The sequence below is a fragment of the Euprymna scolopes genome, chromosome 15, assembly GCF_053919585.1.
Source record: "Euprymna scolopes isolate OS-2025 chromosome 15, ASM5391958v1, whole genome shotgun sequence".
NCBI lineage: Eukaryota > Metazoa > Mollusca > Cephalopoda > Sepiida > Sepiolidae > Euprymna > Euprymna scolopes.
This window is the reverse complement of record NC_136496.1, coordinates 66,863,206-66,979,443: the sequence shown is the minus strand read 5'-3', so window position 1 is coordinate 66,979,443 and position 116,238 is coordinate 66,863,206. Positions and strand designations below refer to the sequence as shown.

General features: G+C 34.2%; 3 protein-coding genes across 3 annotated transcripts in view; 1 reads left to right on the top strand and 2 right to left on the bottom strand.

The window, feature by feature from the left end:
- Positions 1 to 8,476: 8,476 nt before the first annotated feature.
- On the bottom strand, positions 8,477 to 9,208 carry LOC145294182 (uncharacterized). Its single transcript, XM_080141289.1, has one exon. The coding sequence runs from the start codon at positions 9,206 to 9,208 to the stop codon at positions 8,477 to 8,479; it is 732 nt and encodes a 243-aa protein (XP_079997415.1).
- Positions 9,209 to 17,306: 8,098 nt separating this feature from the next.
- LOC145293859 (programmed cell death protein 6-like) lies at positions 17,307 to 102,977 on the top strand. The gene is made up of 5 exons (XM_080140570.1): positions 17,307 to 17,493; positions 45,133 to 45,367; positions 94,161 to 94,322; positions 99,744 to 99,884; positions 102,599 to 102,977. The coding sequence occupies exons 1-5, from the start codon at positions 17,467 to 17,469 to the stop codon at positions 102,823 to 102,825; spliced, it is 792 nt and encodes a 263-aa protein (XP_079996696.1). The 5' UTR covers positions 17,307 to 17,466; the 3' UTR covers positions 102,826 to 102,977.
- A 10,140-nt stretch (positions 102,978 to 113,117) lies between these two features.
- LOC145293858 (transcription factor E2F3-like) overlaps positions 113,118 to 116,238 on the bottom strand; it is a 16,866-nt gene continuing 13,745 nt past the window's right edge. Inside the window, exon 9 of the mRNA XM_080140568.1 lies at positions 113,118 to 113,615. Coding sequence (XP_079996694.1) covers positions 113,410 to 113,615 — 206 coding nt within the window. The 3' untranslated portion in view covers positions 113,118 to 113,409. The remainder of the gene's footprint in view (positions 113,616 to 116,238) is intronic.

Genomic DNA, 116,238 nt, shown 5'->3' with positions numbered 1-116,238 from the left:
ATATATATAACTAGCCTGGGTGCCCAAGTGTGTGTTGAGCAAAAATGAAAGTGATAGTAGGCAGGTAGGCTCAAACCCGTGACGTGGAGGCGCAAAAAATATGAAAGAAAATCTTACCATGACGCGATCGGAAGTTCGAAACATTAAAATTAAGCAAAGTAAATCCAACCGACATGATGACTTGCAAATATGGCTCGCAAAAATCGAACCCCTCCCCCTTGTAGAAAACTACCCAGTTGAGGGTGAAGGAATTAATGTTTTTGGCCAATTTGTCGTCTGAGACGTCAAGCTTCAAAAGGATATGGATTTCGTGAAAATCCAGCGCCTCTGTCGAAAGTTTTAGGTAGACATACATACAAACAGACAGGTGATATTTATATTATAGATAAGTCAAAGTTATATCATACTGTCATTTAATGTCAGTGTTGAAGCAAGAAAAACTTCCATGCATTTCTAGGAGAATTTGTGTAGCTACACAAAAATCCTGTCATTTCATGTGATTTTGGAATTTGATTACCATGAGAATCGATTTGAACTTTTTTTTTTTTTTATTAACTGGCTCTATCATTTCACTAAATTCGCTACTTGAAAAACAATTGTAACTATTTTATTCATAACTTTCTAAACACAAAACAAAATATTCGCATTTATTAATGTTTTGATAATTTTTATACACATTTTATCTTTTTAATATTTTAATATGACCAGAAAAAAAGAAAAAAATCAGTTTGCCTAGGTAGAAGGGTTGGGTTAAGAAATGGATCGCAACTTGTTGAAAATAAAGTTGCTCCCTAAAGAAAACACCTGGAAAGAACATTTGAACACAAATGCTAAAATATTTATCCAGAAAATAAAACCATGTTCCTCAACAGAATTATTTGTTAAAGTCGAAATGAACATTGAATTAAAAAAAAAAAAAAAAAAAATAGCAATAACAAAGAATTACCAAAATGCCCTTTTGCAAAGCGCTATGCAAATTAGTTAATCTTACACCTTGGATCACACACATTTATATGGAAATTATTTAAAAAGGATAGGGTGCTGCTCTGATGTAAACTTGAAATAGTGCAAGAAACAAGCTTAGCATTTATTCATTTAAATAATTGTTTGAAATGTTTGAAAGAAAGAAAAAAACTCTTGGTCTAAAATTGATTATTTCACTTTGATTTTCATATTTCAAGAACCCAGAAATGTGTGCGGAAAACAGACAATAAAATTAATCCAAATGTTAATTTACATTTTTTTTTCACAATGTTCTTTAATTTGTGGGCTTACTCCATGTTGTCCAGTTGTTCTTAAGAAAAATTAAGCATTCAAATCATTGTTTTGAAACCAATTTGATGGGAGGAGGGGGTGCAGTGCAGATAAGTAGATGTTACTATTGGCAACAAATTATTTTTTGATAATTCGGTTAGAAAATTAGATCAAAATAATTTATTTTGGTTAGCCTGCTCATGTTATGTGTTTACACTAAAAACAATATCATTTAACATAAGATACCAATCAGTAAACATGCCTATTGCCAACATCAATCCTAAATGAACAAAAATATATCCTACTTCCAGGAGAAATAGCAACTAATATATAATGTAATGCTTACTTGCTTTTATTTTTTAGATATTTAATTTTCACACATGAGTAGATAATCCAAAATTGTTTTGAATTGATTTTCCTTACAATAATTTGTCGCCAATACTTGTTTGCTAAAATAAAATTCTAAACCAAGACTTTTTCAAAAAGTTAGACTTAGAACTGGAAATAAACGGATGAAAATTCTTTACAAATTTTGACTGTTTCCCAATTCATCCAGATCTGCAAAGCAATTTATTGGCATTGGTTAAGTCTGACTGTCATTCTCAAATTATACAAAACGATATGTTTTGATCCATAAAAATTTCTTTGCATTTATTTCACAGTTGAAATTGTTTTTAAAATTGCTCAAAATAATTTTCTTTCTGACATTTTCAGACAAAATGCTTTTCACATTCAAATAATAAACATTGAATTTATTCTTTCAAATTTTTTTGTTACTCTTTCATCTTTTTTCTTTTTCAAGATTTGTTGTGGTTAACCCGAAACAAACAGCAATGTTATTTTACAATTTTAGTTTCTTCTTTCCATCTTCCAGATCAACCAGAAAACAGGAACTATTTGTTAGTTTTACGATTTAAAAATATATAGTCAATCAGAAATCTTTTTTTTTTAATTCTATTTTATAATTGTAGATATTTTTCATTTAATTAAACTATATAACTTAAAAATAAAACACTTTTCCAGAACAATGCCCAAATGTATTTCAATGTTTTTTTTTCTCCTCTCCTTCCTGATTAGAAAGGTATAAATCTCATTTCAGTAATTTTTAATGTGCAGTCTACAAAAAATATTTATTATATCAATATTATCACAAGCTTTGCAAAACTGCAGTGTAAATAAGTATTGTAAAGAGTCTCATAAGAGTGAGGGTTCAGTTGTACTATACCTCCTTGTAGTTGTATCTTGTTTTTATGATGTATTAGTTTTTTTGTTTTATAACACATATCATACCCAAGTTTAAGTTTCATTTGAATGTAAAACTTAACTTTCACTGGACACATTTTATAAACTGAAAGAAATTAACATAAAAAAATATTGCATAAATAAATCCTATAAATTATTTTTTAATCCACAATAAAAGTAAACATTAAGAGTATATGAAGCAACATAGTTTCTAACGATTTTGCCAATAAAATCATTACGTAAATACATTTAAATGAACATAAAAATGCATCATAGTTATTTACTCTCCTGCAAATATGAAGTTTTGTTTTTCAAAAATTAGTTGGGTCTCTTTTTAAACTTTTATAAAAATCTTTATTAAATACAAATTAAGCAAAACTTCCTGAATTTCAATTTCATGAGCTTTAAATTTTAAACATTTTCAGGAATTAAAATCATATAATGAATTTTGATGAAAACCTGGAATAAAAATTTCTAGACATAAGTGTCTAATGACACTTTAATTGATGATTTTAATTTTTTTTAAGAGTGATATAAATTGTACAAAACTGTTTCCGTCAAGGAATTCATTTTATCCATCCTGGGGCAGATATTCTTTTACTTTCAACTAACAATATTAGCATCCGACAAATCTGACATAAAATTACTTCAGGTGGATTCCACATCGTTGCATACAATACAAAAGCACATTTTGTAAACTCAATTTGCCATTTTGAAAGCTTTTTCTACCAGTTTGACAAAATTCTTGGGTGTCCCCTGTGAGCAAACTAGCTCTCTGTCAAACCAATTGCCAAACAGCATATACAATATTTGTGACCCAAGTCAACCATTACAGAAACAGTCATCAAGAAAGTATGTTTTGTGACCTTAAACATTTCTCCCAGCTCCTGCCTACTGTCCTTAATCCTAACTTTTTTTTTTTTTTTACTTGTCCAAACTAAGGCAGGCTTTTTTTGTGTTTGTTTTTATAATTTGAGAATTTTTTTAAAATTATATTCATTGAAATTGATCCACTTATTATCCCAAGTATATCAAAAGTACAAACATGCATTCATAATTGAAGAGAATAAACATCTATGTTGGTTTTTGGCATAGTCACAAATAAGTTTCAATTACTTTTCTCACAGCATTAGTTTTATAAAGTGAAATTTTACTTTCAAGTGAAATAACGTTTTCTAGTAAATCTAAATTCTTTTTCTCAGTATCAGTTTCGATTTGGAACACAACACAGAAATAAACTTGTAAAAAAAAAAAGTATTTTTATATTTTGAGAATGATTAAAACACAATTGACAAAAGAAAATTGTCACTTGTATTTTGAAATAAATGTAAGAAAAATAGAGCAACATTTATCACAAAGAACTAAAAGTACTCAAGGGTTAAAGAAAAATTGGAATCATCAGCAACCGAAACATCTCGGGCTATTAAATTTAGTCTTCGTGATGGAACACAGATACTTGGAATTGTTTTAAAAAAAAAAAAAAAAAACGCTTAGAATGTTGATCCCGTGAATACTTGTTAAGAGGTTAATAAAATGCAAACCTACGACCTGCAATGATTTTTCATGAGTTCTCCAGTGTCTATCTTAAACCCTTCCATGCAGCAGAAATTTCGTTTCTTCCTCCTCCTCCTCCCACCCCCCACAATATTTTTTTCTTTCTTCCCATTTAGAGATTGACCTGCTTGTTTTCGGTCCTCATCGAGCCAGAAAACAGTGGGTGGTCTACCATCTAGAAAGGTTTGGAGGGGCCCTACTAACATTTTTTTTTTTTTAACTTTTTTCCCCCACCCCATGCCAATGAAATTTTAAGAACGATTTTTACAAAATCTTATTTTTACAAATAAATTATATATTCAGTAATTTTAAATTGTAGTAGTAGTATTTATTTAATAAATAAATAAATTAAATTTTGATTTGGGAATCTTAAGTAGGACGACCCCTGGTCTATATGTCGTGTTATAGTGAATGAGAACTCTAGCTAGGATTAGCGCACACAAACTAAAGGTACAGTGACAATGATGACCATAGCTCCGCCTCCCCACTTTTTGATTGGCTTTGTGCCTAATTTTGTTTTGTTTTGCAAAATAAAATATGTAAATCGAAGTTCCTGCATTATTACAACTAAACTAATCAAAGCAAACTGGTTATTTTTATATTCAACTCAATTCCTGTGCATTTACCAATATTCTTTGCTCATTCCTATGTTGTGCCTGTATCTAGCAAATTGTAAGGCTGACCGTTACTGTGTCGGCCCATGTTATAAGTGGTGACCTTCATTGTTATACACAGCCAACAGCTGAGCGGAGGTCATGAAAAAAAACGTAAGTATGAATCAGCTCCCCTAATACATCTAATTTTTTTTATTATCATTATTTAAATTCGCCCCAAATAAGGTGTGAATTAGGGATATCCTAAGTGGGGAGTTGTGCAGCAAGATGTTTGTTCACATTACATTTAAATTTCTACATGTTGGTATAGTCAGGGAAAAGAGTAGCAAGGAAATTCCAAAGGCAAACAGTTCAGGAAAAAAAAAGCTAGTGGGATAGAAAACCTTCCGGCATTTGGGGACCTCTACAGTGAATGGGTGGGATTTTGCTGCTTGTTGGGTTGATCGAGTGTATTTACATTAAAAGGGTGCAGTGCAGCAAGTTTGAGCAAATTTCATTGCAGTACTTGTAAAACAGGCACATGGATGTAACACTGCAGTGATGGGGCAGGGTCAAGCACTTGGTAAACAGTGTGAAATCTATTAGGTTAAAAACTCTTATAAGAATGGAAGAGACTAGTGGTTCGTGCACCTGCCAGTATCCTATATCTACATCTGTTGCCTTACATCATGTCCACAAACATGTCTGGTGTAGCAGCGCAGTAAAGGGTGTATTTATCAACCCTTCATTAGATAAAATCGCCAATCAGCAGTTTCTTTCAACAATTAGAATTCAAGCGTGTAGTACAAAAACCTTAATACACCATTTTCTATCTCTTTCCTGTTCTCTGCCCAGAGAGAACACATGTGTACATCGCAATCCAGCTAGGCTCCTTTGTGACCCAAAATGTTCTCAGCAATATTCATACTGTTAACTGAATTCTTTGTTCCTGTATTTTTGTCCTTACCTAGCGTATATGGATACGTTCTTAGCTAATTTCAGCCCCTATTGGAGGGCCTCTACAAATAAATGAGAGACTTTCATATACTTCTAAGCAGAATCCCTCATGGAGCACGCACACACCACTCAACAAGTTCATCATCAGTTTAACATCCATTTTACATCCTGACATTAGTTGAGTGGCTTTTAGAAAGTGACTTTTAAACTAACCTGTCTTTGGCCAGCTCTTTTTCTCAAGTCGGTCATTATCATTTCCTTCCTTGGCCTTACCTGTGAACTGATCTTGCTTTCTCAACTGTTCTGCATCTACTAACTCAAAATCTGTTATCCATTTTTTAACCTATGTTCATGTTCCGTTCTATCTCCTCTGGGATCCTCCGACCACTCAGTTGTATCAGTTAAGATAAAAATCAAATGTAATAAGTCTTCAGATGTACCTCTCCACTGTACTGTATATTGATACTCTATGGCTGACTGGGATAGCTTCCATACATTCATATCTGATCTACCCCTGCATTCTATGTTTAAAAATGATGTATCCTCTATAGTATCAGACCTGACCGAATTGTAGGCATAGACCGATTCGTAGCATTCAAAAAATTCCAACAAAAACCTAACAGCCAGTCATGGTTCTCCCCAGAATGTGCTGCTGCCATCGCCCACAGAAATCACTTTTTCCATAGCTACCAACGTAATAGATGTACTGAAACTAAAGCTGCTTTCAGGACTGCCAGCAACCACTGAGTAATAAAAAATGCAAGAGAGCTATATGCTCAGTCCGTTAAATCCAAAGTAGCTGAGCAGTGGCTTGATTCCCACCAGTTTTGGCAAATAGCAAACAGGATCCTGAACAGAAGCATGCGTTCTATCCCAACCATCATCAATGGACCTGAGGTCATCTCGCCAGCATCAGAAAAGGCCAAACTATTTGCCAAGAACTTTGCAGCTAATTCTACCCTATGCAACGAAGGCCATCAACTCCCCGTATTTCCTCCTATAACAGACAACACGCTATGCAACATACAAATATCTGTGTGTGAGGTCGCCAAGTTAATCAAGAACCTTGATTCCAGTAAAGCAACTGGCCCTGACGGCATTCCAATTATACTGTTGAAAAAGCTTCAACCAGAACTTGCCCCCATACTTACAAAACTTTTTAAGTGTTGCCTTAAGGAGAAGTGCTTCTCAACACCCTGGGAAACCTCATCAGTATGCCCTGTATTTAAGAATTCAGGTGATAAGTCATCTCCCTCTCAGTACAGACCAATAAGTCTCCTGTGTGTCATGTGTAAGTTGCTGGAATCCATATTAAATAAAGAAGTAGTCAACCACCTCAGCAAAAATAACCTTCTTAGTGACATGCAATATGGTTTCCATTCTGCTAGATCTACAGCAGATATGCTAACGGTTATATCTCATAGGATTAGTAAATCTCTCGACAAAGGCTTCCTTTCTAGGGCAATTGTTCTTGACATATCAAAGGGCTTCGATAAGGTATGGCATAAAGGCCTACTTCACAAGATTTCCAGCTACGGTATAACTGGAAATGTTTTCTCAATTATTAAATCATTTCTCTCTGATAGGCTCATAAGAGTAGTGGTTGATGAGCAGAAATCAGAGGCCCGCAGTATTAATGCTGGAGTCCATCCTGGGCCCAACTCTCTTCCTGATCTACATCAATGATCTCCCAAAACACATACTTAAATCATTCGTTGACATCTATGCTGATGACACGACCATCTATGGCAACACATCAAAGGCCGTAAATGACAAAGTTCTCCTGATTCTCTCTCCTTTGATCTTGAGCACGTGGTACAGTGGGGGAAGAGGTGACTGGTTACTTTTAATGCATCTAAAACCAAGCTTCTATCTTTACATCATCAACACTCTGATTCCCATCTTGTATCAATTGAAATGGATGGCTTTCGTCTTGGGGAGGGTCCATGTTTTGACAAGCTTCTGGGTTTGACCTTTACTCTATGGCCTCGTTTTTATGAAAGGATTAGGGGTAGTAAGGACGCCATAGAGGTCACAACAAAGAATACATGAAATGAACAACATTGGAAGTATGTAGATTCTGACTCCATATAATTAAAGACAGACAAATATCGAAGGTTGAGAACCGATTTTATTTACTACCAACAACTTGTATTAGAAGAGGCGAAGTGTTCGTAGGATGGAATGTGATTTAACGAAGAATAAATTGTCCGATGGAGATATTTGACAGTTTGTATTATGGTGAAATGTTTGTAGAATGTTTGCAGGTATGTACGATTTAACAAGGAATGAATGTTCGTAAAACGTTTGTAGGTATGTATGAATTGACAAGGAATGAATGTTCGTAAACATAACTTATCTTTTGGACGATGGATGTGGTAGGGGTAAGCCGGTCATCCTGCTGTCGGTGATGCGTGTCTTGGCTTGTAACTGGAAAGCGAGTGACTTCTTTCATCAGCAGCTAGCAGCCTGGCGTCTTCGTCTTCTTTTCCTCCTCTCCTCTGGTTCCCTAAAATCCCTCGTTTTATAGTGGCAAACCGGCTCCCAGTGACTGTGATATTTGAGGTGTTTATTTTAGGTACGGAGCTCTGCCATTGGTTGATAACTATTTTGTGGTTATCTTATTATTTTCTTCCCAAGCGGAAGCGATGCGTGGAGCCATGTGCAAAAGACGATTTTCCATTTTGTCTCTCATGGTGAATACGTTAACATCCGGTTCGCTGCTAATTCTCATCATGTTCCCACACACATCGCCACCCGAAATAGTGGAGCTATTCCGAGAGTGTCCGTGAGGATTTTGGTGGATAGTAGTAGTCTATGCTTTTGAGGTGTGGGGTGGGGGAACGAACATTTTGGAGAAGGATGAGTTTTTGTTCCTACCTCCTTTTTATATAGTAGACGTGGTCCTTGTGTTTCGCAAAGCAAACACATCTACCTGAGCGTGTTACAGTAGGTTCATTTGGTGAGTCTTCTATGTCCTGTGTTGGAGCGGACATGTCTCCTGGTGTAGTGTCATCTGTTTTCATCAGTTCGATGTCTTCATTGTTAGTATTGCTGTTATTATTGGCATTACTGAACTTGACTGGTTTTAGTCTTTCTACTGAGACTGTTTGTATATCTCCCGATGGCAGTTCGATTTGAGAGTGCTTGTTTTGCCTTTGGATGACCCTATGTGGTCCAGAGTATGGAGCTTCCAGTGGTTTTCGAATCCTATCCCTTCGAAGCCACACATGGGTCGCTGATTTTAGCTCTTCCGGTATGAATGCTTTTTGTGTTGTATGTAGCTGTCCTTCTGAGAGGAGAACCATATCCAACTTTTGCATCTCTTTGGCCATTTTTCTTATGTCTTCTCCATATAGATCTGGATTTTCTTGGTTCATTATTAGTTTTGGCAGTAGTAGTTGGGTCCGTGTAACTGCGGCAGCTGGGGAAAATCCTTGGTCGTTAGACATGTTTCTAATGCCAAGCAGTACAATGGGTAGTGCATCAAGCCACCTTTGCTGTCGTGTCATGATTGCAGTCTTTAGGGTCTGGTGTAGCCTTTCGATCATTCCGTTGGTTTTAGGGTGATACGCCGTCGTGCGGAGTCTGTGGAATCCAATTATCATGGATAAATCTCTGAACAGCTCACTCTCAAACTGGCTTCCTCAGTCTGTAACCACATGTAATGGAACTCCAAAACAGGAGGTCCATATGATTGAGAATGCTATTGCGATGGTAGAGGCAGATGTGTTCTGCAGAGGTGTGGCCTCCACCCATCTTGTTGTTCTATCAATACATGTCAGTACATATCTGGCTGGAGATGTGTATACACAATCATATGTGGTGGTGGGTGGTAATGGTCCAATGATGTCGATATGTACTGTTTCGAATCTCCCAGATGGTAGGGAAAATGGTGTGGTTTCTGTTTTAGTGTGCCTGGAGATTTTATGTTGTTGGCATTGAAGACAGCCTTTAGCCCAATTTCGTATATTTCTGTCCATGTCTGGCCAAAAGTATCTGGACATTACTAACTTGGTTGTTAGTGTAGGTCCTGGATGCGAGATGTTATGAAATGTGTCAAAAATGTTCTTGCGTAACGGTTCGGGTATGTACGGTCTGGGAGTGGGTGTTGATATGTCACACCAGATGGATGATCCTTGTAGTTTGTATAGCTTTAACTGACTTTCGTATTTACTGAGTTCATCGTCAGTTTTCTGTACTTCGCAGATGGCTGGTAAATCACAAGGATCAATGGTCACTGCGCACGTTGGTCGAGATAGGCAGTCAGCAACAATGTTGTCTTCTCCTCTGATATACAGCACATCTACAGCATATTTTGTGATAATTGACAGATAAATTGTTGTGCATCAGATTTCATTGGTGTCTTTTTTTTAAATGCTAGGAACAGTGGTTTGTGATCGGAGAAGAGGGTCATATTCCTACCTTCTATTTGAGGTTTGAAATGCAACACAGCTTGGTATGCTGCTAACAGTTCTCTGTTAAAGGTGAAGTATTTCTTTTGGCTCTCCGATAGCTTTTGTGAGTAGAATCCAATAGGTATCGATTCACCGTTTACTATCTGATTCAGTGTTGCTCCTACTGTATAGTTGGAGCTATCTGTGACCAAGTGATATTGTGTGGCCTTTGGATCAGGATGTGTCAATGCGGATATTTCTGCTAGGATGGTTTTTATTTTTACAAATGCTTCTTTTTCGGGTGGGCCTAATTCCAGTGTTTTAGCTGCGGGATTGTGTTTAATGGCTTCTGTCAAAGGCAGTAGCACATCTGCAGCCTGTGGGATTAATTTTCTGTAGAAACTGACCATTCCCAGGAATCGCCGGAGCGATTTAGAGTCTGTTGGTTCTGGAAAAATTTTTATATCTTCCACTTTCCATGCCGTTGGTGTAAGTCCTTCAGCACTTACATTATAGCCCAAAAATTCAATGTTATCTCTGAAAAATTGGCACTTGTCGACAGAGATTTTAAGGTTGTTCTCTTCAAGAAGTGAGAGAACCTTTCCAAGGTCATTGTGGTATTGTTCCTCAGACTCTGAAAACACCAGGATGTCATCGATGTATACGAAAACACAGCCCACCTCCCTGAATATGCTGTCCATAAATCTTTGGAAAGTTGAACAGCTATTTCGCAACCCGAAAGGCATAAAAATATTCAAAAAGGCCAAATGGTGTTATCACGGCAGATTTTTCAATATCAGCCTTCTGAATGGGAATTTGATGATATGCCTGTAACAAATCAATCTTTGAGAATACTCTCTTTTTAAAAAGATTGGCTCCGAGGCTGTTAATGTTCGGGATTGGGTATCTGTCTGGATTTGTCAGGTGGTTCAGGCATCTGAAGTCACCACACACTCTCCATTTTCCGGGGGTTGATTTCGGAACTAGGTGTATTGGTGAGGACCATAGGGATTTCGATGGTCTTATTATTCCAGCCTTTAAAAGTTCTGTGAATTCTTGTTTTTCCGCCTCATATTTCTCTTCAGACAGTTGTTGGACCTTGGCGTAAGTTGGAGCACTATCTCCAGTGTCTATGACATGGATTACTCTTGTGTTAGATGCTGGAGATTGCTCTGTGCGTGGTGTGGTTAGCTTGGGGAATTTTTGGAGGAGAGACTGCATCGTTTCTGGTAGACTGTCATGGTTGTTTACCGTTATATTTTGTATCTGGGCTGTGACCCGTCCCCCTTGTACATAGCGGCGTGTTGTCTCATCCACCAATTTACCATCGCTGCAATTCAAGATGAGACAGTAGTGCCGAAGAAAGTCTGCACCTAAAAGGGGGTTGAGAGTGTCCGCGATTACAGCTGTCCAAGGGTATGAACGGCGTAAACCTGGAATAACAATGTCCACTTGTATTTCTCCAAAAGCATTTTATGGCATCTCCGTTGGCCGATGACAAACGTACAGGTGTGGAATTGATGGTTATATCAGGTGCCAGACTGTGTGGTAGTATTGTTACAGAGGCATCTGTATCTATAATGAAGTTTACTATCTTTTGTCCAATTTTGGTGGCAACCTCAAATAGTTGCGAATTGTCGCTTGCTGTTCCAACTCGCATTATAAGTTTCCCGAAGTTTGGTTAGGTTGCCTGACGGGTGATGATGGTCTTGATGTAGGCATTATTTTGCAGTTGGATTTTTGTGGCCATCTGCACCATGGTTTGCAGGTTCTCGATTTTTCCGCAAAGTACAAGTGTCCACTTGGGGTTTCTGGTCCTCATAAAAGGGTCGTACATTATTGTGTGTTCTTGTAGCAATGCTGGTGGAAGCTAAATTTCCGTTGGCTCTGGGTGGTGGTGCAGTAACATTGTGCACATACTTTGGTCTCAGAAAAGGAACTATTTCATCCGCCAATGTACTCAATTCATATACCGAGGCGTTTTTTACCGCTGCTATAACCGGGGTTATTTCGGTGGGCAGTGCCTGAATGAATTTATGCTGCACGAGTTCCTCTCCCACACCTACTTTACTAGCTGTTGCTATCAGTTCCTGTAAATATGTGGACGGTTTTCCAGTCATAGCTGTAGCGCCAATAAGTCTGTTGAACAACTCAGGCTTTGATTGTTCATGCATATTTATCATGGCCTCTCTCAGTTGCGTATAACTTTTAGAAGCAATGATGGTGGTGGGTAGGTTTGAAATCAAGTCAGGGGGAAGATTTAAGAGGACATGATAGAATCTTGTGGTCTCGTTGGAAATGTTCCTCAGTTCGAGTTGAGCATCGCATATGGCGAACCATCCGTCCACAGCAGCATGCATAAATCCCGGTATCTTTACAGAGACCGCTGACACAGTATCCTCCATTGCGAAATTTGTGGGTTACGCGTTCAGTGGTTGACAAAAATGTTTAATATCTTAGCAGATTGCCGTTCATCCTGTTAATGTAATTAAACGTCTTTTTTTTTTTTTGTGAAGGTTGGTGTTTGTATAATTGTTCGCCAATTCTTATTTTAGTCACGTAAATCATTTTGAGCAAAAAAAAAAGATGGGTTCTCGTAACTTCAGCAATAATACGTCTGTCCTTTTATTGTTATTATTTATTTATTTTTTGGAATGTACGTGTTCATCACGTCGGGTCACCATTTATGGCCACATTTTTATGAAAGGATTAGGGGTAGTAAGGACGCCATAGAGGTCACAACAAAGAATACATGAAATGAACAACGTTGGAAGTATGTAGATTCTGACTCCATATAATTAAAGACAGACAAATATTGAAGGTTGAGAACCGATTTTATTTACTACTAACAGTTTGTATTAGAAGAAGTGAAGTGTTTGTAGGATGGAATGTGATTTAACGAAGAATGGATTGTCTGATGGAGATATTTGACAGTTGTATTATGGTGAAATGTTCGTAGAATGTTTGCAGGTATGTACGATTTAATAAGGAATGAATGTTTGTAAAACGTTTGTAGGTATGTATGAATTGACAAGGAATGAATGTTCGTAAACGTAACTTATCTTTTGGACGATGGATGTGGTAGGGGTAAGCCGGTCATCCTGCTGTTGGTAATGCGTGTTCTGGCTTGTAACTGGAAAGTGGGTGACTTCTTTCATCAGCAGCTAGCAGCCCGGCGTCTTCGTCTTCTTTTCCTCCTCTCTCCTCTGGTTCCCTAAAATCCCTCGTTTTATAGTGGCAAACCGGCTCCCAGTGACTGTGATATTTGAGGTGTTTATTTTAGGCGCGGAGCTCTGCCATTGGTTGATAACTATTTTATGGTTATCTTATTTTTTTCTTCCTAAGCGGAAGCGATGCGTGGAGCCATGTGCAAAAGACGATTTTTCATTTTGTCTCTCATGGTGAATACGTTAACATCCGGTTCGCTGCTAATTCTCATCATGTTCCCACAACTCCTGATCTGAAATGGAACACATACATCAAGTCTGTTGCCAAAGTCACTGTGAAAATGGTGGGATCCTTCTACCACTCCAGGAGATATCTCACTACTGATGCAATTCTCTATCTATATAAAAGCCAAGTACGTCCAAGGATGGAGTACTACTGCAACATCTGGGCAGGAGCTGCTAAAAACAGCTTATCCTGCCTTGACAGAGTACAAAATAGACTTCATGATTTAGTCGGGAATGCCCTTTTCTCTTCCCTGGAACCTCTCTCCTACAGAAGAGAGGTTGCGAGCCTGTCTTTTTCTTATCGTTATTTCTATAGCAATCTCTGGTCCCCTCCCGCCAATCTTTCACGATAAACACCCGTCTAGCTGAAACCACTGTCAATAATTTTCACCACTCTTTATCTGTGCCTAAACCAAAACGTAGATTCTATGAACAAAGCTTCTTTCTTAGAACTGCACGACTGTGGAACTTTCTTCCGTTTGCCTGTTTCCCACCTGACTACAATGTGGATGTCTTCAAGTCCAACATAAACAAATTCCTGATGAACTGCCCCTTTAAGTAAGACACTTTATTCAATCTCCAATACTAACGATTACTACGATACTCTCCCATTGATTACTGTACATGCAATAACCCTTATCATCGAGTGGCTTCCAGGCCTTAATAAGTAGTAACCACCATGTAAAAAAAAAACCTGACTATACCACTGAAGTCTATTTCTGTGCTCATTTTCCTATACTGTCCAGATTTTAATCTTCCTCCAAATTCAATATCAGATCTCAGCCTGTCTTCAAGATTCACATTACACATCCATCATATCATTCTCATATCATGTCTCTCCATGCAACGCATGTCCTCAACTCTCACTGGCCAGGTTTCACTTCCATGCATCATCACACTACACTTGCTTGATAGACTCTTCTCTTGGTCGACACTGGTAATCTTCTGCTGTTTAGTAATGGCAGAAGTTCCCTGCACTTATTCCATCCGTTCCTAATTCTTGCAATCACACTAGCACTTGTACTTCAGTGGTATTACCAAGGTAATAAAACTTGTGAGCAACGTCAACAACTTCACCATTCAAATATATTTTCTTCATATCCGAGTTAACATTTTTTCCCATTGTTTTACGCTTCTTTCACACAAACTAGTTATCATCTCTCAAGCTAGCAGTAATTTCATTGCACTTCTAACTATACTATACTAAATACTATAAAAATATTTTTTCTCTTTTCCATAAACTGAGTAGAGTAATTTTTGATAGCATTCCTCCAAGTCTTTAACTTAGTAAATAAGTTATCCATTGTTTCACAGACAAGCTATCAGCATACATCAATTGTATGGAAATCCTTGAATTACACTTTTTAGACACAAATGAAAAGCAACAAACTTAGTACAGAACTCTGATGTACTCTTACTTTAATATTAAAACTGTTACTAAATATACTGTTTATTTTAGCACGTTTTTGAACATTACATTGCTTGAATAACCATTAAGAGCTACTTGTTCACACCTAGTTTATGCCTACCAGACACCTCTCTTGGAATTTTCAAAAACTTTATCTAGATACACAAAAGCCAAATACAGGTTCTTCTTACCAACGTACTTCTCTCCCCTTTGTCTTAGGATAAATATAACATCAGTGATACTTTTCTCGAACATAAAGTCAAAATGCATTTCATCTATGCTTACCTTACTTCTGGAAGGTAACGGTGGTTTAGTGATTAACAACACAGACTGACGACCTCCGTGTCCCAAGTATGAATTCAGTTTATTCCACAATCATTTTGACTTAGGATGTTGGCAACCTCCACGTGATCCCTCCCATAATCCTCGGTGTCTTTCTTAGAAAGCATTCTGACTAGAAAAATATCAGGAAAACCAATGCCAACAATAGAATCTTTGGATTCATACGATGATGATGATGATGATGATGATGATGATGGTGGTGGTGGTGGTGGTGACGCCGCTGCTGCTGCTGCTGCTGATCTCCTCATTTGCTGCTCAGTTATTCTCTCAATCACTTTCAGGATGTAACCCATCAACATTAGTTCTATCTAGAATTTCCTCTTTACTTTTGTAACAGTTCGCAATTGTACCTGTAGCAATATTATGGATCCCGAGCAAAGTCAAATAACAGTCTGTGGAAGAAGTAAGGTTACATAACAAGATATCTATATTTCAAGATAACCTCTTCTATTATAATCTGATTTCTAAAGCATGTGATCATTTCAATGCTTGTTTCACTCATAGTTGTCAACATTTCTACGACAATGCCTGAAGATCCTGCAACCGTGCCCTTTTTTATGTTGCTCATTACCATTGCCATGCCATTTTTTCTCAATTCTTATAGCTGAACCAAACCGTGTAAAAGGGATGCTTAAAAATGCCATTATGACAGATTGCTTAATACTGAGTTTTTATGGAGCCAACAAAAATGTAGAATTTGCAGAAGTAGTATCTGTCTCTGAATTTTTGAAGATGAGGATTGATTATTCATATTATTTGGATTCTTTGGCCGACTGTTCTCATCTTGAGTGATATTTTCATGTTTTGGTCGATGTAACTTCCAGCCTTCTTCAGGTGTGTATTGTCTTAACTCGAGAATCTTTCTATCAAACTTAAGAATCTGCATGGAATTTCCAATCGAACCCTTTATTTAATCCATGGGGATAGTATGCTCTCATTCTGTCAGCCAGGACTTGGTAGAAGTCCTAAGCAATTCACAATTTTATTTTTGAGTATTGCCTGCACTGAGGATTGAATCTTCAGCCTCCAGAAGCATATAACTTTACAACTGAATTTATCTAATTACATCAACTGAAATGTTGTAAAAATAACACTCAAGATGAGAACATTAGTCCAAAAGACCCAAAGAATACAAAGCAACATCTGGTCATCTGGTCTAACTATAGGAATTGAGAAAGAAATTGCGTGCAAGTTCATAGATATACGCACTCTCTTGTGAAATGCACCCTGCTCAACAAGCATGCATGTATGCAAATTCATACACTCACTAAACGCACACGGCAACAGCCAATATAAACGCACCAAACTTTGTACCTATTTGTAAAATGCACATTTGTATTCATGTTATATATTGGGACCCGACGTTGATAGGTAGAGTTCATGTTAACTAGCATGAATTACAAGAGTGTTATATTAACTACATGTTGGTACGGACTGGCGGTATATATAGATGGTCCTAGGGCAAACCCCCTACCTTTCGCCAGAACATTCTCGATCTCTTTCAACATTCATTCTTCATAAACTTTACATTTCATTGACGTTAACTAGATTTAATAAATATATTTCTGGCGATTTCAAATTCAACATATATTCTTACGACTAGATACGTTAAGACGTTAATGTCATCATCATCATCATCATGGGTTTCATGTCCGTTTTACATGCTGGCATGCATTGGAAGGTATTAAGAAATTAACTTCCAACGTAACTTCAGGTTTTTATTTATTCCTCTTTCCCTCAGTTCATTTTTATCACCTCCTCACATGTTTCCCTGTGCCTTCTCCTGGGAGTTGAACCTGCTATTTCATTTATTTTATGATTTTTAGCGATTTTAATAGTAAAATGTCTCCATTATAAAGCTGATTTTTATTTTGGTAGTTCGAATTGAGTTTTCTCCCTTTATTTAAAAAAATTCTCTCTTATTTATTTATTTTTTTCTTTTAGTTAAAAAAATACTTGATCAAGTTACGTAATTTTTGGAATATGACGTGATGGATACGTTCATTATAAAGATGTTTCTTTATCTTCGATTTTAAATTAGGTTGAATTAAGAATAACAACCGGGTTTTCCTTTTTCTTTTATTTTGCTGTTTTTTCTGGATTTTGAATTCTGCGCGAAATAAGTCAAGTCGATTAGAGTTATCTGCCCTTGTCGTTTCGTTCTTCAAGTAAAAAAAAAAAGGAAATCTTTTGGAAAAGAAATCCTTTCGAAAGTTAATTAAGTATAATAAGTAAACGGAAACACTTAACACGAATTGCTTTAAACAATGACTCAGCAATGGAATTATGGACAAGTAAGATTAAATTTCATCATTCCATTTCGCTTCAGTTTTTTTTTTTTTTTCGTAATCGTTTTATTAGAAAAGAAAGAGAAAAAAGCTAAAATAAGGAAACGACGGAACATGTTTGTTGTTTTAAACTTTAGCCAGAAAATGTCAGTTTCTATATGTATTAATTTATTTTGTTATTACAATATTGTTTTATTCATGTCATTAATTTTATCCTTTAAACGAACTGGAAAATATTAAGATTTTTTTACAATTTAAATTTGTTGTTTAATCAAAAGAAAATTTCTTGATGTCAAGGTGTGGCCATGTTATTTATTCACTGACAGAAAAGAGTAGATTTCAAATTGTTAGTAGTTGTTTTTGTTTTATTTTATTTTCTATTTAACAAATTCTTATCCCGCTTTTCTTTTTTTTTTTTTTTTAATTAGTCTTCTATTATTTTATCCAGCGATCAACAAAGTAACCTGCCAGTTGTTTTATATTCATTTTTGTTTTGTTTATACATTCATTAACCCTAAGTTCGCTTAAGCGTATTGCCATCCCGAACATAGGGTTAGTGGTTACGTTAATAAAGTGCGCCAATTGTATATATTCCACTTCAATATGTGCTTTTAGGTGCTTGTGTAGATTATTGGGTAATATCCCTTCAAAGCGTATTGTGGTTATATGAGAAAATAAAGCTGTGTACACATTATAAATGTTTCTTTTCCGTATCTTATGTTTAGGGGTCATTTCGAGTTAAAGGTTTATTTACTGCACCCATCTGAACTAGAGAAAATCATGATTAAAATGTGTATGTCTCGTGTACCTATTTACTATGCCTCCCCACGGGACAGAGTTAGACACCAGGGTCGTTTTTTAACGTGGAGAAAAGGTACAAAAATAAAAATTGTCTCAGTCGTGAAGGATTTCTCCTCCACTGAAAGAGAACAAGAAATAGAAGTGCAGCATCTGAAGAACAGATACTACACTTTGATCTTTATATTTAATTTATTTCGTTTAAAGAAAAAATTACAATTAAAAAAATTCCAATATAAAATTAAAACATTTAAAAAAGTAAAATCTTCAAAAGACAAAACAAATTTAGGCACAAGGCCCTATAAGATCTGGGGAGGGGAGTGTTGCGTTGCAGGGTCTTTGTAACTAAAGTAAAAATGGAGTCTGTGTCTGTGGCGACTTTACTCTTGACTGGCAACATTTACCACAATACCTCATTTCACTCTGTGGAATCTAAAGCTAACTAATGAAAACCCCAGCGTTTTTACAAAAAGGATATATATACAATTTCTGTATGTGTGTGTGTGCGCGCGCGCGCATATTTTTTTTTTTTTTTATTAAAATGTGTGTGTTTTTGAAAAAAGTTCAATTCATTGGAAAAAATAAAAAGTTCTTGAACTTGGAAGAAAAATAGTTCGTGTTGGGGAGTGGGGAATATAGAAAAAATGTACAAAAAATAAAATTGCCTAGTGCATCAGTAGTAAGGTCCCTCCCTAAGCTAATCTAAGTAGTTGGATCGCCTACTGTTTTCCGGGGCAGGGGCACCGAAAACAAGCAGGGAGATCCCTAATGGGGATTGGGAGGACTTCATATCGGGTTTTGGGAGTAAAATAAATAGATTGTTAAAAACAAAAGGGGGGAATATATTAGGTGGCGACCTTCGAGTAGGGGTTGATCAGGGGATGATAAAACAAAAAGATAAGGGGAGGGTAGTGGTAGGGTAGCCTCGGAAGGTTCTCTAGTGTCAAAAAAACAAAAAATCGAGGGATAGGATCTCATTTGTACAACCAGTCAAGAGTCTCTTCACTTTTTATTTGTCTAACCTAGCGGGATGGGCTCCGTAGGATCCAGTACCGCATGTGCCATGCCTATGGTGGTAACACGAATTTAAACTTGGCGCCTCGTCGGATGCACAAGCTAGCGTCATGCACCCACCTCTTGTCAAAGGCCACTCGAGGCAACCTCTTCCAATCGCATCTGATCTTTACTTTAAGCAGATGTTTAAAGTAGACTATCAGATCCCGATCCGGAACAGATATCCCTTCGCGGACTCGCTTGAGGCGTGTGATCCATATGACCATCCTCGCTACTGCTAGTATCGCTAGAAAAACCATTCTTTTCTCCCTAGGCAGCGGCGGATCAATGTTCTCCACAAAATATGATTCGTCGAGTTCAAGCCAGCGCTTGGCATCGATGCGAGCCGTTACCTCGTTGACGTACCCTAGGAGGGTCTTGAGCCTGCTACAGCGGAAAAAGGCATGACCGGCCGTTTCTCTCATGTCTTCGTCGCACTGCAGGCAGTAGACTCAGGTTTCTTCATTGTAAAGGTTGAGTTCCTCAAGGAGGGGCAGTGCGTTCCGGACAAGTCGCCAGGTAAGGGAAAATTCCGAATTTGTAAGAAAGTCCCGTCCCGGCGCCCAACTCCACTGGGAGCGGACCTCCTCCAACGACATCCCCGTCCGTTTCACTAGCGGTTCCTTTTTGCTACGCCCCACTAGCTCCCGATAAAGCCTGTTCCTAGACTGTTCGAGGACACTGGTCCCCGGCAACGCTCTAAGTGCGGACCGGCATTCGGCGTAGAATGTTTGTTCCCCCCTCGGTCGAAGCACGGCGGAGACCGAGGGGTCAGGTGTGATATTGGAAAACGAGCTTTCAACCGCAGTGACCCATGGAACGCCTACGTACAATGAACGGCTCGGGAAGGCCAACCTCTCTGCGTGCTTGTGACACAGGAGATCGGGCAGTCCCAGGCCTCCCTCGCTCGGATTTCGAACACAGACCTCTCTGCAAACATAATGCTTACCCTCGTTCCACAAGAGTGTGTCGAGGTGCTTCTGTAAGCTGATTCGTCGTTTTGCAGGGAGAGGAAGTACAGACAGACGGTAAAGGATGAGCGGAAAGACATATGTAGCACACGCCTCCGCCCACTACACTTTGATCTTGACCAAAAGGTCAAGGAGCTCGTGTATATAACTAACGATGAATATGTAATATGGCCGACGTTCTGGAAACCAGATGGGTGATCAAAAGGTCAAATCGAGCGTGCCGGAAAACGAAATGAGACCAAATTGACAACTCGGAAATTCTAAAATGAAAAAAACTTTAATGGTTAATGTTTTTAAAATAAATAATTTGGTACTCCTTGGGCGTTGAGTTCCATGGCGACCAGCAGAAAAATTGGGTTTGTTTTACTGTACACATAGATTCGAAAAAGTTGTCACAAAACAAATATAGAACAAATAAATGGGTGCTAGGGCAGAGAGTGATCCGCGCTATTTTTTAAATCGTATTTCCAAGTTTAATTAAAGTTTTATGATATGTTTTTTTATTCAATTGTAAGAATAGGTACAAAACACCCTCCCCATGTTAAGAATGGCTTTTTAAATAATAACGTTATTATTTACGTCTAAATCACTCTCTGCACTAGTACCAGTAAATGTTATCAAAGGCAAGATAAGTTACTTTTCTACCCAACTGGATATGTTTTTAGTATTTATATTTAATGTAACATGTTTATTCAGCTCGAAAAACATACAGTGTTTACCGATGTATTGGAAAATTCAAAATGGCGGCTGACTCTCTCTCTCGGAGACGGTAAGTTTGGGAAAAAGAGTTATAAATAAAAAAAAAGTCAAAATACTGTTAAAACCCTGCCGAATATATGTCAGCCTATGTCAGAGTAACATATGTTGAGCGAGTTTCTAACAGTATTTTGTCTGGTTTTTTATTTATAACTCATTTTCCCAAACTTACCGCCTCAAAGAGAGAGCTGGCTGCCATTTAAAATTTTCCAATACATTTTTTTTTTTTTTTTTTTTTTTTTTTTAACATGGGGGTCACCACTTATCAAGGCCCGAAGGCCACTCAGGGATAAGGGTTATTGCGTGTACAGTAATCAATGCGATAGTATTGTAGTAATCATTAGTATTGGGGGTTTTGATACAGTGTCTTACTTAAGGGGGCGGTTTGTCAGGAGTTTGTTTATGTTGGACTTGAAGACATCCAAGTTGTAGTCAGGTGAGAAACAGGCAAGCGGCAGAGAGTTCCACTGGCGTGCAGTTCTAAGAAAGAAGTTTTGCTCATGGAATCTACGCTTGGATTTAGGCACAGATAAAGAGTGGGGAAAATTATTGACAGTTGTTTCAGCCAGACGGGTGTTTCTCGTGAAAGATTGGCGAGGGGGGACGAGGGATTGGAGCTCAGACGAGCACCTGCCATGGAAATAACGATAAAACAAAGATAGGCTCGAAACGTCTCTTCTGTGGGAGAGAGGTTGCAGGGAAGAGAAAAGGGCATTCCCCACTAAACCACAAAGTCTATTTTGTACTCTGTCAAGGCAGTATAGGCTGTTTTTAGCAGCTCCTGCCCAGATGTGGCAGCAGTACTCCATCCTTGGACGTACTTGGCTTTTATAGAGATAGAGAATTGCATCAGTAGTGAGATATCTTCTGGAGCGGTAGAAGGATCCCACCATTTTCCCAGCGTCCCTGGCAACAGATTTGATGTACGTGTTCCATTTCAGATCAGGAGTAAAGGTCAAACCCAGATGCTTGTCAAAACATGGAGCCTCTCCAAGACGAGAGCCATCCATTTCAATTGATGCCAGATGGGGATCAGAGCGTTGATGATGTAAAGAGAGAAACTTGGTTTTGGATGCATTAAAAGTAACCAGCCACCTCTTCCCCCATTGTACCACATGCTCAAGATCAGAGGAGAGAGAATTAGAGAGAACTTTGTCATTTACGGCCTTTGATGTGTTGCCATAGATGGTTGTGTCATCAGCATAGATGTCAACAAATGATTTAAGTATGTGTTTTGGGAGATCATTGATGTAGATCAGGAAGAGAGTTGGGTCCAGGATGGACCCCTGGGGGACTCCAGCTTTAATACTGCGGGCCTCTGATTTCTGCCCATCAACCACAACTCTTATAAACCTATGGAGAGAAATGATTTAATGATTGAGAAAACATTTCCAGTAATAATACCGTAGCTGGAAATCTTGTGAAGTAGGCCCTTATGCCATACCTTATCGAAGGCCTTCGATATGTCAAGAGCAATTGCCCTGGAAAGCAAACCTTTGTCAAGAGATTCACTAATCCTATGTGATATAACTGTTAGCACATCTGCTGTAGATCTTGCAGAGCAGAAACCTATTGCATGTCACTAAGAAGGTTGTTTCTGTTGAGGTGGTTGACTACTTCTTTATTTAATATGGATTCCAGCAACTTACACATGACACGTAGGAGACTTATTGATCTGTACTGAGAGGGAGATGACTTATCACCTGAATTCTTGAATACAGGACATACTGATGAGATTTTCCAGGGTGTTGAGAAGCACTTCTCCTTAAGGCAACACTTAAAAAGTTTTGTAAGTATGGGGGCAAGTTCTGGTTGAAGCTTTTTCAACAGTATAATTGGAATGCTGTCAGGGCCAGTTGCTTTACTGGAATCAAGGTTCTTGATTAACTTGGCGACCTCACGCACAGATATTTGTATGTTGCATAGCGTGTTGTCTGTTATAAGAGGAAATACGGGGAGTTGATGGCCTTCGTTGCATAGGGTAGAATTAGCTTCAAAGTTCTTGGCAAATAGTTTGGCCTTGTCTGATGCTGATGAGATGACCTCAGGTCCATTGATGATAGTTGGGATAGAACGCACGCTTCTGTTCAAGATCCTGTTTGCTTTTTGCCAGAACTTGTGGGAACTAAACCGCTGCTCAGCTACTTTAGATTTAACAGATTGAGCATATAGCTCTCTTGCATTTTTTATTACTCTTTTACAGTGGTTGCTGACAGTCCTGAAAGCAGCTTTAGTCTCAGTACATCTATTATGTTGGTAGCTATGGAAAAAGTGATTTCTGTGCGCGATGGCAGCAGCACATTCAGTGGAGAACCATGGCTGGCTGTTAGGTTTTTGTTGGAATTTTTTGGATGGTATGATTGGTTGGTTGTTTTTGTTTTTCGGGTTATTTAATGCCGAATCCAAAGATTTTGAAGAAAAATTTTTTAGTAGAATATATTTGTTGTTTTCAAGTCGGTTTCTATTTAACCCATAGTTGGAACCCTAACAGGTACTACCACTCCGGGTCAGAGTGGACCTGGGAGCAATGGTAATTAAAAGGTCGCTCCACACTCCCCAAAGCCCGCAAGCTGGGGCCTCACCACTTTATATAGTTTAAGGTCATATCCAGGACCCCCATTGAGGAACTTTTACCCTCTGCAGGGGGGCAGTCGGTGTATTCTAATGCCCCACCGACAGGGCCATTGGATGGTATGAATCGGTCTATGCCTATAATTAACCATTCGATCAGGTCTGATGCTATAGAGGACACATCCTTTTTAAATATGGAATGCAGAAGTAGGTCAGATATGAATGTACGGAAGCTATCCCAGTCAGCCATAGAGTATCGATATACAGTACGGTGGAGAGGTACGTCTGAAGACTGATTACATTTCGTTTTTATCTTAACTGCTACAACAGAGTGGTCAGAGGATCCCAGAGGAGATAGAACGGAACATGAACACACTTGGAAATACGATTTTAAAAATAGTGCAAATCAGTAAGTGCATTAGCATTTTTTTTTTTTTTTTTTTTTTTGCCGTGTTTTTTTTGGGGGGGGCATGTTCTGGGTTTGTATTACTGTACACATAGATTCGGAAAAGTTGTCAAAAAACAAATATATAACAAATAAATGTTATCAAAGGCAAGATAAGTTACTTTTCTACCAAACTGGATATATTTTTCGTGTTTTTATTCAATGTAACATGTTTATTCAGCTCGAAAACCATACAGTGTTTACCGATGTATTGGAAAATTCAAGATGGCGTGTGACTCCCTCTTTAACATGGTAAGTTTGGGAAAATGTGTTATAAATAAAAACTGGATAAAATACTGTTAAAAACTCGATCAATATATGTTACCGTGACATAAGTTGACATATATTCGGCGGGTTTTTAATAGTATTTTGTCTATTTTTTTTATTTATAACATCTTTTCCCAAACTTACCGTGTTAAAGAAGGAGTGAGGCGCCATTTTGAATTCTCCAATACATCTGTAAACACTGTATGGTTTTCGAGCTGAATAAACATGTTACATTGAATAAAAACACAAAAAATATATCCAGTTAGGTAGAAAAGTAACTTATCTTGCATTTGATAACATTTATTTGTTATATATTTGTTTTTTGACAACTTTTTCGAATCTGTGTGTACAGTAATACAAACCCCATGTTCTTTTTTCTTTTTGGATGGACATTTTTTTGTTTGGCCGTTTTTTTTAATGAAAACACTTGGATGCGGGCAAAACGTCAACTGAGCCGTCAATATGGAACTTCGGGGAATCTGTTTATTCCTATCTTGATGAATTTATGTGGAGAGAGCAAGTGAGAACAAGGCGAAATCCTTTGTTGCATCGCATGCATTTATTCTACATAAAAAAAACATTGGAAAAAAAATTTTTTTTTATTAACATTTGAAAAAAAAAATTTATAATTATTTTTCATGTTTTCTTTTATTGTTGTTGCATTTATTCTACATAAAAGAATCGTTTTTAGAATCAGAAAATATGCACAAATTTTTCCAGTTCCCAATTTCAATTAATTGTCCCAACACTGTTATAAGCATTAAATATTTTGTATGGTAACTAACTTAGGAGAAAGAAAGTCTTTGAAATTATACTAGTTTTGATTGTTCTGAGTTGCTATCCATTTGATTAGCCTCCATGAAAGCCACAGAACTGCTTGAAGAATCACAAACCAAAATTTTAATTTCATTATATCTAAAAACTTAAGCACTTGTCCAGAATTCCTCCCCACCCCGTGAAAAGAAATCTTTTAATGGGCATACATGTAACATGTATTATGAAAATAATTTTTAAGCAAATTTGAGTTTTTCCAATCCTTCCACCCCTGCCTATGTTAAAAATGTTTTTCTATAATCTTGATTTGGACTTCTGTACCTGGTTACTGCAGACTGTTTTTAAGGTGGTATCACAAGATTGCCGTCCATGGTTTAGTTATAAAATTTGAGTTTTTTATTTAAAAATAAAACTACTTGATCAGTTTACATGATTTTTGGTGTACGCTATTTTCTTTCCATCACAGATATGTGTAATGTCGTTGCATGCGTCAGGCAATACTAATTCACCTTGCTTATAGGCTAAGGGTTAGGTGGGGTGTTTGACACGAGATTTAAGATCTGCCAAATTGTGGAGAAAAGAATGAATGTTTTTATTGTTAATATGGTAGAAAAAAAAAAAAAGTAATTTCTTGATAAAGTCAACATTGGTGCCACGGAGCCTGGCTTGACATCCATGAAAATGTCGACTGTAGACCACATGTTTTATGCGAAGTGACAGACTACCTTGCATAGTTTGATAATAAAGTTTTTTTTCTTTGGAGAAGAAAGAAAAGAGATTCAGAAGAAAAAAAGATGAGAAAGACAATAGAAGGGAAACAGTAATCTTCAAATGATGAAAGAGGAAATGCTAAGCTCAAAGTGATGGTCAGAATTAGGTTATTTGGTTGTTTTTGTTTTACGGCATATCAACCTTTTTCAGGTTATTTAATGCCGAATCTAATTATTTTGAGGAACGATTTTTAATGGAGCATATTTGTTATTTAAGTTGGATTCTATTTAAGCCATAGTTGGGACCCTAACAGGTACTACCACTCCAGGTCAGAGTAGACCTGGGAGCAATGGCAATTAAAGGGTGGCTCCACACTCCCCAAGGCCTGCAAGGTGGGGCCTCACTATCGGATATAGTTTTAAGTCATATCCAGGACCTCAGAATTAGGGTTCCATTACAAACCATTGTGTTTGGCAAATGAAGAGAGGACTTGACTTTGCTGAACAGTACACACCTCAGCTTTGAGCTCTCACCCAGGGCTAGATGACCTCCCCAAAAGAGCTAAGTTGACCGAGAAACTGTCAAAACGAATCTAAGTCAAAACATCCTGCATCTTGAAACCGTTAAGAACCCGAAGAACTAACTTTCCTTTGCATAAAGATAGACCAAATTGTGGAAAAAAGAATGAATGTTTTTATTATTGATATGGTAAAAAAAAAACGTAATTTCTTAGGTTGACATTGGCACCATGGAGTCAAGCTTGACATCTATGAAGATATTAGCAGTAGACTCAGGGCTCTACATTGCGAGTGATTTTTCAAAGTGGCGACTAGAAATAATGAAACACTTATCTTTCTTTCACTGATAATCTTCCAAAGCTCACTACCAAGTAAAAAATATCTTTTCAACATTTTTTTTTTTAATAAAACGAAATTATTTAAACAAAAGTTTAATAGAACAATATACTTTTTTTTTTTTTTTGTAATGAAGGCTATTTAAAAAAAAAACATCTGAAATAATTAGAATGTTTATACCTTCAAGTATCAACATAAAATTTGTTAAAATATGCATCAAGTGCGCTTGAAAGCCAAATCACAATGTAATATTAGGAAAATAAACATAGTTTACTTGTTTGAAATTTATCACAAATGTGTTTCAGAGGTATACTCCATCTTCAGTGTGTTGTTTTGTTTCATTTTTTTCCTTTTCTTCTTCCTTGCCATTTTATAAAGTTAGAGAAAGAAGTCTGTAAAGAGACGCGCATTGTATCTAGTGGTTGTATTTTGAAATGTTTGAACTGTGCGTAAAAATGTTTGAACTATGCGTGAGAATAATATCAAAGATGAGAGTTCATATAGAAACGTTCTTTAATTTGAATAAAATAAAATACGCATCAAGTGCGTTTGAAAGCCAAATCACAACGTAATATTAGGAAAATAAACAAATATTTTACTTGTTTGAAATTTATCACAAATATATTTCAGAACTTTGAACTGTGCGTAGGCAACGCGAGAATAACGTCAAGGATGAGATGCATGTTTTATTTTATTCAAATTAAAGAACGTTTCTATTGAACTCTCGTTCTTGACGTTATTCTCACGTTACCTACGCACAGTTCAAACATTTCAAAATACAACCACTAGATACAACGCGCAGCTCTTTACAGACTTCTTTCCCCAACATGGCAAGGAAGAAGAAAAGGAAAAAAAAGAAGAAACAAATCAACACACTGAAGATGGAGTCTACCTCTGAAGTATATTTGTGATAAATTTCAAACAAGTAAAATATTTGTTTATTTTTCTAATATTACATTGTGATTTGGCTTTCAAGTGCACTTGATGCATAGTTTATTTTATTCAAATTAAAACATTTCTATATGAACTCTCATCCTTGACATTATAAAATTTGTTGTATATTTAGAATTACACTTATTAAAAAAAATATGAAAAAAAAACTTTATTATGTATATAATCATCACAGAATGAAGATGTCATATTCCAAAAATTACGTGGGTTTGGCTAGTAAATTTTCTGTTTGGCTAGTAAACGAAAATATTTAGTTGTCAAAGGTCCACTAAAGATAAATTTGTCCATGGAGCCCTGAGACCACATGTTTTATGTTAAGTGACAAATCACCTTGTAGGTAATAAGAATTAAGGTGAAAGATGGAAAGACCTATGGTATAGTTTGATAATAAAGTTTCTTTGGAACAAAGGAAAAGAGAGGGGGAAAAAAAGGATTTGAGAAAGAAAGAAAAACGAAAGAGAATCAAAGAGAGATATGGATTAAGAGAGTGAAAGAAAAAAAGATTCAGAAGAAGAAAAAAATGATCTCTGAGTTATTATTGAATTGCTTTGATTTGAAAACCCAGTTATTTAATATCGACACCACGACCAGCCCAAACTGCACTGAGAGAAGCGATATATCAACCATTCACTAAAGCACCTACGGGAAGAACTCAAAGAACAGCATCTGATGATAAACGGCCAGTTAGTATGCTAAAGGTATTGCCACATGGACTTAGGGTCACATGCATTTTGTGCGTTCTGAACATCATAGCAGTAGTTCCGGTGACGAGTAAGTGTTTGGTTACATTTTGAATGGTCCATCACCAGATGAAGATAAAAATGTAGCCACAGAATTTAGGGTTAGTTACTGCATTTAGGGACTGAAGACAGCCTTATTACACTAATTGGTCTCTGGATGCAGGATAGGGCAAACAGACCACCCGCCGGAGTACATGTCCATGTGTTTATGAGCCAAGCCAGGTCAACTTAGGGTACATATGTACACCATACAGATTATTTTTGTTTTGTCTTTTCATGCAAGGGAATTGTGGATGAGGAGCAAAACTTTTAATGTCGACATAAAGCTCTTTGCACAACATAAACAATGCTATCAAATTTGTTTTGGTAGCTCAATTAGTCATTGAGTTATGACCGTTCAAGGTTTGTTGAAACTTAGAAAATTTTACATCTTTTGCGTTATTGGTTATCAACATCATCATTCAACTGACAATCTATTCATGTTAACCGTTAGCTTTGAGTGGCTTTTGGCCTTGGTAAATAGTGATGCATTTGTGATACTATCAGTGTCTTCCCCTCACCTCAAGTGTTGAGAAGTAGAGGAGAAAGAGAAAACGAAGTATGACAAAAGAAAGCGGAAATGGGTATATCAGCAAAACAGAGATATTGGAAATTGGTTACAAAGAAACACAAAAGAAAGCTAAAATGGGATAGTTGATCAAGGTGTGGCAATAATGACAACTGTAGATTGGTCAATATATTTTGGAGTTAGTTTTAGGAGTAGTGGTGGGTTTTGGTAAAGTTTTACAATGGTTGAGAGCCATTTGTGGACAGTCTTGGGCTTGCTGCAGTTGATGACAATGGCCAGTTGGACACAGTTGAAGGTAGATTGCGGCTTGTGCAAGATCAAAAAATCTTTGGGAGATTGAGATGAGCTGACATCAACTGCGGAACTCTGCCTCAATAGAAAAACTAAGATATGAACATTAACGTGTTTCCCACGATGTTGTTACACACATATCCAGAGGCCAACTGATATCCACAGAATGTGTTTTCTATTTTTTCTTTTGAGTTGTTTTTATTTTTTTATATACTTATGCACCCATGCACACCCTCTTAACAGAGACGACAACTCAGAAGAGAAAACAAAGAAGACATGCAAGCAACGTTATGGTTGATGGCATTATCGAGCAGGAGTAGAACAAGTTTTTGTTTCTTTTCTCATATTTTTCTAAAAAAAAGTTAAGTTGTACAGGCTGTAAAAGTCAATCGAGGGAATAGAGAAAGACCCAATTAAAAAAAATATGTATTGTTATCACACGCGGCAGTACAACTGCGACAACCATCAAGTCAATTGAAGAACAAACGTAAACCGAACGCTTCCGTCGACATGACTGGACACAATCCCAAACAACTCGGGCGACATGACCCAATATAATCCCAAACAACTCTGTTGACATGATTCGAACAATGCCGTTGATACAACCTGACACACTACCAGAGCATCCTGAGTAGTTACTCGCTGAACAACTATGGAGTCGTCTTTTTGTAGCCCTTGGACAAACTTATTTTTGTCGTAGATGAGCCTGACTGAGACACTCGCAAGTCTTGAGCGTTTGCATGCCCGTCACAGCTTGTTCACTAGTTTTTGCTGCATGTGCACACATTTTCTTTTTTTTTTTTTTTTTTTGAAAAAGTCAATCAAACTGGCAATCAATTGCAGATCAAGTTGATTAGCAGCTGGTTACTGAAATTTAACATCATATCACGTTTTATTATCAATAATCCCATATTTAAAAATGTAAAACGAAATAAATATATTCGAAATATGAGATTAGAAAGACAACCACGTGCGTATCTGTATTTTTTTTAAATAAACAAAATATTTATTTAAAGTTTCAAATTTTCGGCTTATAAGCCTTCATCAGGAATTTTCTTTTTAAACAATACAATATATATATATATATTTTTTTTCTTACGTGCCATGATGTCGTTTGGCAGGGTTTGTTGGTCGAAGTAGAGAGTGTGTATTGTCAGTATTCCGTTTTCCCCGTGCCTCTAAAAAGTGGATTACTACCAAAATAAATATGTTATAGGTAATCTAACATCATCCCTGCTATTCCTTTGTTTTATCGTTTTTGCATTTTGTTTCATAAATAAAAATACAGCGTGTCTAAAAAAATGTACTCTCACTTTAAACTGTTATCAACATTGTCTAGATAATAATGGTCATCAATTTGAACATTAGCAAACATGATTCTTCAGTCACATTTGTCTTCTATATTTGAAACTATTCCGTTTTCACTCTATATTGATAAACGTTTAATCATCATTTCAAGACTGAGTACATTTTTGTAAACATTCTGTATTCTCTCATCAATGTCTGATGCTGAATTAACCATGACATTTTGTGAGCTTTGAACATGCATATCATTCTATTAAGAAAATTGTTGAAATGTTTTAATTGAAGTTTACTTCAAGATTGCTATTTTTTCATGTGGAAAAAATGGATTTCACGAAAACAAAGAAAATCAATAAAATATCGGTTTATTTTTAATTTAATTCCAAAATTTTTTAAACTTTTTATTAACTATCAGGATTATCTGGCGTTGTTTTAACGGATAAAATATCTACTGCAACATTTTTTTTCGATTCCTTCAGATCAAGTTCAATTGTTTGAATCAAGAAAAAAGTGAATTTGCAGAGTAAGTTAAATATAGAAAAATAGTCAAAATCCCAAATTAATCGCCTTCTGCTCAACTATATATATATATATATATATATATATAAGCTGTGTGTGTAAGTTGTTTGAAAGCTATAACAATGCAGTTTTGAAGAAAAACACCATTGGATACAAGATAAGGTAAAAAAAAAAAAAAAACAATGGGAATATTAAAAGATTTCAATAATTTTCAATTATTAAATATTTACTAATATAATGTGTCAAACCAGAAGAGTATTATTTTTTTTTTAATTTTCGTGGTATATCTCATCTTCAGAAAGAAATTTTTTTTAAATATGTACAACCACTTAGTGTAGGCATGTTATTGTCTGTCTGTCCGTGTGTGTGTGTGTGTCTCTCTCTCTCTCTATCTCTCTCTCTCTATATATATATATATATATATAATCTAGAGAGAAAGAGTCATCTTTTTTTAGCCCTTGGACAAACTTATTTACGCCATAGATGAGCCTGACTAAGACACTCATAAGTCTTGAGCACTTCCACGCATGCCCGTCACAGTTTGTTCACTAGTTTTTGTTGCATGCGCACACTTACTACATTTTCTTTTAAAAATTTAAAACAAAAAGAAAACTTTGATAAAACTTTTAATTTTATGTTCCTGGGCAACATCAGGTTTTGTTGCTAGTCAATCATAAATTACAATTAAACTGAAGTTCAAGAAAATAGATTTATAATTTTATCAAATATAAAAATATCCAACACATTTTTTAATGGATTTTTGTTTAAACTTAAAAACGTTGATACAAGGATAAGCAATGTTCAGTGTACCATGATCAGCACAAGTAAAAAAAATCTATATATATAAAAGCGAAAATGTATGTATGTTTGTGTGTCTGCTAAAAACTTTTGACTGACGGAACAAAAATTCACAAACTTGGTATCATATTAAAGCCCCACCCTCCGGACGAAAAATATCAAAAAATTAGCTCAAAAGGACCATCAGAAGTGCGTCAACTGATCGATTTTCTGCATGGTGGGGGGGGGGGTAAAAAAAGTGACATTTTAATGTTAAACATCACATATTTTTAAATCGATTTATAACTGCCCCAAAAGATACGGGCGCCAACTCTTCTACATAAAGTATACACGGGGCCGTTTATTTTGGGTCAACTTGTATTTAAAACCCGCTGAGTCATGTCACGTGATCTTGACGTCAGCCAGCTCTAATGGCAGTCTGAATTTAAAAAAAAACATGTTATTGGTAAAAAAAGATTTAACCCTTACACAAGCTAAACTATGAACTTCTACGCTATGGCAACGTTACCAAAGTTATTAGCACATTCAAAATAGTTAGATACGATAGTTAAATGAAAAATAACAAGCCAAAAATGTGAAGTAAAAAAAAAAAATATGCTTACAAAAAATATTAACAATCGAAGTTTTTACAAAAGTTTTACAGCCTTTAGAATAAGGAAGACGAAGTGAGAGAGAGAGAGACAGACAGACAGACAGATAGAGAGATATGTCTAGACAGGAAACAAAATACTGCTACGTCATCTCTTAATGCTCCTGCGATGACCTCATTTAGTGGCTATCTGTCAATCAAACCTCTTTCACTCGCTTTATAACTCTTATTTTAACACTATAATCAATTCTTCTTACTCTTGGTCTACACAGTTAAGTGGTTGGAGTTAGTGTCACCTCCGCGTTCAGGGTTCAATCCAGTCTCATGACCAAAACTATTTTTTTTCTTTTACATCTTTAGACACGCGCGGGCAACGTTTCTTTATTTTTCTTTAGTTTACTCCCCCCCCCTATACACAGCGTTTTTTTTTTTTTTTTTTTTTTAAACATCGTTTTAGGGTTATTACTTATCCCCCCCCCATACACACACCTAAAAACACTCGGGCAACACCGGGTACACCCCCCCCCCGCTAGTAAATAAATAAATAAAAAAGGGTGTGGCAAAAACAGAAATAAACTCACTCATGTGTAAGAAAAAAAAACAAGTTTTTATTTGGAGGAAATAAATGTCTTTTTTCCCCAGCAATATAGGATCATTAAATTATTAAGAGTAGGGTTGCTGTAGTAGATGATGATTTTTCCTAGTGATGTTGGTAGGTCGCCTGTCATGACTAAGTAAATTGCAACCATCATCAGAAAGTTGCTATTAACATTGCTATCGTAGATGATGATGATAGTAGTAGTATTGAAAGGTCATAAGCAATCGTGCATCATCAAAAATTGGCTTGTTCTGGTGTATGACGATTTGTACAGCAGTGTTTGGATTGTAACAAAGGTTTTTAGTTTCGATGCTACTGGCAGAATCATAGCTGCTGCTGATGTGCTGTGGTTAGAATTTGTGCCATTGTTGGGCAGGTTTAGAGCTAATTCCCAAAGTATTGGTAGCAACGTGTTGATGTCACCTGATTGATTAGTGCAAAGGATGATGAGTGATAACATGTGGCCTCCCACTCGCTCGATAATCACTGACCTCAACTGTATGCTGTGGATTTTTTTCTTCTCTTCTGGCCATGTTGCCGTCTCTCACATTATCGGCAACCGATCAGGGTGGGTGGGTGCACACGTTCATAAGTATAAAAAAAAATTAAATAAAACAAAACAAATACAAACTCCAAAACATTCTGCAAATATTAGTTGCACTCTGGATGTTTGTGTGTCACCATCAAACCTTTACATGATAAGGTCCACATTTATGTTCTGTTGAAACCGTTTGTCAGCTGATGTCAGCTCATCTTGATCTCCTAAAGGTATCTTGTTTTGATCCAAGCTACAACCTGCCTTTGACTGTCTTCAACTGGAAACTGTTCTCAACCTTTGCAAAACCGAGACTATCCGTAAACCGTCCCCAACTATTGTAAGCTGTCACAAAAGTTGAAACTCTTAAACCTCTAAAATATATTGACCGATTCCTTGTTCCTATTGCTTCCATATTTTGATTAACCATCCTATTTTAGCTATTTTTTTCTTTCTTTCTTTTTTTTTTGTGTATTCCTTTGTGAACAACTTCCTGTACCTTTGTTCTGCTGGTAAACTTCTTTTTTTTTTTTTTTAAACTTCCTAACACTTGGGGAGGTGGGATGTCGATAGTATTACAAATGCATGAAAAAGGAAAAAAAAATTATGTCTGTATTTGTCGCATACAATGAAGCTGATTTAACATCCAGTTTTCCTGCTAGTCGTAAGCAAGGAACAACAGTGGGAGCGAATTGTAAATTCTTAAAAACAAATAATTCTCTTTAAAAATATCCTACGTTTACGGGCCTTTTATTTTTTTTTCTACTACGAATATCGATTGATGTTTCATAATAACAAATCTGTTTTTAATTTTTGACTGTTGGTTTGAAATTTTACTTAAAACCAGTATGCAAATTAAGTGTTCTTTTTCTCCCAAAGCAATGGATAAAAAATCCTTGGTGCTTGTGTGGATTGGTGAGCTTTTAAACCGATGCATTTCAGGTGAAAACATTATTACATACTTATGTGTTAGTATAAATTCCAAAAATTATGAAAAATGATCCAATAAAAGATGTGCTTGATGTATTTTTAATTTAAAAAAATCATCCACAATTAGGTTCGGTTTAAAAAAAAAAATGATGTTGAAATTAGTATAAATTTTAAAAATTACAAAAAATGATCCAATAGAAAAATATTTACAAGTAAAAATAAAAAAAAGTTATCAAGTTTAACGATTTATAGAGTTTTCGTATGTTTTAATGCTGGAGCGTTTGCAAAATACAGGAGGAGGTAACTGCAATCGATAATTTTGACTAATAAAAGTACCGCCATTTTTAAACACAAAATCTCTAAACATAATTATGGTTGATTTTTTTTCTTTTTTTAAATACTTCATCTATTGGTTCGCTTTTCGTAACTTTTGGAATTTATACTAATTTTGACATGACACGTAATTACGTAATAATGTTTTCACTTGAAATGTGTTGGTTTAAAAGCTTACCAATCTGTACAAGCAGCAAATCGATTTGACAAAATTGCGTCTTTCTTTTGTAGATCGAAAAGAGGTCACATCCTCTGTGTTCACTAACAACAGTTCATCTTGACTGTGGTGGTTCATGCATGGTGGCAAACAATATCTTCATGGGTTTTAGTCAAGCTGTTTGACATCAATGATGTGAACTTTGGGAATTGAAGAAGTAGTCTAGTAGCCAACTGTAAACATAACTCAGAACAGCTTAGCAGGATACAGAACTCATTATCGGTCAACATATCTACTCTGTTCACTTGTCTGAACATTGGCAGTCGACCACTGTGCTTGGTCAGCCCTTGTCTGGGATTCCATGAAATTGAAGAAGCCTGTTCAACCGACCAAGGCTGAATGTAGTCACAAATCTTTTTGTATAACTAGCAGTTCAGCTTGGCTTTGCTCCTGCCCTATGTACTGTTCATAACTTTATGTGCATATGTGTGTGTGTGTATGTATATATATATATATATATATATATATATATATTAAAAAGTTTGACTCGTGTCCAAGTAACCTATATCTAAAATTTCAAGTGTTTAGACCAAAGATTGGCTGAGTAATTTAGTAGAGACCGACAAGGTCAAATTTAACAAACATCATGAATAAGTATTTAAAGATATAAAATAGTTGAAGCATAAAATCTTTTTCTGATATTGGATTTGGCATTAAATGACCTGAAAAGGGTTGATATGCTGTAAAACAAAATAAATAAACTGAATAAATATTTGAAGATATAAAGAACTTAAAGTGTAAGTAATTTTTTCAAAATTACTGAATTTGGCATTAAATAACCTGAAAAAGGTTGATTATAATGTAAAAAAAAAAAAAAAACCCAGCTAAAAACCTTGCATAAATAATTTTTTTAAGCTGAGTGACTTTTTTTATTAATAATTCGCAAAAAAGTACACATAATAAAGGGTATTCAGTATTAGTAAAAAAAAAAAAAATTTCTAACGTTTGACAATATTCACAATATTCATCGTAGTTACTTACACTTTCATGCAGATATTAAGTAGCTTATTTCTTTCCACAGAATATTTTTCTTAGTACTAATTGTAAAGTAGTAGAAGCTAGATAAAAATGGAATTTGACATCTGGTCTTCGAAACAAGATCACAGTGTAGTATCTGTTCTGGTACTGCACTTCACTTTTTCTGTCTCGATCAGTGGAGGAGAAATCCTTCATGACTAAGACAATTTTTGTTCCTATTCAGAGTGCCTCTTTTTGGAGAGCTGAATTTTCCCCACATTAAAAACCAACCTTGTATCTAACTCTGCCCTCGTAGGGAGGCAAGTAAATAGGAACACTGTTCAAGGAGCAGCTATTAACTATCTTTTTAATTAAAATATTTATTTAAAAGAAAAAAAATGAATGTCTTGTCTGCATTTTTTTTTTTTTTTTTTTTTTTTTTTTAAACTAAAGATGTTTTTGTTTCGATGAAATTTTATGTGTTCATGCATTGCTATCAAAACTTCTATCCATATTTACTTGTCTCCCCACAAGGTCGGTAAAATCCAGCTCCTCAAAAAAGGGCACTCTGGATTAGAACAAAAATAAAAAAATTACTTTGGTTGAGAAGAATTTCTTCTTCACTGACCGAAACAGAAGAGATGTAGTAAAGTAGCAGAACAGATATTATACTTTGAAATATTTATTTGTACAAAATATTTAAAAAATTACATTTTAACAAATTAGACACAAGGCCATTCAAGTGTGTTGGATATGGATGCCGTTTATTATCCTTCATCACTATGACTAGAAAATGTCTACCATACTCTTAGCTAGAATCATCAATCACCATAATACCACATTTACTCTAGGAGCATATCTTACTTAAATTTCACAAATACCAGATACTGCACTTTGATCCATGTCAAAAGCTCTTGAGTCTCTCCGTCAATCCATCACAATCTTGAAATATCATTTTCATCATTATACATGCAGATTGAGTGAACGGATATTTAGAATGTCTGTTTGTGTTTTATGATTTAATTTCCATAATTTAAAATTAACGTTTTCAAATATGAAATTTGGTTTGAAACAATTTTAGGTTCATATCCAGAAATCAACCTAATTAAAAAAAAAAAAAATACAGAAAAATCTTTGATATACACACCCGTCAAAGAACAAAAATGTCATATACCCAAAATCACGTAACTTTATCAAGTAGGTAGTGTTGGGACAATCAATCAGAATTGGGAATTGAGAAAATAAGAAGTTTTTAAGGTACCGGAATTGAATAAAACTGTGCCTACTTTCCGATTCTTGCAATTGTTTATTATTTGGTTTGTTTTTGTTCAAAATTTAATTTTCCGTTGCTGCTCCCAAAGATAAAATGGAAAATGTGTATTAGTTTTAAGCTGAAAACAAAATTAAAATGTATAGGTCACCTACAGAAGTGTATTTTTACGTTCATGAAAATATAGCACATGGGTTTTTACAGTAATCTAAAAAAAAATAACTATAGTTAAATGTTTACTGATTTTTAAAAGAAAATCTGTGATCGTATTGGAATCAGTAATTTAAAACAGAATTGGTAATTGTATTAGAATTGGGGAAAATTTTGGAATCGTCTCATCACTAGTATATATATATATATATATATATATATAAAATCATTTTTTTAAAGATTTTGAACGATTTTAATAGGAAATTGTAGCCATTACAAGGCTGGTTTTTATCTCGATAGTTCGAATTCAGTTGTCTTTTCTTTATTAAACATGGTGAATGAAAACCTAATGTATCGCTTTGTCATAGAATTTGATTTTTTTTTAGTTAAAAAGAAAATTAATTGATTAATTTATGTGATTTTTTTTTTTTTTTTTGAATATGACATGTTTGTCCCATAATTTAATTGTGCTGAATTCTGGACTTGCACCCAATTTCTAAATATTAAAAAAATCTGATAGAAACGAAGAATAACATTTGTTATGCAAAAAAGATTATTTTTTATGCATTTTTTAAAAATTATTATTTTAAATGAAACTTTACAAGTAAATCGTTTCTTACAAAAGTTTTATCAAAATTTACAAAACAAATCTTAAAATTGTTCTTAAAAATATTTTCGAGTTTAAAACAAGATACAACTGTTCAATCGCTTTTTACATTTTCAAACTTGATAAGAGAAACCATTTTCTTGAGACATTTTCTTATTCATTAGCTGACCTTAAACTTGTTAACCTAAAAAGCCTTCAGAAAAAAAAAAAAATCTGTGTTAGTTGGGTGAAACATTCTTTCCAATAAAATTCATCCTTAAAATATAAAGAACCAATTCCTCTTTTTTTGTGTCTTTTAAGCAGCAGATCCCTCGCCCACCCACACTTTGCAGTTCCTTTATTATAATATATCACCATTTGTGCTCTCCTCCATTCAAAAAGAGCCAGGTGCTGCCTTTCCCCCTTTACTGTCTTACTTATAGTCTGTTGGTGGTGGGAGGGAGTACACTATTTCCAACCCACCTGGCATAATCTGATTGGTTGGTTTGCATATCTGTAAATCCTTTCTTTCCTTTCCTATTTTTTTTTTTTTTTTTTTTTTACTGTTCCCCCTTTTTTTATGTTTTTTCTCTCCCCCCCCCCCTTCTGTCTCTTTATATATCAAGTCTTTTTTTATATAACCTTACTATCTACATTTTTCATTCTTTTCATATCTATTGAAATTCCAACATTTGTCCAATTTAAACAGCTGCTGACCTTCCCACCTCTGACCCCTCCATATGCACTGATGCTAGGGGTAGTGGCAGGGGGGAGGGCTGACTTGAACAGGACATTCTTTTTAGTCCCTTATTTCTAAAAGATACCCACCCATAAAAAAAATTGATCTCTTTGTAAAACACCATAACCATTTTTTAACTAAAGAAAGAAAAAAATTCAAAAAGATTAAAACAATCAAACTGGAAAGAGATGAAGGATTCTTGTTTGCCCCTCCATTCTCCATATCAGGTGTTTTTGTTTTAAGTGATGTTCAAACTCTTTCTGTCCTCTTTACTTTGGACAAGTGATACAATTTTGACCGTCAGAAGAAATTTTTAACAATAACCAATTTTTGTTATTTTTTGTTTATTTCCCAATCTCTCGCCAATGAAATGTTATTAGTGTAAATAATTCAATAAATTTTTGTTTAAATTAACACAAATTTGAACAAAATTTATTGAATTATTAATTATAGTTTAAGTAAGATAGTCCCTGGAGTGAATGTGGTATCATGGTGACTGAGATGTTCCTAGTTAAGAGTAGGATAGATAATTTTAACTATTTTGAGACCCAGGATGACCAACAGCACCCGTTGTCCCCACACTTTTGAATGGCCTTGTTTCTAATTTGTTCATTATGTATTTTTATATTTTATGCAAATAAATATTTCAAAATGTTCTCTCTTTGTCAAATCTCATTAAAAAAAAATCCCTCCTTTTACTTAACATTTTTGTTTTCAATGAATATTTTTGTTTCAAATGATTCAGATTTAAACAAAAAAAAAAACATCCAAATAACTAATGGCAAATATTGAAATAAAACCAATATGATGTAATTTTTATCTCTCTTTCACGGTGAGATATGTGACACAAGAGTCGGAGGTGCTTGTTAAGATACAGTCGACTGATCGATGTGTAATAAAAAATCGAGTAGAAAGTTATTTCTAGTTAAAAGTAATTTTTATAGAAAATTGGGTAAAATCGCATTTTTCTTAGGCATTATAAAGTAGGCAGTAAGGGACTAAATGCAGGGGACATAACTCCAAAAGGAATATTTTAGATTACTTGTGTCATGACTGCAATATTTGTTGTCTATAACGATAGACTTTATTTTACTAAAAACACAATAGCAGTTGTTGATGGATTTTCCTAATTTTTGGATATGTTTCTATTTTCGACATGACAATTACATACATAATGTTGTTTTTACTTAAAACGATATATTTAAAAAAATCGATTTATGGACTATGTCTTAACAAGCACTGAGTCGGAAAATGAGATTGAAGAGTCAGCCCCCCCCCCCCAAGGAGGAGCATTCTAATTTGAAAAAACAATACCTAGGCAGATTCCATCGGTATTCCCCAGTAGGGGCGCCTCAGGCGATTAGCAATAAACTCCTTCCCAAAGAAAGAAGACAAAGCCTAGGAGAGAAGACCTTCTAGAATTGCACAGGATCAGCATCATACAACAATCAACAGGGAAAAGCTATTTCAGAAATGGCCCAGATTCTGTTCATTTTGATGCAAAGATAACAAGTTTTGAAGCAAAGATATGAAGTTTTTTGTTTTCAGTTTTAAATTTATCATTTAAAACGACCCCTCTATCTACCCGCTAGAATGAGATAGGGGGCAGTAATTGTGTTTTCCTTCAATTAAAATGCCATTTTAACCAATGAATTGTAGAAAAAAAATTTTTTTGTTAATTATATTTCTACTTTTTAATGAAACATAAGAGAAAAACTGCTGCCCAAATATACCATTTTCAAACGATACAAACGTTTCAAAAGTTTGAAATATTAAAAGAATTCTGGACAAGAACCCAACATTTTTTAAATGTTTCTGAATGTGCAGATTATTAGACGCATCTTATTTTAGATATGGTCAAGTATCTTTAGAAGAGGCTGTTCATTGGTAAGTCTATCTCGCTCCAGTTTGAAATTGTATTTTTATTGTGAAATGTGCAGATAAACACATCTAAAAAATATTCGTCTCTTCTGGTTTTTGTTTCTATTGTGAAGTTAATTCTTACATTTCTGACTTCAAACATTTGATTTACTATAATCTATATATATAAATGGCAAAAGTGGCACACGCGTTTTTGTATGTCCCGCAAAGGCTTCTTTTGCAGGAGTTCTCAGGGGGGAGGGTTACTATATTGTAGAACTGTTTATATACTCCCTAGATTATAATATCTACGATTTGCAAAGGAACGTCATCTCTAGATTTATTTTGCTTGACTTTTATAAAATTCACGCTATTCCATCCTCTTGCATGTTTGTATTTTTCATATAAAAACGAAACAGTGAAGGTAGCTTCCCGACTTTTCGTGCTGGGATGTTCAGAAAGCAATTAGCTTTGATCTATTGGGGGGGGGCCATATCAGACAATTGCTATTCATTTGGACACTCCCTTTTTGTGGGGAGCTGGTTTTCTTCAGCTAACCTTTATTTCTGTATTTCTGTACCTGCGTGAACTCATTCACTTAGCAAGTCAACTTTTTGATTGATATCGCTAAACTTGAACGCTTTTTACACCTGACTACTAACACATTTTTCTTTTACACCTCCAAACACTTGGGCAACGCCGGGTACCCCCACTAGTCTATTATATAAAAGGGTATATGTCTGTGTATGTATGTCTAGCTAAAATTCACAAAATACAAAACAGACCATCATCAAATCAATATTGTGTTCACCAGATATATAATTGATGACATAAAAGTGAAGAACTACACAAGGCATAATATGACAGAATATGGAGGGCTTTTTTGTGTAATATTCATTTTGTTGCAGGTCACCAGGAACCAATTTCTTTTCTTTTTCTTTCTTTTCTTTTTTTTTTTTTTTTTTTTTTTACCCCAAACAAGGTGTATTGCAACTTCGTCATAAGAGACTACTATTTGGAATCCTGTCTAACAAGAGATTGTGAGGAGTTGAGCATGTCAGTGCAGTCAGAGAAGCAGAAAATGTAGGGAATTCCAAAGATTAGCAGTTCAAAGGAAGATATTATTAGAGTAGAAGGCTTTTCAGCATCTAGGGACCTCAACAGTGAAGGGGTAGGATTTTGCAGCATGTCAGGTTGATCTAAAGTATATACATCAAGAAGGAACAAGTGTGATAAGTTCATCAGAACACATTCCATTAAAATACTAAAAGGGATGCAACATTGCAGTGATGGGACAGAGGTTGGGGCTTAGCCGATAATGCAGAACCTATTAGATTAAAACTTTTTTGGACCCATTTTTTTTTTTTTTTTTTCTACAACGGGGTCACCACTTATCAAGGCCCGGAGGCCACTCCAAGATGTGTGTACAGTAGTCATTGGTACAAAAGTGTAGTGATTGCTAGTAGTGGAAATTTGGTAAAATTTAATTATTTAAGAGGATGATTCAACGAGAATTTGTTTACGTTGGACTTAAAGACTATAGTAGTCAGATGGGGAGCAGACCAGCGAAAGAAAGTTCCACAGGCGGGCAGTTCTAGGAAAGAAGCTTTGTTCATGGAATTCACATTTAGGTTTAGGCATCAATAGAGAGTGGAGCAAATTATTGATAGTGGTCTTAGCTAGCCAAGTGTTCTTTGTCGAAGCGTGGCAAGGGAGGGGGGACCATAAATTGGGGCTCAGTTGAACACTTACCATGAAAATAACAACAGAGCAAAGACATGCTCGCAACTTATCTTCTGTGGAAAAGAGGTTGCAAGGAAGAGAAAAGGGCATCACCTACTAGGTGACTAAGTCGCTTTTGAACTCTGTCAAGGCAGGATAGGCGGTCCGAGCAGCTCCTGCCCAGATGTGGCAACAGTACTCCATCTTAGGATGTACTTGGCTTTTATACAGGTAGAGAATTACATTGGCAGTGAGATATCTACTGGAGTGGTAGAGTGAGCCAGCCATTTTTCCAGTGACTTGGCAACAGATTTGATGCATGTGCTCCATTTTAAGATCAGGAGTAAATGTTGCACCCAGAAGCTTGTCAAAACATGGAGCATCTCCAATATGAGAGCCATTCATTTCAATTGGGGCCAGATGGGGGTCAGAACATTGATGATGGAAAGAGAGAAGCTTGGTTTTAGATGCAGTAAAACTAACCATCCACCTCTTTCCCCATTACACCACATACACAAAGTCAGAAGAGATAGAATCAGAAAGATCTTTGTCATTACCAGCCTTGAAAGTGTTGCCATAGATGGTGGTGTCATCTGCATAAATATCTACAAATGATCTAAGAATGTGATTTTGGAGATCATTGAAGATTAGGAAGAGAGTTGAGCTCAGGATGGAACCCTGAGAGATGCCAGCATAATACTGTACGTTTCTGATTTTTGCCCATCAACCACTACTCTTATGAACCTATCAGAGAGGAATGGTTTAATAATTGAGAAGACATTTCAGCTATTTCAATAAATTTAGTTCCTCCCCCCCTCAAATTTTGGCCTGAAACTTCAACTAAAATACCTTTTTTTTTGTTCTTCAGACTAAAAAAACTAACATTTTCAAATTAATTTGAGGATATCTAAATTAGGGTGGCCCCCTAGAGTAAATGTGGTATTTTGGTGACAAATGATTCTAATCAAGAGTAGGATTAACATTTTTTTTTTTTTTTTTTTTTTTTTTTCATTTTACTTCAAAGTTCTCAGAAATCAAGGGGTCCTCTTCTTGAGGCTAACACTCAATCTCTATACGAGATACATTGATATTCAAATATTCCATTAAAGTTCCCCTTTACATCTCAAACACTAAGTTAGTAAAGAAGTTGAGAACATAATTTTCTTCACTCGAATCGATCATTTAAATATGTTATAGTATATTTTTCTTGTGGTCTCTTGGTCTTACTGCATTCTAGGACAAGAATTTGTCTAGTCTAGTGGAGTATCCAGCTTCATACTGTTACTTGAGGCAACATCACTTGGAGAAAGTGCACCATTCATCATAAAAGCCTGTTATGGCTAGCCATACCGAAGAGATTTTATTTGTGCCATGAATGCTATATAATTTTGAATATTTGGTCAGGGGAAAGTATCCTTATTGTCAGATTGTCTTGACAAACCCCTGTTCAGAGAACTTAGACACTTCAGGATAGTGTCTACTAGGCATTCAAGATCTATTTATGACTAAGAATGGTCACACACTTTTCAATGGCCTTGTGCCTAATTTGTTGTTAATGTAATTTTTTTTTTATAGTTCTGCAAATAAATATTTCAAAGTGTAGCATCTGTTCTGTCCTCTGAAAGAGGGAAATCCTTGGCTGAGGGTAAGAGTTAAAATGAAAGAAAGGGATAAACAGAGACTGAAGTTTTAAAAGAAAGTTTTTTTGACTCTTCAATTTTGTTATCCATTATCTAGATAACACCAGGTAGCCATGCTAGTCAATAACAAAAATGTTTTTGTCTTTTAATGTCTTTGGTGAGTTCTAGTTTTTAGCATGACTCCAGACCCATTACATTATTTATCTTCTGATCCTGTCTGGTCCTCCAGATTTAAGGGTTGCTTTAATATCTTATGACGTTTTGATTGTCCATTTCCATGAGAAATGACTTTGTCCTTGTATGACCTTTATGTTATCTGTACCCACCCAGTGTCGCCCGGGATGCAATGAAGTCATTTTTATTTTTTTATTTGCACATATTCTTGAATCTAAAATAAGAGTTATCTGCCGCTTATGATTTTTATTTTTAGGTGATTATTTAAAAATGTTTTATATAACTAATTTAAAAAATAAATTGTAACAAAGTATACATATAATTTTGATTCTCCGAACTGTTCTCATCTTGAGTGTTATTTTCACAATGTTGCAGTCAATGTGACCTCCAACCTTCTTCAGATGTATCTAGTCACACTCAGGAATCTTTCTGTAAAATGCAGGAATCTGCACAAAATTTCAAACAAAATCCTTTATTTAATCCACAGAGGTAGCATGCACTCATTCCATCAACCATGTCTGGATAGAAATCCTAAGTAATTTGCAATTGTATTTTTGAGTGTTGCCCTCACTGAACCATCAGCCTCCAGAAGAGTGTAACTTTTACAACTGAACTCTATCCACTGCGCCATAGGTTAGAAATTAAATTGGCCAAAACATTGTGAAAATAACACTCAAAATGAGAACAGTAGTCCGAAGTATCCAAATAATATGAATAATCAATCCTTATCTCAAAAATTTAGAACTGAATAACATGATACAACAATAATAAATGAAAATTGGCTAGTCAGAATCAAAGTTCGACTTACCGGCTTAGATGCTATTTGGGTCTTTTTTATATTTTATCCAACAAGATAACTTTAGATGCTATTTGCATATCAAGTTGGTTTGAAATCCAATGTGTAATTCTTGTCTATAATTAGAGAAGCAGGCACTTTTATTTATTAGATATGATTTTTTTTTTTGTTTCTTTCTAGGGTCAACAACCAAATGTTTACAACCCGCAAGGTATGGCTGCTCCACAGCAATATGGAAATGTGAATGCCCCACAGTATGCAAATATGCCTGGTCAGATGGGTCAACCTCCACCGCAACAATATCAGATGCCATATGGTGCACCCCCAGGAGGACAACCACCATATCAGATGGGTTATGGCAACCCCGGCGTGTATCCAGGATACCCAGGACAACAACCACCACCAGCAATGCAATGTAAGTATACAAAGCATTCCTGAGGTTGGCTAAAGGAACAGTCTTTTGTTGTGGCTTATCTTGTTAAGCTACAAAGAATTATTTATTCTTCAGGGCAGGTGAAGCAAACACTTTATATTAATAGTTGGTGAGCAATCACCTAGAGCAGGCATGTCAAACATGCAGGCCGCATGTGACCCATCATAGACACACTTGCGGCACACACAAATGATCTTCCTATCTCCCACAACTCATTAGCAGGGGTTTGGTATGTTTTGGCATAGTGGAAGTGGGAGGAGATAATTTTCAGAGGCCAGTTAGGCTTTCTGCTTTTTGTTTCCCCACGATGTTAGGGAAAACCAGCTCCCCCCCCCCCAAAAAAGGGGGAGCTCTGGCAGTGTCTTAATGAATATCAATTGTCTGATATGAAGGGTTTCCCCCACATCGGAGATTCTACGATTTTAGAGAGTATAAAGAAAGTTCTCCAAAATAGTAATCTTGTCGAGAACCCCCGTGGAAAAAGCCCTTTTTGGACATACAAAAATATGCGCGCCCATTTTGCCTTTTATATAATAGACTAGCAGGGGGGCCCGGCGTTGCCTGGGTGTTTATAGGTGTGTGAAAAAATAAAGTGTCAGTAGGCAGGCAGGCTCGAAACCGTGACGCGAAGGTGGAAAATGAAGTGAGAGAAACCTGACATCTTATCGCTATGCTATGACGCAACAGGAAGTGAGTAGTGTTCAAATTTAGCGATGTCAATCAAAAAGTTGACTTGCAGAAATGGATAGTTAAGTGAATGAGTTCACACAGGCACAGAAATGAACATCTGGCTTAAGTTAAGAATCATGCACTTAACTCTGGCTGTAGGCCAGTTTCTGCCATATTTGTTCCCCACGATGTTGGGGAAAACCAGTCCCCCCCCCCTAAAAGGGGGAGCTCTGGCAGCGTCTAAATGAATAGCAATTGTCTGATATGAAGGGTTGCCCCCGCATTGATCAAAGCTAATTGGCTTCTGGACATCCCAGCCATGAAGGCCAGGTGCTGCTGTTTGCTTCAATCAGTTTTGCTTTTATACGAAAATGACAAACAAACATTGGAAAGAACGGGATGAAAAGAATTTTTTAAAATGCGATCAAAATAAAGATAGAGACGACGTCTGTTCGCAAATCGAAGATATTATCATCTAGGAAGTATAAAAAAGTTCTCCATAATAGTAACCTTGTTGAGAAGCCCGGCGAAAAAAGCTTTTAGTAGACATACAAAAACACACGCACCCATTTTGCCTTTTATATAATAGACTAGCCTGGTGTTTGGAGGTGTGTGTTTGAGTAAAAAAAAAAAAAAAGTTGTAGTAGGCAGGCAGGCTCGAACCTGTGACGCGGAGGCGGAAAAGAAAGTGAATGTGTGTGTGAGGGTTTTGGTTGAGCAAAAAAGAAAAAAGGAAAAAAAAAATAAAAGTAGTAAGCAGGCTCGAACCCATCACGCGCCAGAGGAAAAAAAGGTGAAAAAAACTGTCTTATTGATGTGACGCCATTTACGGTCAAAATAACACCTTTTATGCGACTTCGTGGGCGCGAGGGTTGAATGACTTGCAAAAAAATGTCAATGAAAAAAACGACCCTCCTTGTAGAAAACTGCCCAGTTGAGGGGGAAGGAATTAATGTTTTTGGCCAATTTTTTGATATTTGTCATCTGAAGGGTCGCGCTTCAAAATGATACTGATATTGTGAAAATCCGTCACCTCTGTCGAAAGTTTTTGCGAGACATACAAACATACATACATTTTAAACAGACAGGTGAGATTTATATTATAGACTAGTGTTGCCCGGGGGTTATGAGATGTGTGTGTTTTTGGGTAAATGAAAACAAAAATCGTTGGCCGGGTGTTTGTTTTAAAAAAAAAATAGGAAGCCTTAATGCGCAGTTGGAAAATAATAAAGTGTGAAAAAAAACGTGGAACGTTTAACGGCAGGTGCCCGTTTTTGACGAGTTAATGACGTCAACTTTGAGTGTGGGACAGTGTTTTATTTACTGCGAGTCTGTTCGCTTCTTTTTTTATACGAAAAAGCTCAATGCACATTCGGCGAACGAAAAATCTTGAATATTTATCTTTTGAAAGTCGGGCAAATTAAATAGACAGGCGACTTTGGTTGTTAATTCGTAGATATTAGGCGTGATATAAAAAGTTTTAAGAAGAAGTGAGTCGACCAATCGCTTCTCGGAAAAAAAGCCTTTCTTGGACATACAGAAAAAGCAAACATACATACACACATTTTCGCTTTTATATATAGACTAGCAGGGCTACCCGGCGTTGCTCGGGACCGTATAAACAATGAAAAAACAAAAGCAAATATTGAACATATGTTTTATTCTTAGGGGAGAGGAATCTTTCATCTCAAGTTTTAGCGTTACAAACAAACATTTGTCTTTTATATATATATAGATAATGACAGGTTTTTTGGGGGGGCCCCCTCGAAGATAACTGATCAGTTGACCAACTTCTAGTGGTCCGTTTGACGTGAAATTTCGATATTTGTCATCCGGGTGATGGGGCTTCGATATGATACCAAATTTGTCAAGTTTGGTTCCGTCTTTCAAAAGTTTTAGCGTTACAAACAAACATACATACACACAGACGTTTGGCTTTTATATATATAGACTAGTGGACGTTGACGTCACGTCACGTGACATGACTAAGCGTTTTTAAACGAATAGAAAAATAGAAAGAGGGTGATAGAGAAAGTGAGAGAGAGAGAGAGAGAGTAAGTGTGAGAGAGAGAGAGACGGTGTTGGTTTTACTCCTCCCCCCCTTCCAGCTTAAGAGGTATGAGGTCACGTGGTAATATACAAAATGGCTAATTATTTTATATTACATAAATATTACGATATTTTTATTATCGTCTAATATTTTGAAAGCTGAATTTTTTTTATTCCTGTACATTTTTTCCTGACATTTTTCGTTAAAACTCTTGTATAAATAATATTTTTAACCAGGTAATCACGATGGAAACATTGTCATAAAGTGTAATAATAGATATAACTAAGCCGAAGAGAAAAATGCAAAAGTATCGAAGACAGAACTATTTACAATTGTTCGCCATTAGTGGTCGTTGACGTCACGTCACGTGACATGACTAAACGTTTTTTTTTTTTACGTATGAATTACATTGGATCATTCAAGAATTACGTAATAAAAAGCATTACAATGACAGTTTTTTTTGGGCCCCCCTTGGAGATAACTGATACGTTTACCACTTTCTCCTCGTCCGTTTGACGTGAAATTTCGATATTTGTCATCCGGGATACGGGGCTTCGATATGATACCAAATTTATCAAGTCTGGTTGTGTGTTTCAAAAGTTTTAGCGTTACATACAAACATACAAACTCACAGATTTTTGTCTTTTATATATATAGACTAGCAGGGCTACCCGGCGTTGCTCGGGACCGTATAAACAATGAAAAAACAAAAGCAGATATTGAACATATGTTTGATTCTTAGGGGAGAGGAATCTTTCATCTCTATGTATTATTTGTTTTATCTACCCTAGGACTGATATTGTTCATGTTTTATCCCTAGCATAGGTAATTTACAGCATGTATATGAAATTGTTTTACCTTAGGGAGAAGAGAACAGGTAATATACAACATAATGTGTCTATATTACATCCCTGGCAACGCCTAGAAACCAGCTAGAACATGTATTTCAGTCAATCTTTATTATATCCTGGGCTATGCCGGGAAACCAGCTAATCTCTTTTTAGTGACTTGACCACCAAAATACCTCCCTAAGTGTGTCCTTTCTTTTGAACTTATTAGATATAGGTATCTAGAAATGTGTGTGAAATTTTGTTGAATGCATTGTTCACTATGATTTTCTTATTGTTCTACACAATATCAACTGTAGCGAAATAACACAGTAAACTTAGTGTAGTGTTAGAATAAAGAGCAAAGGAAAAAATTAGAATCATATTTTGTAATTGCAAATCTAAATTTGCTAGCATGTACCAGTATTTGCCAGGTTGTGGAAATTTGGAACTTATAACATATGTAGTGGCCTTTTCCTAGATACCTATTGCTAAAAATTATACTTTCATTTTGTTAGAAAAATCTCTCTTCAGATGCCCTGCATCATTCAAAATAAAAACAAATATTTTTATAATTGTTTCAGTATATTGCTACACAATGTGAAAGTTTTTAACGTTTGTAAAAAAAATCATGAATGTGCTTATATTGCAAAAAAGAAAATATCAGTGCACAGTATTGAAAGTGTTTGAGATTCAAAAGTCTGTAACATTTCTACTAACTTCATAAGATGTCATGTGAGAAACTGAATTGAATATCAAGACATTATCTGAAGCGTTTTTATTTTGGTGTAACATATGTGTTTACAGTGAACCTTAACTTTTAATAAACAGATTGGTATGCAATGACATAGGCTAAGAATCTTTAAAATATATATAAATTGGAAAAATGTGTGAACAAATGAAAAAAAAATGATCCGCTCCACTTGATGACATCAAGCACAGTAATATTTTAGTGAAGAAAATATGAAATTGATGTTCAGTGATTAGTTTGGATGAATGAGAAAATGTAATTGTTTGATGCATAAAAATAACTCAGTTGCTGTATTTGATATTAAGCAGCAAAATATAGTGATTTGAATATTTGGGAAAACATCAAACCAGATTATGTAAAAAGAAAAAAAAAAGATGAAATTAGAAAATATATATTTTATGTTTATGAGTTCTGCCAATCAAAATTTTGTGGCAGAAATTGGGTGATTACCATGCAATTTTATTTTGGTAAAATTCTTAAATTATTAGAATGTTTATTATAATTTCTAATTAGTGACTTGTTATAATCAAAATCCGCCCTAAAGAGTGTCCTTTCTTTTATTAGGTATCAGAGTAGGTATCAAGATTTCTACTTCTATACAAATGTGATATTTCAGATCTGTACATAAAAAATTTGTTGAATATATAGGTTGAGAATTGTTCTGTGTCGCTCTCTCTCACACACACACGCATTCTCACTTTTATAGATATAATAGATAGATTACTCTAGATATATTTCCATATGTCTGAATACCCTATATACAAATTTTCAAATCTGTAGATAAAAAAATTTGTTGAGTATATAGGTTGAAAATTGTTCTCTCTCTCTCTCTCACACACACATTCTCAATTTTAGAGATATAATAGATAGATTATGCTAGATATATTTCCATATGTCTGAATACCCTATATACAAATTTTCTAATCTGTAGATCAAATATTTGTTGAATATATAGGTTGAAAATTGTTCTTACTCTCTCTCTCTCTGTCTCTGGCTACCTCACACACACATTCTAACTTTTATAGATATAATAGATAGATTATGCTAGATATATTTCCATATGTGTGAATACCCTATATACAAATTTTCTAATTTGTAGATAAAAAATTTGTAGAGTGCATAGGTTGAGAATTGTTCTCTCTATCTCTCACACACACACATTCTAACTTTTAATGATATAATAGATTATGCTAGATATATTTCGATATTTCTGAATACCCTATATATAAAAATTTGTTGAATGTATAGGTTGAGAACTGTTCTCTCTCTCTCTCTCTCTCTCTCTCTCTCTCGCTCACACACACACACATTCTCACTTTTATAGATATAATAGAAAGATTATCCTAGATATATTTCTATTTGTATGAATACTCTATATACAAATTTTAAAATCTGTAGATAAAGAATTTGTTGAGTATATGGGTTGAGAATTGTTCTCTCTCTCTCTCTCTCTCTCACACACACACACACACATTCTCACTTTTATAGATATAATAGATTATGCTAGATATATTTCCATATGTCTGAATACCCTATATACAAATTTTCAAATCTGTAGATAAAAAATTTGTTGAGTATATAGGTTGAGAATTGTTCTCTCTCTCTCTCTATCACACACATTCTCACTTTTATAGATATAATAGACAGATTATGCCAGATATATTGAAATATGTCTGAATGCCCAATATACAAATTTTGAAATCTGTAGATAAAAAATTTGTTGTATACATAGGTTGACAATTGTCCTCTCTCTCACACACACACACATTCTCACTTTTATACATATAATAGATAGATTATGCTAGATATATTTCTATATGTCTGAACACCCTATATACAAATGTTCAAATCTGTGGATAAAAAATTTGTTGAATGTATAGGTTGAGAATTTTTATCTCTCTCTTTTTCTCTCTCTCTCTCTCTCGCTATCTCACACACACGCATTCTCACTTTTATAGATAAAATAGATAGATTATGCTAGATATATTTCCATATGTCTGAATACCCTATATACAAAGTTTCAAATCTGTAGATAAAAAATTTGTTGAATATATAGGTTTAGAATTGTTCTCTCTCTCTCTCTCTCTCACACACACATTCTAACTTTTGTAGTTATAATAGATAGATTATGCTAGATATATTTCCATATGTCTGAATACCCTATATACAAATTTTCTAAACTGTAGGTAAAACATTTGTTGAGTATGTAGGTTAAGAATTGTTCTCTCTCTCTCTCACACACACACACACACACAAGTTCTCACTTTTATAGATATAATAGATAGATTATGCTAGATATATTTCTATATGTCTGCCTACCCTATATACAAATTTCCAAATCTGTGCCCAAAAATGTGTGGAATATATAGGTTGAGAATTGTTCTCTCTCTCTCTCTCTCTCACACATATTCTCACTTTTATAGGTTATATAGGTTGAGAATTTTTTGCTCTTTCCATCACTCACATTCACACTTTTATAGATATAATACATAGATTATGCCAGATATATTTACATATGTCTGAATACCCAATATACACATTTTCAAATCTGTAGATAAAAAATTAGTTGAATATATAGGTTGAGAATTGTTCTCTCTCTCTCTTTCTCTCTCTCTCACACACACATTCTCACTTTTATAGATATAATAGATAGATTATGCTAGATATATTTCCATACGTCTGAATACCCTATATCCAAATTTTCTAATATGTAGATAAAAAATTTGTTGAATATATAGGGTGAGAATTTTCCTTCCTCTCTTTCTCTCTCTCTCTTTCTCACACACACACAAGCTGAAAATTGTTCTCTCTCTCTCTCTGACTCTCTCTCTCTCTCACACACACACACATGGTCATTTTATAGATATAATAGATAGGTTATGCTAGATATATTTCTATATGTCTGAATACCCTATATACAAATTTTTAAATCTGTAGATAAAAAATTTGTTGAGTATATAGGTTGAGAATTGTTCTTTCTCTCTCTCTCACACACACATTCTCACTTTTATAGATATAATAGATTATGCTAGATATATTTCCAAATGTCTGAATACCCTATATACAAATTTTCAAATCTGTAAAGATAGAATTTGTTGAATATATAGGTTGAGAATTGTTCTCTCTCTCTCTCTTTCACACACATTCTCACTTTTATAGATATAATAGATAGATTATGCTAGATATATTTCCTTATGTCTGAATACACTATATACAAATTATCAAATCTGTAGATACAAAATTTGTTGAGTATATAGGTTGAGAATTGTTCTCTCTCTCTCTCTCTCACTCACTCACTCACTCACTCACTCACAAACACACACACACATTCTACCTTTTATAGATAAAATAGATTATGCTAGATATATTTCCATATGTCTGAATACCCTGCATACAAATTTTCAGATCTGTACATAAAATTAGTTGAATATATAGGTTGAGAATTGTTCTCTCTCTCTCTTCTCTCTCTCTCTTTCACACACATTCTCACTTTTCTAGATATAATAGATAGATTATGCTAGATATATTTCCATATGTCTGAATACCCTATATACAAATTTTATAATCGGTAGATAAAAAATTTGTTGAATATATAGGGTGAGAATTGTACTTACTCTCTCTCTCTCTCTCTCTCTCTCTCACGCACACATTCTCACTTTTATGGATATAATAGATAGATTATGCTGGATATATTTCCATATGTCTGAATACCCTATATACAAATGGTCAAATCTGTAGATAACAAATTTATTGAATAGATAGGTTGAGAATTGTTCTCTCTCTCTCTCTCGCAACCTTACACACACAACCACACGCAAACATTCTGACTTTTATAGATATAATAGATCGATTATGCTAGATATATTTCCATATGTCTGAATACCCAATATACAAATTATCAAATCTGTAGGTAAAAAATTTGTTGAATATATAGGTTGAGAATTGTTCTCTCTCTCACACACACTCACATTCTCACTTTTATAGATATAATGTATAGATTATGCTAGATATATTTCTATATGTCTGAATACCCTATATACAAAGTTTAAAATCCGTAGATAAAAATACGTTGAGTATATAGGTTGAGAATTGTTCTCTCTCTCTCTTACGCACACACACACACACACACACACACACACACACAGACATTTTCACTTTTATAGATATAATAGATAGATTATTCTAGATATATTTCCATATGTCTGAATACCCTATATACAAATTTTCAAATCTGTAGATAAAAAATGTATTGAATATATAGGTTGAGAATTGTTGTCTCTCTCTCTCTCTCTCTCTCTGGCTACCTCACACACATACACATTTTCACTTTTATAGATATAATAGATAGATTATGCTAGATATATTTCCATATGTCTGAATACCCTATATACAAATTTTCAAATCTGTAGATAAAAAATGTATTGAATATATAGGTTGAGAATTGTTGTCTCTCTCTCTCTCTCTCTCTCTCTCTCTCTCTCTCTCTCTCTCTCTCTCTGGCTACCTCACACACACACACATTTTCACTTTTATAGATATAATAGATAGATTATGCTAGATATATTTCCATATGTCTGAATACCCTATATACAAACTTTCAAATCTGTAGATAAAAAATTTGTTGAGTATATAGGTTGAGAATTGTTCTCTCTCTCTCACACGAAACTGTGCGCTCGGCTTCTTCCCCCCCTTCCCACCCCAAATGCTTGGGAAACTGTGCACTGTTTTTGTTGGTTTTCAAGCTGCCTCTTCCCCCCCCCCACACACACACAGTTTAACAGTAGTAGGAGGTCAAGAGAAAGAGGGTGAGAGAGAGAGAAGAGTAAGTTGGTGAGAGAGAGAGAAAAGAGAAAGAGGGTGTTGGTTTTATATTTTTATTATCGTCTAATATTTTGAAAGCTGAATTTCTAATAAAATGTGCATCTATAGGAGATAATGCCTGGGAATGTGTTCCCCCCCCCCACAGTTTAACAGTGGTGTGACGTCAAGAGAAAGAGGGTGAGAGAGAGGGAAGAGTAAGTGGGTGAGAGAGAGAAAGAGAGAGAAAAAAAAGAAAGACGGTGTTGGTTTTGTGAAAAAAGTTGTTATTTACAATTGTTCGCATTCTTGGCCTTTTGGTCAAGATCAAAGTGTAGTATCTGTCTTCAGATGCTGCACTTCTATTTCTTGTTCTCTTTCGGTGGAGGAGAAATCCTCCACGACTGAGACAATTTTTATTTTTGTACCTTTTCTCCACGTTAAAAAACGACCCTGGTGTCTAACTCTGTCCCGTGGGGAGGCATAGTAAATAGGTACAATTGTTCGCCATTAGTGGATGTTGACGTCACGTCACGTGACATGACTAAGCGTTTTTTTTTTTTAGTATGAATAACATTTTTTGTTTTAATTATAAAGTCTACACTTAATTTTATAGAAAATGCTGTATATATAATAGAAAAAAAAAATTACTGGTTTTGTTGGATTCAAGTGGATCCCCCCCCCCTCCAGTTTAAGAGATAGCAGGTCACGTGGTAATATACAAAATGGCTAGCGTAAATATAAAGATCGGTTTTTTTATCGACGAATATTTTGAAAGCTGAATTTTTTTTTATTCCTGTACATTTTTTCCTGATATTTTTCGTTAAAACTCTTGTATAAATACTATTTTTAACCAGTTAAATACGTTGGAGACAACAAAGCAGAAGAGAAATTACAAAAGTATCGGTAAAACAAAGTGTTTGTTTACATTTGTTCGCCATTACTGGATGTTGACGTCACGTCACGTGACATGACTAAGCGTTTTTGGATTATGTAATACTAGCAGGGCTACCCGGCGTTGCTCGGGACCGTATAAACAATGAAAAAACAAAAGCAGATATTGAACATATGTTTTATTCTTAGGGGAGAGGAATCTTTCATCTCTATGTATTATTTGTTTTATCTACCCCCGGACTGGTATTGTTCATGTTTTATCCCTAGCATAGGTAATTTACAGCATGTATATGAAATTGTTTTACCTTAGGGAGAAGAGAACAGGTAATATACAACATAATGTGTCTATATTACATCCCTGGCAACGCCTAGAAACCAGCTAGAACATGTATTTCAGTCAATGTTTATTACATCCTGGGCTATGCCGGGAAACCAGCTAATCTCTATTTAGTGACTTGACCACCAAAATACCTCCCTAAGTGTGTCCTTTCTTTTGAACTTATTAGATATAGGTATCTAGAAATGTGTGTGAAATTTTGTTGAATGCATTGTTCACTATGATTTTCTTATTGTTCTACACAATATCAACTGCAGCGAAATAAAACAGTAAACTTAGTGTAGTGTTAGAATAAAGAGCAAAGGAAAAAATTAGAATCATATTCTGTAATTGCAAATCTAAATTTGCTAGCGTGTACCAGTATTTGCCAGGTTGTGGAAATTTGGAATTTATAACGCATGTAGTGGCCTTTTCCTAGATACCTATTGCTAAAAATTATACTTTCATTTTGTTAGAAAAATCTCTCTTCGGATGCCCTGCATCATCCAAAATAAAAACAAATATTTTTATAATTGTTTCAGTACATTGCTACACATTGTGAAATTTGTTGACGTTTGTAAAAAAAAAATCATGAATGTGCTTATATTCCAAAAAAGAAAATATCAGTGCACAGTATTGAAAGTGTTCGAGATTCAAAAGTCTGTAACATTTCTACTAACTTCATAAGATGTCATGTGAGAAACTGAATTGAATATCCAGACATTATCTGAAGCGTTTTTATTTTGGTATAACGTATGTGTTTACAGTGAACCGTAACTTTTAATAAACAGCTTGGTATGCAATGACATAGGCTAAGAATCTTAGACAAAATATATATAAATTGGAAAAATGTGTGAACAAATGAAAAAAAAAAATGATCCGCTCCACTTGATGACATCAAGCACAGTAATATTTTAGTGAAGAAAATATGAAATTGATGTTCAGTGATTAGTTTGGATGAATGAGAAAATGTAATTGTTTGATGCATAAAAAATAACTCATTTGCTGTATTTGATATTAAGCAGCAAAATATAGTGATTTGAATATTAAGGAAAACATCAAATCAGATTATGTAAAAAAAAAAGATGAAATTAGAAAATATATATTTTCTGTTTATGAGTTTTGCCAATCAAAATTTTGTGGCAGAAATTGGGTGATTACCATGCAATTTTATTTTGATAAAATTCTTAAATTATTTCAATGTTTATTATAATTTCTTAGTAGTGACTTGTTATCATCAAAATCCGCCCCAAAGAGTGTCCTTTCTTTTATTAGGTATCAGAATAGGTATCCAGATTTCTACTTCTATACAAATGTGATATTTCGGATCTGTAGATAAACAATTTGTTGCATATATAAGCTGAGAATTGTTCTCTCTCATTCTCTCTCTCACACACCCACACATTCTCACTTTTATAGATATAATAGATAAATTATGCTAGATATATTTCCATATACTGAATAATCTATATACAAATTTTCAAATCTGTAGATAAAAAATTTGTTGAGTATATAGGTTGAGAATTGTTCTCTCTCTCTCTCTCTCCTCTCACACATGCTCACTTTTATAGATATAATAGATAGATTATGCTAGATATATTTCCATATGTCTGAATACACTATATAAAAATTTTCTAATCTGTAGATAAAAATTTGTTGAATATAAAGGGTGAGAATTGTTCTTACTCTCTCTCTCTCTCTCACACACAGACATATTCTCACTTTTATAGACATAATAGATAGATTATGCTAGATATATTTCCATATGTCTGAATACCTTATATACCAATTTTCAAATCTGTAGATAAAAAATTTGTTGAATATATAGGTTGAGAATTGTTCTCTCGCTCTGTCTCTCTCTCTCTTGCTACCTCACACACACACACACGCAAACATTCTCACTTTTATAGATATAATAGATAGATTATGCTAGATATATTTCCATATGTCTGAATACCCTATATACAAATTATCTAATCTGTAGATAAAAAATTTGTTGAGTATATAGGTTGAGAATTGCTCTCTCTCTCACAGACACACACATTTTCACTTTTGTAGATATAATAGATAGATTATGCTAGATATATTTCCATATGTATGAATACCCTTTATAACAAATTTAAAATCTGTAGATAAAAAATTTGTTGAATATATAGGTTAAGAATTGTTCTCTCTCTCTCTCTCTCTACCTCACACACACCCACACACACAAACATTCTGACTTTTATAGATATAATAGATAGATTATGCTAGATATATTCCATATGTCTGGATACCCTATATACAAATTTTCTAATCTGTAGATAAAAAATTTGTTGAATATTTTCAACCCTTATCCTCGAGTGGCGTCTGGGCCTTGATAAGTAGTAATGCGTATTTAGCAAAATATAAATATATATATATATAACAAATTTACTGAATTTCCATTACTAACGATTACTGTATTGTCCAATTGACTACTGCGCTTTTCAACCCTTATCCTCGAGTGGCCTCTGGGCCTTGAGAAGTAGTAATTACTAACGATTACTATATTGACCAATTGACTACTGCACTTTTTAACCCTTATCCTCGGGTGGCCTCTGGGCCTTATTGTCCAATTGACTACTGTGGACTTTTTAACTCTTATGCTCGAGTGGCCTCTGGGCCTTGATAAGTGGAAATGACTAAGTAACAAAAAATAGGTATATAACAAATTTACTGAATTTCCATTACTAACGATTACTATATTGTCCAATTGACTACTGTGCACTTTTCAATCCTTATCCTCGAGTGGCCTCTGGGCCTTGATAAATGGTAATGCGTATGTAACAAAATATACATATATATAACAAATTTACTGAATTTCCATTACTAACGATTACTATATTGTCCAATTGACTACTGCACTTTTAAACGCTTATCCTCGAGTGGCCTCTGGGCCTTGATAAGTGGTAATACCATCGAGTGGCCTCTGGGCCTTAATAAGTGGTTGTGCCTAAGTAACAAAAAATAGGTATATTACAAATATCCCGCATTTCCATTACAACCGACTACTACGGTGCACTTTTCAATCCTTATCCTCGAGTGGCCTGTGGGCTTTGATAAGTGGTAATGCGTATTTAACAAAATATTAATATATATATAACAAATTTACTGAATTTCCATTACTAACAATTACTATATTTTGTCCAATTGACTACTGCACTTTTCAACACTTATCCTCTAGTGGCCTCTGGGCCTTGATAAGTGGTAATGCCTATATAAACAAAATATAAATATATATATAACAAATTTCCCGACTTTCCATTACTAAGTATTACTATGTTGTCCAATTAACTACTGCCATTTTCAACCCTTATCCTCGGGTGGCCTCTGGGCCTTATTGTCCAATTGACTACTGTGCACATTTAACTCTTATCCTCGAGATGTATCTGGGCCTTGATAAGTGGAAATGCCTAAGTAACAAAAAAATAGATATATAACAAATTTCCCGAATTTGACTACTGTGCACTTTTCAACTCTTATCCTCGAGTGGCCTCTGGGCCTTGATATGTGGTCATATATATTTTTTACAAAATAACAAAATAGGTTGGAGTCGCTGAATAACTCATCCTCCCGTTAAAGCGGTTCCATCCTCTTTTCCCAATTTGACTACTGTGCACTTTTCAACTCTCGTCCTCGACTGGACTATGGGCCTTGATAAGTGGTAATACATATTTTATGAAAAATATATCTATATATATATATATATATATATATATATATATAACAAAATAGGTTGGAGTTGCTGAATAACTCATCCTCCTGTTAAAGCGGTTCCATCCTCTTTCCCAAATTTGACTACTGTGGACTTTTTAACTCTCATCCTCGAGTGGCCTATGGGCCTTGATAAGTGGTAATACATATTTTTTTATAAATATATATATATATATACCAAAACAGGTGTGAGTCGCTGAATAATTCATCCTCCTATTAAAGCGATTAAATCCTCTTTCCCAAATTTGACTACTGTGCACTTTTAAACTCTCATCCTCGTGTGGCCTCTGGGCCTTGATAAGTGGTAATATATAGTTTGTACAAAAAAAAAATATATATATATATATATATATATATATATATATATAACAAAATAGGTTGGAGTGGCTGAATAACTCCTCCTCCCGTTAAAGAGGTTCCATCCTCTTTCCCGAATTTGACTACTGTCCACTTTTCAACTCTCATCCTCGAGTAGCCTATGGGCCTTGATAAGTGGTAATATATATTTTTTAGTAAATATAGATATAAATATATATATAACAAAATAGGTTGGAGTCGCTGAATAACTCATCGCTGTGCACTTTTAAACTCTCATCCTCGAGTGGCCTATAGGCCTTGATAAGTGGTAATATATAGTTTGTACAATATATATATATATATATATATATATATTACAAAATAGGTTGGTGTCGCTGAATAACTCATGCTCCCGTTAAAGTTGTTCCATCCTCTTTCCCAAATTTGACTACTGTGACCTTTTGAACTGTCATCCTCGAGTTGCCTATTGACCTTGATAAGTGCTAATATAGAGAGAAGAGAAACGGGGTGAGAGAGAGAGAAGATAAAGAGGGCGAGAGAGAGACAGAAGAGAATGAGGGGAGAGAGAGAGAGAAGAGAAAGACGGTGTGAGAGAGAGAAGAGAAAGGGGGTGAGAGAGAGAGAAGAGAAAGAGGTAGACAGGGAGAGAGAAGAGGGTAAGAGTGAGTTGAGAATGAGGGTGAAAGAGAGAGAGAGAAGAGAAAGAGGGTGAGAGAGAGAGAAAAGAAAGACGGCGAGAGAGAGAGAAAAGAGAAGAGAAGAGAAAAAGGGTAAGAGAGAGAGAAGAGGGTGAGAGAGAGAAGAGAAAGAGGTAGAGAGAGAAGAGGGTGAGAGAGAGCAGAGAAGAGGGTGAGAGAGAGCAGAGAAAGAGGGTGAGAGAGAAAGAGGGTGAGAGAAGTGAAAGAGGTAGAGAGAGAAGAGGGTAAGAGAGAAAGAGGGTGAGAGAGAGAAGAGGGTGAGAGAGAGATAGGTAGTGAGAGAGAGAGATAAGAGAAAGAGGTAGAGAGAGAGAGAAGAGGGTAAGACAGAGAGAGAGAGAGGGGTAGTGAGAGAGAGAGATAAGAGAAAGAGGTAGAGAGAGAGAGAGAGAGAAGAGGGTGAGGGAGAAAGAAGAGGGTGAGAGAGAGCAGAGGGAGAGAGAGAGAGAAGAGAAATAGGTAGAGAGAGAGAGATGAAGGTGAGAGAGAGCAGGGAAAGAGGGTGATAGAGAAGAGAAAGAGGTAGAGAGAGAGAGAGAGAGAAGGGTGAGAGAGAGCAGAAAAAGAGGGTGAGAGAGAGAGAAAGAGGGTCAGAGAGAGAGAGAAGAGAAAAAGGTGTACACAGAGAGTGAGAGAGAGAAGAGGGTAAGAGAGAGAGAGAGAAGAGGTTGAGAGAGAGAGAGAGATAAGAGAAAGAGGTAGAGAGAGAGAAGCGGGTGAGAGAGAGAGAAGAGGGTGCGAGAGAGAAGAGAAAGAGGTAGAGAGAGAGAAGCGGGTGAGAGAGAGAGAAGAGGGTGCGAGAGAGAAGAGAAAAAGGTAGAGAGAGAGAAGAGGGTGAGAGAGAGAGAAAGAGGATGAGAGAGAGAAGAGAAAGAGAGAGAGAGAAGAGGGTGATAGAGAAAGAGAGTGAGAGAGAGAAGAGAAAGAGAGAGAGAGAGAAAGAGGGTGAGAGAAGAGGGTAAATGTGCATCTTTTTTTATAGTAGGTAATGCTTGGGAGACTGTGCACATTGCCTCCTCCCCCCTCCCCCCTACAAAAGCGGTTCCATTCATAAGAAAACAAACTCGTATAAAAGTAATTTTCGTGTATTTAAGCGGCCTCATACTGATAGCCACCCCCCCTTCCAGAGAGAGAGAAATATGGTGATAGAGAGAGTTAGGAAAGGTGTAGAGATAGAAGAGAGTGAGAGAGAGAGAGAAAGACGGCGAGAGAGAGAGAGAAAGACGGCGAGAGAGAGAGAGAAAGACGGCGAGAGAGAGAGAGAGAGAGAGAGAGAAGGGAAAGAGGGTGAGAGAGAGAGTAGATAAAGAGGGTGAGAGAGAGAAAGAGAAGAGAAAAAGGTCTAGAGAGAGAGAGAGAAGAGAGTGAGAGAGAGAGAGAGAGAAATATGGTGAGTCGAGTTGATCCTCTCTCTCTCTCACTCTCTTCTCTCTCTCTCTCTCTCTCTAGACCTTTTTCTCTTCTCTTTCTCTCTCTCACCCTCTTTATCTACTCTCTCTCTCACCCTCTTTCCCTTCTCTCTCTCTCTCTCTCTCGCCGTCTTTAGAGAGAAGAGAAACAGGGCGAGAGAGAGAGAGAAGATAAGAGAAGGGAAAGAGGGTGAGAGAGAGAGTAGATAAAGAGGGTGAGAGTGAGAAAGAGAAGAGAAAGAGGTCTAGAGAGAGAGAGAGAGAAGAGAGTGAGAGAGAGAGAGAAATATGGTGATAGAGAGTTAGGAAAGGTGTAGAGATAGAAGAGAGTGAGAGAGAGAGAGAAAGACGGCGAGAGAGAGAGAGAAAGACGGCGAGAGAGAGAGAGAGAGAGAGAGAGAGAGAGAGAGAGAAAGACGGCGAAAGAGAGAGAGAGAGAAAGACGGCGAGAGAGAGAGAGAGAAAGTGGAAAATGTGCAAGCGACCTAAGTTTCGTTTACATAAGCGGCCTGATACTGATACCCCCCCCCTCCCCCTTCAAGTTAACAGAGTTAGAATGTATAAACAAAATGGCTAATCTTTGTTTACATGTAAATTACAAAGAGCAAAGTCATCTTCGCCGGCAAAAAACTTCGAGCAAAAATAAAAACATTTTCCCTACGTCAATTTTCGTGTAATTTTGGTTTTTTTTTTATTTTTGGAGTGCGATAATTACGTTGGTAATAACGGTTCGAGTCGAAAACTAATATTTAACTGTGTTATAGTATCAATTTCTCCTCCGAAGGCAGTTTTAACGTACCTCAGCTGCAGCCGACATTTTACTGAGCTGACGTCACGTCACGTGACACTTAATGAATAACGTTATAATGACAGGATTTTTGGGGCCCCCCCCTGGGAGAAAAATGATAAGTTCACCCCCTTGTAATTGTCCGTTTGACGTGAAATTTTGATATTTGTCATGCGGGTGATCAAGGTGCAATATGATACATAATTTGTCAACTTTGGTTGTGTCTGTCAAAAGTTTGAGCTGACGTCACGTCACGTGACACGTATTGAATAACGTTAAAATGACAGGTTTTTTGGGGGGCCCCCCTAGGAGAAAAACGATCAGTTGACCCCTTTCTACTGGTCCGTTTGACGTGAAATTTCGATATTTGTCATCCGGGTGATCAAGGTGCAATATGATACCAAATTTGTCAACTCTGGTTCCGTCTTTCAAAAGTTTTAGCGTTACAAACAAACATACATACATACATACATACACACCGATTTTTGCCTTTTATATATATAGACTAGCAGGGCTACCCGGCGTTGCTCGGGACCGTATAAACAATGAAAAAACAAAAGCAGATATTGAATATATGTTTTATTCTTAGGGGAGAGGAATCTTTCATCTCTATGTATTATTTGTTTTATCTACCCTAGGACTGGTATTGTTCATGTTTTATCCCTAGCGTAGGTAATTTACAGCATGTATATGAAATTGTTTTACCTTAGGGGGAAGAGAACAGGTAATATACAACATAATGTGTCTATATTACATCCCTGGCAACGCCTAGAAACCAGCTAGAACATGTATTTCAGTCAATCTTTATTACATCCTGGGCTATGCCGGGAAACCAGCTAATCTCTATTTAGTGACTTGACCACCAAAATACCTCCCTAAGTGTGTCCTTTCTTTTGAACTTATTAGATATAGGTATCTAGAAATGTGTATGAAATTTTGTTGAATGCATTGTTCACTATGATTTTCTTATTGTTCTACACAATATCAACTGTAGCGAAATAAAACAGTAAACTTAGTGTAGTGTTAGAATAAAGAGCAAAGGAAAAAATTAGAATCATATTCTGTAATTGCAAATCTAAATTTGCTAGCGTGTACCAGTATTTGCCAGGTTGTGGAAATTTGGAATTTATAACATATGTAGTGGCTTTTTCCTAGATACCTATTGCTAAAAATTATACTTTCATTTTGTTAGAAACATCTCTCTCCGGATGCCCTGCATCATCCAAAATAAAAACAAATATTTTTATAATTGTTTCAGTACATTGCTACACAATGTGAAATTTGTTGACGTTTGTAAAAAAAAAAATCATGAATGTGCTTATATTCCAAAAAAGAAAATATCAGTGCTCAGTATTGAAAATGTTTGAGATTCAAAAGTCTGTAACATTTCTACTAACTTCATAAGATGTCATGTGAGAAACTGAATTGAATATCAAGACATTATCTGAAGCGTTTTTATTTTGGTGTAACATATGTGTTTACAGTGAACCTTAACTTTTAATAAACAGCTTGGTATGCAATGACATAGGCTAAGAATCTTAGACAAAATATATATAAATTGGAAAAATGTGTGAACAAATGAAAAAAAAAATGATCTGCTCCACTTGATGACATCAAGCACAGTAATATTTTAGCGAAGAAACTATGAAATGTATGTTCAGTGATTAGTTTGGATGAATGAGAAAATGTAATTGTTTGATGCATAAAAAATAACTCATTTGCTGTATTTGATATTAAGCAGCAAAATATAGTGATTTGAATATTTAGGAAAACATCAAACCAGATTATGTAAAAAAAAAAAAAAAAAAAAAAAAAGATGAAATTAGAAAATATATATTTTCTGTTTATGAGTTTTGCCAATCAAAATTTTGTGGCAGAAATTGGGTGATTACCATGTAATTTTATTTTTGTTAAAATTCTTAAATTATTTGAATGTTTATTATAATTTCTAATTAGTGACTTGTTATCATCAAAATCCGCCCCAAAGAGTGTCCTTTCTTTTATTAGGTATCAGAATAGGTATTTCTATCTATATTAGCACTTATCAAGGCTAATAGGCAACTCGAGGATGAGAGTTCAAACGCGCACAGTAGTCAAATTTGGGAAAGAGGATGGAACAACTTTCTCTTCTGCCTCTCTCTCACCCTGTTTCTCTTCTCTCTATATTAGCACTTATCAAGTCCATTGAAAACAAATCGTTGGTCAAAGAAATATAATGAAAATTCTCAGAGTGAAAAAAAAAATGGGATTTTTACAAATCTGGTTTCCAAGTAATAGGAAACATGTACAGCTTCATTTTAACGACAAAATGTAAACTGTACTAATTGTAATGAGAATGTTGAAGGAAATTGGCAAAAAATTGTTAGTCAAATGTTGATCAAATATTATAAGTTTGTGTGATATGCATGAAACGTTTAGAATATGATCTGCTCTCATGCTGAAAGCAAGTAGAGAAACATTGTGAAAAAATGATGTAAAGCTAAGCTAAGCAAACGACCAGTGAATGGAAATGTTTATTATAATGTATCAAGATGAACATATTATCATGAAAAAGCAAATCGAAATAGTGATAGTTATTTGGTGCTTATACGAAACAGGCATCAAGTATTGTCACCAGTGATTTTATTGATGTTAACAGTGCATGTCACTAAAAAATAATGATGGTAGCGAAATTAAGTTTTGTTAATTCTACCCAATATAAAATATATACGCAAAACAAAGTAAACAAAGTTACGGGTTAGTTAATGATAAGTTTAGGTTCGAGAAATAAGCAAAGGAAAAGAAAAAAAAAAGGTACATGTGTTTATATTGTGTAAAATGTTAGTCTGTAAATATTTCAAACTATCAACACTGGTATGTGTAAATCCTAGATACCTATTGTCATAAAGTACCACTTCTTGTTTGATATATCACTCTACATGTTCCCTGCAGCATCCCAGAGAGGTAAATGAGTGTCCACAAAATGAAATAAAACATAGTACTGGAAATAAAATAAAATAAGAATATGTCTGAAAAGAAATAAATGCTGTTTACTATATAAAAAGTTGTTTTCAAGTGTCAAATGGAATTGAATCTTATACAATGTTGGTGGATTATGAAATTGCATGAATGAAATAACATTGGAGAAATAAGAAAAAAGTTTATATATACAATATTTACAAATGTAAGATAAAAGGTGAAGAAGGGCCAAATCCGAGATCTATAAATCGTAAATTTTCAAAGTGAAAACAGTTATTTTTATTTTTTTTTAGATCTGCTTTCCAAGTAATAGTAACCATGTACAGCTTCATTTTAAATGAAAACTGTACTAATGATAATGTTCATGGTGAAAGGAAATTGGAAAAAAATTAAAAATGTCAGAGGTAAAATGTTTGTGTGGTATGCATGAAACACGTGTAGAAAATGATCTCATGCTGAAAGTAAGAGAAACATAGCTAAAAAATTATGTAAACGCAATAGTAAAATCCTCATTTTTAGGAACATAGTGTGGGGTATGTTGTTTGTTTCAATTGAGAAAGGAAAGTTTAATTTTTAGAATTGGATGTTATAGATCACAAGTTTTATTACAATAAACATTGTGTTCTCTAATTATCAACCAAGTATATTTATTGATAAAAAAAGAAAAGTAATGGACATGTTTATTATAATTTATCAATATTAAATTGTTATCATGAAAAACCAATGGAAAGCGTGTTGGTTATTTCGTGTTCATAAGAAAAAACATCATGGGTTGTCACCAGTGATTTTATGTATGCTAACATTTCGCTGCAAATGTGGTAGCTAAATGTCTTTTTGGTTATTCTACACAAAATAAAATATATACACAAAACAAAGTAAAAGAAATGTCAGGGTTAGTTAATGATAAGCTTAGTACCAAGAAATAAGCACAGAATAAGGAAAAGAAAGATACATTTGTTGATATTGTGTCGATTGGTGAATTTGTTGGTTCATTTTGTTTTATGACATATCAACACTATATCAGGTTATTTCATGCCCAATCTAGTGACATTTTTTTTTCCTAGAATATATTTGTTTATTTAATGTTGGTTTCTATTTAACTCATAATTGGGACCCTAACAGGTACTACTACTCCAGATCAGAGTGGACCTGGTAGCAATAGCAATTAAATGGTGGCTTCACACTTCACAAAGCCCCACGTTTGGATACAGTTTATGGTCATATCTAGGACCTGGTGAATTTGTAAATAATTGAAACGATCAACACTGGCGAGTTAGAATTCTACATACCTATTGTTATATAGTACCAATTTATGTTTTACATATCACTCCACAACGTTGCTGCAGAATCCAGACAGGTGAAAGAGTCTCAAGAAACTGAAAAGCTATTTAGTACTCTTAAATAAAATAACATGCATAAAGAAATCCTAATATAAGACAATAGATGAAAAAGCAATAAAAATTTTGTGTGGAATCAAGTGAAAACAGTTTCTTTGTCAAAGAAATTGCATGAAGATTCTCAGAGACTTTTCCTTCCTCGTTCCCTTCCCTTTTGGTGGAAGGAAACTTTCACAGTGGCTCAGAAGGTGGGCTGAGCACACTTCCTACAAAGGTGGGATGGGTAAATTTCTTTTTCATTTGGTTGCCTGGAGGACAGGCTTAGCCCCCCCCCAAAGAAAAGGTTGGAGCCGGGGAACTTCTCCTCCCCGAAGGGGGAGGGGGCCCGGGAAGGCTTCTCTTCCCATATTTTTTGTTTTGTGTAAGGTTGATCTCTTTCCCAAGGGAGTAAGAGGATATCCCTCTCTTAGGAGGAGAGCAAAGGCTCCCTGGGCCTCCCATCCTCCTTCTGAGAGAAGTTCCCCGGCTTCCACATTCATTGCTCAGCCCGCCGTCCAGGCAATCAGAGTCTGATTGTCTGTCGTATATAAAAAGGCGATTTTAGCTTGTCAGGCGGTATGCTCTGCGTTGACTATTTTTCTTCCACCTGTTGACCTTCCCTCCCTGCTACGCAGATTAGGGAAGGGCTGAAGGGGTGATTTGCTTTTATTTTTTACCCCTCGGTATAGGGAGGTGACTGATCATCCAACCAACTAAGGGGATGGGGCAGGAAGTCTACCCTCTCCTGCCTTAGGGAGGGAGTATTTTTTTTTTTTAAGTTTGCCCGGAGGGGAGATGGGCAACCAACTGGGGGGGGGGGAGTCAGGACCTTATTCGCACGGAGGAAATGCAGGCCTGAAGTGAAATGCAATCTGAAGGAGGTGAGTGGTATACCCTGCGTTGTAAAGTTAATTTTAAGACTCCCTCGCACATGTATGTAACACAAAGGGTTTTTCCGTGGCGCATTTCGCATTGTTTTCCTTCTGGGAAACGTTTTGTAATCCTGTTGTTTATATACTTTTCCTTCTGGGAAAAGTTTATTCTTATAATCTGTGGAACAAAGAATCAATCAGACTGTCTGTGTGTGTCGGTGTATATAAGAAGGTGATTTTAGATCCCCAGGGGCTATACCATGTGTTGACCATGTATTTTTAAATATTTTTTCTTTCTACTTCCCTTCCCTTCTGGTGGAAGGAACCTTTTGTTTTATGGTGGCTCAGAAGGTGGGCTGAGCACTCTCCCCACAAAGGTGGGATGGGTAAACTTTTTATTTATTTGGTTGACTGGAGTGCAGGCTGCGCACTCCCCAAAAGGTGGGAGCCGGGGAACTTCTCCCAGAAGGGGGCTCTGGAAGGCTTCCCTCTACCCATATTTTTTTTTTTGTTTTTGTGTAAGGTTGATCTCTTTCCGGAGGGAGTAAGCGGTACCAACAGGGGGGGGGGGAGACCAACCATACAAAAGGATATCCCTCTTTTAGGGGAAAAAGAAGGTTCCCTGGCCTCCTCTCCCGCTTCTGAGAGGAGAAGTTTCCCCGGCTCCCACTTTGGGGGTGAGGGAGTGCTTAGCCCGCCCCCAAGGCAAATAGTCTTACTGTCTGCCGTATATAAAAATACGATTTTAGCTTGTCAGGCGGTATGCCCTGCGTTGACTATTTTTCCTCCACCTGTTGACCTTCCCTCCCTGAAGGAGGGAGCCGTGCTACTCAGATTAGGGAAGGACTGAAGGGGTGATTTGCTTTTTTTTTTTATCCCTCGCTCTAGGGAGGTGACAGTCATCCGACCAACGAAGGAGATGGGGCAGGGAGCCTTCTCTCTCCTGCCTTAGGGAGGGGGTAGTTTTCTTTTTAAGTGTACCCAGAGGGGAGTTGGGCAACTTTCCTGCACTTGGGGGGGAATCAGGACCTTATTCGCATGGAGGAAATGCAGACCTGAAGTGAATTTCGGTGTAGTGTACACCTGTGTTTATGAGACCAGCTGGCTATAGCTATTGATCTCTTTATCTTTTTAAGTTTCGCTGTGTGTTGATGCATATAAAAAGACTCTTCTAGCTCCCAAGGGTGTATACCCTTCGTTGACAATTTATGTTTAAGAGTTTTCCTTGCTCCTTCCCTGCCCCAGAATGGTAGGGGAGCTCCTGTCTCCTGTAGGGCGGGGGGGGGCTTTCTTTTTTGGTTATGTGGGGGAGCCTTACCTCTACTCCACTTTAGGTGGTAGTTCTTTTTTGTAAGTTTGACATACTTTCAGATATTTCTTGAGTTTTTAACATTAAATTAATCTTGTCCAATGTATTCATTGCCATGGCATGATGGATACTGTACCAGATTTTTAAACTTTAGTTTGTGGGTTCGATTCATTTTTGTCCAATCCAATCTGAAGGAGGATGGTGGTATACCTTGCTTTGTACAGTTAGCTTTAAGACTCCCTCGCACATGTATGTAACGCAAAGGGTTTTTCCATGGCACATTTCGCATTCTTTTCCTTCTGGGCAAAGTTTCGTAATCATCTTTATATATTTTTCCTTCAGGGAAAAGTTTTGTAATCATGTTGTTTATATATTTTTTGCTTCAGGGAAAAGTTTCGTAATCATGTTTATATATTTATGCTTCATCTTAATGCTTCAGAATATACAATATTTTTGGTTTTTTTATCTGGTGCCAGAATGAAGAGTCCATCAGGGTGTCCAACTCTTGATAGGCCAACATATAGCTGTCCATGAGAAAATACTGGTTTTGACAGGTTGAGCCCAACAACTTTTAGTGACTGTCCTTGTGATTTGTTTATTGTCATTGCAAAACTTAGCTTGACAGGAAATTGCAGCCTTTCAAACTCAAATGGCAATTCTTGTGGTCTCATTGGGATTCTGGGAATGAAGCAGTGTACTCCTGCATACTTACCTGACATAATTGTTGCTTCCAGTACATGAGGCATCATATTCTTTATGGTGAGCCTTGTGCCATTGCAGAGTTTTGGTGGATCAAGATTGCGAAGTAACATTATTGGTGCTCCAAGTTTTAGAAACAGACTATGTGGAGGCGTTCCTGGTGGTTCAAGACTATTAAGAAACTCAGTCGGATAATTTGTTACTTCGTCCTGTGAACAGATTGTATCAACTGAATTGTATAATATGATTTCTCCAGGTAATCTATTCAACAACCTGCTATTTATTTCATTTACAGATTCATTCTTTGCTGCTAAAATTGCACGGCTACTTAGCCAATTGATATCCGTATGCAAATTATGAAGATCTGGAAAAACTCTCATTATAAATTCCTCTTCTGTTTGAATTGTTGTAAAAGGCAACTGAATCTGGTTATAGGAGTCCTTGTCCAGAAGTCCATTACCCACTTGCAAAAGTTTAATGGCAAAGTCACCAACAGCATCATCAGCATGTAAATGTACTCGCATGTTTAGTGTTAAACTCATTGTTTTAATATGATGCCATAAATAGGAGTTTTTGAGACATGCATTCATTTGATCAGCTCTGGTTCCTCGAGGAACAATTGGAAGGGTTTGTCTGAAATCACCAGCAAAAACCAAAGTCACTCCACCCATTATTTGTGTGTTATCTTTTAGGTCCTGTAGTGTAGAATCTACTGCTTCCATAGCTTTTTTGTGACTCATTGTTGCTTCATCCCAGATTATTAATTTACAGTTTTGCAGTAGTTTAGCCTTTGCTGAATCTTTTTTAATATTACACAATGGTTTTTCCTGTCTAGTAAGGTCCAATGGGAGAGAAAACATAGAGTGAGCAGTTCTACCACCATCCAAAAGTGTTGCTGCAATTCCACTGGATGCCACTGCAAGGGCAATATTGTTTGTGAGACGAACTTTTGCAAGGAGCAGATTTAACAGGAAAGTTTTGCCAGTTCCACCTGGGGCATCAATAAAGAATGTCGATCCGTGATCATGATGAACTTCTCCTCCCAGAAAGGCTTTCCTCTCCACATATTTTTTTTTTTTTTGTGTAAGCTTGATCTCTTTCCGAAGGGAGTAAGCGGAACCGACAGAGACGGGGGGGAGGAGATCAACCATACAAAAGGATATCCGTCTCTTAGTTGAAAGAGGGAAGGCTCCCTGGCCTCCCCTCCCGCTTCTGAGAGGAGAAGTTTCCCTGGCTCTCAACTTTGGGGGGGGGGGGAAAGAGGGCTTAGCCCGCCCTCAAGGCAAATAGGACCTTAATCGCACGGAGGAAATAGGGGTCTGAATTTGATATTAAGCAGCAAAATATTTAAAAACATAAAAATGTGAAACAACATGAATACTCTCCATTGTCACTTGAAAACATTGGTCTTGGTAGGAAGTTTATTAGATGCTGAAATAGTGGGCTTGGTATTGTGTGCTTAATATTATTTTATGCAAAATGTAAAAACACAAAAGAGCGTACAATCAATATTGAAAAAGTAACATCTGTCACAGAAAATAGTAATTTGTAAAAATCAAAACATAATATTGTTCTGTACTTAAAATGTTAAACTTACTGTTAACAATACTGTAAAATGGTGATCAGGATGAGTCCAACAACTTAGTTCTTGAGCTTTCTTATTGGTCATAGTAAAAAGAAATTGTAATCTTTCAAGTTTGTTGGTCGCATTGGGATTCTTGGAATGAATCAACAGATTTCTGCATATGAATTTTTGTTAATTCCACACAATACAAAATATATATATACAAAACAAAGTAAAGCAAATTATAGGGTTAGTTAAGTCCTCTGATTAGCAACCAACTATATGTATTGCTAAAAAGAGAAAAGCACTGGAAATGTTTCTTATAATGTATCAATATTGAATTGTTCTCATGAAACACAAATCGAAATAGTGATAGTTATTTGGCGCTTATAAGAAACAGGTATCAGGGATTTTGGTGTATCAGATGTTTTTACAGTGAACTTAACTTTCAAGAAACAAATTGGTATGCAATGATATAGGCTAAGAATCTTAGGCAAAATATATTCAAATGAAAAAAAAAATGTTGAACACTTATAACATTGTATGGACTCTCAAAAACATTTGTAAAAAATGTGTAAACAAATGCAAAAAAAAAAAGAAAAAAAAAAAAAGAAAGAAAATGATCCGCTCCACTTGATGACATCAAGCACAGTGATATTTTAATGAAGAAAATATGAAAATAATGATTTTCAGTTTGGATGAATATGAGAAAATGTAATTGTTTAATGCATAAAAAAGAACTCATCTGCTGCATTTGATATTAAGCAGCAAAATACAGTGATTTGAATCTTTAGGAAAACATCAAATCAGATTATGTAAAAAGTAAAAAAGATGAAATTAGAAAATATATATTTTATGTTTATGAGTTTTGCCAATCAGAATTTTGTGGCAGAAATTGGGTGATTACCACGTAATTTTATTTTGGTAAAATTCTTAAATTATTTGAATGTTTATTATAATGTCTAATTAGTGACTTGTTATCATCAAAATCCGCCCCAAAGAGTGTCCTTTCTTTTATTAGGTATCAGAATAGGTATCCAGATTTCTACTTCTTTACAAATGTGTTATTGTAGTACAGTAAATGTCAAATTGTTTTTCAAGTATTAGTTTGTAATGTTTCTACTGACTTCATCAGATGTCATGTAAGGAACTGAATTCTATTTAAGACTTTATCTGAAGTGTTTTTATTTTGGTAGATCATGTGTGATTACACTGTAGTAATTGCGCTGAAAGCATGTTAACTACAAATGACAAAAGTTCAATCAATTTCTGATTCAGCTACACAATATAAACTAAAGGAAATCAAATTTGCAAAATAAAAGAAAAATGTAGTTATGGGTTAGTTTGGAGTTATAATAAAAAGGCAACAAAACCGTTAGTTTGTATTGTGTAGATTGTTCATTTCTGATAGTATTGATAGTGGTCAAAGAAAATCTTAATTTATGACAAAATACTGAACGTTTCTTGGATACCCATTCGTAAAAAGTACCTTTTTTGAAAAAAAAAAAAAAAAAAAAAAAAAAAAAAAAACACTCCCCGGATCACCTTCACCACCTTAAAAATAAAAACAAAAAATAACTTTATTCTTCAAAAAATGTGCACATTGTTAGTGTAAAAACAGATCTGCACCACTTGATGAAATCAAGCACAGTATTATTTTAGTAAAGAAAATATGTAATTGATTTTCAGTAATTAGCTTGAATGAATATCAGAAAATGTAATTGTTTGATGCATAAGAAAGAACTCATCTGCTGAATTTGATATTAAGCAGCAAAATATATCAAAACATAAAAATGTGAAACATAACATGAATACTCTCCATTGTCACTTGAAAACATTGATCTTGGTAGGCAGTTTATTAGATGCTGAAACAGTGGGCTTGGTATGGTGTGCTTAATATTATTTGTATTTATAAAAAGAGAAAAGCAACGGAAATGTTTCTTATAATGTATCAATATTGAATTGTTATCATGAAAAACAATTCGAAATTGTGATAGATATTTGGTGCTTATAAGAAACAGCTATCAATGATTGTAACCAGTGATTTTTGTGTATGCTAACATTGTAAATGTGGTAGTGAAATTGATTTTTGTGTATTCTTCAATATAAAATAGATATATAAAACTAAAACAAAGTTTATGGTTAGTTAATGATATGTTTAGGTTAGAGAAATAAGCAAAGGAAAAGAAAAAAAAAGATACATTTCTTTATATTATGAGATTTTAAGTGTATACATGTTTAAAACTATCCACATTGCTATCTGAAAATGCTAGATACCTATTGTTATAAAGTACCAATTCATGTTTGATATATCACTCTACATGTTCCTTGTAGCACCCCAGAGAGGTAAATGAGTGTCAACAAAATGAAATAAAACATAGTATTTGAAATAAAATAAAAAAATACTTGAAAAGTGAAATATGCTGATGTTTACTATATAAAACATTGTGTTCAATGGAATTGAAACTAATACTATATTGGCGGACTATGAATTAAAGAAATAAAATGTAAGAAATGAAAAAAAAATTTGATATATAAAATCTTTGGCATGAAGAAAAAAAATATAAGACAAAAGGGGAAGAAGCAATAACAATCATGTGCTGAAGTCAATTGAAAAAAATAGTTTGTCAAAGAAATAAAAAGAAAATTCTCAGAGTGAAAAAAAAAAATGAAATTTTTACAAATCTGATTTTAGTCCTCTAATTATCAACCAAGCATATTTATTGATAAAAAGAGAAAATGAATGGACATGTTTATTATAAATTATAAATATTAAATTGTTATTATGAAAAACCAATGGAAAGCGTGAATGTTATTTGGTGTTTTTGGAAAAATATCAGAGGTAAAATGTTGGTCACATATACGTTTGTGTGTTATGCATGAAACACATGTAGAAAATTATATTTTCTCATGCTGAAAGTAAGAGAAACATAGCTAAAAAATTATGTAAACGCAATAGTAAAATCCTCATTTTTAGGAACATAGTGTGGGGTATGTTGTTTGTTTCAATTGAGAAAGGAAAGTTTAATTGTTAGAATTGGATGTTATAGATCACAAGTTTTATTACAATAAACATTGTGTCCTCTAATTATCAACCAAGTATATTTATTGATAAAAAGAGAAAAGTAATGGAAATGTTTATTATAATTTATCAATATTAAATTGTTATGAAAAACCAATGGAAAGCGTGTTGGTTAATTGGTGTTCATTAGAAAAAACATCATGGGTTGTCACCAGTGATTTTATTTATGCTAACATTTCGCTGCAAATGTGGTAGCGAAATGTAATTTTTTTTTTTTTTTAATTCTACACAAAATAAAATATATACACAAAACAAAGTAAAAGAAATGTCAGGGTTTGTTAATGATAAGCTTAGAACCAAGAAATAAGCATAGAAAAAGGAAAAGAAAGATACATTTGTTGATAATGTGTCGATTGGTGAATTTGTTGGTTCATTTTGTTTTATGACATATCAACACTATATCAGGTTATTTCATGCCAAATCCAGTGACATTTTTTTCCTTGAATATATTTGTTTATTTAATGTTGGTTTCTATTTAACTCATAATTGGGACCCTAACAGGTACTACCACTCTAGATCAGAGTGGACCTGGTAGCAATAGCAATTAAATGGTGGCTTCACACTTCACAAAGCCCCACGTTTGGATACAGTTTATGGTCATATCTAGGACCTGGTGAATTTGTAAATAATCGAAGCGATCAACACTGGCGAGTTAGAATTCTACATACCTATTGTTATAAAGTACCAATTTATGTTTTACATATCACTCCACAACGTTGCTGCAGAATCCAGACAGGTGAAAGAGTCTCAAGAAACTGAAAAGCTATTTAGTACTCTTAAATAAAATAACATGCATACAGAAATCCTTAGTACCAAGAAATAAGCAAAGAAAAGAAAGATACATATATATCCGTCTCTTAGTTGAAAGAGGGAAGGCTCCCTGGCCTCCCCTCCAGCTTCTGAGAGGAGAAGTTTCTCCGGCTCTCAAATTTGGGGGAGGGGCTTAGCCCGCCCTCAAGGCAAATAGAGTCTGACTGTCTGCCATATATAAAAAGGCGATTTTAGCTTCTCAGGCGGTATGCCCTGCGTTGACTATTTTTCCTCCACCTATTGACCTTCCCTCCCTGAAGGAGGGAGCCGTGCTATGCAGGGAAGGGCTGAAGGGGTGATTTGCTTTTTTTTTTTACCCCTCGCTATGGGGAGGTGGCAGTCATCCAACCAAAGAAGGAGATCAAGCAGTGAGCATTCTCTCTCCTGCATTAGGGAGGGGGTAGTTTTCTTGTTAAGTGTGCCCGGAGTGGAGTCGGGCAAACTCCCCGCACTTGGGGAGGGGTCAGGACCTTATTCGCACGGAGGAAATAGAGGCCTCAACTGAACTTGGATGGAGTGTAAACCTGTGTTCATGAGACCGGCTGGCTATAGCTATTGATCTCTTTATCTTTTTAAGTTTTGCCATCAGATGAGCTGTATAAAAAGGCTCTTTTAGCTTCCCAGGGTGTATACCCTTCGTTGACCATTTATGTTTAAGAGTTTTCCTTACTCCTTCCCTACCCTGGAATGGGAGGGGAGCTCTTTCCCCCTGTAGGGGGGGGGCGGCTTTCTTTTATGGTTATGTGGGGGAGCCTTACCTCTACTCCACTTAAGGTGGTAGTTCTTTTTTGTAAGGTTGACATATTTTCGGATATTTCTTGAGTTTTTAACAGTAATAATAATTAATAGCAATTAAATGGTGGCTTCACACTTCACAAAGCCCCACGTTTGGATACAGTTTATGGTCATATCTAGGACCTGGTGAATTTGTAAATAATTGAAACGATCAACACTGGCGAGTTAGAATTCTACATACCTATTGTTATATAGTACCAATTTATGTTTTACATATCACTCCACAACGTTGCTGCAGAATCCAGACAGTTGAAAGAGTCTCAAGAAACTGAAAAGCTATTTAGTACTCTTAAATAAAATAACATGCTTAAAGAAATCCTAATATAAGACAATAGATGAAAAAGCAATAAAAATTTTGTGTGGAATCAAGTGAAAACAGTTTCTTTGTCAAAGAAATTGCATGAAGATTCTCAGAGACTTTTCCTTCCTCGTTCCCTTCCCTTTTGGTGGAAGGAAACTTTCACAGTGGCTCAGAAGGTGGGCTGAGCACACTTCCTACAAAGGTGGGATGGGTAAATTTCTTTTTCATTTGGTTGCCTGGAGGACAGGCTTAGGCCCCCCCCCCAAAAAAAAACGTTGGAGCCAGGGAACTTCTCCTCCCAGAAGGGGGAGGGGGGCCCGGGAAGGCTTCTCTTCCCATATTTTTTGTTTTGTGTAAGGTTGATCTCTTTCCAAAGGGAGTAAGAGGATATCCCTCTCTTAGGAGGAGAGCGAAGGCTCCCTGGGCCTCCCATCCTCCTTCTGAGAGAAGTTCCCCGGCTTCCACATTCATTGCTCAGCCCGCCGTCCAGGCAATCAGAGTCTGATTGTCTGCCGTATATAAAAAGGCGATTTTAGCTTGTCAGGCGGTATGCTCTGCGTAGACCATTTTTCTTCCACCTGTTGACCTTCCCTCCCTGTCATACAATACGCTTAAACAGGATATTTTAATTTATGCAGATTCCATATAGACTTTTAGTTTCCCAGTGTTTTTATTTTGGTAGATCATGTGTGATTACACTGTAGTAATTGCGCTGATAGCATGTTAACTACAAATGACAAAAGATAAATCAATTTCTGATTCAGCTACACAATATAAACTAAAGGAAATCAAATTTGCAAAATAAAAGAAAAATGTAGTTATGGGTTAGTTTGGAGTTAGAATAAAAAGCCAACAAAACAGTTAGTTTATATTGTGTAGACTGTTTAATTAACTTTGTTCATTTCTGATAGTATTGAGAGTGGTCAATGAAAATCTTAATTTCTGACAAAATACTGTAATTTTCTTGGATACCCATTCGTAAAAAGTACCTTTTTTGTGTAAAAAAAAAACACTCCCCAGATCACCTTCACCACCTAAAACACAAAAACAAAAATATCTTTATTCTTCAAATATTGTGGTTGACTGGAGGACGGGCTGAGCACTCCCAAAAAGGTAGGAGCCGGTGAACTTCTCCTCCCAGAAAGGGGGCCCGGGAAGGCTTCCCTGTCCCCATATTTTTTTTTTTTTTGTGTAAGGTTGATCTCTTTCGGAATGGAGTAAGCAGAACCGACAGGGGGGGGGGGGTCAGTCAACCATACAAAAGGATATCTATCTCTTAGTTGAAAGAGGGAAGGTCTCCCTGTCCTCCCATACCCCTTCTGAGAGAAGTTTCCCCAGCTCTCAGCTTTGGGGTGGGGGGGGGGGGTAGGAGGGCTTAGCCCGCCCTCAAGGCAAATAGTCTGACTGTCTGCCTTATATAAAAAGGCGATTTTAGCTGGTCAGGTGGTATGACCTGCATTGACTATTTTTCCTCCACCTGTTGACCTTCCTTAATATTTATTTTTAATAATAAACACATTTTATTTTAATATTAATATTTATTTGTAATAATAAACACATTATATTATTTTAAATATTAATATTTATTTTTAATAATAAACACATATTATTTTAAATATTAATATTTATTTATAATAATAAACACATTTTATTCTACTTTAAATATTAATATTTATTTTTAATAATAAAAACAATTTTATTTGAATATTAATATGTATTTTTAATAATAAACTCATTTTTATTTTAATAATTATTTTTAATACTAACTCATTTTATTATTGTAAATGTTAATATTTATTTTTAATAATTATTGTTATTTAATAATAATATCTTCTATTTTTTTACTGTTTATGTCTAACTTTTATCGACTTTTTCTTTTTTAATAGCATATTCTTTAAATGAATAGAAAAATAATTTCCCAAATTTTAGACCCCGGTTATTTGGCTGATAGTCGATAAAAATGATTAAAAGAGAGATTCATGAACATTAACGTTGTCATATAAAAAGAAAATGCTAATAAGAAGTGTTTTTAATCAATGTAACATATTTATTCAACTCTGTCATATATTTGTTTGATGACAACTTTTTCGAATCTGTGTACAGTAAAAACGATATACTTACATAGGATTTTGAAAGCATTTAAACTGTCGAAGAGTTTTATTATAAATAAAAGAGTTTAGTTTGTTGAACTTAATGGACTTTTTTGTTGTATCTATTAACTGTTTATTCTTTTTATCAAACAAAAAGAGAATTTTTATATTGACATGTGATGGACTGTTTTTCTAACATCGAAATTTTAAAATTAGTTTTATTTAAAAAAAAAAAAAAACTCGCCATTAGTGGACGGTCAAAAGACAAATATATAACAAATAAATGTTAGGAAAGGCAAGATAAGTTACTTTTCTATCCAACTGGATATATTTTTTGTGTTTTTATTCAATGTAACATATTTATTCAGCTCGAAAAACATACAGTGTTTACCGATGTATTCGAAAAATGCCACCAGTTGTTTACATAGCCATTTGCCGGAAGTGACGGTTTTTTTTTATATAAGTTTTATTCAAACAGGCTTTAAGTTCAAATTAATGGACTTTTTTTTATACTTCCAAAATAAACTATTACAGTCGTTTAAAACATAATAGAAGTATTATTTTTTATTTTTTAAAAACAATGTTTACAAAATGTCTATGCGCGTTTCTTCCGGCCGGCTGCGAATAGCATAAATAAATAACTGTTGCCAGAATTTATCGCATTTTTATTTTTTAATAGCATTTTCTTAAAACGAATAGAAAAATAATTTCCCATGAAAAAAAAAAAAAGAAAATGCTATTAAATATAATAAAAATTACTGAGATAAAAATATAAAAAAATACGTACGTAACAACAAAAACACACCGAAGAAAGTGTGTGTGTGTGTGTGAGAGAGAGAGAGAGAGAGAGAGAGGGAGGGAGGGAAGAGGAAGCGGTGTATGTTGAATTTTGTTCCTTTTCGAAGCAGCACAAAAAGTAAGTGTTTCCATAGTAACCAAATCGTGACGTCACGTCACGTGACATGACTAAGCGTTTTTAAACGAATAGAAAAATAGAAAGAGGGTGATAGAGAAAGTGAGAGAGAGAGAGAGTAAGTGTGAGAGAGAGAGACGGTGTTGGTTTTACTCCCCCCCCCCTTCCAGCTTAAGAGGTATGAGGTCACGTGGTAATATACAAAATGGCTAATTATTTTACATTACATAAATATTACGATATTTTTATAATCGTCTAATATTTTGAAAGGTGAATTTTTTTATTCCCGTACATTTTTTCCTGACATTTTTCGTTAAAACTCTTGTATAAATAATATTTTTAACCAGGTAATAACGATGGAAACATTGGCATAAAGTAAAAAAAAAGATATAACTGAGCCGAAGAGAAAAATGCAAAAGTATCGGAGAAAGATTTTTTTATTAACAATTGTTCGCCATTAGTGGACGTTGACGTCACGTCACGTGACATGACTAAGCTTTTTTTTTTTTTACGTATTAATTACATTGGATCATTCAAGAATTACGTAATAAAAAGCATTACAATGACAGTTTTTTTTGGGACCCCCTTGGAGATAACTGATACGTTTACCCCTTTCTCCTCGTCCGTTTGACGTGAAATTTCGATATTTGTCATCCGGGACACGGGGCTTCGATATGATACCAAATTTATCAAGTCTGGTTGTGTCTTTCAAAAGTTTTAGCGTTACATACAAACATACAAACTCACAGACATTTGGGATTTATATATATAGATGAAAGTTAAGCAGTTCTATTGAATTTTGGGGATTATCTCCCTTAAAAAATGCAGCTAAACCTATTTTTTGAATGTCTCTATAAAGGATAATGATTTTATTTAAAAATTTATGAAAGATGAATTTTATTACAAATTATAAAGTAAGCATGGAGCTACTTATTATTTTGTCACATGAGTATTTTTTAAAATTTATTTAGATTTTTAAAGTTTGAGCTTTTGAATTTAGTGATAAAATTTGGTAATTTAAAAACAAAATTATTTTAACAGCTTTGTTCAAAAAATTAAAGTATCTTTTTAAAAACTTTATTATTATTAAAGCTTTCATCTTTGCCGGTTTTATTAAAAAAATCAAATAAAGATTCAAAATGCATTTTTACAGGTAGTAATGAGCTTTAAAAGTCACGGGTCAAACAATATTAATTTCCCTTTGAGTCTAAGCTGATTGTGTTCAACTTTTGCAGCCCTCATAACAATACTAATCGACTCCTATGCCCCTAAGGAGACTTTGAGTTTCACATGTCTGACCTAGAGATGGTGTCTAAATCAAAACACTGGTCCCCATCATCTCCTATAGAAACCTGACGAGAGATAAATTTGGAAGTCAATTTCTAAAAGTTGTCAACTATGCTAGTATTTAAAACAGATGTTAAACTGAATATGTTAAAGATCAAGTCTCAGTGAAATATGGTGAACTAGCAGGGAGACTTGACGTTGCCTGGGAATGAATGATCATGTCTTTGGCATCAAGAAGAGCATCTAGTCTATAAAAATTTTGCTTCAACTAAGGAAATGATTTTCAAAGAAAAGTGATCAAACTTCAAAATGTTTATAATCTATAAATATAAAAGCGAAAATGTGTGTGTGTATGTATGTATGTATGTATGCATGTGTGTGCACTTTTTCTGTATGTCTGCAAAAATCTTTTTTCGTCGTCCTTCTCGCACAGCTCGATCCTTAAAACTTTTTATATCACGTCTAAATCATAATATCTACGACTTAAGAACAGGGGTCGCGTGTGTATTTAATTTGCCCAACTTTTACTAGCTATTTTTCCATCGCTGCGTCTTCGAAAAGCGAATGATGGGGCGGGGGAAAGAGTAACTGGCTTGCAACACAAAACTAGGTCAAACATCACACCACTTAACTTCCTCGCACCTGTATATTTCACTTTATAAACCTTAACTTAACACGCTTATCAATTCCTCTCCTCTCGTGACCGAGATGGCTAGGTCTCGGGTTTTTTTCCATTTCCTTTCCACCTTCGCGTCAAGGCTTCGGGGTTCAATCCTACCTTCATACTAAAACTTTTTTTTCTTTTACACCTCCAAACGCCCGACCAACGTCCTCCCCCCTCCAACACACACACCTCCAAACACCCGGGTAACGCCGATTTCTGAATTTTTTAGATGAGAATTGATTATTCATATTATTTGGATTCTCTGGACTACAGTTCTCATCAAGGAATCGTGGCATAGTGGATAAAGTACTTCAGTTGTAAAAGTTACTCTTCTGGAGATTGAAGGTTCAATCCTCTGTGTGGGCGACACTCAAAAATACAAATGCGATTTACTTAGAATGAGAGCATGCTACCCCTGGGGATTAAATAAAGAATTTCATTCGAGGTTCCGTACAGATTCCCAAGCTTGACAAAGATTCCCAAGTTCAACAAAATACTTCTGAAGAAGATTGGAGGTTACATTAACTGAAACATTGTGAAAATAACACTCAAAATGAGAATAGTAATTTGAAGAATCAAAATAATACAAACATTCAAACGATGTAGATTGTTTGCATTCGTAGAAAGTTCTGTGAGATTGTTGCCTTCTTGAAAAGAAGACGTATGACCTGCATTGCATTAAAGGAACTTGTTGAAAAGGTAAATCTGCTAGAATGATTGTTTCAATCCAATGCATGCCAGCATATAATTATGATTATCCTCATCATTTTATTTGCTAAAATGAAAAAAACAATGGCCAACAGAAAAAAAAAGGCCCCTGTTTCTCAGTTCTTTGAATAACTTCCAATTTTTTTATATCTTAAATGCATTCAGACTGTCTGTTGATTCTTTGATGAGATAGCACTTTTTCCCTCTCACAGAAAATATTCTAACAACTTTTAGTGATTGCTTTAATTGTTTTAGCCTTTTGCTGTTTTTATGTTGAAACTAGCTGTACCTATCTAGCATTAATTAGCCTAAGATTTAAGACGTTCAACAATAAAACAAATATTTATCTCTTTCTTCCCCTCTCTCTATATGTTAGTGTTGGGACGATTAATCCGAACGTTTTGGAGTATTGGGATCGGAAAATTTAATCCTTATTTTCTAATGCTGAAAACAATTCCTTTGTTTGTTTTTTTTTGGTTTTATTTTGTTTAAAGCTTAATTTTTTATTTGTATGAGATAAAATGATGAATATTTATTAATTTTAAACTGCCAGTAAACTTAAAATCTATAGATTTACTGCTGCAAATGTATTTTTATGTTTACAAAAATATATGCATATATTACATGCTTTTTTCAGGTAATTGTATCAAAATCGGGAATTTAGAACAGAATCTGTAATTGTATCTGAATCGTCCCATCACTACTGAATATATATATATAATGTATAAAAATTTATGCGTGTGAATTCATGGTTTTAGAATGATAACCAATGATATTGATATAGATGCTCTGAAAGTGAAAATTCATTTTTACTGAGTTTAATATTTGTTGCAATTCAAAATATTATTCATAGAATATATACCTCAATAGTATATATTTTCTTATAATTGTAAGTATATATATATATATATTAGTGTTGGCACAAGGAATCAGAAATCGAAAAAATCGAAACTTTTTGGGGAATCGGTATTGGAATTGGAAAAATTTTAGCCTATTTCCCGATGCCAAAACCGATTCCTTAAATTATCTTTTTTATTTGATTTTGGTTTAAGAAACATCTTCCACTGCTTGTAGTAATAACAAAATAATATTCATTGATTTAAACATCCAGTACGACTAAAATCTCTAGGTCATCCAATCACAAGTGTGTTTTTACATCTGAAAAAATATAGGAACATTTAAGATGTGTTTTTACATTAATTTTATAGTTAATTTAGAGATTTATAAAGAATCGGTAATTGTATCGGAATTGGGAAAAATATTGGAATCGTCCCATCAGTTATATATATATATATATATATATATATATATATATATATATATGCATTCATGTTTCTTTATATTTTCAGCTGCAAAGCAGATGTGAACCTTGCAAAAGAATGTCTCTTGGAGCCGAGAAAAGCTTTGATGCTCAGATTACAATTTCAGGAAATTATTTGCACAAATTTCTGGATAACTATGTTACCAGAATCTCACTGTTCACAGCCACATATTGTGAAGCAGGCTTCTTCTCACTCTTAGTTGTCAAAAGAAATTAGCAGCTTTTTAGTGCAACATTAATTTCTTCGTAATTTGATGAGCTCTATAATTTTACAATGTAAATAGGGTTTCAATTTTCAAACTATTTTTCTAGTTTTTATCAAGAAATTTTTTTTCGGTTCTTTTCCAGAATTCTCCATATATTAAAAGAACGAAAGTAAATAAGAATATGATATACATACCCATGAAGAAATTAAAATATATATTCTAAAACGCACATAAGTTGATAAACTAGTTTTATTTTTAAATAAGGAAATCAAAGAATTAAGTAAGGAACATATAAAAGGAAAGGAAGAAAATAAGAAAAATTATAAGTAAACCAGCTCATATATATATATATATATATATATATATATATATATATATATATATATAAATAAATAAATATATATATATATATATATATATATATATATACATAAAAAAAGCCGTCAATTTTTTAAAACTTTGACCCCTATTATGACCCCTTAAAATTTATTGTTTTGGGCTCAAATCAAGTTATTAAGTAAGATCCATGTCGAAGGAACCTATATCTAAAATTTCAAGTATTTAGACCCAATATTGTCGGAGGAGTTTGGTAGAGTTCTCAAAGCTCAAATCATTGAACTTTGACCCCTTAATCGCCAAATTTCTGGCCCGAAACAGATCATAGATTTCCCAAAATCTCAGTACCCTGTATATCAAATTTCGAGTCTGTAGACTAAAAATTGACAGAGTTATTGTGTTGGGAAATGTACAGACACACAGACAGACAGACACTTTCACTTTTATAGATATACTAGCATGGGTGCCCGGCATTGCCCGTGTATTTGGAGGTGTATGTTGAGCAAAAAAAAAAAGCGGTCAATTTTTTTAACTTTGACCCCCATTATGACCCCTTAAAATTTATTGATTTGGGCTCAAATCAAGTTATTAAGTTAGATCCATGTCCAAGGAACGTGCATATTAAATTTCAAGTGATTAGACCCAAAATTGTCAGGAGTTTGGTAGAGTTCTCAAAGGTCAAATCGTTTAACTTTGACTCCTTAATCGCCAAATTTCTGGCCGAAAACTGATCACATCGATTTTCCCAAATCTCAGTACCCTGTATATCAAATTTCGAGTCAGTAGACTTAAAATTGACAGAGTTATTGTGTAGGGAAATGTACACACACAGATACACAAACAGACAGACACTTTCACTTTTATAGATATATAGATAAGTTATTAGTGTAGTTTCTGATAGATCACACAGCCACTTACTAGAAAATCATGGACCAGTTTATCTATGGACATAACAAAACTTACTGCCTAGGGAGTCTTGTATCTGGAGAGATACGAAGGACGTTCTAAAAGTAATGCTGCTTGTTTTTTTATTTCACCTAAATGGATCAGGATTGCAAATTGCATTGTTATGATGACTGAACTTATGCATTCATGACCTAAAAGTTTATATCTTTATTGCTGATATTGATAGTGTGAGACTCTAAAAATCAACCCCTGTCATGGATGTGCATCAGAAGCAGAGATATGTCATTGAATTCTTGGCAAAAGTGCATTGACAATGGTGGTGACTATGTAGAAAAATAACTTCTGGAGCACAATAGATCATTTGTTTTAATAATACCACTCCCATCTTTGTAGATCAATTTTTTCAATAAAAAAAAGTAGGAGGCTTTACTTGTGGAACGAACCTCCCATATTAATTTTTCCAAGACTTAAGTAGTTCATATCCAAGAAAATGTTATTATTTTAATGTCAGCCCATTTCTTAGGTGGACTATCTTCCTTTAGTTAAATGTTTCTCCCATTGCAAGAGCTGTCATCTGCATGCTTTGCAACTATGCACCCCAGAAAAACATGCAGCACTGCACATGTTTTCACATTCTTTCGATACGCTGTATGCAACAGTAACACAAACTTGAAGAACTCGGTGAATTTGTTATATAATAAACAATTTTTAATATATAAGAGCAAATTTGTAAGGTTGAGAACAACGCCAACGTTACAAAGGATTGAAAATGTAAAAATAAAAATTCAATACTTTGTTTGCAAAGTAAAATGGCTTCAATTAGATTGTCCTTTGCTACTTGTACTTAAAATAGTTTTCACCCACAGTGAGTTCAGCCGTCTCCATCCATCCTTTCCATTGCATTTCTCATGGAGGCTGACTAAGCTTAATTATTTGAAGTCATCGATTGGATGATCTCTAGGCATTTGCTGGCCCAGTGGCAAACTTTGTAGATTCAGGAACCTAGGTTGGATCCAGGTCATTCACCAGGTTTTTCTTGTAGGGAAGCTGAGACAATTTTTTCGTTGAAAATTCTCTTGGATGACTGTAAAAGGGCATGACCAAGTCACTGGAGACATCTTGCGAAGATGACTTGTCAGAGGGTATTAATTTTGCAGGGAAACAGAAACATACTGTTTTCTCTGTTTCTTTTTTTTTTTTTTTTTTTACTTGCGTCCATCCCTAACAAGGCATATTGCCACTTGGATGTAAGAGGCTACTATTTGGGACTATGCCTATGAAAGACTAACAAGATAGTTGGTTTATGTTACATTTAAACTTCTGTGTATCAGCACAGTCAAGGTAGCAGGAAGGGAATTCCAAAGTCTAGCTGTTAGAGGGAAGAAACTATTAGAGTAGAAAGCTTTCTGGCATTTAGGGACCTCAACAGTGAAGGAGTGAGATTTTTTTGCTAAGCAGGTTTGTCGAGGATATGTACATCAAGGGAGCACAAGTGCAACAATTTCATGAAAACGCATGTCATTAAAATATTTGTAAAACAGGCACGGAGATGCAACATTGTGTTGTTTGAAAAGAAATGCTGCCATTGAACACGGAGGATGTTATGTAGGCAGTACTGATCGAAAGTTTCCAATCGCCTAACATCTTCCATGCTCATTTACCAGGAATCACTGCCTTTAAGGAGGATCATTCGCACCAGCTCTTAGTAGATTCTTACTGTGATGCTGTGCCTTATCTGTAATTTTGAGGAGAGCCAGAAATTGATTTGATAGAAGGCATGCAATGTCAATTCGTATTTTGATGTTTGCTCCACCTTGACTCATGGCTATGATTATGGCACCAAGATATGTTAAACTCTCTCTCAAAACTGCCAATCTCTCGAAGAATATAACCATTAAAGATGATGGGTGTTTTGTCTGTTGGGCCATTTATTTTCATCCCGGTCTGCAGTACAACATGCTGAAGGTCATGAATAGCAGACTGAATATCAGCAAGTGTTTCACAAAATAACACAATATCATCTTTATAATCCAAGTCCTTGATGGCAAAGTTGCATCCAACAATGAAACCAGGAAATCTTTTAAGGCATTTGAAATGACTCCGTCAATAGCATAATTGAAAAGTGTTGGCGAAAGGATACATCCTTGCCGAATGTCAGGCCATATTTTGAAGGGTTCCGAAACCTCATTAAATATGCATATACATGATCGTGTTAAGCAGTAATATACTTTAAGAAAACTGAGAAGTTTAAACAAAATATCATCTGCTTCCATGATCTTCTAGAGAGTGCCACGGTCAATAGTAGTGAAATCAATGAAATAGGTGACTGTCTTTTGCTGGAAGAATTGTTTTAGGATTCGGCTTAGGGTGAATATTTGATTGGTGCATTCACAACGCAGACAAACATTGGTTTTGCCTGGTTCTGATTGGAATCATCGTAGAAGAATAAGAACATGTCGATCACGTTGATAACATGGAAGAGGCTGCAGCAGTGCTTATCATCTTAAACAATGCTACTAGTGTTGCATCATATCCGTCTTGGGATAGTATTTCAGTTTCCCAGATTCGATCAATAATGTGATGGATAACGCCACCATTCAACACTCACTTAAAGAAAGGAACTGTTTGTATCACTTTTAAATCTTTGCGTTTGTTTTCATTTTTTACAAGTTCAAAGAAGCCACAGTGACAGTGCTCCAAATATCTTTCTCAGTTATAAGCAGCACATGTAGGAGCATAGTCTTTAGGACTGACATGGCGACCACCAGAAGCACTAATTTTTGCACCGTTTCAAATCACTAATAGTCAAATATTGCTGATTTGTCTTTTAATGTTTCATGTTTTATGAAATTATTTTAATTTATATTTCTCTAAAAGTAAATGTTGCAATGCAAAATGTAAACAAATAGTAATAAAATATTACAATGAAATATTATAATAAAATATTACAAGGACATATTACAATGAAATATTACAATGAAATTTACAATAAAAATATTACAAGAAAATATTACAATGAAATATTACAATGAAATTTACAATAAAAATATTACAATAAAAATATTACAAGAAAATATTACAATGAAATATTACAATGAAATATTACAATAAAAATATTACAATAAAATATTACAATGAAATATTACAATGAAATTTACAATAAAAATATTACAAGAAAATATTACAATGAAATATTACAATGAAATTTACAATAAAAATATTACAATAAAAATATTACAAGAAAATATTACAATGAAATATTACAATGAAATATTACAATAAAAATATTACAATAAAATATTACAATGAAATATTACAATGAAATTTACAATAAAAATATTACAATAAAATATTACAATGAAATATTACTATGAAATTCACAATAAAAATATTACAAGAAAATATTACAATGAAATATTACAATGAAATTTACAATAAAAATATTACAAGAAAATATTACAATGAAATATTACAATAAAAATATTACAATGAAATATTACAATGAAATTTACAACAAAATATTACAATGAAATTTACAATAAAAATATTACAATAAAATATTACAATGAAATATTACAATGAAATATTATAATGAAATATTACAATGAAATATTATAATGAAATATTATAATGAAATATTATAATGAAATATTACAATAAAATATTACAATGAAATATTACAATAAAATATTACAATGAAATATTACAATGAAATATTACAATAAAATATTACAATAAAATATTACAATGAAATTTACAATAAAATTTACAATGAAATTTACAATAAAAATATTACAACAAAATATTACAATGAAATTCACAATAAAAATATGACAAGAAAATATTACAATGAAATTTACAATAAAAATATTACAAGAAAATATTACAATGAAATATTACAATAAAATATTACAATTAAATATATGAATAAAATATTACAATGAAATATTACAATGAAATTTTAGAATGAAATATTACAATAAAATTTTAGAATGAAATATTACAATGAAATTTACAATAAAAATATTACAATGAAATTTACAATAGAAATATTACAATGAAATATTACAATTGAAAAAAAAAATTAAAAAGTATGTTATTTTTTTACTGTGATGTAAAATAGTAGAATAGAAAAAGTAAAGCTAGGTAAAAATGGTGTGAACAAGGTGTCAAATACTTTAATTCTATATTTGGTCTACAGCCATGTTAACAACCCATGATTATTGCCTAGGTTAGGAAAATTATAGGTTTGGATAACCTATGAATATAGCCTAGTTTAGGAAAAGCAAGTTTCAGTATCTAACACACACACACACACGTTTATATATATATATATATATATATATATATATATATATATATATATATATATATAAACTTTGAATAAACAGACAAACTGTTTTGGAAAACATGGAAAGATGCAAACATTTTCTTTCCCTTTTTCTTTAATTGAAATATTTCTTATTAATTTAAAATGAAACCATCCTTCTTCAGAGAATGAAAAAATTTTTTACTTTTTCTTTTTCCTCGCAAGTAAAAAAATGTGTCCGTTCTTCATGTTGTTGAATCAAGGTTGTGTTAGGTGTTGTTCATGTATGTGGTTCTGTTCAGTTGGAACTCTAAAGCTTTAAGGTACATGTTTGCTGCATTGTTAAAAATTTAAATTTGTAAGCTCTTTTAAGCATCTTTTAAAATTGAAATTGAAAAACTTTGACTAAACAAACTGTTTTGGAAAACATGTTAAGATGCGAACATTTTATTTTCCTTTTCTTTTTTCAAAATTGAAATACTTTTTATTAATTTTGGATGAAACTAACCTTCTTTAGAGAATGCAATATATATATATATATATATATATATATATATATAAACTTCTCTATGTACATTTCTAGTCTACCTACGAGGGGCGTGCAATAAGTAATGCCTCTGATCCACTTCCCATAGCAGTAGAGCAACAAAACTTGGCACAGTTATTAGCCTTTCTCTACATAAGAACCACCCAGAGTTATGCATTTCTCTCATCGTTTGATGCAGCTCTGGAAACCGTTTTTGTAGAACACCCCAGGTTGGTCCTCCAACCACAACGTGACTTCAGAAATCAAGGCTGCATCATCTGGGAAACGCTTTCCTTTCAAAAACAGCTTCATGGCTGGGAAGAGGTGAAAATCAGAGGGTGCAAGGTCAGGAGAGTAAGGAGGATGGGGAAGGATTTCATAACCACACGCCCGTGCTTCTGATCTGGCGACATGCGAGTTGTGCATCGGAGCGTTGTCCTGCAGGAGGAGGGTACCTTTGCTGATCTTGCCCCGCCTTTTGATTTTGATAGCTTCCCTTAATTTCCTCAAAAGTGAAGCATAATAGCCTCCTGTAATTGTGGTACCCTTTGCCAGGAAATCTGTCATCACTACTCCGTCCTGGTCCCAGAAGACTGTGAGCATGACCTTGCCAGCAGAGGGATGCACACTTGCCTTCTTTGGAGGTGGTGAGTCCAAATGCTTCCACTGCATGTACTGTGCTTTGGTCTCTGGATCATAGTGATGGGCCCAGGTTTCATCCTGTGTAATCAGTCTTTTGAAAAACTTTGACTCATCTTCTTGGCACATCTCCAAATTCATCCTCGAGCACTCGACACATTCTCACTTCTGGAATGGTGTGAGCAACCTGGGAATCCATCTGGCAGATACCTTATGCATATGCAAATTGTCATGATGATAGTTTCCACGGACCCTGTACTAATCTTGACATCTTGGGCTATTTGGCGAATAGTAATGCACCGATCTTCCAAAATGGCAGCCTCAACTTGACAATGGCAGAAGACGGGGGCGGGGGCGACCAGGTCTGGGAGCTGTTTCCACAGACTTCCGGCCATGTTTGAATTCATGATGCCAGCATTTTACAAGGTCATATGATGGGGCATTATCACCATAAATTTCTTTCATTTCATCAAAAGTCTCTTGTGATGTGCATCCTTTCAAATACAAAAACCAGATCACTGCTCGACATTCAACAGGCTCCATTTCACACCTGAGCCAGTTCAAACACCTGTAAAACAGAAACCACAATTAGTTCAGAGCTGTAATTTGCCACATAACCCGTATAGATATAAATCATTGCACATGCAAAATTTCAGCTAGATTAGACAACTGGAAGTGGGTTAGGGGCATTACTTATTGCACACCCTTCGTAATTGTTTAGTTGACTTGTGTCCCTCCAAAAGAATGAAGTAACTCTGGCAGACCCTATGTACTGTTAAATTACAATTGATAATTAGCTTTTAATTTCCCATCTATTGTATCATAGATCTTGGCAATTTTTGTTTGCTTTAAATTTTTCATCTTAGTTTTCAGTTCTTTAAATGTTGTTGTCATTTTTTGAGGCGTAATTGAAAGCTCTCCGTCAATTAATATATAGGAAATATATGCACATTTATGATGCGTTTTTACACTAATCAAGACAAAATAACTCTTTTATAGTTAAATATTTGGAGATTCTTAAAGAATCGGAATCAGTAATTTAATACAGAATCGGTAATTGTATCAGAATCTGGAAAGATATTGGAATCGTTCCATCGCTACTATTAATAGGCTGTTAGCCTGGCGATGGTTGAGTATATGTTGTGTGGTCAATCCTTGACCTTTCAAAAAAAGGATATAAATATACATGATGTTGAGGTTATACATAAGTGACAGAACGGCATTAGTTAAGATTTATGTAAGGGCGAATGTTAGGTTATGTAACTAAATTCCAATACTGTGCATCATAATTCAAATAGTTTTTCTTTTGTTCTAGCTTAAGGTTGGTCACAGAATGACCAGGGTTGCCTGAATTATCTTGTTAATTCCCAGATATTAATTCAACTAGCTGAGCAGAGAATTGCAACAAAGAGATGACCAGAATTGTATAGACTACTTGTTTGCAATCCTAATCAGTTTAAGGCTGATTCAGTTAGAATTTTTGGGTAAATACAAATGAATTCTGTGCTTGTGACTTAGCCAGGTTAGAATGCATTCATGATTATTACTAGCTGTTGCCTGGTCGTACAATATGCTTAAACATGATATTTTAATCTATGCAGATTGCGTATGTATTATTATAGAATCAATCCTATATCGAATATTATATATTACGCGGAATAATTTGCCCGGTGGACTGATTCGCAAAAGTAAAAAAAATGATAATGTCATTCATTAAATTCTGTCTGTGTTTGTTTACAATATCATGTCAGCTGATATTTGGGCTTGAAAATGAATGCTCTGGAAAAGTCACTTCTGATAAATGTTTAGTTTTAAAATATGCAAACGAAGAAATGATTTGCGATAATTTTAAATGGTAACTCTTCTTTTATTGTAAATTGAACAAAAAAATTAAAATAAAATGGTGAGGTACACTCGGGCTTGAATAGGGGACCATTCAATTTGTAATCAAATGCTCTACCACTGAGCTATATATTCAGATGACAATAAATCTTTTTTTTTTTAAGAAGAAATGATTTGCTGAGATTTTATTATTTCCCTTGTCCGATTTAACGTAAAATATTCCCTTGTAAAAATTCTTTTTTATCTATAAGAAAGACTATTTTTAGGATGGGATTTTTTCAATTTTCGATACTTATTGGATGAATTTCTGTACAAAACATATCTAAGAACACTGTCAGATATATAAATTAGCTTTGTTTGAAGTTTCGGAACCTATGAGGACAGAACTCACACACACACACAAAATGACTTTTATATAAAAGTAAATTGGAGTTGAGTTGGAATAATAAAAAAAAAAATACAAAGTTGCACTATGATTTACCTTGAGTCATGTGCTCATTACCAAATAGTTACCTGCTCCTACATGGAGAAAGAAGAGGCTATTTTTATGGTCCCAGAATTCAATCTTTTAGATTATTTTTATGGCACTTGTAAACTTTTATTTTTCATGCTGGTATAAAAATAGTGAAATATTTTTACTCATTTATTGCGGACTGTTATCCTCATCTTTTTATTTTTTTTTACTTGTTGTTTCACAACGTTTCACCCAACTATTTCTCTCGCCTTCGTCCCGTGACGGGATAGGAATTCTGAATCTCCTAACTGCATCCTCAGCAATTACTGCCTTCCATCGTTGTTGTCGTCTCACTACGTTTTGGCCAAGTAAGCCTCTAGCTGGCTTTGTGTAGGATTGAAACCTCTATCTTCAGACAATGCTCACCTGGAACCGTAGAGATTCCACGTCTCTATCCACTGCGCCACGGACCCCAGGCACAGTGGATAGATGAGGATAATAGTCCGCAATAAATAAATGAATAAATAATGCTCATCTCAATAATGAATTCCAATTAATTAAATAATAAATATTCTTACGTTTACCATACTTCAATTTCTCCTTGTTGTAAATTTTTTGATGGAGGTCTGGAGACCAAAACCAAAATTTTCTCTGTCTAATGTGTTGCAGCCAGAATTATGTCACTTTGATGTTGACCTGAGTTAGTGAAGGGCATTCATCCTATAAAAATCTTACCTCAGTTGAGGAAATGACTTGAAAGAAAAGCTTGTACTTAAATAAAGAGACAGATGAACATTGCATTCCAAATAAAAACTCTTTGATATACCTGTATATCAAAGAAAGATAAGTATCCTCACCAAAATACAAAAAAAAAGGAAAATTATTGAATAGGAGTTTAATTAAAAGTAAAAATCAATTTTATTCTATTTTGTATGAGTTGTCCATATTTTAAGAGAAATATATCTCATTCTTTGTAGAAGGTTGATTTCATCCGAAATTAATAAGAAATTTTTTTTTTTTTATTGAAATATTTCTTATTAATTTTGGATGAAACCATATAACATCTAGTCTTTTTCCACCCACCCATTTTCATCTATCAGACTAGACAATCAAGGTTTCCTCCCTCCCTCTCCCTGCTCCAATTTTATGTCACTTTGACATCTTAGGCTTAGCAACTAGTTTAAATTTGTTCTAAAAATAGAACGTCTGGCTCATCCTTAAATTGTTATCATTTTTCACCTTTAGCTTTTACCATAATTCATTTAATTTTTCCTGCCTGATGGGGGCTAATGGGACCAATAATAACTTTTTCACTTAGTTTTTTCCACTGGAAAAGATTCTTTCTACCGCAATTTTAAGATGGCATCTGTGCATTTTGAATTTGCTCATGTTTATGGATCAACAACTTGGATCATTACAATTGAACTATTCCATTTGCATCTCAACATCTATGAACACTACATTAAATTTATTTTCATTTTCTTCTCCAAATTCATTTTTCATTCCATATATTAAACTTTTGATTGGCTCAATTGATTTTGATTTTCTCTTTCTCAGCTATGTATGGTGCACCACCGGGTGTTGATCCTCAAGTTTTCACCTGGTTTCAAAGTGTAGATCTCGATCGGTCAGGCAAAATCACTGCCAAAGAATTACAACAGGCTTTATTTAATGCAGACTGGAAACATTTTAATGCTGAAACTGTTCGACTCATGATCAGTAAGTATTTTGACTTGTTTTCTTTGTAACACAGAAAAAATATATAATCTATATATCTACAAGTTAGAAAAGCATTTCATCCAAGGCATGAAAATTGTTAAACAAAATGTTTTTACTATAAACTTAAAAAATAAAGGTACAAGATTCAATTTGAAATTTATTTATCTTCAAAGTGTACTTTTATACATTTTACAAAGTAAGGTATGCAAATTTAATACCTTACTTTGTAAAATGTATAAAAGTGCACTTTGAAGATAAATAAATTTCAAATTGAATCTTGTACCTTTATTTTTAAAGCCTATATAGTAAAAACATTTTGTTTAACAATTTTCATGCCTTGGATGAAATGCTTTTCTAAATTGTATCCTATCTTTTTAAGATTATATTTTATTTAATTTATTAATTTGGATTTAAAAAAAGATGAATGTGATTTTGTATGTATTTATAAAAACTCTCCTACTCTCTATTTCAGATTGTATTTCTCCTCACACCACAACTCATTTTTGCAACCCCTTCTTTGTATTATTACAGGTCTGAATATGCTCTGTTTCAGTTTGTAATTCTCCTCACTACACAACTCTTTTTTGCAACTCTCTCTTTGTCATAAATGTCTGAATAATAAAATCTGATTTTTTTTTAACAAAAACTTTAAAATAACTTTTTTAGATTAATTTTTTTAAAACTTCTTTCAGAATAGAAAATCTTTACAATTTAATAAGGAACATATTTTCTATAGGTTTCATCAAAAATATTCAATAGATAACGAAAAAAATAGAGATAAAAATTTTAAAAGGAGTGTATAACTCTGGTTACGCTAGTGAAAGACTTTGTTATTCTATTATTTAAAACATTTTGTGTCCTGCGCTTTCGCGCGAGGACTAATAAAAATGAAATTGTCTGTCTGTACATTTCCCTACGCAATAACTCTGTCAATTTTCAGTCTACAGACTCGAAATTTGATATACAGGGTACTGGGAAATCTTTGTGATCCGTTTTCGGCCAGAAAGATTTGGGAAAATCTTTGTGATCCGTTTTCGGCCAGAAAGATGGCGATTAAGGAGTCAAAGTTCAACGATTTGACCTTTGAGAACTCTACCAAACTCCTCCGCCAATTTTGGGGATAAACAATTGAAATTTTAGATATAGGTTCCTTGGACATGGATCTAACTTAATAACTTGATTTGAGCTCAAAACAATAAATGTTAAGGGGTCAAAGTTTAAAAAAATTTTACCTCTGCGGTCTCTACCAAATTACTCAGACAATTTCTGGTCTAAACATTTGAAATTTTACATAAGGGGTATTCAGAGATAGGGCCAGTTTTTTTTAATCGGTTTGGGTGGAAAATTTGAGCTATCAATATATAAATGTATGTATGTATGTTTGCATGTCTGCCTAAAACTTTCGACAGAGGCGACGGATTTTCACATGAGTAGTATCATTTTGAAGCTCGATCCTTCAGATGACAAATACCGAAAAATTGGCTAAAAACGTTAATTTCTTCACCCTCAATTGGGTACTTTTCAACAGGGAGGGGTTGCTTTTTTCGCCGATATTTTCAAAAGTCATCACTTCTTTTTTATTGTCTAGCCTTAATTTAAACCTACGTCACTTCCGGTTTACCAGTGGTCGTAACCGCAAAGACATCACGTTTTTTCCCATTCTTTTCCTCCTTCGCGATATGGGTTCGAGCCTGTCTTCCTACTACCAATTTTTTTTTTTTTTTTTTTTTTTTTTGCTCAACACACACCTCCAAATTTCGTGGAGATTTCGTGGTTTCGTGGCGAAATCTTATTGGCCGGGAGAATTTCTACCCCATCCACATACCTTACTCTATATACGACTGTCGTGCGAAAATTAGCGAGAGTGGAGAGTTTCAGATCGGTTAGAGTTGGGAGTTGAGCAAATTGCTTGTCCCCTAATAAACTGGGGAGTTGTTTTCCCCCAAAGTTAGGTAAAAACAAACAAACCGGGCCATTGACCTCATTAAAAACTGTCCCGCAGAAAATGTTAGCTGCTGAATAGCTATTGGTTACGTTGTCGTTGTTTTAACGCTCGCACAAAATGCGGGCACCTGTCAATTTTGTTCTTACTTAAATAAATTCAAACATCTTTCAGTAACTCATTCTGGCTGGCCGAACGGTTAACGGTTCATGTTTTTTTCACATTTTTTTTCCAACGTCGCCTCAAGGCTTCGGGTTCGATCCTACCAACTTACCAAAACTTTTTACCCCCCCGCCCGGTTTCTTTTTAATTTAAGAGCACACACACCTCGAAACACTCGGGCAACGCCGGGTACCCCCGTTAGTCTATATATATAAAAGCGAAAATGTATGTATGTATGTTTGTGTGTCTGCTAAAAACTTTCGACAGACAGAACAAAAATTGACAAACTTGGTCTCATATGAAAGCCCCATCCTTCACCCGACAAATATCAAAAAATTGGCCCAAAACGTTAATTTTTTCCCCTGAAATCAACACTTTTCTACAGGGTGGGGGTGGAGGGTCAGCAAAAACCGTCTTCTCATGACGAGATCAGTTCTACGCATGCATCAGATGACGTCATAACCTGATTTAGTTTAAATACTTGAAGAACTGACACAATTTCATGTATGTTGTGTTAGCTCAGTTGGTTAGAGCGTTGGGTCATAATCTAAAAGTTTTGGGTTCGAATCGCGGTGTGAGATGTCTTTTTTTTTTCGATTTTTTAAATTTTAATATTGAAGCAGGGTTATTTAAGCCATTTTTCACGTAACGTTCGTTTTTCTGTTTTTTTTTTTGTTTTTTTTTAACTTCGCTTATTCTTAGGTTTTCATTAACACCCTCACCACCGACCGACCACACACACCCAAAAACACCCGGGTACCCACCGATTTTTTTTTAAATTTTAATATCGAAACACGCTTATTTAAGCCATTTTTCACATGTTTTTTTTATTTTTTTATTTTTCACATTTTTTAAAGCAGTTTTAACGTTCGTTTTTCTGTTTTCATTTTTGTTTTTTTGATTTTTACATCTAACATCGTTTGCCTTACGTTAGTTTTTTTTGTGTTTTTTCTCAATGTTTTGAGGAAAGAAAGAAATCGTTATATTTTTGCCAATAATCTTTTGCTAAATACAGCTCACCTGAAGGAACTGTTTTGAGCCTCCATCATAGCCTATGGAGCACATGGTCTATCCTATCTAGACAAATCTCTCTTAAGAAAGAAAATGAATGTTCACTTTATACTAGGATTTGTTAAAAAACAGACAATTTTTAATCTTTTTTTGTATTGATTTTGAGACATGACTAATGCTAGTGATTGATTGACAGAAGTTGATAATCTTTGACAATGACTGCCTCAACCATATTTTGCATTGTTGATAGGTCAATCATGTATATATGTATGCAAGCAGCATTCACTCCAGATGGGTTAAACCAGCTTCTCCCTGGAGAAGTAAGTTCCATGGGAATATTAAGTCCACAAGCAGTTCCCAGTTGCACATATATCCTGGCTAAGAGAGATAATGATATTAGGTTTTTGCAATTCTTGCAAGAGGTGTCAATCGTGTCCCAACTACTTTTCTCTGCTAACATTTCAACTTGTCACAGTGACATGTACATTGGTTCACGTATGTGGCTCATCACTCAGAGTGAGAATTAATTCTTATCGTAATCCTCCCTACCTTTTTGCTCGTGTTACACAAATGTATTGATGGACAGCTAAGGACATTACAAAGGAGATCTTGGCTGCGATTTATGGCCGATAGTTAGTCATCGAAGGTGAAATCACGATTCTTTAGTCATCTTGTATGATTTTGTCCAGATGTGATCCAATCATGTGCTACCCCACTCAACAACGATCACCAATCACAACATTGTGCATCATGGTTTTTTTTTTCTTCTTATTCGTCTTCTCTTCTGGCCATGTGATTGTTTCTTACTCCGGTGGTTGCCAAAGGGAGTGGACGGTATGAATTCACAAGTATAATAATAAAATGAAACAACTTAAAAAACAAAACCAAAAAAAAACACATTCTGCAGACGTCAATTGGGTTCTGGATGCATGTGTAACATCATTGTAGGAAAGTCTGTTGAGGCCTCTTTGTCGTCGGTTGATCAGTTCATTTCCGCATTTGCTCCAAGCCACAGCTTGCATTCAACTATGTCAAACTCTCAACTCATTGTCAGCCGTAACTGTCATCAACCGTTCCAAACCTAAGACTTTCTGCAAATCATCCCCAACTCTGAACTGTTGCAAAACTCATTGACACCTATAAAATTAACTCTAAAATATATTGATCTTCTTTGTCTCAATCATCGCCACACCTTGACCAGCAATCCTAACTCAGCTTCCTTTTGTGTTCCTTGGTAAACAACTTCCTATCCATTGTTTTTCCACCAACCCTATTTCCTATACTTTTGTGTTTTTTGATAAACTTTTTTCCTTTTTTCTTAACACTTGGGTGTAGAGGGACATCGGTTATATCACACATGGCCACCACGCATGGGCTGCTATAGTTCGCATTGTGGTGCAAACCAGAAAAAAAGCTGGCTCAGCCTGATCAACATGAACACAAGTGTAACAGCAACATTGCTTTCGAATTGATTGTTTTATTTATGTAAGCAATAATAATATATTATGCATGGTTATCTTACGTTGTCCGGGGATTATGAACAATAAAATAAGAATGAAAAAGTGTGTGTAATATCTTTCTTTTAAAACTTATCTCTTTCTTTCTCCTATCTCTTTCTCTCTCAACCTCCGCTATCACACTCTCTTTTGCTTTATCAGTGACACATATACATAGCTGTTATGGTTACTCTGCATTGTCCAGGAACATGAACAATAAAATAGAAGAGTTAAAAAGCTTGTGTAACAGCTTTCTTTCTTTTTTCTTTTTTTTTTTTTTTTTTTTTTGTGGAAATCGCTCCAGAACAGAAATGAAGCCACTTAATGTAAGAAGCTATAAACATGTATTACTTCAAGGTCAAAAACTAACCAATGATAAGCGTTAGATTCTTGCCCAGAAAACAGCAATTCTTTCCCCTCAGAAACATTGCTTATGAAATGCGAAGACTAAAAGACAAAATAAAGGAAGCAAGAATTATAAGGGTTCACTTTCTACTCTCCTAAAATCTCTCTCTACCCCACCCCTCTCCTTGCCTCTTTTTATCATCTATTAATGCTAAATAATACCAGCATCATGCACCTTAGGCAGCTTGATCTCAAGGAAATATTCACAAGCAGTCACCAGCCGCATGTATATTTATTATCTAGCTTTTATTTCTTCAATGGTTGTCTATAATTGCAAGTTAAAAAGTACACAAGTTAACCAACCAAATTTTTGGAGATGTAATGTAATTTTTTCTTTTTTTTTTTTAATTAATTTTTGAAGACCAGGAATTGAAAAATCTTTTCTTTTTTATTTTCTCCTTCTAGGTATGTTTGACAAAGATCAAAGTGGCACAATTGATTTGCAAGAATTTCAACAACTCTGGAAGTTCATTCAAGAGTGGCGTGAGATCTTCAATCGATTTGATCGAGGATCAGGAAAATTGGGGCTTAATGAGCTTCAAAATGGTAAAAATATTTTTTTTTTCTTTTTGTTTCTGAAAAACCAAGTTTTGACATTTTATTCTGATTTTTGTTGACTATTAAATCCTAAATATTTATCTGCATTAAATTGCCTTTTTGGTTGCTGTGAGGCACTGAATCTGTTTGAAAAAATATTTTGTATGAAGTTATTAAATAAGAAAAAAAAATTTAACTTAATTGAGGACATGTGTCTGAGTGACTACTGTGTTGTTCGTCAACCATATTTAATCATATTATTTGTATTCTTTGAACTACTGTTCTCATCTTGAGTGTTATTTTCACGTTTTTTCAGATGTGTCTTGTCAAACTCTGGAATCTGCACAAAATTTCAAACAGAACTCTTCATTTGATTAACTCGGGTAGCATGCTCTCATTCCTTCAGCCATGACTGGATAAAAGTTTTAAATAATTTGCAATTGTATTTTTGAATGTCGCTTGCACTGAGGATTGAACCTTCAACCTCCAGAAGAGTGTAACTTTACCACTGAATTTTACTATGTGCTATATCTGCTAAGCTACGGGTCCTTGATATCAGAGTTCAACAAGCTATACCTGAAGGTTATAGGTTAAATTAACCGAAACGCTGTGAAAATGACACTAAAGATAGATACAGTAATCCAAATAATCTATCCTCATGTCAAAAATTCAGAAATGTAACTATTTAAATTTTTCCACACATGGTTGATATTTGTTTGAGACAAAATAGTGACAAGAAAAGATTGACTATTTTTTTTCTTCTTCATTTAACGTCTCTTCCACATTAGATGTGGGTTGCATATTGACTATAGCGGCACAAACTGACTTTATCCATGAAACTGTATCATTTACATTAGTTTCAATGTCATATTGCTTGAAGTCATCTTTGACAGTTATTGGATAAACTTTTCCTCATTTATCTTCTGTTGAAATGTGTGTATGTTTGTTTATTCAACCAGAGCTTTGTTACCACTGTATACACAGTTGACATTGCAGAGTTGACAACTCTAATCTGGGCATCTTCAACCTCAATAGCAAAGGATCTGAACTCCTCAAATATATCGTAGTGCAGTATGGGGCCCATGGCATAGTGGATAGAGACATTGAATCTCTATGGTTCCAGGCGAGAATTGCCTGAAGATAGCGGTTTCAATCCTACCCAAAACTGGCCAGAGGCTTACTTGACCAAAATATGGTGAGACAACTATAGATGGTAGTAATTGAGAATGCAGTTAGGAGATTCGGTGTTTCTATCCCGTCGCGGTTACCACCAGAGGAATAGTTGGCCAAAACGCCGTGAAACAACTAAGAAAGATGAGGATAATAATCCACAATAAATAAATCAAATTAAGGGTTGTATCAACCGCATATTTTGGGCAGGTTATGTAAACCACCGGAACTTGTGTGTGCATTTTCTTTTTCTTCACAAAAATGTTGGACAATTTTTACGAAAATGCCAATTTTTTAATTTATTTATTTTCTACTAAAAACCATGGCCAATATTTAAAAGGCTAACAAACAGTTATAAATTAACGAAAATGCTTAATTATAACTGAAAACAATCATCATATGGTACTTGTTCAATTTACAAACTATGCTGTAATAACATTATTTAAAAAGCCATTCTTGCCGGGTCGTAAAATACACTTAAATATATTTTAATTTATGCAGACTTCATATTTATTATTACAGAGCCAATTCTCTACTGAATATTATATTGTACCTAATATATAGTACTGATTTCAAAAGATTACAAAAAAAATGGATTGGGTGTCATCAGCTAGACTCAAAACCAAAACATTTTGCGCTCCAGCTACGTTTCCTATCGATGTAACTATCGAGAGAAAGATAAGAAAGATTTGATATTAAACAACTTAAAGAAATGAATTGAATTTGTGCATGCGCAGAAAGAAATAGAAATATATCGGTATGTTGAAATGAACATTTTACATTTCAACTTGCCGATATGTCTGCCTGCATCCAAACAAAGATTTTACTTGTTATAAGTCATCCTTGGTGTATGATTACTATTTCTTGTTAATTTCAGTGTTATGTGACCAATAATTTTAGGAGTTTATCAGTTAAATATTTACACACACACAGACATACATCTACTGTTTTATTCATACAGATTGTATCTCCCCCCCCGGCCCTGTCGGTGGGGCATTAGAATACGCCGTCTGCCCCCCTGCAGAGGGTAAAAGTCCCTCAATGGGGGTCCTGGATATGACCTTAAACTATATCCAGTGGTGAGTCCCCAGCTTGTGGGCTTTTGGGGAGTGTGGAGCCACCCTTTAATTACCATTGCTCTCAGGTCCACTCTGACCTGGAGTGGTAGTACCTGTTACGGTCCCAACTATGGGTTAAATAGAAACCGACGTGAAAACAACAAATATACTCTATTAAAAAAATTTTCTTCAAAATCTTTGGATTCGGCATTAAATAACTCGAAAAGGGTTGATATGCCGTAAAACAAAAACAACCAACCAACCAATGTATCCCACCCAGCATCGTGGAGGCTACTCGTCAGGAGTAACCAGTTGATACTATATCCATTTGCATACATGTGTCGGCACAGTAACACATTACCCCCCCCCCCTCCCAAATCTTGCGCTCTCTTTCTCACCTTGTAACATTACATTTGCATTGTTCAGATTGTCTTCCAAACAATTACTGTTTATTGGATTCTGATGCAGATTTACTTTTTTTCTTATCTTTTCCAGCTTATCAACAAATGGGTTTTAATTTATCTCCCAACTTAGTAAATATTATTGCGTGCAAATTTGACAGTAATGGACAACGTAACCTGACAATTGGCAGCTTTGTTCAAAGTTGTGTACTCCTTCGTCTCCTCACCAGTGCATTTAAACAAAGGGACCCAATGCTATCTGGACGTGTTACGATGCATTACGAGGATTTTATGATGTTGTCTGTGAATCATTTGGTGTAAGGTGTCCACCTCGTGGGACAAATCAAATTGCAACGGATAAATTTTATTTGATACAAAATCCAATTATGTAAAAAAAAAAAAAAATTATCACTGCTGAAAAATTTAAGAATATTTTGTTTTGCAAAAATAAAGAAAAGATATTGAAAAGTAAACTTGATAATTGTATGTTTGATAAAGTTTGTTTAAACTTTTTTGTTTTCTCGAATTTCATTTTTGAATTATTTACAACTAGCAGGACCCGTTAACCGGCGTTGCCCAGTGGTAGCATGCATCCCTTCCGTGTAAAAATTTAAAGTATGGCTGTTTTTGGCCAACCCCCAACCGCCTCATGTTAAGAACGACTTTCAAAATAGACACCCCCAAGAACGGCTTTTGGAATTGACATGCCATTTTGTGAATGGGGGTGGGTGCAGTGTTGTTTGGCTTGTGCGGACTAAGCTGGCAGGCAGGGTATGGTTCAGGGCATGGTATTTTTGTTGGCAAGACTAGAGTTAAGGTGGCAAAAAAAACTCTCGAACCCTCTATCACTTAAAGGGGAACTAAATTCCTGCAGTCACATGTACGTTACCATATAAAAATGTACACGGTTTTTCAGAAATTGACAGTTTTAAGTAAGCAGAAAAAATATACCGTATAAACAGAACGGTTTCTTTAAATAACAATTCTTTTTTATTTAAAACAATATATACAGGATTTTATTTCTATTATAAACAATATAAATAGAACATTTAAGAGATTGAAACAATATAAACCTTTTTAAATGTTAAGTGCTAGACAACAGAAACAGAATTATTGTATAATTTATGAAAAAAATATTTCTTATATACCTGAAAGGAAATTGGAGGAAAATAGGCCCAAATAATTTATTATGTTTAGTGAGCTATTTTTGTGTAAATACAATTATGGTGAAATAGGAAAAAACAACTTCTTTTGGGGTTTTTTTTTTACTGCTACCATGGGTGCCTGGCGTTGCTCAGGTGTTTGGAGGTGTGCGTTGAGCAAAAAAAAAAAAAAAAAAAAAAAAATTGTAGTAGGAAGGCAGGTTCGAACCCATACTGTGAAGGAGGAAAAGAATGTGAAAAAAACGTGATGTCTTTGCTGTTCCAACCACCGGCAAACTGGAAGTGATGTAGGTTTAAATTAAGGCTAGATGATCGAAAAGAGAGGATGATGTTCGAAAATATCGGCAAAAAAAGTAACCCCTTCCTGTAGAAAAGTGCCTAGTTGAGGGTGAAGAAATTAATGTTTTTAGCCAATTTTTCGGTATTTATCATCTGAAGGGTTGAGCTTCAAAACGATACTGATCTTGTGAAAATCCGTCGCCTCTGTCGAAAGTTTTAGGCAGACATACAATCATACATACATACATACATACATTTATAGCTAAAATTTTCGACCCAAACCGATTAAAAAGCTTGCCCTATCTCTGAATACCCTTTATGTAAAATTTCAAATGTTTAGACCAGAAAGTGTCTGAGTAGTTTGGTAGACAACAGAGGTCAAATTTTTTTTTTTAACTTTAACCCCTATTATGACCCCTTAACATTTATTATTTTGGGCTCAAATCAAGTTATTAACTTAGATCCATGTCCAAGGAACCTATATCTAAAATTTCAATTGTTTATACCCAAAATTAGCGGAGGAGTTTGGTAGAGTTCTCCAAGGTCAAATCATTGAACTTTGACCCCCTTAACAGCCAAATTTCTGTCCGAAAATGGATTACAAAGATTTTCCCAAATCTCAGTACCCTGTATATCAAATTTCGTGTCTGTAGACTTAAAATTGACAGTTATTGTGTAGGGAAATGTACACAGACAGACACTTTCACATATATATAGATTTGTGTGTATCCAAAATCTAGAAAAAAAATATAGGAAAAAAAAAAAAGAAAGAATTAGCCGCAGAGGTCAGGATTGAATGTTCAATGCTAATTGTAAAAGGAGATGCAAAAGAAAGAAACACTTTAATCGACTGCACTACGAATAACGTATAACGAAATTGTGAAATGTCATCCTGGAATATTAGTTTCTGTAAACAAAGGAAGAAGAAATAGTGGCTATCAGCCTGTGTTGGAAACCATTATGTACGCTGTAGTTAAACGCAATATGTCTCACACTTGTAGCTGTGTATGAAAAGCTAACATGTATGGTATATTTAATGTGTAAATGAAAGCATTCGTGACTCATGAACATGCTTTTATATGTTTGTAATCAGGGTATTTTATCTGACGTGAGAGCCTAATCCAATCAGGGAAGCCATGTTTGTTTTAATCTCTGAAGCGTTCTTTTTTGAATTAGGATTGACAATCTGAAGTGGTGGGAGTACTTTTTAATTAGAGGGGAAAATAGCAACTGCTTCCACTGTAGGTGTTTGCGAGAGTGGGGATGCTTCTCCTAGGATGTAATCTAGGATTTTAGTAGAGCGAATAAATGTGAGTACAGTGGCATTCATAAGTTACATAATATAGTGGCTGATAGTGGAGACATAATAAATTTGTATGTGGCATCTGTTGGAACAAACAAACCTAGTATATTTTAATCATAAACCAACATTAGCACAAGCATCTCTCATTGACATACAACCAAGTGGCCACTAAGGAAGATTGATTATACGTACTGCGATAGATGGATTACCACTTCATAAGGCAACACTTTTCGATTAATTTAAAAATTCGATAATTCCACAATTTTCACTTTTTAAAACATTTTTTCAGTTAATCTCATCAATTAAACTTAACTTTCAGATTTGTGTTATCAGAATCAAAAATAGGATTTTCTTTTTGATTTTTTAATTGAAACTTCTTTCTTAAATCAATCCAGAGTGCAACAGAATTATTAGATACTAGCCTGAGTGCCCGGAGGTGTGTGTTGAAAAAAAAATGTGACGCGAAGGCGGAAAAGAAAATGAAAGAAAATCTTTCTTACCGCTACTCCATGACGCAACCAGAAGTTCAGAACGTTAAAATTAGGCAAAGTCAATCCAACCAATACGATGACTTACAAAAAATCAATCTTTCCTTGTAGAAAACTGCCTAGTTGAGGGTGAAGGAATTAATGTTTTGGGCCAATTTTTTTATATTTGTCATCCAAAATGTTGAGCTTCAAAATGATAGCATTCTCGTGAAAATTTGTTGCCTCTGTTGAAAGTTTTAGCCAAACATGCACACGTACATTTAAACACAGGTGAGATTCATATTATAGGCTAATCTGGGTGCCCGGATGTTTGGAAGCGTGTGTTAAGCCAAAAAACAAAAAAGTGGTAGTAGTACAAGAACGTGAAAAAAGTTACATCTTTGCCGTTGTATCCATCGCCAAACCGGAAGTGGCGAAGGTTTAAATTAAGGTTAGTCAATCGAAAAGAGGGGACAACTTTGGAAAATATCGGCAAAAAAAAGTGATCCCTCGTAGAAAACTGCCAAGTTGAGGCTGAAGGAATTAGTTTATAGCTAATTTTTCAATATTTGCTGTCCAATAAAATATCCTCATCCATAGTTTTTGCTTATGAGTGGCTTGAGGAGTTCTGTGCTTTCCATGTTTGAAACTAAAAGTCAGAATGTATTCTTTGAAAAGATGGAGGTGGCTATACTCCAAAGAATGTGGGAGGGGGGGGTCACAGAATTTTACACTATCAAATCTGTTAAATATTTCAAAGTTCTTAAAAAATACTTGCAATTTAAAAAAAAAAAATAAAAAAATAAATCATACCAAGTAAAATATAAAGACTGCGTTTTTTTAATAGTCACAGAACTTTTTTAATAAAACTAATAATGATAAAAAATAAATAAAAAGAATGAGCTATGTTAATTATAAATCATTATAAACCGACATAACAGAATTTTGGATGCCAAAACTTACTTGTATTTAATCTGCCCTTGTAACACATGCAAGCAAATAGCAAGTTTTTTTAATAAAATAAGTTTTAAAAAGATTTCTATTTTGTTATAATACACTTCATCTTTATAAAAATAAGTTATAAAAAGATATGTGAATAAACTAATATATTTTTTAAATCTCAATTGTTTATACTTGTGATTTTATTATGCATAAAAATTGCCTCAGTCTAGAAGAATTTCTCCTTCACTGACCACAGACATACATCGCATTTTAAATAAATATTGAATTGTATTACGAACGCACACAGGAAAAAAAAAAAATGTATATCAAAATTAATCTTGGTTGCAAAAACCCGAAAAATATTTGCCAAAATCCGAACAAGTCAATTATTTTATATATTTGTTTCTGCCATTAAAAAATTTGATTTAGATAATTTTATTTAAGTTTTTAAAATTATGTATTTTTTTTATATACAGGAGAGATCAGCGTCCGAAATTCTCAATTATAACGTCGGTTTTTAATGTTTTGTAATTATAGCTCATTCTTTTTATTTATTTTTTATAATTATTAGTCTTATTAAAAAGTTCTGTAAATATATAAAAAAAAAAAAAATTAAACACTCAGAAAGACACCCATTTATTTAAATATATTTTGTTACATTAAAAAGTTTTGTGTAAATAGAAATTTTGTAAATATTTAATAAAAAAAAAAAAAAAAAAAAATTTGTAAATATATATTTTTTTCTTTTAAATTTTAAGTTTTGTAAATATATTTTTAAAAATCTTGCTCGCGAACATTCCACCATGTCTGCTATTTGATGTGTTTACAAACCAATGTCAAGGTCGAACCATTGGTGTAACTGGAAATGTGCGCTAGTCTTCGTCTACAGGGTCTCTATTCTTTACTTGATCAAAAAAAAAAAAAAAAAAAAAAATCTGTATCTAATTCCGTCTTTAAAAATATTCAATGCTTGTTTCTTTTAAACCAACACATTTCCAAAAATGATCCAGTAATATCACAAAAAAAAAAAAAAAAAAAAAGTAAAAATAGTTTATCAAATTTTATCACGTTCTAATGTTGAAAAGTGATCGATTCAGCATGACAAAAGGAGATAATCTTTGATCTAAATCATCTCCATTTTACTGCCCCCCTCCCCCCCCAAAAAAATTTGATGCGCATCATATTGTGTACATCTAAAATAAAAATTAAAAAAAAAAAAGTCACTCAACATAGTGGACATAATGATTTTAAGTTTTCTATATGCTCGTTTATATTGATCTTTTGAAAAACTAATAATTTCAAGTGAAAACATTACATACTAACAGATCATGGTGAAATTAGTATTAAAAGATCCAGTGAACATGCTAGATGTATTTTTAAAAAATATCATCCAGAATTAGGTTCTATTTAAAAATGGCGGACCCTTAAAATAAGGAAAATAAGTCTGTTATATTGAATTTTTTGCACAGCACTTTCACGTACGATAAATTCTATTTTTCTACTAGATCATTTTTTTTTTGTAATTTATATTTTTGCCATAACACATGTAAGGTTTTCATCTGAAATGTGTTGAATTAAAAGATCAAGATAAGCAAGCACCAAAAATTATTTTAGTTTTATCAAATTGTATTTGTTTTTATTGATTTACTATAGAGAGATTATTGAAAGGTTTCGTATGGACAGTTGAAGTGATTCCATGTTTAAAAAATTTTTTGCCATTTCACTTTTAGAATGAAATTTCGGAAATCGTAATGTTGAATTTCACATGAAAACAATGTATTCCTCTTATTTTATAGATGATTATATAAAAAAATGAAAATCGAAATAGAAAATTGTTTAAAGAAAATAAAAAAAATAGAATTTGATGGAAATGATCGTAAGACACAGGAGAGCTGAAAAGGGAGATAATTTTCCATTTCAACAAGATGGCCGAAATTTTATCACCTGCTAACACGATTTAAGTTTTTTTTCCAAATAATTCAGTAATATTCAGATAATTTCGACTGGATAATTAAGCTATCATTGTCATTTATTGTAATTTTAAAAAATCAGTTGAAACCATTTTTTAAATTTTTTTTTCATCTAAGAACATTTATCGACTACAAAATTTCGTCCTAATAGTGTAGAAATACCTTTTTTTCTTTTTTTTTTTTTAAAAAGAGATAACGAGAATTTAGGCTGGTTGGAATTATGGATTAATAACATACCAGTCAACAAATTTTCTTATTTCCGGTAGTTCAGTGGTAAATATTCATATTTTGCAAAGCTCAATGTGCCAAGTAGAATTTTTTTTTTTTTTATTATTATAGATACAAACATAAATTTGGGTTTGAGATATCTAATTCAAACCAATTTATTAGAGATACAATTTTCATAGTAAAAAAAAAAAAAAAGTTAAACATTTAAATAAGATCTTTATTAAATAAAAAAAAGTTCTGTACAAAAATCTTTAAGTGATTAAATTTAGCATTTAAAGAAAACATCTGCATACAAAATGAAGTTTGTGAATAACATTTGTCTGAAGATAAACACCCCTTCGAATATTCATTTGGTGCTTATTTTGAATTAAACTTATTTTCAAAGATCTTAAACTTTATGACCTATCATCACAGAACGAAGATGTCATATTCCTAAAAATATTTTTTTTTTTTACAAAGAAAAGCAAATTTTATTATGGAGCAAGACACTTTTTTTTTTTTTTTTATCTACCATGTATAATAGGATGGAGACAACTCAATTCGAACTTTAGAGATCAAAAGTCAACCATTTAATGATTATAATTTTCTTTATAAAAAAATTAATCAATTTGTGACTTCTGGAATATGACATCTTGTTTCATAACGGGTATATACATCAAAGTTTTTTTCTGCAAATTTTTTTCATAGGTTTAATTCTAAATAAAATAAAGGCGTCATTTTTATGGTAAAAAAGAAAAAGTGCCCTATGATGTCCCCCCCCCCCCCAACCTTTCACAAAAGGAACAAATATCTAAAAATGAAAAAATATCTTTATTTAAAAAAGTAGATTGCTTTTTGCTTACATTTAATTTGTGATTTGAGAGAATGAAAAATGAGATTTTATAATGATTAAGTTCCATACAGATGAGACCATGTAGTTTTAATACACACACACACACACACATTTAGGGCAATATAAAATATTGCATAGATATATTTTTTCATTAGTTACTGGAGTGCTCGATTATATTAGTATGACAATATATTTATGGCAAACTAAGCCTAATGATCTCCTTCAGAATAACAAAGTTTGTGTAACGTATTTGCCTTATTTTAAATTTAGTTTTTTTCATACACACACACACACATATATATAAGAAAAAAATAAATTGTATGTCACTCAGTACCAGCAGTACTTTTAAAAGTGAAGCTTTGTACCATACTGGGAGCCTCAGACAATTATAGAAAATTAGGGTCAAAATAGATATTTTTGAGCATTAAAATAAAGGGGAGAGAGTCAGTCATATTTTTAATGTGTGGACCGGACTTTTAACAAAAGAAAGTGCACTCAGAAAAAATGCAGAAGAGACAAAAAGCAAATTATCACAAATTTTTTTCTTGTTTACTTCCAGTTAATAAAAAAAAAAAAAAAAAAAAAAAAAAAAAAAGACAATTTCAAGAAACACAAAATACACCAATAATTTTAACAATCGACATGTAAAATATATATATAAAAAAAAAAAAGTTCCATAAAAATTAGGTTTAAAATATATTTTATTTAACATTTCTTTAAAATAAAGATTTTTTTTTAAAATTTAAAAACACATTTAAAACAATGTATTTTTCTGTAGTCCAATTTCAACATTGAAATATTTTATATTAAAAATTCTCTTTAAAAATTTCTTCATAAATGACAAAAGATGCTTGAGTTGTATAATTTGTTACAATTTTCACAAGTTGTCAATAATTTAGTTTTGGAAAATTGCTTGGAAGATGAAACTGCCCCCCACCCTCCACTCCAAAAAGTTCCATGGATGCCCCCAACATAATATTAGATAATGATGAAAAGAAATTGTTTTAGTAGAGAGATTCCTCCAATTCATCTTTGTGATTTTATGAATGCATATCTAAATTTGATATATTAGGAAGCCCCTTTCCAAAGCTAGTTTCCCATTACCTATGATAATTTGTCACCCCCACAAAAATTTTAATGTGGGAGAGAAAATAAAGGCCTCCCCAGTAGGGGGGAAAAAAAAAAAAAAAAATCCTCAGTTTAAAAAGGATTTTTTCTTCACTGCAAAGATGAAGTGTAGTATCAAAACAGAGACTACACTTTACTCTGTCATTAAGTTTACACTCAGCATGCCTTACCTGTTTTATGCACCTGAATGGCACACTTGTATGGTCATCCATGTGAGTAGTCACGTCACTGAATGATGCTTAACTTCAATGATCTGACAAGAGCTATTGTCAACATGATTTAACCGTAAAATGAAAACTATCATTTATTATTAAAAACAACAAATCTAAAATTTACTTCCATCGTTCTATCCATGTCAAACATGGTCTGTCAACCTTTGCATAAGTTAAAGTTTAACATTAACAACCTAAATTTAATTGAGAAGCAAATGAAACCTATATATATATATATATATATATATATATATATAAAAGTTGCTAGAAAATATCTTAACAGGTGAAACGACTAACATTCTTATTGAACACGATAGAATTTAAGAACATGAACGCAGGGAATTAACTAAGAAATTGAAATTCCAAGGAAAGAAAAAAAATTGTTACTCAAAAAAGTTAACGCCAAGTTACAAACACTTTCTAAAGATTGTTTGAAAGTCAAAATTTGATATGAAAATGTGACAATGAAAATCGTTTTTTTTTTTTTTTTAATATTTATAGAATGAAAACTTTTGTACAACAACGTGGCTAAAAAATTAGGTGTATAAGAATTAACTCCTAAGCTAATCTAACCAGTGATTTTTTTTTTTTTTTGAACATCTGTTAGGCATAAATGGCTTGTAATATGGGCTATATTTAATTTTTGCTGATTCATTAAAAATTCAAATACCTTAGATTTGTATGAAATGTGAAGAATTAGACATCAATTAATAAATATTCTCGAAATTTCATTTTTCTTTCAAGGAACAAAATAGACAGAAGTGCCCATTTGAAAATTGCAGATTTGCATTAAAATTCATAGATTTTCTAGAATAAAAAATCATGTACTGGATGTTGATTACTTATACTAGCACAAGTATTTTTATATATATATATATATATATATATATATAATTGTTTTTAATTACCTATACTAGTGTTTCATCATGTCGGGAATCATCAATGCAGAGTCACTATTACCGCTGGTCAATTCGAACCCAGCCATGAAAACATGACTCCATTAGCAAGGAACAACCTCCTCCCCCAGCATGAACCGCGTCGAGAAATTAACATTTCTAAAATGTAAGTCTTTTTTATAATATTTTGGAAAGAAATTCATGACCAAATTTTTCTTTGTCAATATTTTTTATTTATTTTTTATTTTTTTAAAATTGATTTACCCCCTCTCAACAGTGAATTACATGCAATGCGAGAATGTATTTGGATGCAGGGAGATAATTGACAATTCTGCATTTGCCATTCATGCTGCTTGACAAACGATAAACTTTCAAATATCAATGATGAAAAGCAAACAACAGAATTTAGTTTTTCCCTTTTTTATCGTTAGATATTGTGTTATATTCTTTAGAGCGACACAATGGGATTTTTTTCTTTCATTGCCAATTTAAAATCTAATGCAAAGTCTCAAATGCATGAAAGAGCAGAGAAAGTTTTTGCAAAAAAATAAAAAAAAAATGTGTGCACATAATATATCCATAATTATAATACATGAATATTAGTTGTACAAATTATGCTAACTGTAGTTAGAAAGCTTAATAAAGCTTAACTTATTTGCTTAAGAAACGACTGGATGCTTACATGGAGTCAGGTCTGATTTTTAAATGCAGAGATTCTGTAGCAAAGACAAAATCGGATTATTTCAATCGGAAATCAGTTGAATTGCATTTGTTACATCCTGAAAGAACAAGGAATGCTTCCAAGTGGAGAAAACAGATATATGTGGAGCATATTTTTTTATGCATGCAAGTATTTGAAACGAAAGTTTAATTTTAGGAGAGGCACAAAAAAAAAAAAAAAAAAAAAAAAAAAAAAAAACTGTCCTTTTACAAATTATTCACATGTTTGATAGTAATGTATAAAAAATTTTTTTCGCTTACTAATAAACATGAATTTTTAATTTTGCAAATAAATATTAAGTGAAGAACCAACTATTATTTGAAAGGATTAAATTTTTTTTTTTTACATCATTAGAATAAAAAAAAAAAAAAATTATCAAAAATGGTCAATCTTAATTTTTTAAATTTATGAAATTTTTGCCCGTCATAAAAATTAATCATCTCAAAATTGATTCTAAACGAATTCGTATCTGTTTTTGCTGCCTGTAAAAATGTGGAACGCAATTTCTTTTTGCAAGATTTATCGAATTCAGTCAGATATCCCCCCCCCCTTCTGAATGATAAAAATTATTTTGAAATGTAATTTTTTAGCAGACAAACAGATTCATGCAGAAAAATTGAAGAGACAAAAAAAAAAAGTATTCATTAAATAAATGATGTGTGCGTGCTTTAAAATCCTACCCCCACCCTCTCCAAATGCTATGTGACGTTGGGTACGAAGTTCAGCAGTAATTTGCTTTGTGAAATTATAGCGATTGAATGAGTTTAAAATGAAAAGCCATAATTAAAGAGGTCTGAAATGCCGTCTTCTTCCGTGAGATCAAACATATAATCTTCCATGTAAATAGGCGGTTCAAGATGAGTTAGCGTTGAATCCAAATTCTGGTCTTCCGTTTGTTGCAGAAGGTTTGTATTTGCATCTGGAGAAATATCTTGTTCTTCTAAAAGGGCATTTTTAAAAGCCATTTGAGCTGGAAAAAAAAAGAATCAAATGAAAGACATACTTGGAAGGAGTGAACAGTCACTTATTTCTACTTGAACAGTTAAGATAATTAATAATAATTAAAACAACAAGGTAGAGAGATCATGCAATTCCAATAATCACAAGTCTTGAGCTCAAATTTTTTAAAAATCAGGATTATTCAGTGATGATAGAAAACTAGAAAAAAAAAATGTTGCATTGGAGACAAAATCTATCATAAATCTAATTTATAAAACTCACTGTTTGTCTGTCTCCATATTTTCAAACTATCTCTTCTGAAACTAAGTCTCAATCAGAGAAGCGCTAAAGGCCTCAAATAATTGGATTTTTAATGAACTATTCTTTTATAAATATTCCATTAAAATAGCTTTTAAGAGGGTGAAAATTGAAAAAAAAAAAAATCGTTATACATTTTGTACATTAATCTTAGTTTATTTTTAATCAGTCCTGCGTGTCACGTTGGTACAGGTTCTACCAACTTTGCATGTTACAATTTTGCTTTCAGTTTTGATTCTAGCTGATGGCACCGAAATACTTTTGGTTTTAACTTTTGAAATCACAACTATAATAATACAGACGAAATCTGGACAAATTAAAATATCATATTTAAGCATATTTTACGAGCGGGTAAAGCCCTCCCCCCTCTCATAGAATACTTTAATAAAAGTTAAAAATTCGATATCTGTCTAAAGCCTATTACTATTACACTTTTGAACGCTCAATTCAGTCGATTATTTCCGATCAATAATCTTTCCCTGCTCATTATTTGTTTTGTTTGGAGAGAGGGAGGGGAGTTGTTCTCATCATATTTGGTTTTGCTATTGTATGGTGGTAAGAAATTGATTTTGAAACTAACCCATCTCTGCCACTTCCGGGGTTTTTCTTGGCCTTCCCCCTGGGAACTTAACCTGCTATCTCAACTGTTCTACATCTTCTGTAGCTGTGATACTATCCTCCCAGGGATTATACTATTGTTTTATTTTATTTTTTTTAAATAAGCTTCTAAAACCAAATTTAAGGGGGGGGGGAAGAGAGTTTTTAAATTGAACTGAAATCGTTTTACAACTAATTTCGTTAACATGTTTTAATCTATATATCTATAAAAGTGAGAATGTGTGTGTGTTAGTGTTTGAGGACAACTTTCAACATAATCGACAAATTTTTGATCTACAGATTTGAAATTTGATATATGGGAAATTCTAATCAGTTTTCACACAGAAAGAGGGTTGCTAAGAGGTCAAAATTGAATAATGGTGGTGGTGGGTCATCGGATTTTTATATGTAAACTTTCACAAATGCACATGAATGATTCGTTCTCATGACAGATTCCTTATGTTAAGAATAACTAGGTTTGAAAACAATTTAAAGATCATGTCAAGCTGGTCTAATGGTTATCATACTTGATTCAGTCTTTAGGTTTTTATTTTTTTATTTTTTATTTTTTTTTAAATACTTTCAAGAAGCGAATCATTTAGAAAAAAAAAAAAAAAACAATACTCGCATACATGTCTCAGTTTCTGTACAAATTAAAATATATTTATGCATATTTTACGACCTAGCAGCCTATTTATAAAATTATCAAACAAATAGCAGTGCTTGCTTATTTTGGCAATCTTTTAAATCAATGCATCTCAGGTGAGAACATTATGTGCTAATGAGTCATGTAGAATTAGTATAAATTCTGAAAGTTACGAAAAATGATTCAATATTTACAAGTAAAAAGAAAAAAAAAAAAAAAAGAAAGTAAGAAAAGAAAAATAAAAAAAGAAAAAGAAAAAAAAGAAAAAAAGAAAGAAAAGAAAAAGAAAATAGAGTTTAGCGATTTATCAAGTTTTAATGGTGGAGAGTTTGCAAGATCCAGGAGTGACCAAATTTTTTTTTTACTAAATCACCTTTAATTCAAATATCTGGGACAGTGTTTGTGGCACATCATCTATTGGATCATTTTTCGTAATTTATACTGATTTTGACATGGCATCACTTGAAATGTGTTAGTTTAAAAGATCAATATAAACAAGCATCTAAATCTTTATATCTATAAAAGTGAAAATGTCTGCGTGTGTATCTGTCAATTTTTAGTCTAGAGATTCGAGATTTTACATAAGGAGTATTGTGATTTGGGAAAATCTTTTTAATGTGTTTTTGGCTAGAAATTTTGCTGTTAAGGGGTCAAAGTTAAATAATTTGACCATTGAAAACTACCAAACTCCGTCAATTTTGGGTCTAAACACTTGAAATTTAAAATGTAGGTTAGTTGGATATGAATCAAAGTTCTTAATTTGATTTGACCCTAAAAAAATGTTATGGGGTTAAAGTTAAAAAAATTGATCTTTAATCAGTTAGGGGGCGAAAATTTGGCTGCCAAAAGGTCAAAGTTTAAATAGTTGACCGTTGCAGATTCTACCAAATTCCTCCGCCAATTTTGGGTCTAAAGACTTCAAATCATAGATGTAGGTAACTTGGACATGGGTAAAACTTTGCATTTTGATTTGAGACCAAAATGATAAATGTTAAGGGGGTCAAAAAAAAAAAAAAAAAAAAAAAAAAAAAAAAAATTACCATTGCAGATTTGGTCTAAACATTTGAAATCTTACACATAGTGTATTCACACG

Excerpts from the sequence above, each read along its gene's own strand:
- LOC145294182 (XM_080141289.1), bottom strand. The coding sequence starts at position 9,208 with ATGATAATTGGATTCCACAGACTCCGCACGACGGCGTATCACCCTAAA.
- LOC145293859 (XM_080140570.1), top strand. The coding sequence starts at position 17,467 with ATGACTCAGCAATGGAATTATGGACAA. Across the intron at positions 17,494-45,132 it reads AGCAATGGAATTATGGACAA|GGTCAACAACCAAATGTTTA; the intron begins GTAAGATTAAAT and ends GTTTCTTTCTAG. Across the intron at positions 94,323-99,743 it reads AACTGTTCGACTCATGATCA|GTATGTTTGACAAAGATCAA; the intron begins GTAAGTATTTTG and ends TTCTCCTTCTAG.